Here is a 115,098-nt window from a genome sequence, read left to right on the forward strand (position 1 = left end):
TCATTTTTTTGGATACGATTTTACCGGAAGTAGATACCAAACATAAGCAACATTAGACTGGCGTAGGGGAAACAACTCGTACAGTGTTTAAACTATCTATTTCGACCATAATGAGAGGGTATATTTAGTTGAAGGAAATACGTGTTAATTTTGAAGCGACGGGCGTGAGCCATCATAATGCACCATAATAAAGGTTACTGACCCATATAAAGTGTTACATGGTCAACACGTGACGACTGAAACAAATTTGGGAACATTTCTGTCTGAGGTGCAATATGAAGCTCTAATTTCCATAGCACATCATTTTAATATTATTAAAAGTCGTTTGAACTGAGGAAATGGGGCTTGCTGAATGCAAAGTATTCTTGTTTTATTATTATTGTGTTATTACATGCAATGTTAACTTTGTACACGTAATTTGCTATCGATCCTTGTTTGTGGATATAAAAATGCAAATAAATGAAATGAAATGAATTGAAATATTTTGGAGTTTGGACAGTGGAGTCATAGATATTGAAAATTATGTTTCGAGAGTGAATGTCATACGACTTCCAAGTGCGCGATACCCGTGGCGTTCTGTCATCGTTCTTTGTGATGGACATAATGATTTAACACATAACAGTGAATTTAGATTATAAAAAAAGAAAACCAACTACGGTCTGGCAGTTGCAACATTTATTTACCTAGCAAATTGATATACCAAACATACATTTTTATATCTCTTCCACAATGCATTCACGAAGATAAATATTCATACATTGTAGTTTAGCCTCACAGTGACAACACACGCACAATTTTATCGTTATGGATTTACAAACATACTCGATCATTAAATCATACATTCAAATCTCAAACAAAGTGTACAGAAAATTTGCTATAAGTAAAGCTACGTTTGGTAAAAGACATCTTCAATAACCCACGGTAAATTTCTATCTGCATCTGTGATATATGATGAGCAGGACCTTTGGTTCATACAATTTTATAAAATAAAATAGGATCGCGACATCCTGTACATCAATCCCAACCTTCGAGGAGAAATCTGTGACAGCAATGACGGACCATCACCAATTTAATAATAACTAGTAATTGTACAAAATAGGGCAAAGCAATCTGCAGATAGCTTAAGGGTGTCATCGTAACATATTACACATCATCAAGTTATCAAACTTTCTTAGTACCTATGTAACGTTGCCGGATTCTTGTCTCTGGACAAGGTTTTATAGGAATACTATTTATAGGAATACTATTTAAGCACTCCAATAGCTTAAGTTCTTCGTGAGATGTAAAATAAATATTTGTATGTTACCTCACATTACCTGTCAGTTTTTATAAAGTCGGTATGGAGACGTTTAAATAACATGATAACCTAAGCTATCCCAAGTGATAGGAATATGTCCACCTTACAGATTGAAATTCAAACCTCGGTCATCGACGCAAAAGGCCACTGCTCTAACGAAACATCACATTCCCGTTATGTATCTCGGCTCGTCGTACTCAAGGTTGCTCGACATATATTTAGAGTCAGGTAAACGTGTTGGATTTTGAAGATATGGGTGTAAAATTAATCAAAATAGCAAACATGGAGATAAGAAAGTTAATCTAAACAAAGTAAATAAAATAATTTACTAAGATATATTGTAGATAATGCCAATATAATTATAAATATATGTACCTTGGTATACATGGTAATTTCAATTCAGAATATTTTATTGTCAGATGTGAAAGACAATGGACAACAGGTAATATACCTATACCCACCCTCTAATAAATCGTTCATCGTCTGTAATAGTGTTGTTCCTCTAATCATTCCTTATTCTCCAGGGGTTACTATCACTCCCGTTATTTACAGCAGGGTTACTATAGAAACCATTAATTTAAGTAAGACTATTTAAAGATGATCCACCGCCGACGAATAGTATTTTTTCTCTATCAAAAACAGGAACAGACGATTAAGTATTTTTCTTCAGTTACAAAAGTAACTTACTTTACACAATTACCACCATTGAAAAGTTTAAGCTTCTAATTTATTTCAAGTTAAAAATATGAAAATAATTAATTGCATCCCGAAAAAATTCCGTGGTACTATATCCTATATGGAATGAAGTACTGATTGCGCATGCACCAAAGGCGAAATAAATTATTTTATATTATTTTTTGTGTTAATTAGACATATATATACACGATTAAACAACAATTATTGTTCAAATGATGAATATCATTTATACTCTGTCGGCGATGGAGCATCTTTAACAATACATCTATCTATAAAATCAGAAAAAAATTTTACTAGCCGGAAACTAGTCCCAATGTTAATGTTTTGTATTCAAATGTTCCTAATGTAACTACCACTTTGATAGACTATGGTTTGTCTCGGCCAATATTTAACCACATTTTACGATCATGTAACAGAGACCGCCGGTACATTTGGAATGATCTACATGCAGGAGAAACAATAAAGATGTTTTACTAGCCTTCCGCTTGCCACTATCTTAATATTTTGTATTCAGGTGTTCCCAGTTCAGGTCGTATACATAAGGCAATAAGTCAAAACATGGAAATCAAATACATGGTTACAAAAAGTACATGACACTGATTACAAAATGAAATCTACAACAGTTACATATTTCAAAATAATCTGCTTAGATAGTACCTTCTGATTAAGGTTACGACACTTAAAGAATACACCTAATAGAAATCAAGCGACTACATATTACAGAGCTATATTGACTAACAAAAAAAGGAAAGGGAACTTTCTTGTGATTACAAATAACAAACATTGTTCTTTTTGAGAATTCAATTCTAAGAATTTGAAATATCTAAAAAAGCATTGAAACACAAACACAAAATAAGTAGCATATGCAATGCAATATAAACAATAAACTTTGTGATCTCGTTTTGAATGCCACAGAATTATGAAAAGTTCTGACTAATAGGACTCATTCACGTACTACGTGATACCCGATAAGGTTTGTGCGGGACTATTGTTTCTATTGGTAATGGAATGACGTCAAATGACGTTATCGAGGGATATTTTCAGCGGGAAGATTACAAAGAGCTACGTTCCATCATCACTGGAGATACAAGTCCCGCACAAACGTTATCTGGTATCACGTTGTACGTGAATTAGTCCGTATTTGCGTATTAAAATAGTCATCTACCCTTGTTGGTAGGTATTGATTGTGACGTCATGTGTTTGCGAGCATAACGTCATACGTTTCGGAGAAAACGACGTGAATTGCGCTCACAAAATAATGACGTAACAAACGATATTAATCCGTAAGGAAGCTAACTCTGTAATATGCAAAGACGGAATACCAGATGTTGAGATTTACCAAGTTAAACGGTATGTAACATCTGTGTTTGGGACAAATGGATTACTAAATCACCATCGATGTATCCCAATCCTTATAAGAACTCCGTACTTATCGAGCGACATCACTTTAAACGTATAACTCGGTATAAAATATGAGATCGGTATTGAATTGTTTCTCTAAAATTCGCATTTACATGGGGTTAAATAAAAGCACATTCGTGCAACATTCTGATGTTATTTCTTACTCTGCAAAACAAACATTATCATATGCGATATACTATGCATAGGCAAAATAATCAGTAACATTTTACAAAAATACATAATTTCCTGGTGTGCTTTAATACCACACATATCTACTACTAATTAACAACTCGGTTCTTGGCTTGATATCTAAATGACTCGGGCTTCCCTACTCGTGGGTTGCCGTCATTGCATTTAATAATCAAACTATACAAGTTATGATAAAACAACAACTAGTTTTCTACTTCTCCTTTCACACCGGATACTGCATACATATCACACACAAAAATCGCAGACAAAATTAAGATACCTAATAATCCATTTAGACCTCACTGACAATGGTCGTTATCAAATTATATTTACAGTTACCTCCCCTAGTCCGTCACACATTGCCTTGAAGCAGAGGCATAGGTCTTCACAAAATAAAACACTCTATCTATATAATCATAAAAATCACGCTCTCGTTCTTTTCCTCTCTGAATTATCGATGAGCATGCATACCATAATATATTGAAAACAACACAGAAAAAAACAGTACTACTTTACAATGGATTTGTTCAAATCGCTAAACACTTGGACAAGGGCAAATTTAAGCGTGCTATATTTTCACAGGATAAAGAAAAAAAAACAATGGTTGATTCCGGTAAATGAAAGTTATCGCACATCCACTTATAACAGTAGAATGTTTAATCTTGGAATGTTACATAAATACCTATACCTGGTCTTTCATTCTCGAGTCTCCATGGTTACTATCTCTGGCTGGTGGATATAGCGACAGTGATAGTAACCCCCGGAGTGTCGAGGACGCGGATATCGCTGTATGGACAGCGCTACTATGTGAAAATTGAGATTGTTTTATAAAATTTGATTAAACTCTGTCAAAATTTATAATTATTTTGCTCTTTATTTTGCGCTAGATTATTTTTAAACTGATTCATAAAGCATATGAAAGAATGAGCAAAACTTTTGATCCGGGGTTGAATTTTCCTACCTGCACAGAGAATAATCTCCATTCGATAAATGTTCTATTTACTGTATAGATTGATATTAAAACAAATTAAGTTTCATAGATAATGATATAGGATTTGGAAATACCGTATAAAACCATGCATTATCCACAGTCGTTACTAAAATCGTCATATTGACACAACGAGACTTTTTTAATTTCACAATACTACAGGCCCGGTGCCCTGTCACAATTTAAAGCACGTAGCCAAAGGCGCAGTCTTTAAAATCAACATTATCATAATAAAAAAACGCGTCTGTTCAACTCAAAAATAACTCTTCATTGGAAAGTTTGTCTTAACACATGAACTAACTCCTCATTGGAAAGCTTGCCTTAACACATAACTAACTCTTCAATGGAAAGCTTGTGTTAACACACAAAAATAGAAATACAGTAACATGCCCCGTAAACACACGTTATATAGCAGCTTTCTTTTGATCACACTCTAAAATCTCTCATCCTGTCAACAGATGCCTACATCCTCACCAACACATCAGCTTATAAGGCAATAGAATACTGGGATATGCGTTAGAACATTCAATCATAGGCTTTATTGATAAACGGATTTTACGGAATGAACTAGGTAGGGGTAGCTTTTCCCAAGTAGAAAGACCATACGTTTAGGATTAGCACCTGACGGAGAGAAAAAACTGGGGAAATATCGGGTTGCTATACAAGTGTTAGGTCAAAGGAGGAAAAATGGAATTTTGCAAGCAGCCACATGTACCTTCTAGTCAGGGGCATGCACGTACAGGTTACATATGTTAATCAAGGAGGGGTAATAAAACAAAAGGTCAAAATGGGGAACTGTTATCGTTGACAGATTAATATTATGCAATCGAATGTAAGTGGTCAGGTTGGTGGACATATAATGAGGACGTGGTCACTACCAAAGGAACAATGTCAAAATGGGGAGGATCCTGACAATTAGGGAGGTAGACGAAGGCAGAACGGTTAAAATCATTGGATAGGTATAGACAAGTACAATAACGGGAGTGTATTATACTAAGTGGATGTTCCAAGGGCGATAACTCATAGAAAAAGACGGAAATGATGTTATAAGGAAATGATGTTATAAGGAGTATGAATGCTTGGGGCCATGTAATAAAACTTTCACACCACCTTACTGTCTTCTATGCAAGCTTATAGCTAGATTTACCTCTAGGATCAATCTCTTTTCTCTGTTCATTGGCATGTCCTTATTTGTTATATACTTAGGTTAAGGCCTTGTTCACAATAATGGACATCGTCCTATCGTAGCCTATAGAAAACAATTATAATTCATTGGAATAATCGACATTAGTTATGATTCTTGTGTGGTTATGTTTACATTGGAAATCAAGTTGACCAAAATAATATTGCATCGGTTCAAACAGAACACTAAAATTCAATTAGGAAAGTCCCTCCAAAAATCCCTTATTTGACATTGATTTTAAAGAGTGTTTAGGTAAAGATAAACGGTTGAGACCTGCAATTCACATATGATGATTGGCGTTTGAAAGTCTTTGACACCATAAAGTGACAGACCTTGATTACAATTTAGACTACATGTGTAGTTTGGGAACAAACCTTGCTAGTATGGCCAAGTAGCGTTACTAAGCCCCACCTCCTCCATAACTATTACTAAGCCCCATCCCTCCATTACTAAGCCCCACCCCTCCATTACTAAGCCTCATCCCTCCATTACTAAGCACCACCCCTCCATTACTAAGCTCAACCCCCACTACACCCCCCCTCCATACTAAACACCCCATTACTAAACACCACCCCTCCATACTAACACCAAACAGCCACCCCTCCACTACTAAGCCCCACCCCTCCATTACTAACCCCCTCCACTAACCCCCCTCCTTACTAAGCCCCACCCCTCATTACATTATCACAGTGATCTCTCTAATGCCATTCTCTTAAATATTACCTCAAAGCGTCAATCTGCCAGACATGCAGTGTATATATATATGCATATATTTACATCCCTTATGTGACCAATTCACATTCGTCTATAGAAAAACGACTGGCCAGTTATGTCTGGCCCTTATATCAAACATTGACATTCTGGGAGATATCCATCCAGTAGTACGGGTTCATATCTACCTGTCCTAATGTCCAAGTCTGGTGGTAGGGTTACAGGAAAATCGGACTATACCAAACATGTATAGACGTGTCTGAATGACAAGGACAAAAGGAATCTACAAACGACTCTCTCAGACAGTTTTCTATACCTTTCTAAAGATCACTGTATTGAAGGAATAAATACCTAAAGTCTACCTATGTCAGTGGAAAATCGCTTCATCATGATTACAAATTTCAGGTAAAAATATTTTAGGTAAAATAAATACTTTTCCACTATCGCCGACCCTAGACTCGTAACTCGCACAGTCTATCATTCCTTTCCAGACCGGGAGATTGGGCAGAAGTTTCTTTTTCCACATTTCAGCCTTGTTACACATAAATTTAATCCTCTTCAGTCCATTGGCCAATTGATGAACCGCCAAAATTGAACCCGACGCATCAACAACTTTAGCTCCTACTTCACGTGCGTACCAGATCAACCAGTTGTCCACCAGGGGGCGTCCTATTACAAGATCCGGTACGAATTCCCATGGAAACAGCTCATTGGTTATATAATAATCTCCGGCGAAGCCCCATGAGAGTTTCCCGTGTGGGGCTAATTTCTCTACATCTTTCGTTCCGTTAATAACTGGCTCCTGTAGCTTAGATATATTAACATCCACTCGTTTTCCTACGATAAGTAACGGCCCTTTGGAGAATTCGGGATTGCTAGCTACTGCTTCTAATGTTTTCACTAAGCCATCATTGAATACCAAATCAGCGTTCGCGTAGCCATAAAATTTGCTTCTCGCTTTGCCGATAACTTCCTGGAACATGGTCCGTAAAACGGGAGTACCAAAACAGGCAGTGCGCTCTATTTTCTGTACCTGCCAATTATGTTTTTTAGCGATGCTTTCCACTTCCGAATCGTTGGAATAGACAAGAGTCGTGACGCTGCGACTTAGTGAGGCCCAGTTTCGCAGGGCATTGTGGTACACCACCGGTTTCTGCATGGAAGGATTCCACGTGGTAAACAACGTCAACAGACTATCGTTGTTCACACGTGCTTCCCACGTGGCGTTGATGTATTTCTGGTAATCGAAGTCCAGCTCCACGTACTGTCTGTGGAAGAGATGGACAGACCTACAGGCCGTACATTTGAGGTTAAGGTCGGTCCACAGATTGATCAGACTCAGGACGACGGTTAGACCAATCAGACACAGCAGAAGTCGGCGCCATCTTGTTCTGGTGTAGGTCAGTCGTATAGGTATCATTTGCCAGGGCATTGTATACACTGACGAGACTGTCTCGGCATCCCGACTTATCTGTCTGTCTCAAAAACACTCGGGACCTACTCTCTAGGGCATAGGAGACAATAGATTTGGTTTTCTCACAAATCAAGGCGCACTACGCACGAATCAGCTTCGGTCAAAACTCTCCCTTTTTACCAAGATCCACACAACAATCGCCTACCTGAAACAGTAAACGGAATTCAGTATATCATCCAGTATTACAACAAATCTAATCAATTATTTTCTGATTACCACTCAGATGTAATATACATATGAATAATGAGGTAAGGCTCTGTACACAGTTTAACCGAGTTAGTGCTATTATTCAGGTGTATTGGGGATGGTAGAATCTAAAATACTAAATATAAATCAATGTTTTGTGTTCAAAATTAAAATAGGTATACGGACATTCGGTTGACAATGTAACATTTTTGATATAATCAAGGCCTCCCTACCCCAATCCCTGCCAGTGTGTCAGGCCTCCCTTCCCCAATCCCTGCCAGTGTGTCAGACCTCTCAACCCCAATCCCTGCCAGTGTGTCAGACCTCCCAACCCCAATCCCTGCCAGTGTGTCAGGCCTCCTTACCCCTATCCCTGCTAGTGTTTCAGGCCTCCTACCCCTATCCCTGCCAGTGTGTCAGGCCTCCCTACCCCAATCCCTGCCAGTGTCAGGCCTCCCTACCCAATCCCTGCCAGTGTGTCAGGCCTCCCTACCCCAATCCCTGCCAGTGTGTCAGGCCTCCCTACCCCAATCCCTGCCAGTGTGTCAGGCCTCCCTACCCCAATCCCTGCCAGTGTGTCAGGCCTCCCTACCCCATCCCTCCTTTCAGGCCTCCCTACCCCAATCCCTGCCAGTGTGTCAGGCCTCCCTACCCTATCCCTGCCAGTGTGTCAGGCCTCCTACCCCTATCCCTGCCAGTGTGTCAGGCCTTCCGACCTCAATCCCTGCCAGTGTGTCTGGCCTCCCTACCCCAATCCCTGCCAGTGTGTCAGGCCTCCCTACCCCAATCCCTGCCAGTGTGTCAGGCCTCCCTACCCCAATCCCTGCCAGTGTGTCAGGCCTCTCTACCCCAATCCCTGTCAGTGTATATGTACATAAACCAATAACATATATCAGATGGACTACAGATTGTGAATTAAGGTCACAGCTCTGTAATTTGGTCTATAAATGATAACGTCTACTTTGCGTCCAGAATGACCCCATACATATATGGCTTATCACTACACTCTCATGAGGGAAATTGCTTCTAGATGAAATTAGAGTATGGTTGTGTCCTTACACCAGACTACCATTTCCGATCGATAATCATGCTCTTCCCAATATCCTGGCGAGTGCAGCAGTCTACCTTAATTGTACCGACATTTGCTTTCATAACTTAGCGGCTAAAAGACAAACTGTCATCAAATATGCCTATCCAACGAAGCAATATATCGGCAAGAAGACAAAACGCTTCAAAATGTCAAAATGGAGTCAAGAGAGACACAATATAAACTATCGGTTAAAGTAAGAACGTGTAAATCGGTGTACTACAGACAAACTAGGGCCAAGTATATGCCTTTTATACAGTCTATGTATAATTTCAAAAGGATATACGTTAGGCACTGACAAGAAATACATTGACGCAATTTGAATTCTCAATTTTGAAACTCAAGTACACATATCCCCCATGATATTAACGCCACGCAAGGGCACCACACACTGTAAGACTAACTAATGTATCAACATGTCTTAAACCACTTAAATAACATTCACACTGCACATTCGAGTTCCCTATTAATACACATGTGTCTCCCAAATTTTGTCTTTCACTTCTGTATCCTACTGTAACACTATAAAGTCCAGAAGTTCTTGTTCGTTGTGATATAGTCAAATAAATTGACCAATCTCTGGACGTGACTGTCATGTGAGCTTCAGTTCGGTAGGGAACCGTCGACCATCAACGTCATATCACTTTAAGGCCCACTACCTTTCCGGAGCAAAATTTAAAGGTTTCTTAAAAACATTAATAACAAAAGAAAATATATATCGATGGCTTAAGATAAGGTTACAACACCAAACATATGCAAGATTTCCTGTCTAATGTACGATAACAGTGGAGATTCATTTCCCTGTTTTGCCGTCTGGCGCAGTGATAGTCAACTACCGCGCGGCATTTAGGACGACGGCGGGAAACATAAAACGACCCGCGTTATGAAAATTAACATTTTATTTATTCTAATTAAACAGTTCTGAAGGTGATGATAAGTGTGCTAGTAAACGTATAGTTAATAACTTATGCGACTCTACAAAATTATTGATCTCGTTTTACATTCCTATTTTAAAAATTAAAAGCCGTTTCGGAAAGGTAGTGGCCCTTTAAAGAATGAAGTAATTATCATCACCATGGTATCAATGAAGGTCGACAATTTGTCACCAGTACCTGTCAGCCAATCGACTGTATCAGGGTAATAAAGCGCGGTCGTTCAAAACACGTACGCACTGAGGTTTCCAAGAAGTTCGTTTTTTTAATTTTGCACTACCAAGCCTAAGTTTATAAATTGTATCAAATTATCAACTAATTAGTTAGATTTATCTCCCATAAGGAGAGTTCCAGGAAAGGTGCAGCTATGGTATTTCTAACAAGTCTGATATTACAACTTAATCATCTACAAAGTAAATTACAAATTGACGGAGCCGAGGTTTCTTTCACTGGATATCCTTGTAATGATTAATTTTACGACGCGACAGAAACATTTTAACGTTAATTAGTTAGACTTATAAGATAAGGAATCAATGAATCATTATTTACTTAACACAACAAAACATAAACAGTAATAACATTGAGATGCCTGGCAACATCACTGCAGGAGATTATACAACAGAGGGTCCCTACACAATGGCTACTGAAGCCCTACAGAAATCCATTTACCTCATCACAACTTACAGCAACAAAAATAAATAAAATTGTTGTCCACGTGGGCGAGAGATGAAGTGACATTTTCTAAATGCATTGGGAAGGACTTAAATGTAAATAAAGGTTGACTGACAGCGTCTTGTTTAGATTTTTTAGATTTACATGTTTATTATGTATAAAGAAACCTTTAGGTTGATATATAACACATGGAATGTTAGGAGGTCCAAAATATACAAACATACTTCCGCTAATAAGAATTATTTTAAGTAATATATAGACTCCAATGGTCAGAGTAAACGTTTAGTCAGCTCACACCAAACACGTCGGACACTTGCTAATGTTTGACAACATTACACCAAGTCGAGTAAAGACTAGGACAAGGCAGTATACGTGAACACGAGTTACATGAGGACATGATTGGTATCCATAGAAATAGACACGACAAGACGGACAATGCTAAGGTATAGAAATATACAACGTTATATCATTCAGTTAAAACCAAGACAATTCTTAGAAGTGCTAACTATTTATACCTTGCATATTGCAATAGACGTTCTAGTTTAGTCAACAGTGTAAAAATAGGGTACAAGTTACAGAATTAGTACAACAGGTACCGGTTAAAACAGATAACAATTTACAGAATTAGTACAACAGGTACCGGTTATAACGGGGTGCAAGTTACAGAATTAGTACAACAGGTACCGGTTATAACGGGGTACAAGTTAAAGACTTAGCGCCAACAGGTACCGGTTATAACGGGGTACAAGTTACAGATTTAGCACCAACAGGTACCGGTTATAACGGGGTACAAGTTACAGACTTAGCACCAACAGGTACCGGTTATAACGGGGTACAAGTTACAGACTTAGCACCAACAGGTACCGGTTATAACGGGGTACAAGTTACAGACTTAGCACCAACAGGTACCGGTTATAACGGGGTACAAGTTACAGACTTAGCACCAACAGGTACCGGTTATAACGGGGTACAAATTACAGACTTAACACCAACAGGTACCGGTTATAACGGGGTATACGTTACAGACTTTGCACCAACAGGTACCGGTTATAACGGGGTATACGTTACAAACTTAGCACCAACAGGTACCGGTTATAACGGGGTATACGTTACAGACTTAGCACCAACAGGTACCGGTTATAACGGGGTACAAGTTACAGACTTAACACCAACAGGTACCGGTTATAACGGGGTACAAGTTACAGACTTAGCACCAACAGGTACCGGTTATAACGGGGTACAAGTTACAGACTTAGCACCAACAGGTACCGGTTATAACGGGGTACAAGTTACAGACTTAGCACCAACAGGTACCGGTTATAACGGGGTACAAATTACAGACTTATCACCAACAGGTACCGGTTACAACGCGGTACCAATTACAGACTTATCACCAACAGGTACCGGTTATAACGGGGTACAAATTACAGACTTAACACCAACAGGTACCGGTTATAACGGGGTATACGTTACAGACTTAGCACCAACAGGTACCGGTTATAACGGGGTACAAATTACAGACTAAGCACCAACAGGTACCGGTTATAACGGGGTACAAGTTACAGACTTAGCACCAACAGGTACCGGTTATAACGGGGTATACGTTACAGACTTAGCACCAACAGGTACCGGTTATAACGGGGTACAAATTACAGACTTAACACCAACAGGTACCGGTTATAACGGGGTACAAGTTACAGACTTAGCACCAACAGGTACCGGTTATAACGGGGTATACGTTACAGATTTAGCACCAACAGGTACCGGTTATAACGGGGTACAAGTTACAGACTTAGCACCAACAGGTACCGGTTATAACGGGGTACAAGTTACATACTTAGCACCAACAGGTACCGGTTATAACGGGGTACAAGTTAGATACTTAGCTCCAACAGGTACCGGTTATAACGGGGTACAAGTTAGATACTTAGCTCCAACAGGTACCGGTTATAACGGGGTACAAGTTAGATACTTAGCTCCAACAGGTACCGGTTATAACGGGGTACAAGTTAGATACTTAACTCCAACAGGTACCGGTTATAACGGGGTACAAGTTAGATACTTAGCTCCAACAGGTACCGGTTATAACGGGGTACAAGTTACAGATCAAAACATCGCTGATTACATATATTATCTTGACCTGAAGCTGTCTTAAATAGTATATCATCTTAATTTCTGACTATACGTATTTTATAGCAACAGCTACAGTGTACTTATATAGTTCCAAACTAAATATCAAATGATACTCTCAAACATAAATGTATTGTTTGGATAGGTGTCAAAATCAGACCAATTCTGTAACATATTAATAGTTTACTAACCCCTGGGCAGCAGTGTATGTCCTGTCAAACTCCGTGCGTGCACTCTATCTTATTTTCTATTTTTGCCAACAAACAAAACAATACAATAGCGGACCAGCGTGTACCTAAGACATAAAACAGCTATAAATCAAAATCGACCAAACCATGTGACTTGCAGTGTGTCCATATTTAGCCCTTAGCTACCACGTGATTGCCAACCTGCCATATTAACATCCGGGCATGTAACTGCTGGCTAAACAACCAACAGAATCCTAAACACCTGTCTCTACTGATTGATTAGTAATTACAGGTATGCTGCATTGTCTGTCTGCCAACAGGTGCTGATGACAGGCGCGGCTTTACTATTATATGGTACATGCACCTTCCTTATAATGCGTTTTACTATACCATGCTACCACATTAGCTTTATTAGGAGATACATGTATACGTACATGTACATAGTACATATGAACGTTTATTTACATGTGCTATATACATATATATATAATGAAAGTCAACGACCTTCCACAAGTACTTTTGCCATTCTTGAAGGCTCTTCAGGAATATAAATATATATGAATATTATGCATATATATTCATTTTTACTGCACGCCATCGTATAATTTAAGCCCGGGTGTATCGATGAGTGTAACTCCCACCCCTTCCCCCTCTAAAAGTTGGCAGTAAATCCCGAGAATAGGCTAGGGGTAGCATTGTTACGCGCGTTCTGTACATGTATATGGTGTTTGGGTCCATATATTTTTCAGACCTACTTATATATATGTAACAAGATATATTCCACAATTGTAAGGCTATAAGGCAAGAATACATGTACTTGTTCGCTAGACAACCAAATGGAATGAATAGCTACTGTCTCGGTTACTTATACATGTACACTGTATGTACATGGAAAATGCAGAACAGGGTATCGTTCGGAGAAACAGTGACATTCTAATAATGAAGATATAATTTCAGGAAACCATTTAAGATCTTTAGAGGTAGGGAGCTAGCTACATGTAGAGAGACACACATAATATAAACAGAGAAATGTATCAAACCTTCTCGTAATAATATAATATATAGTATATAATATCGTAATAATATAATATAGTATAGTATATAATATCGTAATAATATAATATCGTATAGTATATAATATCGTAATAATATAATATCGTTTAGTATAATATCGTTCAATATAGTATAGTATAATATAGTATATAGTATAATATCGTAATCTTACTTAATTCTTCTGTTTTGTCCAAATTCTTCAAATGTCTTATTAATAGCCGATGTCCTTCAATTTCACATGTACATGTATGTACAGTATAATCTCACTAGTTTATTAGAAATGCATTTACATATTTTTAACACTTGCCGTTGCCTAATTTTGTGGAAATTAATACAATAGGGATGATATGTAAATAGTAAGTTAAGTATCATTATAATGGCCGATTAGATATCCATTACATTAGTTATAATGGTTATCATATTATCTTCTTCCGTCTTATACACATGTACATTAATGTATATTGAATTTTTTATATCTAGATTATGATTACATTTTACAGTACAATACGAGATAACTAATCCGCGATAAGGAAGCGTAAAATAGTACAATTAACAGGAAAATTATTACTTTAGCTAATTATTCGAGTTAAATTCCTTACAATGCACGCCTTCAAATCCACAATATCAACTATACCTTTGCGCTGTAATGGCGGTGTTTCCGGTTCTGTCTCCGTGGAAACGTTGTCTGTATATCGTGACGTGCCTCTGCCACCTCGACTGTTTACTGACCGTGCAAGGTATGCATACCTGGTGTCACCTTCACCTGCAGGCAGGTAAAATATAGAACAGGTAAATATGGACATGTCTATTAAAGCACTGAATACCTGGCAGTAAAGGACAAACTTGTATATCGTACGTCTGTCTGAGTTTTATATTGAGAACACTTAATGTCTTTTCACTGAATCAATTTTTTAGATGTGTAAAATTCTCTAGCGGCTTAAAAGGAGATTATAGGTTGATTTTCAGCAATAACAAGCACTATTTAGGAGAACCACGTGACCAATAAATGGCTACGTACTTTGTTATAGGGCGATGCTAACCCACTGTTTTACATACGAGTGTCTTGTATCACCATCAGTGGTGCGATTTAAAGCTTAACGATATAAAATGTCGTTTTATTTCGTTAAGGTCGGACATACAGCGATTGTATACTGTGTGAACACTACATGTGTAACACTGGTTCTATTGTGTCACAATGCTGGCAGTCTTTCCTGTAAGGACACACAAAAAGTATATTGAGTCCAGACCGTAGTTTGAACCCAAGACCCTTCCGATACTACATGTAGAACGAGTTCTATATGAAGCTACACCCTACAAATCACCAGGATCAGTCCAAATCTGCCACTTACAGAATATTAAAGTGAATAGTCGGGCACAGAAAACCAGTCTAAATGCGTTCATTGGCCTTCCAAAAGTTCTCACATATTAAAACGACGGTCAAGTTCTGCTTAGTTTCCCAGTTCTGACCATTAAAGTAAAGAAAAGTTGAAAGCATTGAAAGCGAGGCTGTGTGGAAATGTAACCACGGACATAGTGAGCCGGGAGGACGTTTTAGAATTCCCATACTTTAAATTAATTTCTTCGTACGCAGACAGATTTTGACGAGAGATTTTATTTTTCCATTTCATAAGAAATTATACTGGATACATTCACACCATTTTTACCGACTTTAGCCATCCTTGCCCGACTGTTCACTTTAACGAACAGTTTAATAGGACCAAAGTCTTGACTGTATGACTGTGTGCAATTTTCTTTGCTTGGATTTTCCTAACGAAGCAAATTTAAAATTCAGTTCAATTAGATTTTTCAAATCTTATAATCACTACAATCATGGTTTCCATAGCAACTAATCAACCCTCCCGTTGACGCTCCGCACTTACTTTACACAGTGCATACCTACAAATACCTGTGACATCAACTGCACCATTTAAAAAGACCATTCTAGATCTCCGATGCATAAACCATAGCTTACAAACACAATACATTAAGCGATTCATCAACCTTAGATGAACGTGCATGCTCATGTTTTACCTACATTGACCACCACGTACAGTCGAACTCTCGCCCCAGTCATTGATTTGCCGTCAGTCTGACTTTCTTAGCCAGATAAGTGTCAGGCTGCATTAGCCATTGTGTCGTTATTTTGTAACGATTTACAAGCCGGTTAATCCTCCTTAAAAGAGTTCATAAGTGACCTAAGAATTCCGGGAAATGACAGTGTTGACTTTACGTTTAGCCATATATTGGCGATATCCGGCTGTAGAGGTAATTTGGACTGATGGAGCTACATGTGCCAGTATCTTAATTCTATCGAACATACGTGTAATGTTGTTCTTTTTAAACCCGCGTCATTAAAAGGTGATCGGGGTATACATTGTATGTTATTTAGACTGTTATATTTCCACTGATTGATTACTGTTTATGTACTTGTAATGATTAAAGAGGGGTGTATGGAAGACATATAAAACAAATCTGACTAATATAGTATATTTGTTTAATCATGTCTATATCGCATTCGGCTACAATACCGGATATTCTGTGGGAGGAATTTTCCGCTATATATGTACGTATTTGCTAATATAGGTTTGTGACGTCATAGTTGGTCTATCCTTATTAATGATTCGGTGAATAACCCATAATAATCAGCAGATAGAAAAAAGTCAAATATTGCATACAGTGGCGCTTGTTGAAACAAGAGGCCCATAGGCCTTAGCAGTCACCTGAGTTCGGATTCAGACATATAAACACTAATCGGACCATCAGACCACTGAAATCTTACATTGATTCTTCAAATTTGAGTTTTAAATCGATGAAGAGTATTTGGTTCCATCAAATCTGTGAATTCAAAAGAAGATTTTTTTTATTTTAGTCATTTTGACCGCGTTTGGCCCCGTCCCCTGGTCCCTGGGGGTCAGCTAAAACGTATATGGATTTGTTAAAATGCTATATCTCAGGGTAATAATTCTAACCAAGTTTGACATATTTCCTATGAAAATTGAGCAAATAATGCTCATTAAAGTGTTTTCTTATATACATGTAATTTGATCGCCTCCCCAGGGTAAAATCTGATATCCCATGCAGGGCTATGGAATTCACATTTTTTGCAAAGAGCTTAAGACCTTTTAACCTACGAAGAGTATCTGGTTCCGAACTTTTAAACTATGAAGAGTATCTGGTTCAATCAAATCTGTGAATTCAGAAAAAGATTTTTAAAATATCATTTTGACCCCTTTTAGCCCCGCCCCTCTGCCCCGGGGGTCGGGTAGGCCAATAATGATATGATTTTGAAATGCTAGAAGATTTTTGAAGTTTTCGCCAATTTGATCCATTTTGGCCCCACCCATCAGGCCCATGGGGGGAGGGCCGGGGCCATATAATTCCCAATTTTGTTTGATCTTTGGCCATGAAGGTTTCTGCAAAATTTCAACAAATTTGGCTCAGCGGGTTTGAAGAATAAGACAAAAACGTAAATTGTTTATCGCCAATCGACGGACGACGCACCACGTCCGACAAAGGGCGATTTGAATAGGTCACTTGAGACTTCGTCTCAGATGACCTAAAATGCCGAATCCAAAAGATCGGACCTCTGGGTCAACCAAAATCTTTAGTTCCAACATGGCCACAGATAATCCATATCTTTGGTTCTTGATGACAATTCAATGACATTTGGCAACAAAGACCATTTTCAGACACTTTTTTAAGCGGCATGGGTTAATATGTCGTTTATAATTTGTTTACCATACCCACTTTCTAATGACACTGAGAACTATTGTTTACTCGATATTGTTTGCCCTCGACAGAGGTGGGCGAAATATTTGTAGAAATACAAATATAAAGACAGGTCATAATTATTACATTGTGAAATAAAACAATACTAACGTTTACCATAAACAGGCCGACGAAAAGAAAACTTGTTGGTCTCAGAAAATACATTCACCATTCAATTCAATTCGTTTCTACAAATTAGTACCGTACGTGGTAATCAATATAAGAACCAATATGAACGAGTTCCAATGAATTATAAACAATATGTTTGTACAATGACCCTAATTCGCGAAGAAATACCTATAAAATGTAGATACACGGTACTACACGCTGAGACCCCCACCAACCCGCCATTACCACCCACCAAGTTCCGAGTACACACTGAGACCCCCACCAACCCGCCATTACCACCCACCAAGTTCCGAGTACACACTGAGACCCCCACCAACCCGCCATTACCACCCACCAAGTTCCGAGTACACGCTGAGACCCCCACCAACCCGCAATTACCATCCACCAAGTTCCGAGTACACGCTGAGACCCCCACCAACCCGTCATTACCACCCACCAAGTTCCGAGTACACAGAGACCCCCACCAACCCGCCATTACCACCCACCAAGTTCCGAGTACACGCTGAGACCCCCACCAACCCGCCATTACCACCCACCAAGTTCCGAGTACATACTGAGACCCCCACCAACCCGCCATTACCACCCACCAAGTTCCGAGTACACACTGAGACCCCCACCAACCCGCCATTACCACCCACCAAGTTCCGAGTACACACTGAGACCCCCACCAACCCGCCATTACCACCCACCAAGTTCCGAGTACACACTGAGACCCCCACCAACCCGCCATTACCACCCACCAAGTTCCGAGTACACGCTGAGACCCCCACCAACCCGCCATTACCATCCACCAAGTTCCGAGTACACGCTGAGACCCCCACCAACCCGTCATTACCACCCACCTAAGTTCCGAGTACACACTGAGACCCCCACCAACCCGCCATTACCATCCACCAAGTTCCGAGTACACGCTGAGACCCCCACTAACCCGTCATTACCACCCACCAAGTTCCGAGTATACACTGAGACCCCCACCAACCCGCCATTACCACCCACCAAGTTCCGAGTACACGCTGAGACCCCCACCAACCCGTTATTACCACCCACCAAGTTCCGAGTACACACTGAGACCCCCACCAACCCGCCATTACCACCCACCAAGTTCCGAGTACACACTGAGACCCCCACCAACCCGTCATTACCACCCACCAAGTTCCGAGTACACACTGAGACCCCCACCAACCCGTCATTACCACCCACTAAGTTTCGAGTACACACTGAGACCCCCACCAACCCACCAAGTTCCGAGTACACACTGAGACCCCCACTAACCCGCCATTACCATCCACCAAGTTCCGAGTACACACTGAGACCCCCACCAACCCGCCATTACCATCCACCAAGTTCCGAGTACACGCTGAGACCTCCACCAACCCGTCATTACCACCCACAAAGTTCCGAGTACACAGAGACCCCCACTAACCCGCCATTACCAACCACCAAGTTCCGAGTACACGCTGAGACCCCCACCAACCCGCCATTACCATCCACCAAGTTCCGAGTACACGCTGAGACCCCCACCAACCCGTCATTACCACCCACCAAGTTCCGAGTATACAGAGACCCCCACCAACCCGCCATTACCACCCACCAAGTTCCGAGTACACACTGAAACCCCCACCAACCCGCCATTACCACCCACCAAGTTCCGAGTACACGCTGAGACCCCCACCAACCCGCCATTACCACCCTACAAGTTCCGAGTACACACGCTTATACCCCCACCAACCCGCCATTACCACCCACCAAGTTCCGAGTACACGCTGAGATCCCCACCAACCCGTTTATTACCACCCACCAAGTTCCGAGTACACACTGAGACCCCCACCAACCCGCCATTACCACCCACCAAGTTCCGAGTACACACTGAGACCCCCACCAACTCGTCATTACCACCCACCAAGTTCCGAGTACACACTGAGACCCCACCAACACCCATCAATACCACCCACTAAGTTTCGAGTACACACTGAGACCCCCACCAACCCACCAAGTTCCGAGTACACACTGAGACCCCCACTAACCCGCCATTACCATCCACCAAGTTCCGAGTACACACTGAGACCCCCACCAACCCGCCATTACCATCCACCAAGTTCCGAGTACACGCTGAGACCTCCACCAACCCGTCATTACCACCCACAAAGTTCCGAGTACACAGAGACCCCCACCAACCCGCCATTACCAACCACCAAGTTCCGAGTACACGCTGAGACCCCCACCAACCCGCCATTACCATCCACCAAGTTCCGAGTACACGCTGAGACCCCCACCAACCCGTCATTACCACCCACCAAGTTCCGAGTATACAGAGACCCCCACCAACCCGCCATTACCACCCACCAAGTTCCGAGTACACACTGAAACCCCCACCAACCCGCCATTACCACCCACCAAGTTCCGAGTACACGCTGAGACCCCCACCAACCCGCCATTACCACCCTACAAGTTCCGAGTACACGCTTATACCCCCACCAACCCGCCATTACCACCCACCAAGTTCCGAGTACACGCTGAGACCTCCACCAACCCGTCATTACCACCCACAAAGTTCCGAGTACACAGAGACCCCACCAACACGCCATTACCAACCACCAAGTTCCGAGTACACAGAGACCCCCACCAACCCGTCATTACCACCCACCAAGTTCCGAGTATACCGAGACCCCCACCAACCCGCCATTACCACCCACCAAGTTCCGAGTACACGCTGAGATCCCCACCAACCCGTTATTACCACCCACCAAGTTCCGAGTACACACTGAGACCCCCCACCAACCCGCCATTACCACCCACCAAGTTCCGAGTACACACTGAGACCCCCACCAACTCGTCATTACCACCCACCAAGTTCCGAGTACACACTGAGACCCCACCAACCCATCAATACCACCCACTAAGTTTCGAGTACACACTGAGACCCCCACCAACCCACCAAGTTCCGAGTACACACTGAGACCCCCATCAACCCGTTATTACCACCCACCAAGTTCCGAGTACACACTGAGACCCCCACCAACCCGCCATTACCACCCACCAAGTTCCGAGTAGTACACGCTGAGACCTCCACCAACCCGTCATTACCACCCACAAAGTTCCGAGTACACAGAGACCCCCACTAACCCGCCATTACCAACCACCAAGTTCCGAGTACACGCTGAGACCCCCACCAACCCGCCATTACCATCCACCAAGTTCCGAGTACACGCTGAGACCCCCACCAACCCGTCATTACCACCCACCAAGTTCCGAGTATACAGAGACCCCCACCAACCCGCCATTACCACCCACCAAGTTCCGAGTACACACTGAAACCCCCACCAACCCGCCATTACCACCCACCAAGTTCCGAGTACACGCTGAGACCCCCACCAACCCGCCATTACCACCCTACAAGTTCCGAGTACACGCTTATACCCCCACCAACCCGCCATTACCACCCACCAAGTTCCGAGTACACGCTGAGATCCCCACCAACCCGTTATTACCACCCACCAAGTTCCGAGTACACACTGAGACCCCCACCAACCCGCCATTACCACCCACCAAGTTCCGAGTACACACTGAGACCCCCACCAACCCGCCATTACCATCCACCAAGTTTCGAGTACACGCTGAGACCCCCACCAACCCGCCATTACCACCCACCAAGTTCCGAGTACACGCTTATACCCCCACCAACCCGTTATTACCACCCACCAAGTTCGAGTACACGCTGAGATCCCCACCAACCCGTTATTACCACCCACCAAGTTCCGAGTACACACTGAGACCCCCACCAACCCGCCATTACCACCCACCAAGTTCCGAGTACACACTGAGACCCCCACCAACTCGTCATTACCACCCACCAAGTTCCGAGTACACACTGAGACCCCCACCAACCCGTCATTACCACCCACTAAGTTCCGAGTACACACTGAGACCCCACCACCACCAAGTTCGAGTACACACTGAGACCCCACCAACCGCCATTACCATCCACCAAGTTCCGAGTACACACTGAGACCCCCACCAACCCGCCATTACCATCCACCAAGTTCCGAGTACACACTGAGACCCCCACCAACCCGTCATTACCACCCACCAAGTTCCGAGTACACACTGAGACCCCCACCAACCCGCCATTACCATCCACCAAGTTCCGAGTACACACTGAGACCCCCACCAACCCGTCATTACCACCCACCAAGTTCCGAGTACACACTGAGACCCCCACCAACCCGCCATTACCACCCACCAAGTTCCGAGTACACACTGAGACCCCCACCAACCCGCCATTACCATCCACCGAGTTCCGACACACACTGAGACCCCCACCAACCGTCGCGCTGTACTAACCTTGATCATATAATCTAATAGACTCTCACCACTATTGTAATTATTGATTACTACAATTTATTTCCGTTACTTCATTTCGAAAACGTGTCACTCAGCCTTAATTACTATTCATGGGTTCTCCTAATTGTCAATAATTGGTTATAATTTGATATTTGCTTGTAGACGCATTGCACTTTTCCACGGACACATGCTGAATACACATTATTATGTGATCAAAATGCACAAGATGTTAATTGCAATTCGAGTTACGGAATCTGAAATGAATTATTTCTTCAGTTCCCGTATGCAAAGTGATTCATTTAAACGTATTTCATTATCTAAATGTCGAAGGAAGAATTCAAACTGTGATATTTGATAGTGATGTTAATTTCATTTTTTTCACGTCCGTTTGATGTGCCTTCCTTCGCCTCACTCGAATAGAAATGTGCTAATGTTCTGTAAGATGTACAAGATCACCGCTACACCTGTAAGTACGATACGTATTTATATATTTAAGTTGAAATTTAAAGGAAAATTGGCATTTTTTATGCCTCATTTATACGCATTCGCGTGGAAAAAACCCCACAATTTATGTGGTTTTAATTGTAAACGACATTGAGGTCATTAATAGCCCTATAAACTTACGTATAAACGATTTTAAAAAATGATGTTTGTAATATTTCAATCAATTACCAAGCTTTGAAAATAAGTGAGTAAAATTGTATTTGTAGAAAAACAGACTGTAAAATAGGGTTAATGAGAGTACAATATTTCCAAAATCGCACGGTCAAATTTCAAACAAGAGGCCCAAGGGCCTTAACGGTCATCTGACTCATGGCACAAAACAACAGTCACAGTATAATGGAGTGGTTAACAATTAATATAAGCAGTACAAGGAACTTTTTTTTGAATATGTAAGTTTCTGAAATAGGTAAAGGTCATTTGTTGAACAAACTTGGTAGCCCTTCATCCATATATGGTATTAACCCATTCAAGGGTGAAGGAGGAGTCGGATTTCAAAGCCAAATATCAGCAAAGCTCCCATTTTGGACCCCTGACGTTCTATCCCCATGGGTCTTACCTCGTCCTTTATAAAATATGTTCCCCCTTCTGAGCCCCGCCCCTCTGTCCCCTAGGGTCTTACCGAACTCGTTTATATTAAATATGATTGTCCTTCCCCAGTGATGCTTCACACAAAATATGGATGCATTAATCCACTCAAGGGTTAGGAAGGAGTAGGCTTTTAAAGCAAAATTTAATCAAAATTCCCCATTCTGAGCCCCGCCCCTCTGTCCCCAGGGTTCGGGCCTAACTTGTTTATATAAATATGACAGTCCTTCCTCTACGATCTTTTACGCAAAATATGGATAAAATCCACTAAAGGGTTAAGGAGGAGTAGGATTATAAAGCTAAAACAAGTACTCATTGTAATGGACACTAATACATAATCCCCCAAACGACCCCCTCCCCATCTCCACCTGCGACAAATTAAGAATGCAGTTGCACAGTATATGAACATTTTGAAAGAAATTTTGAGGTACTTTTACATTCAATGAATTGCAGACGAAAATTTGAAAACAGGAGGTTTGCCCAGCAAAAATCTTTCAAAATTTTTATCATACTGACAAGCATCCCTTTATAACCCCTTTATACTAAATTTCATTGAAATCAGAGACCAAAATATAAAAACAGGAAGTTGGCCCAGTGGCCATCTTGGAATACCAAAATCTTTACCAAAATGTTTGCATGTTGTTCGCCATCCCATAAAACCTCTACAGACTAATTTTTGTTGAGATCAGAGACTGAAACCTGAAAACAGGACGTAGGCTCGCAGCCATCTTGGAATACTAAAATCTTTATGAAAATATTTGCATGTTGTTTGCCATCCCTTTAAACCTCTACAGACTAATTTTTGTTGAGATCAGAGACTGAAACCTGAAAACAGGAAGTGGGCTAGCGGCCATCTTGGAATACCAAAATCTTTATAAAAATGTTTGTATGTTGTTCGCCATCCCTTAAAACCCCTATAGACCAATTTTCATTGAGATCAGATACTGAAGACTGAAAACAGGAAGTGGGCCAGTGGCCATCTTGGAATACTAAAATCTTTTTATAAAATATGATTGTCCTTCCCTAATGATGTTTTACACCAAATATGGATGAAATCCTCTCAAGAGTTGAGGAGGAGTAAGATTTTAAAGCTAAAATTAAGAAAATTTGCCCTTTTGGGGCCCCACCCCTCAGCCCCTAGGGGTCCGACCAGGCTCATTTATATAAAATATGATTGTCTTTCCCAAATGATATTTCATACCAAATATGGATGAAATCCATCTAAGGATGAAGGAGAAGTAGGATTTTAAAGCTTAAATTAAGAAAATTTGCCCTTTTGGGGCCCTGCCCCTCTGACCCTAGGGGTCCGACCAGGCTCATTTATATAGAATATGACTGTCCTTCCCTAATGATGTTTCACACTAAATATGGATGAAATCAACCCAAGGATGAAGGAGGAGTAGGATTTTATAGCTTAAAATAAGAAAATTTGCCCTTTTGGGGCCCCACCCCTCAGCTCCTAGAGGTTGGACCAAGCTCATTTATACAAAATATGATTGTCCTTCCCCAATAATGCTTCACACCAAATATGGATGAAATCCGCTTAGTGGTTAAGGAGGAGTAGCGTTTTAAAGGAAAAAGTTTACGCACGACGGACGGCGCACGGCGGACGACGACGGACGAATCACGATGACTATAGGTCATCCTGACCCTTCGGGTCAGATGACCTAATAAAAGCCTTAATAAACAGTTTATCAACAAATATTTCAGTCAGCAAATTGTAAAGAAAATAAAACGGAGGAAATTTTGCCCTAATTGTATCGAACCACCTTAAAATTTTATAATCCGTGATTAAAAAGTAAAAAAGTACCTGTTGTATATCATTCGTTGTAGTTTCGGGGGCTGACATCTTTACGTTATAGATTGCTATAAATATTTCACGGGAAACTAGCCGCACACCTTAATTAACCTAAATCACTATACGCCTCCTAGACCTTAGAACTAGGACATTTTATACAATATAAATTATAATTGCAGTATAAACTGTAATATATATTATATATAATTATACTTTGGTGGCTCGCTATAGTCGCACATTAGTCCGCTAAACCTGCCTTTATTATTAAGGGAAAAGCATAATACTATGCAAACTGTGAGAACCTGTACACCGGATATTGGTATCGACGAGGTGGTGGCCTGTCACAACAAGGGAAAGTTTTGCAATATTTTCACAGTTTAATGTAATAAATGTATCTGTAACTATTGTCCAGCTCAAGCTTATTATATATCGCGTCCGTATGCGATCTGTCCACCCTCAGCGTCATACATTTAATGAGAAATAGACAGGAATCTAGGGTCACATGCCCGGGGGTACCCCAGTGAAAAAGGCGGTTCAAAATAAATTACTATTATGGATATTTAATGCTTTCATTAAAACAGAATTCATTTGCTATGGCTTATTCACGACATATGAAAGCCGCTTACGCCAGATGACAAATTTTGAGGTCATAAATGGACAAGGAAACAAACAAAGTCAAGGTCATATGAGGACAAGGGGACAAATACAGTCAAGGTCATATGAGGACAAGGGGGAAATACAGCCAAGATCATATGTGGACAAGGAGACAAATACAGTGAAGGTCATATGAGGACAAGGGGACAAATACAGTCAAGGTCATATGAGGACAAGGGGAAAAATACAGCCAAGATCATATGTGGACAAGGAGACAAATACAGTGAAGGTGATATGAGGACAAACTAGGGAACAAATATAGTCAAGGTCATATGAGGACAAGGGGACAAATACAGCCAAGGTCATATGAGGACAAGGGGACAAATACAGCCAATGTCATATGAGGACTGGTGACAAAGGAGCACAACAGTCAGTGTTATATGAACGTGGTTGTCCGAAGGGACATCAACAGTTACGGTCGAATGATCATGTTTGATGAGTGAGACAGTCAGATTGCTATCAGTACTGGCGTTACATAGGAACAACACTGCTTTGATTCTGTGGAGATCTCCACAATCCGACGTCATTGACAAGAGAGGGTGATAATACGTAACTATAGCTACGTATATTGTGACACGTGTTCACAGCTTCTTGCGTTCCTCTCACACACAAGTACACAGACTATGTCCAGCGTGGTCGATACAGACACATAAAACTAGCAAACCAAACCGCGTAGCTATCAAAGTATAGAACCAGACAAGGGACAGCGTCATAATCATGGCTCCAAGTGAAAACGTTCCGGTTTGCAACTGGGAAATTTATTTCATTACTTCTGTTTGATCGTAGTGGTGCATATTGAACACTGGCGTTAACGATACAAATTGTTTTTATTATATACGCCAGTCTGAGTTTTGTGACGTTGGGGTCAAGTTGAACAATAAGTTAAAATCAGACATTGCAGACTAATTCGTTTGGTATAGTCTGTGATGAAGTAACATCCTTAACTCATATATATATATACATGTAGTATATAGTAAGTCCAACAAAATACCAAAATCCTGAAAAGAAGGTGCCAGTATGTTATATATCAGCAAAAGAGCTAAAAAGTTGTACATCAACAAAAGGTTCAAAATAGTCGTAGTCGTATATAAGCAAAGGGCGCCAAATATTCGTATATCAGTAAAAGCGCTATAAGCAAAGGGCGTCAAATAGTCGTATATCAGTAAAAGCGCTATAAGCAAAGGGCGCCAAATAGTCGTATATCAGTAAAAGCGCTATAAGCAAAGGGCGCCAAATAGTCGTATATCAGTAAAAGCGCTATAAGCGCCCAAAATCGCTATAAGCAAAGGGCGCCAAATAGCCGTATATCAGTAAAAGCGCTATAAGCAAAGGGCGTCAAATGGTCGTACAAATGTATATCAGTAAAAAGGGTTATAAGCAAAGGGCGCCAAATAGTCGCACAAATGTATATCAGTAAAAAGCGCTATAAGCAAAGGGCGCCAAAAAATCGTACAAATGTATATCAGTAAAAAGCGTTATAAGCAAAGGGCGCCATATAATCGTATATCTGCAAAAGGCGGCGCTTAATAGTCGTAGTGTACATCAGCAAAAAATTTAACAAGAAGGCGCCAAATAGTCATACATCAGCAAAAAGCGCTAAATAGTCGTATATCAGCAAAATGCGCCAAATAGTTGTGTATCAGCAAATGACGCCAAATAGTCGTTTATCAGAAAAAAGGCGCCAAAAAGTCGTAATTCAATCAACAATCAACTTTATCTATACTGATGGGCCAATGATTGGTCTATGTGTATCTTAATCGGACTGTCACATTCCGCGCGCTGCATTCCCTCGGTTAGAAATAGGATTAACTAGCGTGCAATAGTGACGGATCTACAAGCTCATTGCGTTAACTCCAGTTTGGTGGGGAGTCGCAGTATTTCAACTGACACTAAATCTTGTAGGGCTTTTGTTAATAGTATATAAATGTTTGAACATCTCAGTGGAATCTACTAAACAAATGCGGACATTAAAGCTAGTCATCCATCTTGTGATTGTTTTAACATCGATGTTTTGTTATAAACACAACATAGATTTTGGCCGTTAAATCGAGAAATGTCATGGTTGACTGATTTGTTGTCTTCCCTGTGATGTATCCTAATCAGCAATACGTCATCAGTAGTTCCGTGGGTCACACGGCGTCGCTCCGATCTAGGATTAATTCCCTGTATCATACCCATAATGCTTTGGTTGTTTGATTATTACTGTATCGTCGACGTCTCAAGCCAGATCGCTGGTTTGTTGTTGAGACAATGGTCGAGACAAACAACACATTCTCTTGATTGGGTCTATATTGTTTTTATTTACTGAACAGATATAATGTAGGGACTATGGCGGTTATAGCTCGAGACCTGAACGTGTACGACGAGTAAAACAATCGTTAGTTATATTGTACTTGATGGCTTAATAAGTATTTTTACTCAGTTTTGTTCTATCAGCTCTGGCGATAGTCATGTTATCCCTGGTTTGTGTCCAGGTAAGAGCTTAGGTCCCGAGATAGTACACAAACGCAAACATTGGTACGCAAATCAGGGAAATCACTTAATTGGCTTAATAATTCCATTAAAAGATATTTTGTTGAAATGACGTTTTGATTGACTTACAGAGTGTCCTCTGACTGGGACTCCATATCGTTCAATAATTTGTGATAATTATTATATTTCTGCTTTAATTATACGATTCTATTACCTTGAGACTATTGACGGTATAATCATATTTACATATAATACATGTAATTAAAATCTAACATCAATTTTCAGTTCATAAACTGAAACTATCATACAATCATTGACTCTATTTATTTTCAATAAATAGTTAATTTTATTGATATTACTAAACATCAAAGAGAAAAAAGAATACAAACAGGCAAAGTGTAAACAAAACAAAAGTGAAACATTACACCATCGCAAACAATGTAATATATTGATGTGCAGCGTTTGACTCGGAATGGCACGCCCTCCATGTACACAAACGAATCCACCAACGTATTAGATAAACATTCCCTTTAGATTGAAATTTGAAACGATAAGATGTCGTTATGCGTTTTACAAGCGATTCTCCACACCAAAGAATTAAAATTCATTTAAACGAAAATATCGATTTGTTCTATGTCGATAGAGAACGAATTGCGTAACGGTGGGGGATAACGATCGGAGAGATTCCATTGAAATCTCCCGAGGACGTGCTGAAAGTCTGCGGTTCCTCACTCTCCTGGCTATAGTCGGTGTGTCCTCGTCACATTTTGTAGATTTAAATGGATCCGAAAACAGGATTGTGACACAGACTATAACCCTATAAAACATTATTATGATACAGACTATAACCCTAATCTATAAAACATTATTGTGATATAGATTATAACCCTGTATAACATTGCGATACAGACTATAACCCTATAAAACATTATTACGATACGTACAGTAACCCTATAAAACAGGATTATGATACAGACTATAACCCTATAAAACAGGATTAGGATACAGACTATAACCCTATAAAACAGGATTAGGATACAGACTATAACCCTATAAAATAGGATTAGGATACAGACTATAACCCTATAAAACAGGATTAGGATACAGACTTTAATCCTATAAAACAGGATTAGGATACAGACTATAACCCTATAAAACAGGATTATTATACAGTCTATAACCCTATAAAACAGGATTAGGATACAGACTATAACCCTATAAAACAGGATTATTATACAGTCTATATAACCCCTTTAAAACAGGATTAGGATACCGACATTACCCTATAAAACATAATTATGATACAGACTATAACCCTATAAAACAGGATTATTATACAGTCTATTACCCTATAAACATAATAATTATATAGACTAAAACCCTGTAAAACAGGATTAGGATACAGACTATTACCCTATAAACATAATTATGATACAGACTATAACCCTATAAAATAGGATTAGGATACAGACTAAAACCCTATAAAACAGGATTAGGATACAGACTATTACCCTATAAACATAATTATGATACAGACTATAACCCTATAAGATAGGATTAGGATACAGACTAAAACCCTATAAAACAGGATTATGATACAGACTATAACCCTTTAAAACAGGATTAGGATACCGACATTACCCTATAAAACATAATTATGATACAGACTATAACCCTATAAAACAGGATTAGGATACAGACTAAAATCCTATAAAACAGGATTAGGATACAGACTATAACCCTATAAAACAGGGTTTATGATACAGACTATAACCCTTTAAAACAGGATTAGGATACAGACTATAACCCTATAAAACAGGATTAGGATACAGACTATAACCCTATAAAAACTTACAGGATTAGGATACAGACTAAAACCCTATAAAACAGGATTAGGATACAGACTATAACCCTTTAAAACAGGATTAGGATACCGACATTACCCTATAAAACATAATTATGATACAGACTATAACCCTATAAAACAGGATTATTATACAGTCTATAACCCTATAAACATAATAATTATATAGACTAAAACCCTGTAAAACAGGATTAGGATACAGACTATTACCCTATAAACATAATTATGATACAGACTATAACCCTATAAAATAGGATTAGGATACAGACTAAAACCCTATAAAACAGGATTAGGATACAGACTATTACCCTATAAACATAATTATGATACAGACTATAACCCTATAAGATAGGATTAGGATACAGACTAAAACCCTATAAAACAGGATTATGATACAGACTATAACCCTTTAAAACAGGATTAGGATACCGACATTACCCTATAAAACATAATTATGATACAGACTATAACCCTATAAAACAGGATTATTATACAGTCTATAACCCTATAAACATAATAATTATATAGACTAAAACCCTGTAAAACAGGATTAGGATACAGACTATTACCCTATAAACATAATTATGATACAGACTATAACCCTATAAAATAGGATTAGGATACAGACTAAAACCCTATAAAACAGGATTAGGATACAGACTATTACCCTATAAACATAATTATGATACAGACTATAACCCTATAAGATAGGATTAGGATACAGACTAAAACCCTATAAAACAGGATTATGATACAGACTATAACCCTTTAAAACAGGATTAGGATACAGACATTACCCTATAAAACATAATTATGATACAGACTATAACCCTATAAAACAGGATTATTATACAGTCTATAACCCTATAAACATAATAATTATATAGACTAAAACCCTGTAAAACAGGATTAGGATACAGACTATTACCCTATAAACATAATTATGAGACAGACTATAACCCTATAAAATAGGATTAGGATACAGACTAAAACCCTATAAAACAGGATTAGGATACAGACTATTACCCTATAAACATAATTATGATACAGACTATAACCCTATAAGATAGGATTAGGATACAGACTAAAACCCTATAAAACAGGATTATGATACAGACTATAACCCTTTAAAACAGGATTAGGATACAGACATTACCCTATAAAACAGGATTATGATACAGACTATAACCCTATAAAACAGGATTAGGATACAGACTAAAATCCTATAAAACAGGATTAGGATACAGACTATAACCCTATAAAACAGGATTAGGATACAGACTAAAACCCTATAAAACAGGATTAGGATACAGACTATAACCCTATAAAACAGGATTAGGATACAGACTATAACCCTATAAAACAGGATTAGGATACAGACTATAACCCTAAAAAACATTATTACGATACGTACAGTAACCCTATAAAATAGGATTAGGATACAGACTATAACCCTATAAAATAGGATTAGGATACAGACTATAACCCTATAAAATAGGATTAGGATACAGACTATAACTCTTTAAAACAGGATTAGGATACAGACTATAACCCTATAAACATATAATTGTAATACAGCCTATAACACCAATAGTGCAGCTGACGCGTGCTTTCCGTTCCTCTTCCAAAGAAAACAAAAGGCCAAACGGGGCTGAATGCCTTGGACTGCTTGATAAGGTCATAGTCTATCACGAGGTATAGTTTATTATTGGTGTGACTTCAGGTGAAGTATTAGCATTGGGTATAAAAAGGACTTTGTCACTCTTCAAAAAGGAAAAGTATATCGCTCCGTGCCATATAGTTTGGAAAAGGTCACTTTAGAGTATACACCAATATGCTTTGACGAAATGATACTCTCATACATAGACAGGTAAATAGTTGAATATAAGGGGTTTGAATCGTGGAAGGCAACTAAGTTTTAGATCTTATCTTTTCTATTCCATTTTTCCTAACGTCTACCTTGAAACCGTCTCAATTTCTACAAGTATAAATTTAGTTTAAATATACATTACTTGAAACATAAAACTCAGTAACGCTCTCGTTCATACACTATATTGTACTTTTTTACCCAGATCTCAGCGTTTGTCCATGCGCGGAAAGCTTTTGGCCATATACATACCATTTTACAATGTAACAAGCTGTATAGTTTCTGCTTAGAAAGTGGGACAGTTGGTTTGTCGATTACTTGGGTGTCCTGTTCGGTATCTTTGGAAGTGTGTTTCAGTGAAATAGCACTAGGAAATATGTTGAAAAGGTCAGTATTTTAGCATCACTCAACACGAACTTAGACCCGTCAGAATTTGACCTTGACGTGATACCTGTAAACTAAACAACGTAAGAATTGGAGTTTGTCATCAAGAAATGGAAAGTTATAATATTTTTTTAGTGATACGCACGTTAACCAATCGGCTATAGGCCATTCAGCTACTGGCTAAAATATTAGAAAAACGAAACTCCGTTTATGACTATTTCGTTTATATGCTTTGTCCACAAGACAACAAGAATAAAACAATTATACCACTTCTCTATAATTAGTGACAAAATTACATGTAAAGATACGGAACACATGGGCATTATATACATTGACACGGGTGTTAGTTATTACGACATTTTATACAATGACACGTGTGTTAGTTATTACGACATTATAAACATTGACACGTGTGTTAGTTATTACGACATTATAAACATTGACACGTGTGTTAGTTATTACGACATTATATACATTGACACGTGTGTTAGTTATTACGACATTATAAACATTGACACGTGTGTTAGTTATTACGACATTATAAACATTGACACGTGTGTTAGTTATTACGACATTATATACATTGACACGTGTGTTAGTTATTACGACATTATATACATTGACACGTGTGTTAGTTATTACGACATTATATACATTGACACGTGTGTTAGTTATTACGACATTATACACATTGACACGTGTGTTAGTTATTACGACATTATATACATTAACACGTGTTTTAGTTATTCATTGTGTAAAAGTTAACTTTACATGCTGGTCCATGCTAGGTCCCTCCACCGTATGACCCAAGAATCTCCTCATTAATCAATTACCCAGCCTCTTAAACATGCGATGATAACGTGGTGATTAAGTTAGATCGATGATTTCTATAGAAAATTTTATTGTAAATAGCCGTGTTACGTAATTCAGTCGGTCGTTATGGAACTGTGCGACGGGTTTATGGTTAATAAAACCAGACATGTTATCATAATATTCCAGGTTCCTTCACCTTTTGGCCTGAACACAGCTTTATCATAACATCGGTACTATAATGTACCAATAAATACCTGCTTCACTAAGAACAAATACATCATGTGATAAAATACGCTCCAATCGCCACATATAGTTTTATAGGGCGATAGTGCCCGACTTTCTTGGCATTATCAAATATGGCGTGAAATTGAACGCCATACAATCGTGACATCACTGTAGTATGACGTCACTTTTATGTTGTGCTGGGCGCATGGGCATTGCCGTCGAAATTTCCTCTACAATACCTCGACATTTCCAAACAAACTATATTCAAATTAGATTTTACCGGCTATTTCCGTGACCTATTGTATTTTAGTCTGAGGTAACGTATATTATTGGAAACTACTATATAAGTACCGCTGTCATAATCAGTACCACTGTATCACGTTACCCAATAGTCTCTGATCAATGTTATTGCTGTAGGTCACGAAACTCGACATTTTGGTTAACAAATGGGAACATGACATTCTCCGCCAAATCACGTACACGTTGTATTATTCATGACCTAGTATGGCTCGAAATATGGAAACAGAAATCCATGTTTCCTTCATACACGTAACAGACAAATATCAACTCAGCGCAACAAGAGAAACTCCCTGAAATGAATGATATCATCTTGAAGAACATTTAGAAACAGTGCAATGGTTTAGAGTTTCTTATTATTTTGAAATAGTACAATGATTTATTTCCGTACTATTTAGAAATAGTATAATGATTTATTTCCGTACTATTTAGAAATAGTACGATGATTTATTTCCGTACTATTTAAAAATAGTGCAATAATTTAGTTAGGGGACTTTGTGAGAATTTTACTGAACAAGAGCGTGAGACCTTGGCCTTATTTCTAGGGGGAGGAATAAAATATCGCGATATTAACGAAGTAAAGTGACATCTTTACGGTCTTACAATTACCGGTGTTGTATTCACAGCGAAGGCAATGCCTCCACAGGAATTTTAAACGGTTACAATTCATCTAAACAAGGCCGATAACTCTACCAGGCCGTGTACAAAAGAGGACAGGTTAGTAACTGTTGTGTAGATAGCTGTTCACAATATAGCACAAACATAAAAACAGTAGGGTTGTATACATATGTTGAAATGGTTAACGTAAAACTTAATACCACTTCACAGGCTCATGATTCCATGGTTTCCAAGATCTGGTACCCGATATGAGATTCAAAGGTATGGTACCCGACCCGATATTGGTTTCCAAGGTATGGTACCCGACCCGATATTGGTTTCCAAGGTATGGTACCCGACCCGATATTGGTTTCCAAGGTATGGTACACGATATTGGTTTCCAAGGTATGGTACCCGATATTGGTTTCCAAGAAAATGACCCCTATATTGGTTTCCAAGGTATGGTACCCGAAATTGGTTTCCAAGGTAAGGTTCCCAATATCGGTTTTCATGGAAAGGTCCCGAATATTGGTTTCCAATGTAAGGTATCCGGTATGCGTCCACCGACAGTCCCAATTGTTTGATTCGGGAGGAAAGGTTTCCTTGAATCTATATTATAAACCCTGACCTCACAGCACGGACAAGAAGGAACTCGGCTTATTAAACATTGTATTAGGTTAAAGTTCGTTTAGAATGTATCGACTAATGTTGATTACAGAAGTGTTTGGTAGTAATTTCCTAACATATATTGTACATGCATGCGCATGTTTGAACATGAACATGGATAAATATTATGTATTCATAGCAAATGACGCTCGCATACAAATGACTACTGAAAAGATCACTTTCATGTTAAACCCTGGTTAATTGTCTATTACCCGTCGGCACCCACCAGACAGTATGTACAGACGTCGCACGAGATATTAGTGCAGCACGTGCCTAGAATAACATTAAGTCACATTTACACATAATTTTCACATTCATAGAAAACGCGTTGCAATTTGCAAGAGTTTCTTTTTAGAGACAGTTTCATAGTATGCCATTGGTACACAACACAAAACAATTTACTCCATACTCATTCCGCCACTAAACTACTTTCCTGGTCAAAGTATGTGTGACCATTATGTACCTATATGCATAAAGCATCTATTGTAATGCATCCCTTACCCTATTCACGTAAATTGTAGTCAGTGTAGAAAGCCGTATTAATAGGCAAATCAGGGGATAAAGTTCAACTAAATACCATTTAGAAATCAATGTCCAAACTCGTCAAGTTGCATCATTATTAGTTACTATACCTTTCCGGAGCAAACATAAAGGTTTCTTTGAAACATTGATAACATCAGAAAATATTTACATTTTGCCACTGCGACTCCCATTACTCTAGTGATAATCGTGATCTGCATTATGAGCCAATAAATGCAGCCTAGACTTTGTGTAGTAATATCTACATAAATGGATGTGAGACTTGTTTACTGATACCATATTATTCCGCGCGGGAAAATTGACATTGTAGTTGAATGAACCAGTTTGGTTATGAAACTTATAAACAATCTTTTAAATGTCTGGATAATTGAAAGTAAACTGAAAAGCTTTTGAAAAGCATTGAAATTTTGTTATCTTTTCAATTTTATAGGGACTATTTTTACCTTATTGAACTTGAGATTAAATGGCTGAAGCGGGGAAATTCAAATGTTCACTCTCATCTAGATTATGTTTTACTTTGAACTAGAAAGTAAAATGTAAATATATCAATCAAAGGATTGTTAGATTGCATTTATTGGAGATATAAATGCAATCTGGTTGACAGATAAATAGAATAGCGCCCGTTAATTGTTACTGTATACCGATGGCCTAAGATGAGGTTACAACTCCAAACATATGCAAGATTTCCTGCGTAATGTATGATAACCGTGGAGAGTCATTTCGCTGTTTTGGCGTCTGGCGCAGTGATAGTCAACTACCGCGTGGTATTTAGGACGACGGCGGGAAACATAATACGACCCGAGTTATGAAAATTAACATTTCATGTATCTTAATCAAATTGTTCAGAAGGTGATGATAAGTGTAGTATTAACGGTAAGTTAATAACTTTAGCAAATCTACAAAATTATCGATCTCGTTTTGCATTCCCATTTTAAGAATTAAAAGCCGTTTAGGAAAGGAAGTGGACCGTTAATACTGACCCATGCGCCATTAGGGATAACGGAGTATCAACAAAAACAATTTGACACCCCCTTTCTGAGTCACGTTTGTACTTTTAAATCAACGATACATACCTGCATGTCAACCATATATTTCTTTTGGAGGGCGATTTTTCCCAAAATGAATACTGCGCATTCGTATACTGCACTTCGAGGAGTAATGTTAACGATCTCCAATTTTAACGAGTATGGCTGCCAGTGTGACACGCAGTGCGCAGTAGCTGTATTCATATCTGTCTTGAAATGGAATATATAAATGAAACGTGGCCTATCACTTTGTATTATTACTAAATGATACAAGTAAAGAATATTTTACATAGAGTTCTCAGAATCAGCTGGATATCAAACGGTATCTAAAAGGTATATAGATATGTTTTGTTTTCATTTTCTAGTGATCTCATTGGTTTTTACAAGGTCTTAATTAGGGAAGTTGACTCCATAGACTCGATGTTTCCATTTCTCAAAAACAGCGAGTCGATATTACTATTAGTCGATATTACTATTGTAACGTTACATTATTGAAACGTGGAGTTCGTCAGGGAGATGTCCTAAGGCATTCATTCTTCTTTTAACAAACAGTTGTTGATATATTTTTTTTTAAATCTACTATAAAACTTAAAGCCCTACCAGAACGGTATAACGCCATATTGGTCTCAATAAAGGTTCATAATTGATAATTATTTCTTGTTAATTTCGGAAATCAAGAGTGAAAATAAATTTTCTTAAATATCATTTCTATTCTTTGTCTTATTGAGTTTTAAAACACATGGTGGCCCAGATATATGTAAAATGTAGTTCATATATGTTCTACAGGCTAACTGAATCGGCACGGGATAATTAAAGACCATGTTACACTCCCACTGACATATAGACCTCCGACATTTGAAAGTATTTGACTACAACAAATACTTCCGGTTTACATCTGCCACATTCTAATCTACATGAGTCACATGACGTCGAATGTCAACAACCGAGTGAAGGGGAGACTGCTCAATCCAAACAAGATGGGAAAAAAATTCAATCCATTTTAATCGTCACATGTCGACTAATTTATAACCACATGCCAATATACACTATAACAGACAGTTTTTATTCAAAGTTGATTAAGCCAAACAATGCCTGACTGGTCCGTATACAGTCCTACTGTTCTATTGATTGACTCAAGCTTTTAGAATATTTCCCTTCTTTAGGCAGGATAATTGTACAAACAAGAAATCTATCGGAATGGTTCAAATTTCCTCACGTTGATAAGGTGCGTTACCGTCGACAACTCTATAGATCTATCGTATATTAGCCGAGTAAGAACTCCATCACAACTTTCTCTATAAACTTCCAAGGCCATCCCCTTTACCTAATGAATACAAACCACGCCGTCCTTGATCACCCTATAAAGTCCTGATTTCTACTGATATAACTGTATGTGACAAGTACAAGGATGGAAGGGACGTATTGTAACTTATCCTTTCACAAGACAGTAATAATTAGATGGACGTGAGAAGAAAATAAATAACTAATTTTAAGAAATGTGTGGACATTTATACTGCATGCATTCAAGTGACATATAAATGTATGTTAAAGTTGAAGAAGTCAAAATGTAGTTATGCCTATATATTTAGACCGAATATCAGATCAGTTACACTTGAGTCCTACATGTCCAACTCGGTCTGCCTAGCCAAGGCTGTTCATTAATTAGTGAAGATATAATTATGAGAGATTGATCTACAGTATCATCACCGGTTAGTTGGTTACATGGACGAAGTTTGTGAAGGCTGTGTTATAGGGATCTCCTTGTGATAACGCGCTTCTAGTGGTAAAGGTCAATGAAGTAGACGTCACTGATGACATAGGGTTCTCATGACTACCATGGCATAATTAAGGAGTCCAAAACTACGTATGTAGTACACGGCAAACGGCTCACGACGATGGACGAAGCATGATGACTTTAGGTCATCTTGACCCTTTGAGTTAGATGGTCTAAGTAAAGGTACCTATGTGTAATTTACAGCGTTACAGGTTACACACAGTGGCACCATGCATGTCAGCATGTTTTATCTGTATCATACACGGAATGTGCTCTGTCTGCAATGAAAACTTTAAAGCTTGATGATATCTTATCTTACACAGCTGAAACAATATGTATACGTATCCATGAAATTCACAGGTATGAATGGGAATGCAATGATGTATACATATCCATGAAATTCACATGTATGAATGGGAATGCAATGATGTATACGTATCCATGAAATTCACAGGTATGAATGGGAATGCAATGATGTATACGTATCCATGAAATTCACAGGTATGAATGATAATGAAATGTTGTATACGTATCCATGAAATTCACAGGTATGAATGATAATGAAATGTTGAATGAAATGTTGTCTAATCACGGGGTGAAACCTAGTACGTTTGTTTATAAGAGTCTCGGAAATGTTTCCGCTATCGTAGGAGTTTTACTCCTCACAAGGTGTGGCGTAACAATTAATACGTAATAACATAATGATAGTGCGGTAAACTCATTACAATTTAATGAATCATTGGTTACAATTGCCAGAAAATAACATCAGGCAATAATTGAGATATAATTCGTACCGTAAAGTATTCTTTAATATCCAACTTAGGGCAATTGAAAAAGAGAAATTTTAATGAGCAAGTTCAAATACTTCTGTGGTAAGTATAACTGATTTCACAAAACTGGTACACATGTCGTGTTAATTCCTAAAATGCTATACTCGCATTAAGCATTATAATTAAGTATTATAAGTGGGGTTTTTCTGCTATCGGATAACCTGTAAAAATAACATACATGTAAAACATAAAGCTTAACTGCTTCTTATAAACCATGAAATAAAATGTAATAAACAACGTCAATGAGGTGTGCAAATAGTCACAAAACTTCACAAGGAATGGCGACTAATGAGTTTTTATCATTTTATTGTGTAAGATGAGCGGCCATACCTTGTATTGCGGTCTGGGGGAAGGGCATTGGACCAGACACCAGAGGATATGTGGCTAGAGTCCCGATACTATAAAACCTGCCATCTTCGATTACTTCTATATAAAGACCGTCTGCTTAATACGACCACTTTTTGTGGTCAATTCAACCTGTGTATAAAGACCACCTAGCTATAAAGACCATTTTAACTCTGTCCCTTGGGTGATCATTATAGACAGGGTTGGCTGTATCCTTTGTTGCCTCCGATGACAATATCTGTCATGCTATATGTTTGAAAGATTCGTGGAGAACGTAGAGGATAGAGTAGAGTGTTTCTACAGAAGCTAGATTGTGTAAGCACAGAAAAATATACAGAGGCTAGATTATGTTAGCACATATATCTCTACAGAAGCTAGATTATCTTAACAGAGAAAAATTTCTACGTAATCTAAGTTATGTTAGCAGAGAATTTCTACAGAAGCTAAAGCATGTTAAAATCATGTTACCACAGACATTTCTACAGAAGCTAAATCATGTTAGCACAGAAATTTCTACAGAAGCTAAGTTACATTAGAACAGAAATTTCTACAGAGGCTAAATTATGTTAGCACAACAGAAATTTCATCAGAAACTTGATTATGTTATCATAGAAATTTCTAAAGAAGCTAGATTATCTCAGCACAGAAATTTCTACAGAAGCTATAAATTATGTTAGCAGAGAAATTGCTACAGGAGCTAGATTATGTAAGCAGAGAAATTTCTGCAGAAGCTTAATCATGTTAGCACAGAAATTTCTACAGAAGCTAGATTATGTTAACACAGAAATTTCTACAGAAGCTAGATTATGTAAACAGAGAAATTTCTTCAGAAGCTTAATCATGTTAGCATAGAAATTTCTACAGAAGCTAGATTGTTTGCACAGACATTTCTACAGAAGCTAGATTGTGATAGCACCGATATGCCAAGTTCTAACAGTTTGCTATCCTGGTAATTCAGTAACGGTGATCAGGCTGTCTATAAGCCAATAAGCATCGCACGTCATTTATTGTTGCTTATTGTTTGTTACATATACAATGATGTAGCTACTGCGGTCGTTAATTTGGTGTGATACAATTTCCGACTGCTTTGTTGATTACTTCTAATACACGTGCTCAAGTTGTCTTATTGCAATGTTACTGACGAAATTCTTAATTTCCAATAATCCTTTAACATTTGTGTATCTGTGTGTCCACAGGGACCTGGCACGAAAATTTTTAACCAATAGTATACATATATATATTATATTATCAAGGGTAGGAACTCGGCGGTCGAGAAAAACGGAACTATTTTTTTAAACCGTGATTATTTTAATAAATGGGTTCTATAAAACATTGACGGATATCTTACCTTAAAGAGAAATAATTTATCTTTCCATTGAGTGCTTGATGAACAAAATTGGCCAAGTATTGACGAAGTTATGGCTTGATGAATCGGGAAATTTACGAAAAATATGCTAGGTAGACATTTCCCTGTCCGATCGAAATGTCGTCTCGGCTCTAATGGGTACCTCAAAAACCAAGCTAAAATCACAAAATCTACGCTTGTGGTGGTAAACAGTACCCATAACTGTGTTCATCCACAATCTCCTTTGGAGGTGTCATGACCCGTACTTTGTAGAAACTCCATTTAAACATCGGTGTAGCTCACTTACTTTAACCGTCACCGCCATGTTCATTTTTCTCTCGGAACACTTCTCGACTTTACATATCGTGACTACATTATGCAAATTATGTTATGTTGTGCTTGTCCCTAAACTCGAGAAGCGTTCCGAGAGAAAAATGAAAAATGAACATGGCGGTGACGGTTAAAGTAAGTGAGCTACACGATGTTTAAATGGAGTTTCTACAAAGTACGGGTCATGACACCTCCAAAGGAGATTGTGGATGAACACAGTTATGGGTACTGTTTACCACCACAAGCGTAGATTTTGTGATTTTGGCTTGGTTTTTGAGGTACCCATTAGAGCCGAGACGACATTTCGACCGGACAGGGAAATGTCTACCTAGTATATTTTTCGTAAATTTCCCGATTCATCGAGCCATAACTTCGTCAATACTTGGCCAATTTTGTTCATCAAGCACTTAATGGAAAGATAAATTATTTCTCTTTAAGGTAAGATATCCGTCAATGTTGTATAGAACCCATTTATTAAAATAATCACGGTTTAAAAAAAATAGGTCCGTTTTTCTCGACCACCGAGTTCATACCCTTGATACTATAATATATATATGTATACTATTGGTTAAAAATGTTCGTGCCAGGTCCCTGTGTGTGTGTCACTACATTTTGGGAAATAGCACTGGTACATGTAGTACAGAACATACCTTGCGGATTTCTTCTTCTCCCGGAACGTGGACTGACTCTCACATTGGGGAATCTGTAACGGACAAACGCATACACATTACATAAAGACAATTTGGGAGGGATGTATATATACAACGTAATCAATTCATAACTTACAGTGTTTAGAGAGTGTTTATTTTGTACAGCTGTGTACAGTTCTCCATTCGCTATACCACCAAACTCGACTACTGCCATATATTAATTCAGAACAGATTTAAACCCATGTAAATAACTTATTATACCGCTAAACTCTACTACTGCCATATATTAATTCAAAACAGATTTAAACCCATGTAAATACACGTGTTTAAAATAACACTATTATGACCTTATTATTATCGCCAAATGAAGCCAATAGGGGTTGGATGACGCTGATAATGATAGCATTGATATAACCCCACCCCTACTTCTGGCCTTCAGTTGAACGCTCGCCCATGTGAGGAAGGTTCTGGGTTCTGTCCCCTAACCGAGACAAACCATAATCTTTAAAAGTGGAAGTTTCTGCTCCTGCTTAAAGCTGAGCATTAAGGAAAAGGGACGACTGATTTGTCCTTTATCGGTATAGTGCGATAGGGCGAGTGTGTTGTTTGGTGTCTTTGGCTGCATGTTTGACTGAAGTTCAGAGAGATAGCACTGTAAAAGGAGGCATAGCACGTATATACCACAGCCTCCAAAACCTACAGAAATTCAGGTATATACCACAGCCTCCCAAACCTACAGAAATTCACGTATATACCACAGCCTCCCAAACCTACAGAAATTCACGTATATACCACAGCCTCCCAAACCTACAGAAATTCGACGTATATACCACAGCCTCCCAAACCTACAGAAATTCACGTATATACCACAGCCTCCCAAACCTACAGAAATTCACGTATATACCACAGCCTCCCAAACCTACAGAAATTCACGTATATACCACAGCCTCCCAAACCTACAGAAATTCACGTATATACCACAGCCTCCCAAACCTACAGAAATTCACGTATATACCACAGCCTCCCAAACCTACAGAAATTCACGTATATACCACAGCCTCCCAAACCTACAGAAATTCACGTATATACCACAGCCTCCCAAACCTACAGAAATTCACGTATATACCACAGCCTCCCAAACCTACAGAAATTCACGTATATACCACAGCCTCCCAAACCTACGGAAATTCACGTATATACCACAGCCTCCCAAACCAACGGAAATTCACGTATATACAACAGCCTCCCAAACCTACAGAAATTCACGTATATACCACAGCCTCCCAAACCTACAGAAATTCACAAACCGCAACACATAGGGGAGGCCGTCCATAAATGACCATGGATATATAATAAGACGAGAACCCTAATAAGTAAAACCTCATCCTAACAAATAGCTGAAACAAAGCTGACGATCGTTTTTTGATCACGAGAATTCTACGATTTTTAAATTTCTAGATTCAACAACTTGAGCAGTCAGTTGATCATAACAAGATCAAACAAATGACCATCAATCTTTGTCAGCACTCCGTGCAGCATATACTCTATATATTTGGTCGACTAGGAATTGGTTTAACTCTATAATGTTTAACATGTGATTCTTAAAAACATATGATTGTAAATTTGGATGTACTTAAATATATATTAATACGACGTTTCAAACAGAAAGTATTTTAAAGTTAGTTTCTATGGTCAAAGTATATCTGCTATCCAAACATTGCCGAAATTCCAGACCAGTAGGTGGTAATTTTACAGAGTTGTTGTAGTGCATTATACATATATGTATCTATATGTTTACTAGCAGTGAATAAACTGTAAAACACAAGAAGTGCTACGTGTTGTTTGTGGGGACGTACGGATAAATTTTAATCTTCTGGCCTCCTCAATATTGTGCGTGGCATAAAGATTGGAACACCAAATGAGACTTTTAAGACATGTTGATGCTTAAAGGATTAAAGAGAGGCATGCAAATCTTAGACATCTGTGGTGTATTATATTTATAGGTTTGGTAGAATAACAAACCTAGGGCCAAAACCTGGCAACTATCAAACCTCGGCTTCAGACTTGTGATTTAAAGTCGAGGGTCGTTGGTACAACTCCAGACGCCCTAACAATTTGGCCTCATGGACGAACCTTTACCCAGAAAATAAGTGAAAGAGAAACCGTACTACAGTGTGTCTCTCGTTTGACTCCATAATCTTAGTCATCAACGAAAAGTTAAAAACTCTTTTTGTGGACCAGGGTCGTCAAGACAGTCCTTTGAAGACAATACACCGACCAATTCTTTTGTATTGGATAAGGAATCTCACGAATCAGATAATGAGCTAGCTACCATTCGAAAATTCACACCTAAAGAGAATGTTGACTTCACTATTCAGAGTTCTACCATACGAACACCCATATTCAGAGTTCTACCATCTAACACCCACGCGTAAAAAGAATGTCGCCTTCACTATTCAGAGTTCTACCATCCGATCACCCACGCGTAGAAAGAATGTCGCCTTCATATTCAGAGTTCTACCATCCAACACCCACGCGTAAAAAGAATGTCGCCTTCACTATTCAGAGTCCTACCATCCGAACACCCACGCGTAAAGAGAAAGTTCTACCATCCGAACACCCACACCAAAAGAGAATGTTGCCACCTACATTGTATGTTACTGATATCGATCACACCAACAGAAAGTTTCCTTGGGTGTAACTGTGCGGGTAAGTATACTTTTTAATGATAAATTGTTTGCACAATTTTAGGCAGGCAGCAAAAAGATAACAGTTTTACTGACTTTTCTGTAGTGTTTATACCAACGAGGCAGAACAAAGCTGGTGCGAACACAGCGAGACACAAAATAACTGATGAGGCAAGCACACACGACGGGTTTATGGAGAGAACAAATCGACAGAACAATAACTAGAGGAGTAATCAAAGCTCCCACAAACAAAATCCCGGAAATGATCAAGTCAGAGAAGATCAAATGTATCCGACCACTGCAACACAGCAACAGTCATCTTAAAACTAAACAGGGTGATCATCTCACTGACGTTATTCCTTAGACGTCATGTTACAAAGTAACAAGTTCTGGTGAATGAACATAACGACGAATTTGCTTGGTAAATGAACAAATTGCAGAGCCTTACAATCAACAAATCTTCAAATAATTGTATCATTTCATCCAATCATTCAGTCAATATTATTAATGTATTCATTTACTCGAATTTATATGTACACCAAGCATTGATTGCTTGCTTGCTAGGGTTATTGAAAGACGGGCTCCTATTTTGTGATATGTTGTGTGCGCGAAGTACTGTACCTGTGTTTTGGGAGACTGTGGTATGTTCGTAGTACTGTATCTGTGTTTTGGGAGACTGTGGTATGTTCGTAGAACTGTATCTGTATTTTGGGAGACTATGGTATGTTCGTAGAATTGTATCTGTGTTTTGGGAGACTATGGTATGTTCGTAGAACGGTATCTGTGTTTTGGGAGACTGTGGTATGTTCGTAGAACTGTATCTGTGTTTTGGGAGACTATGGTATGTTCGTAGAACTGTATCTGTGTTTTGGGAGACTGTGGTATGTTCGTAGTACTGTATCTGTGATTGGGAGACTGTGGTATATTCGTAGAACTGTAACTGTGTTTTGGGAGACTGTGGTATGTTCGTAGAACTGTATCTGTGTTTTGGGAGACTATGGTATGTTCGTAGTACTGTAGCTGTGTTTTGGGAGACTGTGGTATGTTCGTAGTACTGTAGCTGTGATTGGGAGACTGTGGTGTGTTCGTAGAACTGTATCTGTGTTTTGGGAGACTGTGGTATGTTCGTAAAACTGTAGCTGTGATTGGGAGACTGTGGTATGTTCGTAGAACTGTATCTGTGTTTTGGGAGACTGTGGTATGATCGTAGAACTGTATCTGTGTTTTGGGAGACTATGGTATGTTCGTAGTACTGTAGCTGTGATTGGGAGACTGTGGTGTGTTCGTAGAACTGTATCTGTGTTTTGGGAGACTGTGGTTTGTTCGTAGAACTGTAGCTGTAATTGGGAGACTGTGGCATGTTCGTGGTACTGTAGCGTAGCTGTAATTGGGAGACTGTGGTATGTTCGTAGAACGGTATCTGTGTTTTGGGAGACTGTGGTATGTTCGTAGTACTGTATCTGTGATTGGGAGACTGTGGTGTGTTCGTAGAACTGTATCTGTGTTTTGGGAGACTGGTTTGTTCGTAGAACTGTAGCTGTAATTGGGAGACTGTGGCATGTTCGTGGTACTGTAGCGTAGCTGTAATTGGGAGACTGTGGTATGTTCGTAGAACGGTATCTGTGTTTTGGGAGACTGTGGTATGTTCGTAGAACTGTATCTGTGTTTTGGGAGACTATGGTATGTTCTTAGAACTGTATCTGTGTTTTGGGAGACTGTGGTATGTTCGTAGAACTGTATCTGTGTTTTGGGAGACTATGGTATGTTCGTAGTACTGTAGCTGTGTTTTGGGAGACTGTGGTATGTTCGTAGTACTGTAGCTGTGATTGGGAGACTGTGGTGTGTTCGTAGAACTGTATCTGTGTTTTGGGAGACTGTGGTATGTTCGTAAAACTGTAGCTGTGATTGGGAGACTGTGGTATGTTCGTAGAACTGTATCTGTGTTTTGGGAGACTGTGGTATGATCGTAGAACTGTATCTGTGTTTTGGGAGACTATGGTATGTTCGTAGTACTGTAGCTGTGATTGGGAGACTGTGGTGTGTTCGTAGAACTGTATCTGTGTTTTGGGAGACTGTGGTTTGTTCGTAGAACTGTAGCTGTAATTGGGAGACTGTGGCATGTTCGTGGTACTGTAGCGTAGCTGTAATTGGGAGACTGTGGTATGTTCGTAGAACGGTATCTGTGTTTTGGGAGACTGTGGTATGTTCGTAGAACGGTATCTGTGTTTTGGGAGACTGTGGTATGTTCGTAGAACTGTAACTGTGTTTTGGGAGACTGTGGTATGTTCGTAGAACTGTAACTGTGTTTTGGGAGACTGTGGTATGTTCGTAGAACGGTATCTGTGTTTTGGGAGACTGTGGTATGTTCGTAGAGCGGTATCTGTGTTTTGGGAGACTATGGTATGTTCGTAGTACTGTAGCTGTAATTGGGAGACTGTGGTATGTTCGTAGAACCGTATCTGTGTTTTGGAAGACTGTGGTATGTTCGTAGAACTGTAGCTGTAATTGGGGGACTGTGGTATGTTCGTAGAACTGTAGCTGTAATTGGGACACTGTGGTATGTTCGTAGAACTGTAACTGTGTTTTGGGAGACTGTGGTATGTTCGTAGTACTGTGTCTGTGTTTTGGGAGACTGTGGTATGTTCGTAGAACTGTAGCTGTGATTGGGGAGACTGTGGTATGTTCGTAGTACTGTAACTGTGCTTTGAGAGACTGTGGTATGTTCGTAGTACTGTAACTGTGTTTTGAGAGACTGTGGTATGTTCGTAGTACTGTAACTGTGTTTTGAGAGACTGTGGTATGTTCGTAGTACTGTATCTGTGTTTTTAAAGACTGTGGTATGTATAATGTATGCCCATATGACTCGGCTTCAACCATCCGTCATCTGTAGACGAACGATGCCTACTGTATAGTGTGTTGTCAACAGAAAATCTCAAGTCCGTTTCATATATTTCTGAAAATGATTATCAGAATGAGATTTAAATGTAACGAAAGGGATTTTTGTTTAAAAATACGAGCGCTGCTATGACGTTTCCTTCCTTATTTCCGCCCATGCGATGTGTTGTCGTGTACAAACCAATTTTCTTCCTTGGATTGATCGCCATCAGATCGATAAAGCCGAAACCTGACATCCACAAAAATATTCCAAAATACTAGCTCTTCACAGCCGTATTTGCTGGCTTATTGGCATTTTTCAGTGAAGATCAAACATAAAATACCATCAACTAATTCAAAAATGGACAGATGTTTGTAATCCTCAATCTTCATATACAGATCCTTATTATCATCTCACGGGAGATAAACCAGTAAGTCACTACTACGGCAGATTGTCAACGGAACATGTCAGGTAATGAATCATTTATGTTATCCAAGAAGGCTAAATATGGAATTTATCCTTTTTTAATTTTCCATAAACTCGGTCTTATTTTGTCCCCTTTCGGTAGTACGATTCATTGAGGCGGCACTATAAGTTCGAGTCTCGCTATCATAAGAGTATAATAATCTGAATACATCGGAAATCACAATGAAAAATACCAGAAAAAACTATGCCATACTCCCTTAAGGGTCGCCATGGCGACAATTAGAACCACTTGATTGATTAAACGTTAGCTGCTCATCAGGAATAATAGTCACTGCAACGACTTACAATCATACCTTAACACCTAAGACAGAAACGGCAATCTCAAATTAAAGATTCAACCCATGACTAATGTTCCTAAGACGAAGCACTAGACGACTGCAAAGTTTTCGTAAAGCTTCTCAAAAAACTACATTTGAATTGAAACCTCTGAATAATTAAAGCGGATTCCATGGAAGGGCCTCGCGTGCAATATGAATGGCATTTTCTACTGTCAAGGCTGCGTGACGCCCGTCAGCTACGGTTAGATAAATGTTTGGTGTTATTGTTGACGTGACGCATGATATAAAGCGCCAATGTGATCAAATTGGGTCAAATGTACTACATGACATGATAAAACAATGCACAGTTGTAAAACAATGAGAGAAGTCGTCACTATTATGGTTTACTACTCTCAGTGTAGTTGCATCACTATTTCATACATTCTCGGTTCAGTTTCGTTGTAATTGATGAACTACATTTCCCGTCGTTCTACAGAAATCAGTCACCCTTGTCAACATCGCTTAATCTGCCAACAACTGTTGTTTATCCGAAAGTGGACATAACTCATGATGGACATCGCCGTCAGGTCACTGAGCAAAACGATTGAACGATTGCGTGTCTAAAACAATCGAAATATGCAGCTGTCATATAAGGGCATTTGCTACAGACACTCGCGGAAAGTGGCACAGTTTTCTCCGTATGATCATCACAATCTGACACATCCTTACATGACTATAAATGTAACCAGGTACAAACTAAAACTACATACAATGTTTGTTTGACGCAATGTCAAAGGTCAAGCCTTGCAACTACCTTGATGACACTTTGGTTGGATACTAAACGGAATTTGTTGGATTTTGCCGATATTACACGACTTGTTGACTGACTGGTGTTTACTGATGGTGTATGCTATCACAACGACAGAACTATGAGGACGATGTTTACACCCAATAAGTGGCTTTGGCATAGCAGTGTTTTAGTGGGTCCCCGTGTTCTTTATACTCTCTCTTGGAAATGGTGCTATGGGGGGGGGGGGGAGCTCTGTCGCTAGTTAGGTCTAGATTTATTGAATTATAAATTTTAATACAATTTTTTTTAATTATCTTTTACCAAAGTTGTCTAAGAAAGCAGCAAACGAACATTTATTATTCTGTTTTCATATTTCATATAGCAAAGGTACGTGTGTCATATAGGCAGCTGTAGGCGGGGTACGTAACTTGACTGCTGCTTAGGTAAACAGATAGTGGGGGGTTAACAGTCATGGAGGCAGGAGGTAACTATCGACCTATGTTCAATTTAGTTTGAGGTAAAATGCTTGCTTAAATTTCCTTATTAAAACCAATTAGCATTCCACATTTTTTTAAATCAAGTGCATGTTGCTGAAGAATATCGGAAGGTGATAGGTTAATGCAATCTCACTGGTCGGAGAAGTAAGTTTATATTTAAGTTACTAGCCCGAGATACTCTGCATCTCCAGTCTCTGTGATAAAGTCTGGTGTCGAGGCCAAAGTGTCTCGACCTAAGTTACTAATAATATTCAATAGATTTTAAAAATTATAATGAAAGGTTAATCGGAGGGAAATATCACTGTTGATGATTAGACGGCTGGAAATCATCCAGCGGTACTTAGTGCAAAGAAGTTCATTTGGAAGTGGATACCCTGTAAATTTACTGAGCTGGGTCAACACCATAGCAATTTACCGGATCCGGCAATCAATACCCGGAAGGACAGTCTGGTTAACAAATTGAAAGCCAACTATAGGACCGAATTAGGAAATTCTACATCATCGATTTCAAATTAAACGTACATGCGACTGTGGTATAATCAGAAGGCATGCCTGAAGCACAAAGTGGCAGCGTGCGAATTCATATCAATCTAATATAGTGTGACATTTCATATTGAGGATACATTTACAATGTAGTCCCACTATGTAACTTTACCAAGCGCAGTTGGCATTCATCAGTCTATGAACTGCCATCCGCATATCATGACGTTATTATCATTATGACGTCAGTGATCACAGAAAATGGCTGTTCTATCATTGACGATAATATTTATCCATTATAGAAGCAAAATCTCTCGAGATTTCATCATAAAATTGTTATAAATTCATTAAATTTCTCAATCTCCAGATGGCATTCATACCCCCATAATTTCCACTTGAATGCATTTCAATGCTTAAATAAGAACCTGTTACAAGTCAAGTCTATCATTTTCACCACATTTTGTTTTCAATCAAGATAATTGCGATATTTTTGTTTGTTTGCAGAATTTATCTTTGAAAAGGTCATTTATATAATTTGCATTTTGAATATTTTGCTGTTCATTTTGAGTATATTATTGAGTAAAATACGCAGAGGACAAACTGATGCGTTACAATATATTAATCCTCGATACACCACTACAGCACATATTATCAGTGCGGTGTAGTATCGGGCCAACAATAGCACAAAAGCCTACGTTTTACAATACATACACTCGAATAAAATAATAAACAAGAGGCCCAGAGGGCCTGTATCGCTCACCTGGTTTGTAATGTCAAGTCATGTTCTGAATACAGGTTCATTGTTTCTTTTCTAAAGAAATTTGAATATTAACCTCTTATTTCCCTATTTGGGCCCGCCCCTCCTGCCCCTGGGGGTCAGAACCGAAATTTATACAAGTTCTGTTCCCCTTCCACCAAGGATATTTGTGGCCAAATTTTGTTACAATCCATGCAGAACTCTACAACAAGTAGCGCTTTATAGGATTTACCTCTATTTCCCCTATCGAGCCCCGCCCCTCCTGCCCCCGGGGGGTCAGAGCCAAAATTTATACAAGTTCTGTTCCCCTTCCCCCCAGGATGTTTGTGGCCAAATTTGGTTACAATCCATGTAGAACTCTAGGACAAGTTGCGATTTATAGGATTTACCTCTATTTCCCCTATTGGGCCCCGCCCCTCCTGCCCCCCGGGGGTCAGAGCCAAAGTTTATCCAAGTTCTGTTCTCCTTCCTCCAAGGATGTTTGTGGCCAAATTTGGTTACAATCCATGCAGAACTCTAGGACAAGTAGCAATTTACAGGATTTACCTCTATTTACCATATATGCAAAATTCCCCTAAGGAAGTTTCTGACGAAATTTTGTTAAAATCCATGTAGTACTTTATGACAAGTAGCGATTTAAAGGAAATGTTGACGGACGGACGACGGACGGACGGACGGACGGACGGACGACGGACGCCGCACCATGATATAAGCTCACCGGCCCTTCGGGCCAGGTTAGCTAAAAATAGAAGACGGCGTCATTATATTCAGTATTTCAAATTAACTTTATCTTCACTCTGTTGTATCAAAACTGAATGACGTCATATACTGTCAAAATCGACACAGGATTAATGCGTGTTGTTTCATAAAAACTATGGTGTATGTGTATAATCAAACAATTGGTTGATTGGTAAATGACCTTAGTTGTCGATGGGCCGTAAAACTCAAACAAACAAAAATTATATTAACGCCACTTCTTACAAAACATACAAAATAGTCTGATTTCTTCTGGTTTATTTCAAACTGTTGACTCCGAAAGTTCAGGATCCCGGAACAATTACTGATATGTCAAAAACAATTTGCAATTTAATTCTAGAACTATTCGTCGAATTTCCCAATACGGACCGACGTTTTCTTTTAACAATTGAATTATCACATTGTACATCCTGTTATCTGTTCAACTGTCCCGGAACAGCGATCACGTGACAATTTAAGGTTAGAAGTCAATTGAAATAGAGGATGAATCGCCATATATCGTACTCCAGATTTCTACCGTCCTGAAATTCTGTTCCACAATCTCGTTCACTAAGATGATATACAAAACAATGCTGATGTGAAACAGGCGATAACATAAGGAGTGTCCGTCAGCAATATGGAGACGATTGAAGACAGATACGAATCTTTGTTTCACAATTATGTAACGATAAACTTCAGTAAAAAGGCACGGAAGGGAGATAATCCGGGTACAGTATAAGAGGCCGAAAGGGAGACAATCTAAATAAAGTTTAATTTACAAACATTAGGGAATTCGAGGTAGGCAATATTCTTAATGCATACATCTATTTACTTACATGTACATTGTATGTATAGGCACGGAGAAAACACTATTGAAATTGGCGATAATGATATAAAGAGAATAGTCTATAAGGACACAAAGGGTACATATCAAGGAGGTGAATATATAAAGAGACAAAGATAATATAATTCATTGTCACTCAGACGAATAACAATTGAGGTGCTCACCATCCGCGGTAGTAGACCTCCAATCCGCACACAGGTCCACAAAATCGATAGAAAAGGCAGACTTTTATCTTTGCTATTGGATTTCAAATAAAATCATCCCTAAGTGGATTTGAAGTGATTTATGAACTATAACGTTTATCGGTAATTACTCTTTTTTAAGGACAAGTTTCATTTCTACTTGAGATTTATGAATGCACACGTTTATAGTACATGTATAAGGAAATTTCTAGTTTTAACTTCCCTCTAACGAATACTATCTAGCAAAACCATTAAGTGTGTATGTGTGGTTACTGTGATATCAATGTAAAACGAGAACAGCACTTTAAACATGTCCTGTTATTTCCAGCACCACATTGAGAAACATGTTGCATTACAATGGCAGGAGGACTGGGGCCTTTAATGCCGACAATCTCAACATAAATATCGGTTTGTCCAGCTAAAGGAAAGATAACAGGCCGATCCGGGCTGCTGAGGTTCTGCAATTGGTCAAGCCATTTCATTTATTACTGTAAAAAGCGATCTTATATGGGCTGTACTTGTGTCATTACAGGAGAATGTCCGAGTGACCAGACAACCATTGAGTGTAATTAATGACCAGCACTCAGTAGATATATCATGACTCCTTAGCGGGAAGGGCCTGGTAAGATTATACCCATCGTCATAGTCTTCTGAAATAGGAGATTCGGCAATATTTGGTGTCTTCAATTGATTATAGATCGTGGTATGTCTTGGCGGAATAAAATGGAAACTAATACAATCAACGATCTAGTGGACATAAAGAGATTCGAGTGTAAATTGTACGTTATCAACTAGCCCCGAGTGTAAACATGTACTGTACGTCATCAACTAGAGCCTCGAGTGTAAACATGTACTGTACGTCATCAACTAGAGCCTCGAGTGTAAACATGTACTGTGCGTCATCAACTAGAGCCTCGAGTGTAAACATGTACTGTGCGTCATCAACTAGAGCCTCGAGTGTAAACATGTACTGTACGTCATCAACTAGAGCCTCGAGTGTAAACATGTACTGTACGTCATCAACTAGAGCCGAGTGTAAACATGTACTGTACGTCATCAACTAGAGCCGAGTGTAAACATGTACTGTACGTCATCAACTAGAGCCGAGTGTAAACATGTACTGTACGTCATCAACTAAAGCCTCGATTGTAAACATGTACTGTTCGTCATCAACTAGAGCCTCGAGTGTAAACATGTACTGTGCGTCATCAACTAGAGCCTCGAGTGTAAACATGTACTGTACGTCATCAACTAGAGCCTCGAGTGTAAACATGTACTGTACGTCATCAACTAAAGCCTCGAGTGTAAACATGTACTGTACGTCATCAACTAGAGCCGAGTGTAAACATGTACTGTACGTCATCAACTAGAGCCGAGTGTAAACATGTACTGTACGTCATCAACTAGAGCCGAGTGTAAACATGTACTGTACGTCATCAACTAAAGCCTCGAGTGTAAACATGTACTGTTCGTCATCAACTAGAGCCTCGAGTGTAAACATGTACTGTACGTCATCAACTAGCCCCAAGTGTAAACATATGTACTGTACGTCATCAACTAGAGCCGAGTGTAAATATGTACTGTACGTCATCAACTAGAGCCTCGAGTGTAAACATGTACTGTACGTCATCAACTGGAGCCTCGAGTGTAAACATATGTACTGTACGTCATCAACTAGAGCATCGAGTGTAAACATGTACTGTACGTCATCAACTAGAGCCGAGTGTAAACATGTACTGTACGTCATCAACTAGAGCCGAGTGTAAACATGTACTGTACGTCATCAACTAAAGCCTCGATTGTAAACATGTACTGTTCGTCATCAACTAGAGCCTCGAGTGTAAACATGTACTGTGCGTCATCAACTAGAGCCTCGAGTGTAAACATGTACTGTACGTCATCAACTAGAGCCTCGAGTGTAAACATGTACTGTACGTCATCAACTAGAGCCTCGAGTGTAAACATGTACTGTACGTCATCAACTAGAGCCGAGTGTAAACATGTACTGTACGTCATCAACTAGAGCCGAGTGTAAACATGTACTGTACGTCATCAACTAGAGCCGAGTGTAAACATGTACTGTACGTCATCAACTAAAGCCTCGAGTGTAAACATGTACTGTACGTCATCAACTAGAGCCTCGAGTGTAAACATGTACTGTACGTCATCAACTAGTCCCAAGTGTAAACATATGTACTGTACGTCATCAACTAGAGCCGAGTGTAAATATGTACTGTACGTCATCAACTAGAGCCTCGAGTGTAAACATGTACTGTACGTCATCAACTGGAGCCTCGAGTGTAAACATATGTACTGTACGTCATCAACTAGAGCATCGAGTGTAAACATGTACTGTACGTCATCAACTAGAGCCGAGTGTAAACATGTACTGTACGTCATCAACTAGAGCCCCGAGTGTAAACATATACTGTACGTCATCAACTAGAGCCTCGAGTGTAAACATGTACTGTACGTCATCAACTAGAGCCTCAAGTGTAAACATGTACTGTACGTCATCAACTAGAGCCGAGTGTAAACATATGTACTGTACGTCATCAACTTGAGCCTCAAGTGTAAACATGTACTGTACGTCATCAACTAGAGCCTCGAGTGTAAACATGTACTGTACGTCATCAACTAGAGCCCCGAGTGTAAACATGTACTGTGCGTCATCAACTAGAGCCTCGAGTGTAAACATGTACTGTACGTCATCAACTAGAGCCTCGAGTGTAAACATGTACTGTACGTCATCAACTAGAGCCTCGAGTGTAAACATGTACTGTTCGTCATCAACTAGAGCCGAGTGTAAACATGTACTGTACGTCATCAACTAGAGCCGAGTGTAAACATGTACTGTACGTCATCAACTAGAGCCGAGTGTAAACATGTACTGTACGTCAATAACTAGAGCCTCGAGTGTAAACATGTACTGTACGTCATCAACTAGAGCCTCGAGTGTAAACATATGTACTGTACGTCATCAACTAGAGCATCGAGTGTAAACATGTACTGTACGTCATCAACTAGAGCCGAGTGTAAACATATACTGTACGTCATCAACTAAAGCCCCGAGTGTAAACATATACTGTACGTCATCAACTAGAGCCTCGAGTGTAAACATGTACTGTACGTCTTCAACTAGAGCCTCGAGTGTAAACATGTACTGTACGTCATCAACTAGAGCTTCGAGTGTAAACATATGTACTGTACGTCATCAACTAGAGTCTCAAGTGTAAACATGTACTGTACGTCATCAACTAGAGCCGAGTGTAAACATGTACTGTTCGTCATCAACTAGAGCCCCGAGTGTAAACATGTACTGTGCGTCATCAACTAGAGCCTCGAGTGTAAACATGTACTGTACGTCATCAACTAGAGCCTCGAGTGTAAACATGTACTGTACGTCATCAACTAGAGCCGAGTGTAAACATGTACTGTACGTCATCAACTAGAGCCGAGTGTAAACATGTACTGTACGTCATCAACTAGAGCCGAGTGTAAACATGTACTGTACGTCATCGAATAGAGCCGAGTGTAAACATGTACTGTACGTCATCAACTAGAGCCGAGTGTAAACATGTACTGTACGACATCAACTAAAGCCTCGAGTGTAAACATGTACTGTACGTCATCAACTAGAGCCTCGAGTGTAAACATGTACTGTACGACATCAACTAAAGCCTCGAGTGTAAACATGTACTGTACGTCATCAACTAGATCCTCGAGTGTAAACATGTACTGTACGTCATCAACTAGCCCCGAGTGTAAACATATGTACTGTACGTCATCAACTAGAGCCGAGTGTAAACATGTACTGTACGTCATCAACTAGAGCCTCGATTGTAAACATGTACTGTACATCATCAAAAAGTGGGGATTTAATGTTCAGAATACCTTTTGGATTAATTGTCTTATTTACATGCATTTTAATTGCATGCAACAACGTCGTTTCCATTAATATATCACATTATAATCAGAGCAGTTATGCAAAATTATAACATGTATCAACGTTCCAACACACATGTAGGCCTATTATCGCTTCTGCCTCTCGGTTTCAATTTCGAAACCAAAGTTTGTAGGGCGGTGGTTTTTTCCCCAGGTTCTCCGGTATTCTTCTGACATTATCAAATTAAACACTACCAAGTATTTGGCTTGTGTGTTATTTCGTTTTGGAACATTTTCAATAATATTACACCACCTTGTCTGAAATGATTATACATGATGGTACCAAGTCGTAAGTTCGTAACAACGCTCGCAATAACAGTAAACCATGCTCACTGACACTAATGACTTTGGAGTCATTATGGATTTACTGTAATAAGTCTTAAATCAATCGAACGAAGTAAACACCACATTCCCAATGCTCCCGTAAAATGTATCTTAATAACGCATTCCTAATATAATATTATATGGAGTCGTGAGGCTATATCACATGACACAGTGGACGAATGGTTTACCACCACACCCTCCACATCTCAAATGTCGGAGCAATGGCCGGGTATTTAACATTTTTCCCGGGTATAACTTATACAGGTACATTTACCCATAATCGTTCTACAAATGTCAATTGCAAACCAAACCTTAAGCATCATACGACCCCCTCCTCCCTGCCATTTATTTAAGGATTAACTTGAATAGATTTTTTATGTTATGGAGATATAACACAAAAATCTGAGTGTACTCTAAAGCGGTTTATGATGATAGTACACTCAGATTTTTGTGTTATATCTCCATAACATAAAAAAAATTATTCAAATTAATCCTTATAATTCAATTTACTAAAGATAATCTCTTCAATATTCAAAATTCATTTTGGGACTCTATTGTCTATGAAATCATTACGCCGTCATCTCAGCCAATCAGAAGCATGGGCTGATAAAGTAAATTTATAAGCCAATGAAAATGCTTGTAACAAGCAAAATTGAATTATATAAACATAATAAACACCGTAATGTAGTCACGTGCGTAAACAATCATTACATCACTCACTTGAATTTCGCGAAACAATAGAAAATCAATCAAGCATTGGTTGTCATATTTTTGACATTGATTGGTGTGTAACATACATTGGTTGTTCTAGCATAGCCAATGGTGCGCGTTATAAGCATTCAAACATCTATAAATCTGTTTGACGATAGGAATTGTCTTCATTCTCCGCTGATGAATTAAGACCATAACGCATGTCTGAAATTTCTAAGATAAACCAATAACGCTTGTAACAATGTGTACTAGATGCTAAAATATTCTCACATTCAGGATCACAAGATTTCTCCACGATGGAATTTTAAATGCAAATTCTTAAAAATCTTCCGAATAGTTTTAGGCTTCATTCTAACTTAAATGAACCGCAGCACACGAGGCTGTGTACAGGAGATCGACCAGCACAATGTAGACAATCTGATGTGATGATAAAGGTTTTACAGACAAACCGATTCCTTAAGACGGCCAATACCATTTTCCCCAGGAGAGATACGGATGTCTTAAGTGGCAGAATCCCATAATAAGTGTACATATTGATAGACAGATAGCAAATCTACACTAAATATATACAACTGATACTGACAAACGTGATTTATAAATATGGCTAGTTATTGCCAACTTAAATAATCTGTAGAATAAATACATTCTAGTAGAGACTGTTCGGCCCGTCGTTTAAAATGAGAGCATCTTAATCAGTCAGACGTTTAATAAATAATTCAAAACAGGGATTTATCAGTGATAAAACCAGCTCTGTAACACAAAGATCAATTGAACTTATACGTACTGTTTGATGATCCACACTATCTACATGCATACTGTGAATCACGTGACTCGGTCTTTGCTGAAGACCACGTACCAGCCGTGCGTTCCATTTGCGGATTCGTACCAGTTGCACTAAAGTGATACGGCACCGTCTAATGGAACGCGTTGGATTTTTCCATGATGGCGGCACCCATATGAAAAATACGCTTCGAATATAAAAGCTATGTATTTTCGGTGTTAACAATGAAATAGATATAAAAATAATACCTAAATAATTTTAGCACACATTGAAATAAACGACCCATGTAATTTTATCGGATATAAATACGCTCTGCCTTTTTTTCGACAAAGAAAACATTCCGGTGACAAATGAAGAATCTCGGGTCCTTCATCTTGGATACAAGTGGTACGCTTCTGAAAACGAACCACTTGTACCGGTTCGGTTCGGCTGGTACAGCGCGTTCCATTACAGATACAGCGGGTTCGTACCAGTTGTATCTGCAAATGGAACGCATGGCAGGTCTATACTGTGGACCACATACATTGTATCCCGCAATCTCTCCCAGGGTTCATAGGGAAATGGTGGGGACCGCAATGCACCCTAGGAAAGATTGCGTATCCCGGTCAAAACTGTGCAACGTGACCCGATCTATACTGTGGACCACGTGATCCGTTTTATCCAGTGAATCACTTGCATGGCACCAGGTCTGTGCTACAGACCACGTGATCTGGTCTATAATTATCTAGTCCATGACTATATACTATGAAGGATTTGATGACAATATCATCATTCAATTAAGACATTAGTGATGAATTCCATTATATACTTACATGTCACTATCGAGATAAAGATAACTATTTCTGGATGAAGTACTTTTTTTAAAAAAAAAAGATGCACTTTTTCAAGAACAAAACATGGATGATAGAAATATAAATTCTTATGTTTAATACACTGGATATTAAAGGTTTTGATTGAATAGAGAGCTGAGTATTACTACTTCTAACCACGAGTCACCGATTTGTGTCGTATCTTGTACTAGTGTGTCACCGATGTGTGTGTCGTTTCTAGTACTAGTACTAGTGTCACCGATGTGTGTCGTTTCTAGTACTAGTGAGTCACCGATGTGTGTGTCGTTTCTAGTACTAGTACTAGTGTCACCGATGTGTGTCGTTTCTAGTACTAGTGTGTCACCGATGTGTGTGTCGTTTCTAGTACTAGTACTAGTGTCACCGATGTGTGTCGTTTCTAGTACTAGTGAGTCACCGATGTGTGTGCGTTTCTAGTACTAGTGTCACCGATGTGTGTCGTTTCTAGTACTAGTGAGTCACCGATGTGTGTGTCGTTTCTAGTACTAGTACAAGTGTCACCGATGTGTGTCGTTTCTAGTACTAATACTAGTGTCACCGATGTGTGTCGTTTCTAGTACTAGTACAAGTGTCACCGATGTGTGTCGTTTCTAGTACTAGTACTAGTGTCACTGATGTGTGTCGTTTCTAGTACTAGTACTAGTGTCACCGATGTGTGTCGTTTCTAGTACTAGTGTCACCGATGTGTGTCGTTTCTAGTACTAGTACTAGTGTCACCGATGTGTGTCGTTTCTAGTACTAGTACAAGTGTCACCGATGTGTGTCGTTTCTAGTACTAGTACAAGTGTCACCGATGTGTGTCGTTTCTAGTACTAGTACAAGTGTCACCGATGTGTGTCGATTCTAGTACTAGTACTAGTGTCACCGATGTGTGTCGTTTCTAGTACTAGTACAAGTGTCACCGATGTGTGTCGTTTCTAGTACTAGTACTAGTGTCACCGATGTGTGTCGTTTCTAGTACTAGTACTAGTGTCACCGATGTGTGTCGTTTCTAGTACTAGTACAAGTGTCACCGATGTGTGTCGTTTCTTAGTACTAGTGTCACCGATGTGTGTCGTTTCTAGTACTAGTACAAGTGTCACCGATGTGTGTCGTTTCTTGTACTAGTGTCACCGATGTGTGTCGTTTCTAGTACTAGTACTAGTGTCACTGATGTGTGTCGTTTCTAGTACTAGTACTAGTGTCACCGATGTGTGTCGTTTATTGTACTAGTGTCACCGATGTGTGTCGTTTCTAGTACTAGCACAAGTGTCACCGATGTGTGTCGTTTCTAGTACTAGTACTAGTGTCACCGATGTGTGTGTCGTTTATAGTATTTACTAGTACAATTGTCACCGATGTGTGTCGTTTCTAGTACTAGTACTAGTGTCACCGATGTGTGTCGTTTCTAGTACTAGTACAAGTGTCACAGATGTGTGTCGTTTCTAGTACTTGTACTAGTGTCACCGATGTGTGTCGTTTCTAGTACTAGTACAAGTGTCACAGATGTGTGTCGTTTCTAGTACTAGTACTAGTGTCACCGATGTGTGTCGTTTCTAGTACTAGTACTAGTGTCACCGATGTGTGTCGTTTTTTAGTACTAGTCTCACCGATGTGTGTCGTTTCTTGCTATATATAGTACTAGTGTCACCGATGTGCGTCGTTTCTAGTACTAGTACTAGTGTCACCGATGTGTGTCGTTTTTTAGTACTAGTACTAGTGTCACCGATGTGTGTCGTTTCTAGTACTAGTGTCACCGATGTGGGTCGTTTCTAGTACTAGTACTAGTGTTACAAACAATAATATATACCAGACTTCGGTATATTTCAAGCAAAGCTTCTTGACCACCTAAATCTAAATGCGGTGACTCGTAGGTTTCCGGCGATGCATATAGGCATGCAAAATTATGAAATAACAGAACACTTCCCTTCACAATAGGCCAAGTCGACTCCTAACGGATTGTCTAACTGTTTATTTTTTTCATTTTAAGAGGTGAATACACCGCGGTTTTGGTACAAATCTGTATGTTTCGTGGCCGATATACAAACTGGCTATATGTACGGGCGCTATATATGTGCTCTCACGTACGTGGTTCACAAGTGTGATCGCATTGTTTTATTACCTCATACATATTCATGTAAGTAAGCGGTGAGTCACCTGTCGCTAAACTTGTCTTCTTTTTATCTTTAGTGAGATGATTACTATTGCCGGAGTCTATCGCGAACATTTCAGAAAATAAAATATTTTTGTTCTTATCGCAAAAAAAAAGACTTTAACACATATTATCTACAAACTTAGTTAATCATGTCTGTAAACCAAACTTAGTTAATTACATCTGTGAACCAAGCTTAGTTAATTATGTCTGTAAACCAAACTTAGTTAATTATATCTGTGAACCAAGCTCAGTTAATTATGTCTGTAAACCAAACTTAGTTAATTATATCTGTAAACCAAACTTAGTTAATTATATCTGTAAACCAAACTTAGTTAATTATGTCTGTAAACTTAGTTAATCATGTCTGTAAACCAAAGTTAGTTAATTATGTCTGTAAACCAAACTTAGTTAATTATGTCTGTAAACCAAACTTAGTTAATTATGTCTGTGAACCAAAGTTAGTTAATTATATCTGTAAACCAAACTTAGTTAATTATGTCTGTGAACCAAAGTTAGTTAATTATATCTATAAACCAAGCTTAGTTAAATTATGTCTGTAAACCAAACTTAGTTAATTATATCTGTAAACCAAACTTAGTTATTTATGTCTGTAAACTTAGTTAATTATATCTGTAAACCAAGCTTAGTTAATTATGTCTGTAAACCAAACTTAGTTAATTATATCTGTAAACCAAGCTTAGTTAATTATGTCTGTAAACCAAACTTAGTTAATTATATCTGTAAACCAAACTTAGTTAATTATGTCTGTGAACCAAACTTAGTTAATTATATCTGTAAACCAAAGTTAGTTAATTATGTCTGTGAACCAAACTTAGTTAATTATGTCTGTGAACCAAAGTTAGTTAATTATATCTGTAAACCAAAGTTAGTTAATCATGTCTGTAAACCAAACTTAGTTAATCATGTCTGTAAACCAAACTTAGTTAATTATATCTGTGAACCAAAGTTAGTTAATTATATCTGTAAACCAAAGTTAGTTAATCATGTCTGTAAACCAAACTTAGTTAATCATGTCTGTAAACCAAACTTAGTTAATTATGTCTGTAAACCAAGCTTAGTTAATTATATCTGTAAACCAAACTTAGTTAATTATGTCTGTGAACCAAACTTAGTTAATTATGTCTGTAAACCAAACTTAGTTAATTATGTCTGTAAACCAAACTTAGTTTAATTATGTCTGTAACCAAATTAGTTAATTATATCTGTAAACCAAATTAGTTAATTATGTCTGTGAACCAACTTAGTTATTATGTCTTAACCAAATTAGTTAATTATATCTGTAAACCAAAGTTAGTTAATTATGTCTGTAAACCAAATTAGTTAATTATGTCTGTGAACCAAACTTAGTTAATTATATCTGTAAACCAAACTTAGTTAATATGTCTGTAAACCAAACTTAGTTAATCATGTCTGTAAACCAAACTTAGTTAATTATGTCTGTAAACCAAAGTTAGTTAATTATGTCTGTAAACCAAACTTAGTTAATTATGTCTGTAAACCAAACTTAGTTAATTATGTCTGTAAACCAAACTTAGTTAATTATGTCTGTAAACCAAACTTAGTTAATTATGTCTGTAAACCAAACTTAGTTAATTATGTCTGTAAACCAAACTTAGTTAATTATGTCTGTAAACCAATTGTTGTTAATTATATTTGTAAACCAAACTTAGTTAATTATGTCTGTAAACCAAACTTAGTTAATTATGTCTGTAAACCAAACTTAGTTAATTATGTCTGTAAACCAAACTTAGTTAATTATGTCTGTAAACCAAACTTAGTTAATTATGTCTGTAAACCAAACTTAGTTAATTATGTCTGTAAACCAAACTTAGTTAATCATATCTGTAAACCAAACTTAGTTAATAATGTCTGTAAACCAAACTTAGTTAATTATGTCTGTAAACCAAAGTTAGTTAATTATATCTGTAAACCAAACTTAGTTAATTATGTCTGTAAACCAAACTTAGTTAATTATGTCTGTAAACCAAACTTAGTTAATTATGTCTGTAAACCAAACTTAGTTAATTATGTCTGTAAACCAAACTTAGTTAATCATATCTGTAAACCAAACTTAGTTAATAATGTTTGTAAACCAAACTTAGTTAATTATGTCTGTAAACCAAAGTTAGTTAATTATATCTGTAAACCAAACTTAGTTAATTATGTTTGTAAACCAAACTTAGTTAATCATGTCTGTAAACCAAACTTAGTTAATTATATCTGTAAACCAAGCTTAGTAAATCATGTCTGTAAACCAAACTTAGTTAATTATGTCTGTGAACCAAACTTAGTTAATTATGTCTGTAAACTTAGTTAATTATGTCTGAAACCAAACTTAGTTAATTATGTCTGTAAACCAAACTTAGTTAATTATGTCTGTAAACCAAACTTAGTTAATTATGTCTGTAAACCAAACTTAGTTAATTATGTCTGTAAACCAAACTTAGTTAATTATGTCTGTAAACCAAACTTAGTTAATTATGTCTGTAAACTTAGTTAATTATGTCTGAAACCAAACTTAGTGAATTGTGTCTGTAAACCAAACTTAGTTAATTACGTCTGTAAACCAAACTTAGTTAATTATGTCTGTAAACCAAACTTAGTTAATTATGTCTGTAAACTTAGTTAATCATGTCTGAAACCAAACTTAGTGAATTTGTCTGTAAACCAAACTTAGTTAATTATGTCTGTAAACCAAACTTAGTTAATTATGTCTGTAAACCAAACTTAGTTAATTATGTCTGTAAACCAAAGTTAATCATGTCTGAAACCAAACTTAGTTAATTATGTCTGTAAACCAAACTTAGTTAATTATGTCTGTAAACCAAACTTAGTTAATTATGTCTGTAAACCAAACTTAGTTAATTATGTCTGTAAACCAAACTTAGTTAATCATGTCTGTAAACCAAACTTAGTTAATTATGTCTGTAAACCAAACTTAGTTAATTATGTCTGTAAACCAAACTTAGTTAATTATGTCTGTAAACCAAACTTAGTTAATTATGTCTGTAAACCAAACTTAGTTAATTATGTCTGTAAACCAAACTTAGTTAATTATGTCTGTAAACCAAACTTAGTTAATTATGTCTGTAAACCAAACTTAGTTAATTATGTCTGTAAACCAAACTTAGTTAATTATGTCTGTAAAACCAAACTTAGTTAATTATGTCTGTAAACCAAACTTAGTTAATCATGTCTGTAAACCAAACTTAGTTAATTATGTCTGTAAACCAAGCTTAGTTAATTATGTCTGTAAACCAACTTAGTTAATTATGTCTGAAACAAACTTAGTTAATATGTCTGTAACCAACTTAGTTAATTATGTCTGTAAACCAAACTTAGTTAATTATGTCTGTAAACCAAACTTAGTTAATTATGTCTGTAAACCAAACTTAGTTAATTATGTCTGTAAACCAAGCTTAGTTAATTATGTCTATCTGTGAAACCAAACTTAGTTAATTATATCTGTAAACCAAGCTTAGTTAATTATGTCTGAAACCAAACTTAGTTAATTATGTCTGTAAACCAAGCTTAGTTAATCATGTCTGTAAACCAAACTTAGTTAATTATGTCTGTAAACCAAAGCTTAGTTAATCATGTCTGTAAACAAACTTAGTTAACTGTAACAACTTAGTTAATTATGTCTGTAAACCAAACTTAGTTAATCATGTCTGTAAACCAAACTTAGTTAATTATGTCTGTAAACCAAACTTAGTTAATTATGTCTGTAAACCAAACTTAGTTAATTATGTCTGTAAACCAAACTTAGTTAATTATGTCTGTAAACCAAACTTAGTTAATTATGTCTGTAAACCAAACTTAGTTAATTATGTCTGTAAACCAAACTTAGTTAATTATGTCTGTAAACCAAACTTAGTTAATTATGTCTGAAACCAAACTTAGTTAATTATGTCTGTAAACCAAACTTAGTTAATTATGTCTGTAAACCAAACTTAGTTAATTATGTCTGTAAACCAAACTTAGTTAATTATGTCTGTAAACCAAACTTAGTTAATCATGTCTGTAAACTTAGTTAATTATGTCTGTAAACCAAACTTAGTTAATTATGTCTGTAAACCAAACTTAGTTAATTATGTCTGTAAACCAAACTTAGTTAATTATGTCTGTAAACCAAACTTAGTTAATTATGTCTGTAAACCAAACTTAGTTAATTATGTCTGTAAACCAAACTTAGTTAATCATGTCTGTAAACCAAACTTAGTTAATTATGTCTGTAAACCAAGCTTAGTTAATTATATCTGTAAACCAAGCTTAGTTAATCATGTCTGAAACCAAACATAGTTAATCATGTCTGTAAACCAAACTTAGTTAATTATGTCTGTAAACCAAACTTAGTTAATTATGTCTGTAAACCAACTTAGTTAATTATATCTGTAAACCAAACTTAGTTAATTATATCTGTAAACCAAACTTAGTTAATTATGTCTGTAAACCAAGCTTAGTTAATTATGTCTGTAAACCAAAGTTAGTTAATTATGTCTGTAAACCAAACTTAGTTAATTATGTCTGTAAACCAAACTTAGTTAATTATGTCTGTAAAGCAAGCTTAGTTAATTATATCTGTAAACCAAACTTAGTTAATTATGTCTGTAAACCAAACTTAGTTAATTATGTCTGTAAACCAAACTTAGTTAATCATGTCTGTAAACCAAACTTAGTTAATTATGTCTGTAAACCAAACTTAGTTAATTATGTCTGTAAACCAAACTTAGTTAATTATGTCTGTAAACCAAACTTAGTTAATTATGTCTCTAAACCAAAGTTAGTTAATTATGTCTGTAAACCAAACTTAGTTAATTATGTCTGTAAACCAAACTTAGTTAATTATGTCTGTAAACCAAACTTAGTTAATTATGTCTGTAAACCAAGCTTAGTTAATTATATCTGTAAACCAAACTTAGTTAATTATGTCTGTAAACCAAACTTAGTTAATTATGTCTGTAAACCAAACTTAGTTAATTATGTCTGTAAACCAAACTTAGTTAATTATATCTGTAAACCAAGCTTAGTTAATTATGTCTGTAAACCAAACTTAGTTAATTATGTCTGTAAACCAAACTTAGTTAATTATGTCTGTAAACCAAACTTAGTTAATTATGTCTGTAAACCAAACTTAGTTAATTATGTCTGTAAACCAAGCTTAGTTAATCATGTCTGTAAACCAAACTTAGTTAATTATGTCTGTAAACCAAAGTTAGTTGTGTCTGTGAACCAAACTTAGTTAATTATATCTGTAAACCAAACTTAGTTAATCATGTTTGTAAACCAAACTTAGTTAATTATGTCTGTAAACCAAACTTAGTTAATTATGTCTGTAAACCAAACTTAGTTAATTATGTCTGTAAACCAAACTTAGTTAATTATGTCTGTAAACCAAACTTAGTTAATTATGTCTGTAAACCAAGCTTAGTTAATTATGTCTGTAAACCAAACTTAGTTAATTATGTCTGTAAACCAAACTTAGTTAATTATGTCTGTAAACCAAACTTAGTTAATTATGTCTGTAAACCAAACTTAGTTAATTATGTCTGTAAACCAAGCTTAGTTAATTGTGTCTGTAAACTTAGTTAATCATGTCTGTAAACCAAACTTAGTGAATTGTGTCTGTAAACTTAGTTAATCATGTTTGTAAACCAAACTTAGTTAATCATGCCTGTGAACCAAACTTAGTTAATTATATCTGTAAACCAAGCTTAGTTAATCATGTCTGTAAACCAAACTTAGTTAATATGTCTGTAAACCAAACTTAGTTAATTGTGTCTGTAAACCAAAGTTAGTTAATTATGTCTGTAAACCAAAGTTAGTTAATCATGTTTATAAACCAAACTAAGTTAATAATGTCTGTAAACCAAACTTAGTTAATTATGTCGGTAAACCAAAGTTAGTTAATTATGTCTGTAAACCAAACTTAGTTAATTATGTCTGTAAACCAAAGTTAGTTAATTATGTCTGTGAACCAAACTTAGTTAATTATATCTGTAAACCAAACTTAGTTAATTATGTCTGTAAACCAAACTTAGTTAATTATGTCTGTAAACCAAACTTAGTTAATTATGTCTGTGAACCAAAGTTAGTTAATCATGTCTGTAAACTAAAGTTAGTTAATCATGTTTGTAAACCAAACTTAGTTAATTATGTCTGTAAACCAAACTTAGTTAATTATGTCTGTAAACCAAACTTAGTTAATTATGTCTGTAAACCAAGCTTAGTTAATTATGTCTGTAAACCAAACTTAGTTAATTATGTCTGTAAACCAAACTTAGTTAATTATGTCTGTAAACCAAACTTAGTTAATCATGTCTGTAAACCAAGCTTAGTTAATTATGTCTGTAAACCAAACTTAGTTAATAATGTTTGTAAACCAAACTTAGTTAATCATGTCTGTTCTACCTCATTACAGGCCTAAAGAACACACAAACGCTGACAATTTTTACCTATAAACGCTACACACTGCTTTATATTTTGAAATATTGACACTGCACGCGAAGCATGTAATTAAGTTATTTTCGTACGTAATGAACGTGAGTGATATTGCTGCAGTTCTCGACCGAGACTATATAATTTGGTGTTAATGGTTGCCAAATTACACGTATTATTACAGCACATTTTATGATGGGGACTTGTTGTAACGAGGAAGTGGTCTTTGATTTATATTACAAAGGTTAGACATTCTATGTAGTCAAGAGGCCGAGAGGGCAATTATCTGTAGACATGTACGAGGGAGGGGAAGGGGAAACATGAGGAATTGTTTGTTTGTTTGTTTGAGGAATTGTCCCAAACTCGTTATCTATAATGTTGATATCGATGTAAATAGCTATTCTAAGTGCATTCTTAACAGATAATAAACTTTGGTATGTCTATTAAAAACTACAGTTTAAATCGTCTGCACTTATCTCCTTAGAGATGTCTTTATCTGGCCCATACCATAGATTCAGAATGTCACTTAATTGTAAATAAATCCGGAAGAAGCGTAAAACGTTGTTGGTGACCGGTGACTGAAAACCCACACGCGATGTAATACTGGTGCGTGAAGAAGCGCTCTCTACTTCCCGGTTTAGTCTCCCACTCCAGACTCAAGTTTCCGGTTCATAAATTCCACACTTAGTAGATGGAGAACACTCCCCTCTTTGAGTGTGGAAACTTGACCTTTGACACGCAGTGACAACGACATGCTTTCTGTTAATTGTATAAGTTATGAATGGTCAGATGACCTACAGACCACGTGATCCGGTCGCTGACTTGTGTCATTATCATATGTCCTGAAATCTACATTTTGTACGCCCACAACCACTTTCGATTCATCTTTGTCAATATCATACAACTGTTCGTCATTTCTAACACGTTTTAGCCTTACTGACGATGCAAGTGATCTTGTACGAACATGTGACTAATTTCCACATGACAAAGTTTTAACAAATTTTCGGTTGGAGTTTGTTAAGCACCCTATTGCGAGTTGTTCGGTGAACCTTTTAGATGATATTGTCAGTGAGGATACTACAATTTATAACGCAGTTCAAATATAAAGTAAATCCATCCGCCTATCGTCTAGAACTTTAGTAGATTTGTTTAAAGGGACAATTCAGTCTAAGAGAACATTAAAATTTGTACATATTTCGGAAAAAACCAGTTCTAATGGAAATTAGATTATTCGGTTTTACTGTGATATGCCTGAAAAGCCCATGGTTGTGACATGTGTGTAGATGTTCAAACTCGCTCGCTGTCCGCCATTACACATTGTGGTCGAACTTCTTGTATGCCGAACCCTGTCCCTTGCTCGTAGAATAATGCAACTTTTGTCTAGAACTGCTCAAATCGCTCTGACAGTAGTGTGTTTACCTTATTAGGTGAATTGTCTTGTCTAAAAACCATTTCATCACCTTCTCGGTGGTTATGTAGTTGATTTGCTTAACGTGCGTGACTTTGGCTCATGCATGGGTACAGCGGCCATATTGTACTTACTTAATCGTATTGATCAACGATTTGATATTTCAACGATATTAATTGAAATACTAAACAATGACGTGGAATTTGTCAATATTTTATGTTCTATGTTTCATAAGAAATGTAGAACAATACATTTATGCCATATTTTGCTTCTTGGTAATGTAAAAGAATTAGCCTGAGCGAATTGTCCCTTTAACAGGGCTCAGACATTCAAATGTGACCGGTGAACTAAAATATGAAATTTGTCAGAATGGCGAGCTTTGGAGATTACATGTTGCTAATACATGTATACGAACACGATTATGTCTATAGAATGGTAATACGGTGATAAAGAACTATGAAGGCAACATGGTGTTTATAACCAGACATTACATGAAGCAATCTCGACCACTTTACAATCGACATGTAATGTTCCTTACGTTTAGAATACAGATTCGCTAGGAAAACAACTGATACAAAATTCATTACCCACAAGTGGGTGTATCTACACAAAACGATTGTGCACGTAAGAAATGCACGTGACGTTACGTAACGGGTTTTACTAACAGTTGTTATGGGTTCAAACAGAGCTGCTGAGTACAACATACCCATGTTACTCTATACGAGTCACGCATATACGTGTATCGCACCTGTACGTGCAATGGAATGTAGCGAAGCGGCCTTACAATCAACCCTCTAATTCTATCTTATCTATGTGAGGAAAACTTAGCTAGGTTCACATGTACAATGTCTGGGTTGTAAGGAAACTGTTCTCAATCAATTGCAATAAACACCTAGCTTTTAATGTAGTTCAGTGGTGGGCTTACAGCTTTCTATAAATAGTAACAACAACTTTGAATAAAAACAATATTTATGTTATACAGGTATATATAGGATTATCCTCTAGAACACGTTAATGGTTTGATACAGAATATTTCGTTTTACTTGAGACTTTAAGATTTACAAGCTTTAAATGTCGTTAGGGGGCTAGCAGTAAAAGTTATAAGATTTCCAGTTACCACAGACAATCTCTTCTGAGACAGCCGAGACACTGAGATATAAAATTCCATTTGAAACGTTTATGTTTGATTGTAATAAAGTTTTGTATCACACACAGGCAAGAATGTAGCAAATCAAGAGTTGTTTCTGGGACTCAGTGGTTCCTGTATTTAGCACGGCCTATCCTGAAAAATTATACGTTTGTATGTCACATAAAGTTTGCCGTAGTAAAAATTCTCCAGTTTTTTTTCAATTAAAAGATCATATTGCAAGTCTAAATGTAAGTCTATACAAAATCGGTTATTTTTTTCATTCTGTATAATTACACAACACGTCACCATACCGGCGTTTATACGCAGTCAAAACACACAATCACAATCCCTAAGGTTTCACGACATACAATCATAATCCCTAAGTTTTCACGACACACGATCACGACCCTTTAGGTTTCACGACACACAATTACAATTCCTAGGGTTAAACGACACACAATCACAATTCCTTGGGTTTCACGACACACAATCACAATCCCTTGGGTTTCACGACACACAATCACAATCCCTAGGGTTTCACGACACACAATCACAATCCCTAGGGTTTCACGACACACAATCACAATCCCTTGGGTTGCACGACACACAATCACAATTCCTTGGGCTTCACGACACACAATCACAATCTCTTTGGTTTCATGACACACAATCACAATCCCTTGGGTTTCACGACACACAATCACAATCCCTAGGGTTAAACGACACACAATCACAATTCCTTGGGTTTCACGACACACAATCACAATCCCTTGGGTTTCACGACACACAATCACAATCCCTAGGGTTTCACGACACACAATCACAATCCCTAGGGTTTCACGACACACAATCACAATCCCTAGGGTTTCACGACACACAATCACAATCCATTGGGTTACACGACACACAATCACAATCCCTTGGGTTGCACGACACACAATCACAATTCCTTGGGTTTCACGACACACAATCACAATCCCTTTGGTTTCACGACACACAATCACAATCCCTTGGGTTTCACGACACACAATCACAATCCCTAGGGTTTCACGACACAAAATCACAATCCCTAGGATTTAACGACACACAATCACAATCCCTAGGGTAACACGACACACAATCACAATCCCTAGGGTTTCACGAATCACGACACACAATCACAATCCCTTGGGTTGCACGACACACAATTAGAATTCCTTGGGTTAAACGACACACAATCACAATTCCTTGGGTTTCACGACACACAATCACAATCCTTTGGGTTTCACGACACACAATCACAATCCCTAGGGTTTCACGACACACAATCACAATCCCTTGGGTTGCACGACACACAATCACAATTCCTTCGGTTACACGACACACAATCACAATCCCTTGGGTTGCACGACACACAATCACAATTCCTTGGGCTTCACGACACACAATCACAATCCCTTTGGTTTCACGACACACAATCACAATCCCTTGGGTTTCACGACACACAATCACAATCCCTAGGGTTTCACGACACACAATCACAATCCCTTGGGTTGCACGACACACAATCATAATTCCTTCGGTTACACGACACACAATCACAATCCCTTGGGTTGCACGACACACAATCACAATTCCTTGGGCTTCACGACACACAATCACAATCCCTTTGGTTTCACGACACACAATCACAATCCCTTGGGTTTCACGACACACAATCACAATCCCTAGGGTTAAACGACACACAATCACGATTCCTTGGGTTTCACGACACACAATTACAATCCCTTGGGCTTCACGACAAACAATCACAATCCCTAGGGTTTCACGACACACAATCACAATCCCTTGGGTTGCACGACACACAATCACAATTCCTTGGGTTTCACGACACACAATCACAATCCCTTTGGTTTCACGACACACAATCACAATCCCTTGGGTTTCACGACACACAATCACAATCCCTAGGGTTTCACGACACAAAATCACAATCCCTAGGATTTCACGACACACAATCACAATCCCTAGGGTAACACGACACACAATCACAATCCCTAGGGTTTCACGAATCACGACACACAATCACAATCCCTTGGGTTGCACGACACACAATTAGAATTCCTTGGGTTACACGACACACAATCACAATCCCTAGGGTTTCACGACACACAATCACAATCCCTAGGGTTTCACGACACACAATCACAATCCCTTGGGTTTCACGACACACAATCACATATTTTAGGGTTTCACGACACACAATCACAATCCCTTTGGTTTCATGACACACCATCACAGTCCCTAGGGTTTACGACACACAATCACAATCCCTTGGGTTTCACGATACACAATCACAATCCCTTGGGTTTCACAACACACAATCACAATCCAATGGGCTTCACATAAAGGTGTCCATATATCTATATGGTCAAAAGCCCGTGGCCACAACAGCACTATAAGGCTGACATAAAAGTATTCGTATATCTATAGAATCAAAAGCCTGTGAAAACAACATCATTATACGGCTGGAATAGAGGTGTCCGTATATCTATAGAGTCAAAAGCCTGTGGACACAAAAGGACTATAAGTCTGACATAAAGGTGTCCGTATATCTATAGAGTCAAAAGCCTGTGGCCACAACGGGACTAATGTCTTTTGTCCGTATATCTATAGAGTCAAAAGCCTGTGGCCACAACAGGACTATAAGTCTGACATAGAGGTGTCCGTATATCTATAGAGTCAAAAGCCTGTGGCCACAACGGGACTAATGTCTTTTGTCCGTATATCTATAGAGTCAAAAGCCTGTGACTAAAACAAGGCTATAAGTCTATAGAGTCAAAAGCATGTGGCCACAACAGGACTATAAGTCTGACATAGAGGTGTCCGTATATCTGTAGAGTCAAAAGCCTTTGGCCACAACGGGACTTATGTCTTTTGTCCGTATATCTATAGAGTCAAAAGCCTGTGACTAAAACAAGGCTATAAGTCTGACATAGAGGTGTCCGTATATCTATAGAGTCAAAAGCCTGTGGCCACAACAGGACTATAAGTCTGACATAGAGGTGTCCGTATATCTATAGAGTCAAAAGCCTGTGGCCACAACGGGACTAATGTCTTTTGTCCGTATATCTATAGAGTCAAAAGCCTGTGACTAAAACAAGGCTATAAGTCTGACATAGAGGTGTCCGTATATCTATAGAGTCAAAAGCATGTGGCCACAACAGGACTATAAGTCTGACATAGAGGTGTCCGTATATCTATAGAGTCAAAAGCATGTGGCCACTACAGGACTAATGTCTTTTGTCCGTATATCTATAGAGTCAAAAGCCTGTGACTAAAACAGGGCTATAAGTCTGGCATAGAGGTGTCCGTTTATCTATAGAGTCAAAAGCATGTGGCCACAACAGGACTATAAGTCTGACATAGAGGTGTCCGTATATCTATAGAATCAAAAGCCTGTGACAACAACAGGACTACAAGGCAAACGCTTCCCTATCAAGTCCATTATATATACATATATGCACACCTTTATGTACTGAAGTATTAGGAAACTAGAAACAAATAGTTGTGTATTTATTATCAGTATTCTAATTAGTATAGTGATAATAGATCCGTTTGTTACACGTCCATTTGTTTACTTCTGATACAATTAGCAGACTTGCGCCTTATGTCCACATCTCACTGTCTATTACTCTTTGGCATATACATGTACATGTATATACATTTGTATATCAAATTTCCAAACTAATATCTGAACGATAAGATATAAAACCTAACTTGGTACACGTTTTCCTCGTATAATATGAGCATGTTATGATAACAATATCTATATTACTCGATATAATCTACACCGCGACCTTAATCCCAAGTGAGACCACGTGCCGCGCGTGCAGTAATATCGTAATTAGTCCTTTTATTGACCGTTATTGCGCAGTATCACTAACACGCCAAATTAATTACCTTATCGACCGATATCGTCCATCAATATAGTTGGACTTTATTAGGCACCAGCGATACATATCTCAGATATATATATGTGACATCTGGTGATGGTAATAATTTAGAATACCTACACGTGTTCTCATTGTCTCACACTTATTAACCTGTCTCTATGGCACGACGGGTCCTCGGATGTGATATTCCCAAGGCAGCTGTCACATGAGCCTTCAAGGACCCTAAATGGGATCCTTTGTAACGTAAGACTGGACTAGATTGCCCATCAACCCCTAAAACTGCACATGACCGCCAGACTTTAAGACCATAGACTCGACTGACCACAAAGACAGATCTTAAGATCAGGGACTTGACTGACCGCCAGACCTTAAGATCGGACTCGACTGACCAAAAAACCTGCTGGCCTTAATATCGGACTCGAGTGACCACAAAGGCTTGAAAGCCAGCTGGCCGTAAGTTCGGACTCGACTGACCACAAAGCCAGGCTCTAAGAACGGAATCGACTAACCACAAATCCAGGCCATAATATCGGACTCGACTGTCCAATCACCACAAAGGCCTAAGAAGAACAAACTAGACTGACCCCAATCCTAAGACCACGTGCGTTATGTAAGATATAAGTCAAATTGTTAAAGTCAGAACAGGACCACAATGGAACTGGCATGAAAGAATATTTATGGACTCAGGTCTTCCAGAGGTTCCGATCACTTAGAATCTCTTCACCCCTGGACCATCTCATAGAAAACTGAAGGCAGCTCAGACAAAAAAAATCTGAACCGATCACAGGCCAGCAAAAAATCCTTTGGAGACTAGAGAGAGAGCGACTATCAACTTCAAGGCCACACAGTCAACCACAGTGTACCGTTATACGGCTCTTTAGATGTACATCAAAGGACCAAATTACCTGTTCTGTTCTGTTGTCTCCAGTTTTATTATGAGATAGTCCAGTGGTGTCGAGATCGTAAGTGATCGGAACCCCTGGAGTATCGAGGATGATTTGACGGCACCCTAAATTTAGGTTCTATAGCGATTCTTCCCGGCAGCTTGTAGTCAGTCGATAAATCAGTAACCAATACGTGAGATACCAATAAGACTATTTTTATAATCAACTTACAATTGATAAAAATTACTGTGCGATTCCATTGATATCCTGTATTACTGGTTTGTTAGTGAACCTCTCATGTGTTACGCTCAAAGTAACCTAGTAATTTTGTAATATTAATGTTAAAAGACTGTAAACAGAGCGGAAACCCTTACATACCACCAACAAACCACACCAAAGTACCACTGCAATACTTGAGAATATCCGTCCTATTTCCGCTCTCAGCTTGTATTTCTATTCTTCATGATCTTACTATACACATAGGATTTCATATTATGGGGGTTTATAAAAGAAAACTGGGTTTCGAATGATTGTTATTGTAACGTTGTAACAATATGATCCAATAGATAGTATACGTGACGTTCAATATAGCATATTTTCCTTTGTGAACGTCATTGCACAAACGCGGCATTCTTCAGGGTACCGTTCTTTGACCAACCCTTTTCTAATAATTAATATGCACATTAGAGATTTTTTTTACATTTGTTGTAGAAACGATATACCTAATATAAAAATTAGGACCTTTTTGAGGTCCATATGGTGTTATATCACCATTGTAGAATTTAAAATAATGACCGATGGCGTTATTTATTCTACTCGGCTGATATAACACCCTATGGACCTCAACAAAGGTTCATAATTTACATTTATGATATTCCTCGAATTATATTTTTGATTATTCCATAATGCTATCCATCAAAATATCTTCATGTATCTCTTCCTTTATTCCATTGATGTTTATATTTAATGTTATTTATTAAAACATATCTTCGTTAATCCTACAAGTTCATCTTTAAAATTTCTCTTCCTTTATTCTATATTATCCGTTTTCTCTACGTTTCTTCATTAAATACAGCTTCACAGCTTCAGTGCTTCTTTACTCAATATCATGTCCCCTGTCCCATTTTATCTATAATCGCCTCCATCAAATGTCTGTCGTATATCCATTATCATAAGATGTATCCAATATAAACTCTTCCATTATTGACTATTAAAGTCTGTCCCAATTTACCAAATATGTATTCATTAAATATTTATATTTCTTATATTATAAACTTTTAATTCCCTACTAGATTCTTAAACATTGGAATCGGAGCCGTGTGGCCGAATGGCGAGGGTGTTCTCACATATCACTAGCCATCTACTCCTAGGTTTAGAGTTCGAATACCATGTGACGATGTGGGTTACTAACCAGCAACTAACCGATGGTCGGAGGATTTTTTTCTGATACTTTCCTTCACATTCTAAACCTGGCACGACTTAAATTACCGTGAAAGTGATGATTCTTAATAGGATGTCAACAAACATAAATCAAGAAAAGCTCCAGAGATATTACCCCTCCCCGTTAAATATAACTACCTGCTATCAATCCCCATCAACTCAGGTTGCCATACCAATATGAACCTCCACCACCGACATTATATTAATAAGTTCTCGATCATATCAAATCATGCGGTACAAACTGTCGCCAACACGAGAGGAAGGTGTTAATTTGGAATGACAGTTCTGTCTCACCTGCCCCGCGCCAGCACACAACACACTTTATATACACGTGTGTGTGTGTGTGAAGTATATATACCAGTCTACAATGTGGCAGTTACACATACAATACTCGCTTTTGTTTCAATTTAAGTAAATCACCTCGTAAAAAATCGTCGTATGTTACTCCCGAATTCGCCCCTAAGGAAAACTTCCTTTGATGCCGAGCTTTGAGATGTGTCACGTGTTATCGAGCAACAAAGACGAAATCCTACAGTGTATCTTTCTGTTGTGTAGCTGATAGTGTATACAGATATCACTCGATAAAATGTTTAATTACAGGAAACATCATATGGTCACACACAAAATTATCTAGTGGTGGCTGAAATCTGGCGTTGTACAGCAGATTGTAGCTTTAAAATGTACTGTATCAAGGAAACAATTTTCATTAAAACACAAACAAAATATATATATGTAAAGTATAGGGAAGGTCTTTAAATACTGAAGGTCGCATTGTACAGGTGGTCGCTTAAAGTAGACATTATAATGCAGCCTGCTGATGAGAAGTTTGTCTCAGGCATTAGTACACCTATATTATTTTTTATCATGTCGTTTACAACGGTTGGTACGGTGCTACACTTGTAGATGTTCACGTGAACCATTTTGTTTTAAAATATAGACCTTTGGTGATCAGTTAGGCCATGTTGCTATGGGTAAAACTTAGTATACGCTATCTAAAATTACATGTATCTGATATAAAACTAAACCTATACTTCTATACTAACCAAAACAATCAAAATCTGTTGTTCAAATGTCCACTATCACACAAGCTGTCACAAGCTACAAGTGGTGGCGTAAAACTGTCTCCTTGTTAGTAATTAAATTCCTTCACATGTTCAATGTTCTCACAGAAAGATTAGGTCACATGGACGTTACAACGACATTTTTACTGCATGACGTTACGCCATAACCGTTGTCATGTGACATGATGCTCCACAGGTGATGGACGAAGGTTGTCTGGCGTTTTATGTCACGTCCGGAACGTGTTTTGTGGACAATCACATAATGTGTTACAGGCCATCATTGAGTTAGAGAAGAGAACAGACAAAAGATGTGTTAGGTTGTCACAAACGTAGTGAATAGGTAGACGGCAAACATCATATATATATATATAGTCAAGTAAAAATGGAATTAATATACTTACCGCCAGGATGACAGCTTACAGAATTCTAAACAAACATCAATTCACATAAAATGAAGAACAAATCCTGAATAAGAAATCCACAAACCGAAAGATCACACAGAGAAATATTAGGTATTTAAGAGGCGGTATGAATCCATTACATATAACACACACATGTATACCGGAGACTGTCGCTTCACCGGCCGGCAGCCACCAGGCGCATGCGTGACTCGGATGGGTTTGACAGCGGCTCACGAGAGATAAACTGAACGCCTGGAATAAGATGTTACTTATGTACGCGGAAACTTGTGTACACAGGGACCACCGGGGATAACATCTGAGCCTGAGTACGCTCACATCTATATAGTTGATCAATTGAATCGTGCAACAGTCAAGAATCAAACACTCTGGAATGCTGACGATGGTTTTGTTATTGTTTATCCAAAAAGTATTTGGGTTTTACGGCCTACCGACAACTAAGGTCATTTAGGGCCAAAAGTTTAGTTTTACATTCACTTGCATGGCTAAAGGTACTGATCATGACACTGAATATTACATAAATTGTACACAACTATTTAGACGATGGATACTTAAAGTTGTATTTCTGGTAATTTTCACTCTAACGATATATTGCTTTTTAAAAACATTTGATATTTGAACATGCACATGTAACTTATTGATTAAGCTCCCCAAAAGAATATGTCTGACTATAAGAGCGCCGAAATCTAGGGATCATATATTCCTTGTTTTGAATACAGCGCTTTCAATAACCGCCATGGTCAGTACCTTCGGCTTTCGTCGGCATTCCGAATCGTACCACGTGTCTTATGTCCACACGTCCTGCACGTGGTGATCCAGGTAACTAGCGTAAGCGCACATGTGTTTGTTTACGTTTTCCTTCTGGCTAATATGAGCAAATCGTGCTGGTATATGTCCACAGAGCGAGTATTTGAAACATCTAATTCACACATTGCCGTAATTCAATACTGTGTGTATCAAATATTGTAATGTGCAAGCATTATTTTCTTTGTAGATCCAGTCTGCTGAGGTCGACCGCATGTTTTGTTTATGAAAAAAAAATTGTTGACATTTGGTTTCACAACTCTCGTGTTACTTCGAGATTGTCGCGACGATGTTCGAAAGAGTTCGGAATGATTCGGCATCTTTCGAGCTTATTTTTGACGTGTACACGTTAAAAAGATTTTTTACTTCTATAATTAAAATACTTCCAGTGCTGCAAATTTATAAAAAGTGGTAAAAGTAGATAGTTTAAACCATGGACAGACGGGGGAAAATGTGTATAACACTTAAACAGTTTTCACTATGACAAAAAGAGCGAAAGTGATAGACCATACAACTTTAACGGTATCGTGTGTTATCGGTCGCTGTACTTTTCTCATGAATATACATGTAGATACATTATGTAGTCTGCCTGTCCGTTACTTACATGTACATAACTGCATAATGTATGTTTCATGTCAGTTCACAAACAACAACACCTCATTTTCTATGGGTTTGCAATTCTAAAATATTGAAGACAAAATTTCCCTTTTGGCAGATTTATTGTCTTGAACTCTGTCAGAGTTTTCCTTACTTCACTTCCGATATTAGGTCTCTGGACATTTGCTTATTTTACATAAGTTGTGAGAGTCGTCTTGACCTTATATCATTATAGTCATTCAAGGAATTTTGCCCTTTTCACCCCTGTGTCATGATAGTCAATGTCATAAGTTTTAACATATAAAAACTTCTTAACCTGTGAAGCACCCAAAGAAGATACAGGTTATTCGTCCAGTGTCAACTACACTAGCTTTATGGGATTAGAAGTGATCAGAAATATCTACATAACTTTTAAGTTTTGAATATTCGAAAATAACCCCTCTCTCCCCTCCATTAACAAAACTGACGAGTCCATTAAAAGTTGATTCAACAAGATTAATCTCCCATTTACTGATGTGAAATATGTGTGAGCGATATATATATATTTACATATGCCCCTGTATAGACAACGGCAGCGTTCAAATTAGCATAATCGCAATGACGTATGAATGAAAACCCAGTGCCAGACCGTACTTCTTATACTTCACGCTTCGATAAAGTGTTGCGTCATATGATAATCTAAGTAAACTTACTAAGTTTTTGGTTAATCTTTACAAATTTTTGCTTTGATTTAATGTTAAACAAAACGACGTTTTCGGTCTAGTATGGGTCTAAAGACTGATCCTCGGACTGCATAGACAATGTCGTCAGTATAGAAAGGAATGAACAGAAAATTTTACAATGAAGCTGTTATTAGATCCAACTTAAATGTATATAAACCGAGTATATGTTCAAGCAATGTTACGGTAATAGAGAACAAAATGAAACGCTGGTAATGACTACATGTGTGGTCATGGCGACTTTCCCCAAGAATGAGAACGGTCATTCGACTCACCCCAAAATATGGGACATCTGAATCTACATCGCGTTTGTAGGAATCCTACAATACAATAAAAAAAAACATTGAAGTCGACTCGAACATAAGGGAAGAGTGGGAATTTAATTCATATACTGTATTGAGTTAATGAATTAAACAATAAAATTACGATTACGATGTGTACACTGTCGAAACTCCATCAGACAAATGACCATGCGATATAAGAACACAAAGGTATAAAAATGTACAAGTTGTATCGAAATGGCAGTCGACACTCGACGGTCTATGCTCATACATTGTATACCACAGGATTTTGCATTGAATTTGGCCGAAATCACTCAATATCGCTACGCTTTACCAAATACCTGATCATACAGAGAGTCTATGAGCCCCCTCGTCTCGATTTGATACTGATACAATGCGTCGTATCCAGATGACTTCTTTTATGTGCCGATCCGTGTGTATCATACATACAGGTGCCACATTAGCACCTGCCGAGGGAAAGACACTTCTTTTGTATGTATGTGCAATAAATTGTGACTCATTAGGAGAAATATTTCCAAATACAATCATACGATGTAGATACAATGTATGTGACAAAGGGTCGTCACATTAGCGCCTCTCTTGCACTTCAAAACTGCCTTAGGAGTACACAGAAATCTGAATTTTTTATTTATGTGAAGACTGTAGCACAACGAGAAATAGAAAAGTTCCAATTATATTTCCAAAGCAAATAGAACTATAAGTCGATTTTCGCTACAATGAGATTTTTTCTGAACTTGATGGGGCGCAAAATAGACGTTAGGGATGATTGAGTTGTCTCCCTTACACTGGTGTTGGTAACGAGCGATCCTCGTGCGAAATACAGGGGTAAGGCCGAAGCTAAATATAACATTACATGATTGAGTACATTCCTACCCATGTAATATGAAGTTGAGAGCGTACCGTAAATTGGGATATTTTGGCGTCAGGGATTTTTTAATTTTTTTTTTGCGTCAAAAGAGGATAGTTTAATTTAAGTGTGACGTTTTCCCCTGTTCTGTAATTTCTGCAGAACATTTATATAAATGAAAGATGAAAATTCTGAAGATTTACAAATTCTTATTTCATCGGTTCTTTTACAATGATAAACTGTCGTGATTTGATCTGAAGCCATACCCATACTTAGACAAACCCTTACTAATAATATTATCATATTCTGGTGTTCACAATGCCCTACCTGTAGACTGATACGGGCAGTGGATCTAATGACCTACCTGTAGGCTGATACGGGCAGTAGATCTAATGCCCTACCTGTAGGCTGATACGGGCAGTAGATCTAATGCCCTACCTGTAGGCTGATACGGGCAGTAGATCTAATGCCCTACCTGTAGGCTGATACGGGCAGTAGATCTAATGCCCTACCTGTAGGCTGATACGGGCAGTAGATCTAATGCCCTACCTGTAGGCTGATACGGGCAGTAGATCTAATGCCCTACCTGTAGGCTGATACGGGCAGTAGATCTAATGCCCTACCTGTAGGCTGATACGGGCAGTAGATCTAATGCCCTACCTGTAGGCTGATACGGGCAGTAGATCTAATGCCCTACCAGGCTGATACGGGCAGTAGATCTAATGCCCTACCTGTAGGCTGATACGGGCAGTATTTCTAATGCCCTACCTGTAGGGCTGATAGGGGCAGTAGATCTAATGCCATACCTGTAGGCTAATAGGGGCAGTAGATCACATTATAGATGATTTCATTAAATTTAGACTTCTGTGTGATGTTACATGTATCTACAGTGTAGATGCAATGCTTTTTAGTGTACATACATAATTGTGTAATGATGCGTACATGTATCTCCTCGATACGTTTTCCTCATGTAACAATTTATGATACGCATCAATTAAAGATGCTCCACCGCCGACAGAGCATAAATGATATTCATCATTCGAACAATAGTTTGTGTTTAATCGTGTATATTTATGCCTAATTAACACAAAAATAATATGAAATAATTTATTTCGCCTTTGGTGCATGCGCAATCAGTACTTCATTTCATATAGAATATAGTGCCACGGAATTTTTTCGGGATGCAATTAATTATTTTTCATATTTTTAACTTGAAGTAAAATTAGAAGCTCAAACTTTTCAATCGTGGTAATGGTGTAAAGTAAGTAACTTTTGTAACAGAAGAAAAATACTAAATCGTCTGCTTCTGTTTTTGATAGTGAAAAAATACCATTTGTCAGCGGTGGAGCATCTTTAAGGTATTGAGTTAGCTCTGCATACATCGTATGAAAGTACAAGAAAATATTATCATATGTCATAATTGTAACAAATCAAACTACCACGGACCTGTTTAATCCACTGTCGCCGCTATCGGTGGCGATAATTACCGGAGTCAGTAGTATTAATCACTAGTATCACAAGGGTATACAGGTATAATAGAAAGAAATCAGAGTTACCGGGATTGCCTTCACAGAGAAATAATATAAAACGAAAAAAATCCCAACTCTACTTTGTAAGTGACGATATGAATCCAAGTTAATTTATGAATGTTCTAAACTTAATTCAAGGTTTCCTGCTAGATAGTTAAACGATAATTTTGGACAGAGATGCAAAGATATATGCCTTAAATATATAAATAGTTAGAAAGATCGATTTTAGTTGCTATATATAACGAAGTTCAAATTCGATCGTAAGTTTGTTCTTCTTTTAAACACAGGTGCATAATGTACCAGAGTGTAATCAAAGATCAAAGCTCCCCTAAACCCTGATTGGCCTTCCTCTGTGTTTGCTCTGATGTCGAGTACATCTACTTTAGTCTGGTCATTCGCTGGTGGGTGTATTGGAGGTCCTTGGCTTCTCACCAACGATTGTTACCTTGGGAATCCCGTTTTTATTTTGGTATGAGTGACTAGTTGGCGGTAAGCTTGAAATATAAGTGATGGTGAATCGGTAAGTGAGAGGGGATGGTAAATGAGTAGAAAATGTAATCGCACGATGTGTAATATATAGACTATTTTGAAAATATAACCCCCCCCCCCCAAATTCGGTTCCTTTATCGAAAAATAATAAACTGGTCTTTTCAAATATTTGAACAAAAAGAAACTTCAATCTCTCTTTATATAGAACGCTCCATTATGGTAGTAATATCTGCCAAATGATTTTTCAATCCTGTCATGCTTATGAAGACTACATTCACCAGTTTGAAAACGGGTAACTTCTTCTCCAAAAATAGTGTTGACCACCGGTACATATTTCTATCTCTTGAACAAGATATCTACGGTCAATATACTAAGCTATTAGGTATCATTATATCCCCTTATGTTCACGTTCCGCTAGCATTTTTATTATGTACTCTCTGTTCTTTTGTTCCTTTGTAATGATGTATTGATGCACTTCTATATGGATGTAATAGTTGTGATGTTAATATAGATAAACAAATGCTTAATGATATTCATCTTTTCATTAGAAAGTCTACACGATTTAATAAAATATTTATAAGATATAAGTCTCTGTACTGACCGTAGGGTTCACTTACGAATATAGTATAATCCTTGATACAGATAAAACCCAGTTGGACAATAATGCTGTGTTTGTTTGTTGATAAACCAATTAATTAGTTTGTTATTCTTTAAACTTTACTGTTAATTACTTCTTGCTAATCAATATACAATTAAATATGTTATTAGTATATATATATAATTATACACATTTAAGTTATGACATTATCAAATAGGATGGTTATGGCCTATGCACCAATAAAGCACAAGGGCATTTGGTCAAACCACAGAACTGCATATCATTCTTATTAAAATGTTATATATCCTATGTATTTATCTTATATAACTTAGTTTGAAATCACTACATCTATATTAAGTAGTGTATATGTGTGTAATGGTGTGTGTGTGAATGTATTATTGTAATTTCAAAATGTTATATTTACATACATGTATGTCCCTATATAGTCAACGGGAGGGGAGTTGCGTTCAAGTTAGCGTAAACGCAATGACGTATAAATACAAACGCAGTGCAGGATCGGACTACTTCTAGTTCACGCTTCGATAAGATTTTGCGTCATAAGTTGACGGATTTTAAAATAGCAATAAAGAGTTTTTATTTGGTCCAATTAAATATGTATTTGACATAAAAAAAAAACCCCATGTATTCAAGCATTGTAACGGTAATAAACTACAAAATGAATCGCTGGTCAGGGCTACAACCGGGGGCTTTCCTCAGGAATGTTCTGGGAATCCCATAGTTACGTCAGTTGTACATGTGTGTACGGTCACTTAATTATCTCACCTAAATATACAGAATATCTGATTGTCGGTGAACAATTCTGGGAGCGTCTAAGCGAACAATAGGTTAACAGATCATATACAGGTTGTCAAGAAAAAAAACATTACAGGTAGCCTATCCGAAACAGTATCATTAGCTTAAATGGGTGCGTCTTGGCATTCAAAATAGGCCTACACACACGCAAACACTTGTCTATCCTCCGTACAATAAAATAAAAGTCATGACTATGAAGAATTTAGTCTAAATCTCGTTCTTAGACCGATACATACATGACAAACATTCAGCAGCTCAACGGTCATACCATCAATAAGCTATATCATAGTCACTTTCCTCGGTTGAAAATCAAATATGGCGGCTCGCTCCACTTCGGACCGCATCACTACACTGACAACGATACATACCGGTAGTCGTTCCGCCTTGGTTATCTCAATTTTTATTCCAAATGGACATTATTGATGTATTATCAAATTGAAAAAAAAATGTTGAAAATAATTGAAAAGTGTCTTTGTTGTATTTCAAACCAAACTGCAGCTATAACATTCGGAACAATTGGAACTATATCTTCGGTCATCCTGACTACCGTAGTTACCCAACTTAGCAACCATCACTGTTTTAAATTTTACGTAAAAGTAGATTTATTTATGTAAATATATAGATTAACGCGCTACATTGAATATGTCTGTATCCCATTGCGTTCATACCACCTTTAACGCAATCAAAACACTGTTCAATCTCTATGTAACCTAATATCCGCCCAAGGAAAGAAATCATATAGGCTTTGTCTATTATTCATTCCCTTTGACTGCAATATCTTGTCAAAAAGTTTTGTTTAATGAAATATATGTAGAGTCGGGGAATCTCTAGTCCGCTGTTTGTTCGATAACCAATGCCTGCACTCTAACATTAACCCTGGTCAGCTCGCAGCTGTGTGAATATGATCAGAATGGAATAATGGTGCTATCAGGTAATTTTGTCACATAATACCGTAGTCCTACAAACGGCGACAGAGTCGGAACATACAATGGTAACATCCAATTTAAACTAATTTATTTCACCTGCTATAAATACTAGTGTATCATTAATTTTAAACGCAATTTAAAAAGAAAAATGTTTTTCTGATAGACTCTATGTTAACTTTGGAAAGTGACAGCTATTTCACGTTGTCATTCGTTCAGGTGGAGATATTATCGGGTGTCCCTAAGTACAGAGAAAGGCCTGAAAAGATACGATACAAAATGTCGATGAGGTCAGCTGATATCTAAACACTGTAGGTATTAAAGGTTACCCACAGACATTAACAAGCCTTTACTCACCTTAATTTAACTCACCTGGCGGATATTTACCGGATTTGTCAGTGGATCGACTAATATCAGGTAAAATATAAAGTTATTTATTTTTAGTGTAAAATATTTCCGTCAAGCTCAAGTTATAACATTTGATCTATGTCATTTCTAGTCAAGATAAACAGTACATCGGTTTCATCAAGGTTAAAAGTGACGAACCAGGTTTTGGTACAAGTATTAAGAGCTTCAAGATCTCTATTTAGGGTAGCTTGAATTTGTACATAGGAAAAAGAGAAACATTGGAGAGAAGTATTATCAGCGAAAAGACGAGATACGGAATAAAACAATATCTGCTATATCGTTTATATATATCAAAAATAAAAGAGGTCGTAAGATAAAACCCTGCGGAACTCCGGCATCAATTGAGCTCAATTTTGAAACTTATTCATTTATACAAACCATTTGCTGCCTTTGATTTAAGTAGTCCTGAACCAAACGATCAGTTCACTTCGAATTCTAAAAGATTTTAATTTTATAATAGACCTTTATGCCAGAGTCGATCAAAGGCTTTAATTCGGGTTCATATAATCAAATTCGGAACATTTGAAACACGAGTTTAATAAATACTGTGTGTTTTGCTTTCAAACTCAACTCTTGCGTTTTGATGAGTTTTGTAACCTTCACTTTACCAGATTCTCCTCCTGGTAAGCATAGCTGCTGAGTTTGTTTTATATAATCACTCCTACAACCACTGGACAATGTGTTTAACATTACCTACTTGTTTTCAGAACATTGGAAGCATGCCGTTCTACCGGAAGTATACTCAGTATTATCTACTGATTATGTTGGCGGTCTGTGTTTTGGTTGTATTTCGGTTTTTACAAACTTCTTCAACAAAGAGGAATTTTATCAAATATCAGCTGCCTAGTACTAGTATTCGGAATGCAAGTATGCTAGACTATTTTCCGTACCAACGAATACCTGTAGACATCAACTGTAAAGGTCTGTTTGACGGGAAGGAATCGGAATTCCTTAAAGCCGATTCTTGGACGAACCTGAACACAAGTCAGTTTATCTCGGATCAGGCTTACATAACGGACACGGCGGACTGTACAACGTTTATAAAGTCACGTGGTTATATCACAAAACCGTTAACTATGGAAGAAGAACTATATTCTATAGCGTATTCATTTGTCGTCTACGAAGATGCAAACCAAGTTGAAAGATTGCTGCGCGCATTATATCAACCTCAGAATTATTACTGTATACATATGGACGACAAATCACAACCTGATTTCCGGCGTGCCGTTTCCGGTGTAGCAAAGTGTTTCGATAACGTGTTGATCTCTTCTGTGTCTGTTTCTGTCTTAAGAAAATCTTTTACCGTGTTACAACCTGATCTGATATGTATGGAGGATTTGTGGAAGTATAAAAATTGGAAATATTTCATGAACTTGGCTGGTAACGAGTTTCCACTTCGAACGAATTTGGAACTAGTTAGGATTTTGAAAACACTGAATGGATCTAATCATATTCAAGGGATATTAAAAAGGTAATAGAAATAGATAGATGTATGCTTTACAATGAAAATACAATCTATAAAGAAATTTTATTATTGTTTTAAAATGTCATACTATTGTCAGACCATCCATTATTTGTCATCGTATTTCTAAAGTAGAAATGAAAGCAGTGTTATCTGCAGTATACTATAGAAAGGATTGTGTGATGTAACCGTGCCTGTTCGTCACTTTCCAACAATGCAATATGGAAGTAGGGACATTATTTATGTATTTACAGAAAAAAAATTATTTGTTTAAGCATACAAAAAATACATGTTTGCTTAAATCGTTAAAAAAATAAAAATCAAGGTAGAAAATTAATAATGTTTCAGGGTTAACGTGAATAGATTTGTTATGGAGACATAACTCAAAACTCTGAGGCGAAGCCGAGAGTACAGTCAGATTTGTGTACTATATCTTCATAACATAAAAAATCGACTGAAGTAAACGCTTAAAATTCAACACAATTAAGAAAATCTCTTCAACATCTCAAGGCCATCTCGGGATCCTTTTTCTCATGAAATTATTCCGCCGTTATCTTAGCCAATCAAAAGCGACGTTACAGACGGCTACGCCATTTCCCTCTCTATGAACAGATAACAGAAATTTTCAAGCCAATGGGAATACTCATTACAAGCAAAATTGAATCACTCGTCAATACATTTCATAGAAAATTGTAAAAAATATGTACAAGATACTGTCATGCAATACTTACAGATACGAATTTCCATACTAAATCCGGTCACGAATTAATTATGTAGTAATTAATGCTATAAATCGTTTGTTTACATTATATAGAGCAAACACAGATCGCTGGGAAAAAGCTGGATTACCTCCACATGATATCCGACCTATTAAAGGTTCCATGCATATAGTGGCCATCCGGGCATTTGTCGAGTACGCCCTACATAATCCTATAGCCCTGGAATTCCTGGAGTGGACGAAACATACTTCCTTTCCTGAAGAAACCTTCTTTTCCTCGCTCCATTACAATGCCCACCTGAATGTGCCGGGAGCATTCAAAGGTTGGTACTGTGAACGATTTTGATATTTAGTTCTTGATTATATTTATTAACGTCATATTGATAAAGATATAGATAAATTCCAGTACAGGAGCTAATAGTTCCTCTTCACAATTAGTTTATAAATTTATAAATGTTGGTTGCTTTATAATTCCATACTCCTGATTTGTTCTAGTTTTATCGTGATATCAGTTATTGTTAGGCACTGATACTACATCTCCCACAGTTCTACTTGTGTCATATAAAGACGGCCTCCCGTGTAAGGAATGTGTATGGAGTGATTACATGTTTTGGGAGGCTGTGGTATGTTCATGTAGTGTGTCTATATTATACTGACAACGGCCAAACCAGTCGTACCACTCTATCCCTTTTTCTGATTTCTATCTTATTTACTCAAAGCACGTCATTAGGCATCGGACTTAAGCACATTTTGTTTAATAAATTAAATACAAACACGCATTAATGAAACTTCGAAAGTAGAAAGACGTTTTGACATGGATATAATCAACTTTATAGTATTCATTTACTGTTTAGAATCTGAACACCTTCCTGGAGTAAACCAGATATTTCTTTATTATATTACGCAGGTAGTTTAGAAGAGGTGGATGACGGAGCTTATTTCGGACGATTTGTAAACTGGCTGAATTGGATTGATGGCACAGATAAATTCAAATCTGAATTCGACTGCAAGGGAAAATTTATCCACGGAATTTGTGTATTTGGAGTAAGAGATCTTCCTTTAATTATCAGTCGTCCAGAATTATTTGTGAATAAATTGTATAGATATTACCAGCCATACGCATTTGACTGCATGGAAGAACTGCTATTTAACCGGACGAGGGAGGGTTACCTCTCCAAACAGTCAGCCAATACGAATGTAGACACTCGTCAGTACGCCGACAGTTCATGACATTTTTTATCCATGTAATGGGTTTAAATTTATTAAAATAGTATAACAATCTAAACAAAGTTTGTGTAATGACTTGATTATTATTGAGGTATATTTTGTAACGTATCAGAGTAACTTCTACACACACATAGATTTTAAATGCATTGAGATTTTTAAAATGTGCATGTTTTGGTGGTAACATAGTGACAAACAGTCAATCCATACCAATGTGTTATATTTACACTTGCTAGGCTTGTTCACTATACGCAAATACTAGCCGATTTTGTTTACCATAACTGCATGGTAACATTGAACTTTGAACTTGCGTATGAAAATGTTCAATGCAACATAAAGGGGCTACTTTAAAAAAACCACATGGCTTTGTTTACATTTTGACGCAACATTACGTGTATATTGTTGTTTTTCATTGAATTTTGGAGAAAAAAGTAAACAATACATATATGTTTTATATTTATATATGATACAAACATTTTTTTAAATTAACATTGTATAAAGAAACGAAGACAAATACCCCGACCGGGGCGACGTGCAGTGCTTTTTTGTTAAAAATGATGGATGTCAAATGTAAACATTACCTCTGTGTCTGTGTCCTACGATCGAGTCTTTGGGGTTGACGGGCGTGAGACCCTCTGACAGAGCTAGGTCAGTTATAAAACATATTCTCTGGTCTTTGTTCTTTGAAAATTTAATCATGTGTATTATAAAACATGCACCGCTAGTAATACACGTGTTGACAGTTACGCGTCACCACAAATACATTGTAGGCCTATCCATCGAACACAAGTGAAGTTGTTGCATCTTTCGATGGCGATGGATCTAAGTGTAGATTATAAAATCACATGGCTCCTAAGGATGTAATATCGTCAAGTCAGACGACAATCTCAAACACATTGAGCTACTTGAATACCGGTGTTTTGACAACTTCGACAAACTCCAGTGTGTAAGCGTGCGTCAGCTTCGCCTCGCTGCACAATAACGGTCACCGAGTTCACACATGTGACCGGGTTAAAATACTTTATGTTATTACGCTATATATTAACTTTTAGCAAAATTGAACATATGTTTAAAGTTTTGATCTGATGAGATATTATTATCTCTGAAATTTACTTTGTTTGTCATGTTTATTTTACACTAAAATATTGATTTTTTTTGTCGTCGCGGATGAATAATTCTACATTACGTGAAGAGTCATCATTCGCTGTTCAATTGAGTAAGCTCCTCCCACTTTTGACCGACTTTTATTGAATAATTACGTCACTTTCAAATGACGATTTTATTGCATAAAATATAAATAAAATGTCGTGTGAGTGTAAATATAGGGCGTTAGCGCCCCATAGAATATATTCTTAGAGGAATTGCTCCATACAAGCATGGTTAACATAAAAACGAAATCCAATCCCTATATGGTTCTTATCTTAATGATGGCTTTATTGGAATCTTCTATCTTTTCGTTGTTGTGTAATTAAATTTGTTCAATATAACCGGGTTCCACTGTACTTGCAAATTGCCCCCTGTGTGTATAGGGCTATTATATCACCGTGATTGTCTTCTTAGTAATAAGTATGTTATAGCTTGATGGTTGGTAGGCCTTCACAAAACACATTTATTGTTCATTATGATATAATTTTCAACGTATCAAACTTCCGCACACAAAATAACCTTTAGCGTTTCATGTTTTAGTAGCTGCTCTGTTAAGAAACTACACTTCGCATTTGGTTATTGCTGAGTATAATGCACATATGTTACTAGAGTTATCTTTCCTAGCTAGTTGATGTAACGTCTATCGGCACAAAACGCCTTTACGTGTACTCCAAAGGATGTGACCACATATCGGGAACAAGTCCATTCATGATAAGGCCTTCTAACAGGCAAGTCAACTGTATAATAGTAAATACCAAAGCATCAAAATTAACTGAAATGTCCGTTTATTAAACTAAAAGACTAAAGCTTTGATTTAGAACTCACATCATTATTGTTATTTAACATAAAACTATTGTAGTGACAAAAAGTATTCCCTCATAGCTAACATAAAACGTAAAGTGCAAGATGGAGAAGGATGCCAACGTAACAATGTCGCTTAAATGATTCTCTTAATTAGGCAAGGACCACATAGCGTCAGGGAGGCATTATTGTATATATGTTCATAAGATTTAACGTCCTATTAACAGCCAAGATCATTTAAGGGAGACCTTTCATGTGTGTTACAACCCGCTTTGAAAAAAAATAACTCACTTTCAATGCACTTTGAAAAAATATTTCAAACTGCGTTGACTTACACCATATTTAACACACTTTGAAATGATTTTCCAAAGTGTGTTATTTTTTCAAGGTGGGTTATAACACATGTGTACTACGTGTTGCGATGTGTAAATTTCTGTATGGTATGTTTTGGGAGGCTGCGGTATACTCGTGTTGTGTATCTTTATAATTATGGAAACCTCGCCCTTTGAATGGTGTTGTCTCTATTTCTCTATTTTGTTATGGAATCTATTTCTAACTGTTTTCTTAAGAAATAGTATAAAAGAGAGATTTTTTTTTTCAAATATTATTTTTTATGTCCTAACATACACACTGTAGAATATATCAAACGCTATACAAAAGTTACTTTCTTTATATCATTACCATCGTTGAAAAGTTTGCGCTTTTTATTTCACCCCAAGACAAAAAGATAATAATTGATTGCGTCCTGAAAACATTCCGTAGGACTATGGCCTATATAGAATGACGTACTGATAGAGCATGTATCAAAAGCAAAATAAATTATTCCAAATGCATTTTTGTATTAATTAGACATACATATACACGATTAACATCAGTCGTTGTTCAAATGATGGATATCGTTTATGATGTATATTTAATCTGGTTGTATAAGGGCTAATCGTGACTATTTTAGACATGTTTGTTTTAATTAAATTAACGTCCTCTTACCGGCCTCCCATGTATTCAGTGTGTTGTGTGTATGACTTGTGTGGTGCATGTTTTGGGAGACTGCGGTATATTCATGTTGTGCCTTCTTGTATAGTGGAACTTTTACCCTTTTTATAGTGCTATATCACTGAAGCATGCCATGGAAGACACCAAATAACTCACCCAACCTGGTCACATTATACGGTTCCCCTCCTTAGATGCTGAGAACTAAACAGGAGCATAAATTGCTTCTTTTATAGACTTAAGTGTGAATCGGCCAGGGGACAGAATCAAGAGTCTTCCTCACGGGGTCGAACGCTTAAAGATGCTCCACCGCTGACAAACGGTATTTTTCACTATAACAAACATGAGCAGACGATTTAGTATTTTTCTTCAGTTACAAAAGTCATTTACTTTACACCATTACCACCATTGAAAAGTTTGAGCTTCTACATTTACTTTAAGTTAAAAATATAAAAAAAGAATTAATTGCTTCCCGAAAAAAATCCATGTCACTATATCCTATATGGAATGAAATACTGATTGCGCATGCACCACAGGCAAAAAATTATTATTTTGTTACATTTTTGTGCTAATTAGACATATTATACGTATATATGTATATACACGATTAAACACCAATTACTGTTCAATGGCCCTGCAGGTAGGGCGTTAGAATTGTACCTGCTGCCCCTATTGCATGATCGTAAAAGGCGACTAAATTTAGGATCTTATCTTTTCTCTTCTTCCTAACTGACTTTGTCTTTCCTAATGCCTCCCTTGGCACCGCCTCACTTTTGGCCTTGAGTTGAGCGTTCGCCCCTGTGAGGAAGGCTCTGGGTTCTGTCCCCTGGCCGAGACACACCAAAGTCTATAAAAGTGGTAGTTTCTGCTCCTGCTTAGCGCTCAGCATACAGGGAGTGGGACGACTGGTTCGCCCGTTGTCAGTATAATGTGACCGGGTGGGGTGTGTTGCTTGGTGTCTTTCGGCGGCATGCTTCAGTGATATAGCACTATAAAAAGGGCAACAGTTCCACTATACAAGAAGACACTACATGAATATACCGCAGTCTCCCAAAACACGCACCTCGCACAACATACATGCAACGCACAGCATACATGGGAGGCCGTCCTTACATGACCATAGCTGTTAATAGGACGTTAATTAATCAAACAAACAAACAAAAAATCAAATGATGAATATCATTTATGCTCTGTCGGCGGTGGAGTATCTTTAACCGAAAGCTAAAAGTGAGGTGGTGTCAAGAAGGCATTAAAAAGAAAAAGTTAGGAAGAAAGACCAGCCTTCAAGAACTGTTTAAGGTTTTTGTTATCTACTGCCTTAGGGAAGTTCTATTGTAAAATTACGTGGAAAGCTACTTAAACTGGAATATGTGAGAATATATCAATCGCCTGCAATATTAGAAACTTTCTATGGATATACGGATTCCTCTTTGGATTTGTGAACATTCTGAATATTTGAAATCGGGAAGAATTTGGGAATATACCAGGACATTCGCTTACAGAAACAATTTAATTTATGTATTGTTCTTTGACAAGTAACAATCACTTAAGATATTATTTACTCCACTTGTGTATTTTTGTATATACATGTACTTTCAAATTGTGTTTTGAACGAATCTTCGTTTTAATGCAATTGATCCCACCATGTTAATTGATTCAAGAAGATTTAATTAAGAGACAACTGATAGATTACATTAAACTAGTTTTCAAAATCAGCCATCCATGACGACGTAGACATGACACGCCTCTTCTAGAATACCAATAATTTTCCATCAGCCTAATATACATGTTGGTAAGGCATAACAAGTGACAGCAGTTTAACACTTGATCTCTTAATAAGATTAAAACACAACAGGTGATGTCATTACCTGTTGAAATACACCAGCACTTTTGCAAGAACATGCGGGTTTGCTTCACACTGGTGGTAATGGTACTGGCCAGGTTTTATATCAATGCAACTGAAATAAGGTGTACAAGACCAGCCTTGGTCTTGTATACAATGGGATATATTCAGTGTCAACGGGCGTGCATCCGTCGGACTGACTGCTATGTCCTCAGATACAACAAAGAACAACTCGCATGTAGCATCTACCTAGATAAACATTGTACCTCGGGTGTTGGAGGGAAATACATCTATCAGCTAAGAAATGGTATTAGCCAGGTATGTATGTCTGTATTCCATTGACTTTTCAGTTCATAGGTGAAATAGCATTATTTGATTAAACATTAGTAATTTTCACTGATGTGTCCTATTATATTGACGCAGACATTAATAAAGCAATAATTATCACACCTCATTGAAATAATAAATATTTTTTATTCGAATTCAGAGAAATGAAGACCTATGTGATCTGGACACGTGTTCTCCGGGATACATTTGTACCATTCTTCGTAATGGAAGCCAGATTTGTGTCCAGGATAAAAGTGAGTTTTTTTCATAATGTCGGTCTGGCAAAGTTTCACGTAATATTAAAAGCTTGGTATTTCGACTGATTTCGATAAAGACAGCAAGATATAAATATAATAAAAACTATCTGTTACAAACTTGTCTAATAGACACATACTGTACCGCACAGATAAGCAAATGTCACTATCTGTGATATCTAAACTAGACAAAAGATGCAATACCATTAACAGCGACATTCCTCACAACGAACCAAACTTACAACTTACATATTTAAGGATTAACTTCATTATATTTTTTGTGTTATGGAGATGTAACACAAAACTCTTAGTGTATTCTAAATAAACCGAGCGGTTTATGCTAAGAGTACACTCAGATTTTTGTGTCATATCTCCATAATATAAAAAATATATTCAAATTATCCTTATAATTCAATTAACTAAAGATAATCTCTTCAATATTCAAAACTTAATTTGGGGCTCTTTCGTCTATAAAAACACTACGCCGTTATCTCAGCCAATCCGAAGCGACGTTACAAACTGACACTATTTTTTTCCTTTATGAGCTGATAAAGTAAATTTTTAGTCAATGAAAATGCTCGTTTCATGCAAAATCGAATTATTCAAAAATAAGCCTGGCTATCCAGGTAAATATAGATTAAAGGTTATTCTGTTGATTAGCACTGTTAACACTACTGATGTCATTTAAGTAATAAATATTTCCAGTAATAACGCTTATTAACACACGAAAATAGATCGGATCAGTGCGGTTTTGTGCCTGCTGATGATCGGCTATCCCGCAGCCTTGATTTGATATAGCAAACCCATGGAAAGCTACTGTACGGTTTATAGCCACTTAACTGTATGTTGATAGGGATTGTAGCTATAAACCATACAGTAGCCCGATATAATAAGCCTCAATTGCACATATACTGTAAGTGTATATAGAAATGAACGCGCAAAATAAATTTCTCTTTATTGACTTCATTGTAAAATTGATATGTATAATTCGATGCACTGTAAGCTTCAGTTTATGAGAATAAAAAATGTCGTTGTCATTGTCATTGTCATTATAAATGCATTAACTTCGCACCAATAACGCTTGGTTGTCTCTTTATATGTTCGATGTATATAAATACATGTAGTTCGGAGTACATTCATAATTCATCATATTTATTGGTAAGATATAAATTAAAACATCAATTTAGTAAACTCGAATGCAAGAGCTGTTGATAAGTGGCCGCCGATTACACGAGTTTAAGAACAAGATACAAATATTTATCATAGCATACCGGTTGCAAACATTAAAGACAAAACCATTGAATCTGTATTGACTCATTTTATGTATGTCTATAAAATGAGTAAAATAAATCTAAATTATCGGTGCCCTAAAACATCATTGTTTATCTCTCGCTTCGGCATTCGCTATTTCCGGAACTCATACCGCTACAGTTGGACCACTGTGCTAATGTGCCACTGTGTATAGCTGGGTGGCAGCAACTAGGTAGTCTCGCTCTACTCTCTAACACAATGATAATGGTATATCCGAAACTGTACGCCGCTTCCAAAGAAGGGTTTCCTTACATACCTTAGCTGTAACTACCAAGTGAGTTACTGTAGATAAACTTGTTTGGCTTCTCTTTACGTTTTGTTCCTAACGGATTCATGGCTATTCATTTGGCGAGTAAAACCCATTAGATGTTCTACTGTACTTGTAACATCGTGATTAATTTTCGAGATTTCTTATTATCCACGCAGTACGTGAAAGTTAACCGCACGTAAAGTTACGTTAGTTCATTTTCTTGTCGACTAAGTGATGCATACGATATTTCATATTTCAAAAATAACGTTTGTTTCAGTATTGACTTATGGACGCACTCTCCCGGCTTCATTTCTTCAATTAGACGGAAACTTCTTTATCTTTATTGAAGCTTGGGCCATTAGGTCTGCTGCAGCCTCGTTTTGTTCAAATAGTTTTTCTGGTCATTTAGCTGTTTCGAATACAATTAAAAAACTTCGAGCACTTGCAGGCGTAATGCTGGATATCCCAACAAGTAAGTACAGTAAAAGCTCAATACTAACATTTACCCTGCATTGTTTGAAGATCATTTGCCCATTATCTCGATAAACCCCAATCAAAGCTGAATCCATTCTTGTACTTAATCCATTGTTATCACTGCAGTATACGTTATATGGTAAAAACAATCTTATATGAGTAAATGGATATTAGTGAATGTGTCTGTCAACATCTATCAGTTGATAGATATCTTAATTGAAATACAAAGCGGTCCTATACGTGTCATCACGATATTGGATGTTAATAAATTCCATATTACATAGTCATTCAACATCTGGTATGTGATTTGAATGTGAACTACATTGTGCAAGTGATGAATTATTTTGTCTATTCATTGATTTGTTCGTTAGCCCAATACTGGTGGATCGGAGGCCATTATGAACAAAACGTCGTGACCTGGTATCCCGACACTTACGCCGATGTCAACTGTGTTGGACTTAACCTGTACGGGCAGTTTTTTCATATCGAATGCTCTTTGGCTTACTATTTTGTCTGTGAAATGTAATCATTGCTTCTAACAAAAATAACTTCATTGCTGATAAAAAAAGAGAAATATTTTGTTTGTATCATTTTTATAATCATGGTTTTGAATGAGAGCGTGGAGGTAGACTTTGTTCACTAGGCAAATGTTGATGTGATGATTATGTCTGCTATGTCTGTCTGGTTCGAGTCTGGCCTGGTACTAACAACTTTAGTAGGAATATTACATGTTTGGTGTCTGCCGAATATCAAATTTGCAGTAGTTGTCACTTTGATTGAGAAAAATCAAATTGAGAGAACGAATGTGATATTAGCATCTTACAAAATTCTTTGTGTGAATAGTAACAATATCCAGTGAAATAATATATTTTTCACATTGTTAACTTCTGTGTGTATATATACAATAAAGTGGAGAATACAGTAGAATTATACTTGAGTTCTTAGTGTTTAAAAGCGATGGTCCATTTGGTGAGCGGGATCAGGCTTATCGCGGTTCATGATACATTATATCCAAATCAGGATAATATATTTCCAGTAAATATCACTAAATAATTCGTTATGATTTTCTTATGTAATCTTTTTTGCGGGTAGATATTGATTGTGACGTCATGTGTTTACGAACGTAACGTCATATATTTAGGAGAAAACTACGTGAGTTGCGTCCACAAAATAATGATTTCACAATGGATACCTACCCGCAAGGACGGAATATTTAAAGAACACAGCATTTGTTTATTTTGGAATAAAATGGGAAAAGTGATAACTCCAATCATCCCTTGAACAATTAGACAATGGTATTGTTTGTTTCATGTGAATCACTATAATACCTTAAGACATTGTTTTCACAATATATCATACATTAACACGTTAACGAGACATAACTCGGATCGTAAAAGTAAAACATCAAACCTTTACAAATAGACCAAACCTACTATGTGTCTGTTTTCTGTACAGTACCAATGGTAACGTTGGTCCTTCCTTACATCAAGTCAAAATATTAACTGTAACAATGCGATTCAGAAATCATAATCTAATCAAGCCCTGTACTAGTACTAGTACACACATATCTATTCTCAGTGCAAAAAAATAAAGCTATTGAATGTATAAAATTAATTTTTTATTACATGTGAAATGTTTTTGACAGAGTTGATACAATAAAAATGAAGGTCAATATGTGTATGAACGAATAAATAAGTTTAAGAGAGACCTGCCCGGTAATAATTATAAATGTTATTCACATGATAACATGATCCAGAATAATTATTGAAGATATCGACCTTCATATAGCAAGGCTCTATTAGACCAGGAATCAAGTAATTATCATTTATCTTATAAGATCTATAAAAGGTCCTTTTCCTAAATGATACACTCTTTTGATATAGCGTTGTAATTTTGAATGTCTCTATATGGTGTTCATGGTCCCTTGCACGTGCCCGAACGAGCTACACATGCTCTGCTGTTGTAGTCAAATATCAAATTTGCCGGACAGGGCCGAACAAAGTCACCACTCGGTGCGCATGTCAGGTAATAGTGACATCCGGTACACGATTGATAGTCGCCAAGCTGTAGATTACGACAGTCAGACGCTTTATGACAGCCCCCTAAAAAGTAAAACATTGCCGAATTAAGCTAAAAATCATACACCAATATGTCAGAACGATCTATATGCATCACAGTTAATTTCCTGCCGGCACAGCAAATACAGATCATTTTCAGGACATGTTACACCAGTGATATATGCAAAGGTTACTACATGGGCAAAGTGACAGGATATAGGAAAGATTATGATATGCCAAAATATGTTTTAGTAATCAAAATGTGCAAAAGAGCAATAGAAACTCCCAAATGCTGACTTACTTGTGAATGTGCTCTGGCCAATGGTTTGGACATTTCCTCCAATCGGCACGGGGATGTTGGATTGTACTAAAAGGAGAAAATAAAATGGGGTTTATACAACCAAATTTTACATTCAGTATTTGCATTGATAAATTAATGTATCGAAATATGGAATATGATATAATAAATATGTTCAAATGTGTTTCAAAGATACGTATTTATTCATTATCAGCGTGGATTAGTTAAAATCTAAGAAAATCATGCTTTAAATAATCCAAATGAAAATAAATATTTGTTTTTGTACATCATATATTATATGCTTTATAGGTGTAAATATTAATATATATTCTTATCATCTTAATGTAACTGTGCATTATAAAATTTTGATTCATGCGATTCTCTTAGAATGGAAATGTAATCAGAAATCGAAAACATATAGAAAGAATTGTAGCATTATGTATTTGGAAAAAGAAGGTTATTTGTAAGTATTATATACAAAGATACAGAATATAGTAAAAACAAAATAACAAGTCACGTGTTGTTATTGTCTACAATAGCTATTAACTACCAGATATTTAGTTAATTAGTTGACTTCGTCAATATACTGGTTAATAATTCAATTCAATTTGACCTTTTTTTCTTTGGCAATAAATATAAATTAAATTTCCCTCTCATTAAAAAACATTGTTTAAACATTTTCAACAATACAATAATTTAAGTTTAGACGGATGAGATCGATAAGACCGTGCAATACCAGTAACTGTTAGTAATGACTTCTTCCGAGAGCTCTGACACCTCCCTCGGCATACAACGACTGTAGCATTAAACCTTGTACAAGTACGTCACCTCTTTAACATATAAGAAATATGAAATAAATAAGACAATAATAGTTTTACTAGACATCTGGTTATCTTACTTGTTGTTGGTGCTATGGTTGACGGCGTGGTAGGTATAGCGACAGCGGGAGTGAAACTGTTCACTGGTGCATTCCAGACTGAAATTTATAACACAAGTTATCGCTTCATGTATCAGTGGAAGACATAATAAGTAAGTTCGTTAGAATTGTTGTTTACCAGAAATTCTAATCACTAATTTTAACCTCCTGTAGACGTTATATTATCACCTACGCCCGTTTATTTTTTTCATAAATTACCTCCGGAACGAATATCACATTCACAACGTAAACAACATACTTAAATACGTATTTCTTTATAAATAGTTATTATGCTACGTTTTTTTCAAAACACACGTAATTGTATACGTTATTGATTTCAAATACTTGTTCATTTTAAATCAATATGGAAATGTAATGTAGCGCTAAAATTTGTGTGAAAGAAAACTAATTGAATGGTATTCTGGCAACACGACCGACTCAATTCATCCCTATTTTTATTGTTACTAGTTACACAATAAAACCAGCTTTTGTATCTCATTGACTTAAATCACAGTTCCATTATCTCATTGACCTTCACAATAAATCTAAATTATCATTTCTCACTGACTTACATTTCTTCTTCTCACAGATGTAGTTAATAGGGCTGTTACAGTTGACATCGTTGAGTCCACTGTTGACAAGCTCCCCGCAATGTTCGATGGTCATATAGTTATCCGGCATCTTTGGCAGCCAGGGACTGGTGTTTCACGACAAACAACCAAGAATATATGTAGTAAACACATGGATAGTTTCTCTTGTTTATTTTATTTATATTGTGCTATCGGAGAGCCTATAACTATGATGTCCGGTTAGGGCCACCTCGTAATCTCGCACCCTCGACCTGCAAGTCGAGGGTGTGAGGTTGTGAGGTTGCGAGGCGAGGCCGCGAGGTTACCAGCCTCGCAACTTCGCGATCGCCTCGCGATCTTGTAACCTCGTGCAAGGAAACAGTAATCTGTTCATGCGTATTGACAAATAATTGATTGGTTTGATAATTTGTTATTGGATGATTTCCTAACTTCGAATTACTTTCATTATATATCTTAAGTTACGTACTCTCATGTCGCAATAGCCGTGTTAACCTAGGCCTGTTCAAGACATAAATATAAAAGATGATATCTTGCAAAGGAAATTAAGCATTTAAAGAAATAGGATATCTTGTAAAGGATTTTGAAGATGTTGTGCTTCGTTATTGGATAATCTAACTTTAATGAGACTTAATGTAAATTTTGTAGATATATTATCATTTTAAGACATTTAAGTATTTGTTGAATGAATAAATAAATAACAAGTACAATTACTGTCTCATTGCACGAGGTTTTGAGGTTGCGAGATCGCGAGGCGAGGCCGCGAGGTTGCGAGGCTAGCGACCTGGCAACCTCGCCTCGCAACCTCGCGGCCTCGTCTTACGATCTCGCACCCTCAACTTGCATATATTATGGTGACCGGTTACCAACCTCTATAAAATGATTTATTTGCTTTAGGTGCATGCTCAATCAGTACTTCATTCAATATAGGATTTTTTTCGGGATGTAATTAATTATTTTTAATATTTTTATCTTGAAGTAAAATTAGAAGCTCAAATTTTTCAATGGTGGTAATGGTGTATAGTAAGTAACTTTTGTAGCTGAAAAAATACTAAAGTCTGTTCCTGTGTTTGATAGAGAAAAATACCATTTGTCAGCGGTAAAGCATCTAAAAGTAAATTCATTATAGGCGATTCATCAATATCATGCTATACAAATATCATCTTATACACATGTTCATTTTTAGCGTTTAAATATGTATCAGCAAAGAGCCAACAGTTTCCAATGTACCCTTTTTGTTATTCTACAATTTTTTTTTCAAAATGCACATACATTTAAGTAACAACATGTAGTTCCTTAACCTTGAATATTCAAACACGTGTTTGTCTTGATTTCGTCTTATATATATCCAATATAGCAAACCTTAAGTGACATCTTGCTTGAAAAAATCATTAGTGAAAGATAGCATGAAACAGGTCTTAATTTCATCCGCGGAAAATTAATCAAAATGCACCAGTTAAATAATCAAGTAATCATCTACATTAAAGCAAACCTCGAGGGAAATATATAAATATTAATTGGAAACATATCAAAACCCATGATGTTATGATGTTATGATAGAAAACAAATATCATGGCCCAATGCCTTTGGCACGTCTTTGTATATCTAATAACACATTTACATTAATTACCATAATGGGAGTCAATCGATAAGAAACAAATTTAAAATATGATCTCTCTCATAATAGCGAAATCCTGAAAACTTCTCTTATGCATTACTTACAAAACGGCGGGGTCATGGGAAATTAACTAATGCATTACGTACGAAATGGCGGGATCATGAGAACTTTACCAATGCATTACTTACAAAATGGCGGGGTCGTGTGGAGTGCCGTCCACCCACTTGTAGTCCTGGGAGTCTCTGCGTGGCCTGTTACTCAGTCCTACCCACACTTGGAATAGTTGGGTGTTGGGGAACTGGGTATTTTTAACGATGTTCAACTGCTGGATTAGCCAATTCTATAAGAGCAACACGTTGTCATTGATAAGCGGAAGGAAAGCATTTTGAGTAAAACTTGAAAAAGAGACCTATCGCTCGATAGAGAAAAAGATTCAATAAATGTCGTCATATATTCAAACTAAACTTTGAACAAAGTGTCGATAGAAGAACAATTTATATTACCATGTTTTATGTTTTATCATGAAAACAAGATGAAGTGGGGGCGATATGGTGATATCACAATATGAACAATATATAGGACGTTCCTTTTTTCTACTGGACAATCTGATTTCAGTAAGATATACTTTAGAGAAAATATTCTCTATGACCAACACAACGGCGCAGCAGTTTCCACAACCAAAGTAGTTATGGCCAAAGTAGACATGAGAACAGCAGCCTTTACAATATTAATGGCGGTGGCCACATACCCTCTCCGCGACCGAGTCGATCTGTACCAGGTCGCCCTGAGCCAACCTACAGGCCTGTCTAGCGTCATCAAATCCCTTAGACTGTTTTGTGGTGATCAGGTAACACTCGTTACTGTTGGGTCTCTCGGTCCAGCCGGCCGGACACTGACCGTACGGATCTTAAACAAAGTGCAAAGAAGCAATTAAATTTCTTAAATATCAATTAGGTATCAAATAAAGACACAAACGGAGGATAAAAAAGTTAAACAATGAAAGTTACAAATAAAAAATCACACTTTTTAGCAATCAAATGGGTAAACAGATTGAACAATTATGTCCTTTCTGTTCTACAGAACCCTGTATAGATGTTCTTGCCGGCATCAATAATTTTAATGAATAATTGTTGGATGCTATATCGAATTAGGCGTCTGAGGTATCCTAATCATACTCACTAGCATCTGTAGGACACCCAATAGCATCCCACCTCAGAGATATATGAGAGTCCCATTTTGTAGGATATAGACGGATGTATTTGGCGATTACTGGACAGGGCAGCATGTTTGTGACGGGAGTATCTTGGTCGGTATTTCCCGGGAAAATCTGTGTAAAATGAGAATCCGTGTTAGTTTAATTGAGTAGAAAGCGACATTTTCTCCTAGCGAAAAAAACCCCATTACCGTATGTCATGCAGTACATTTAGTTCAGTATTAGTTTAGTATATCGTTATTCTGTTATTATTATTGACCAATGACGACGTACCATATCATTAAATTCGTTTACATTTATTAATATCAACCAATGACGACGTACCATATAATTAAATTCGTTTACATTTATTAATATCAACCAATGACGACGTACCATATCATTAAGTTCGTTTACATTTATTAATATCAACTAATGACGACGTACCATATTATTAGGTCCGTTTACATTTATTAATATCGACCAATGACGACGTACCATATCATTAGGTCCGTTTACACTTATTAATATCAACCAATGACGACGTACCATATCATTAGGTCCGTTTACATTTATTAATATCAACCAATGACGACGTACCATATTATTAGGTCCGTTTACATTTATAAATATCGACCAATGATGACGTACCATATCATTAGGTCCGTTTACATTTATTAATATCGACCAATGACGACGTACCATATCATTAGGTCCGTTTTTCACCATCTGCCAGGTCGTGCCGTCAATACTGTAGCCGACTTTGTAACTGGTCACTTTCTGACTACAGCAGTTGTCCTTTGGGTTGACGTTGCGTCCCTGTGTAACCATTCCTCGAATAGTAGACACTTTCGTCAGCTCGGCCTGCGAATAACGCGACGTTACATTAAATACTGATGGACTCGATGAAAATGAAATATTATCTGTACCATTCCCCAACATTTAATAATTACCGTCCTTGATCGATCAATGCTAAAGTTTATGAAATGTGACACTAAATCACAACTAACATATTTATATTTTTTTACACTCTTTGAAATCGACTATTACATTTGTGCTTCTTAGATGTATGTGAAAAGTTTTCTGATAACACAGATATATACACTAACTTATTGATACAATGCTTTTCGTATTAGTGATGTGCCCCACCTGTACAGAGATATCTTGCCTTTATGACGTCAAATGTCTTACCTGTATTGTGTAAGATGTCACATGTGGACGACGTCAGATATCTTACCTGTATGTACTGATTTTTGTCATTAACTCCGGCACTCCACGCCCCTCTCAGGTAGGTTCCATTAGCGTAATCCACGGCTGTCGTAAACAGACGAGAGCGATGAGGTTTATGGTCATCGTTGGTTTTGTTTGCCCATGTGGACGATGCGGTCAGTTTGTTGTCCGGAATACCTCGTTTACCGGACACTAAGTACTCATGACACACCTGAGGGGCTGGAAACATAAATAGGCAATGAATATTAAATTGTCCCGTTGTCTCCTGAGGAGCCAATACGACAATCATTCATAAGAGTTTGCTTTATTAATTATCTTTTAATTGGACCTTTCTAAATAAACTTAAAAATGTTAATTTTGATCATTCAAATCATACACTTTACTTGGTCTTTACGTTTTTGAAACAAATTTGTTTTACAGAACATAATAACGGTTATTGATCCTTGTTCCGTTCATTGCTATAATGAAGCCAGTTTGGAGTAACTGGTTTTTCTTTTATTTGAAAAACAACAACTTTATCGTTTTTTATTCATTTAGCTATTTTTGTAAATATTTGGCTACCTAGCCAGCATTATTAACACAATCATCTAAGCAATAGCTATATATATAGTCGTTTTATATAACGTGAAGGTGACATGAGAAATACAGTCAAACTGATGCTTACCCCCTTGTTGTGTAGCGGTTTGCTGAGTGACCGGTGGGGCGGTGGTGGTAGTTGTGGTGGTGGTAGTGGTCGTGGTCGGGACCGGATCACAGTCATACTGAAGGTCTAGGTACTTTGATACCCCAGGGCACGGATTCTCACCAATCACATTGCTGTCTGCTGTCAGCTGACATGCATTCAGTCCATTACATTTATTGGCGAGGTAAGCGGTTGTCCGCCCGGACGAGTAACAGTTTGTGGTAGGATCGTTACTACACACGATCTTTGAGGTACGACCAAAGTTTACACTCCTTATCTTTAACGCAAATCCACTCTTACATGATATTGAGTCGGTTGACTGCTCGCAGATAAATTTATTCACTGAAAAATAATTATTAAACAAGCAAACCAATATTTGAATCGTTCGAGAATTTCCCTTTTCTTTTCTTTGTAAAGTAAAACTTCTACTTTTAGACTTCTCATTTTGATAGATAAACTCAATAAAGTATTAGAAAAGATAATGGTATGTATATCATATTGTCGAATGTGTACTGAAAACAGAGATCAAAGGAAATTGTTTACTTACACGAGAACACAACACCAGGTAAGAATACTGAAAATTAAATAAAGAAATGTTATATGTACTTATTTGTTATTTTACACATATTTACTTTTCAACTTAAAACAAAAATACTCATAACTTAACGTCTATGTGTGGAATGTGATTTTAACCTTTGTTGAGAAAATATTGAACTAAAGCTCCTTGTTAAAACTGGTCACTGGTTGCCTCAATTTAATGTTATCAATATGTAATGGGGAAGTAAGACCCAGTTAGATGACATAGGCTGTCAAGTTGAGTGTTTGTTTACAATATATAATTAAGATATATATATATTTGAGGTCAAAGGATTCGAGAATAAACATATTCGGGATCATGTCGATTTCTTCTATGCTGTTTGTTGTTAGATTCGAAACCATTCAGTAAGGTGGAGTGTCACGCCACCGTGTACAAGAGCAGCATTTAATGGATTTGTAAAGTCTAAAGATTTGATGGGCCTAATTGACCCTAAGTAGTAAATGATAAACAATTGAAGAGCTTAACATTAACCATAATACCCTACAATCTCGATAGTAAGTCTGAATTGAAAATCGACCGATTTATACCGACCCAACATACATAACAGATACCTCTTATTTATCAGTTATCAATATGATATTCAGACATTCAATGACCCTTAAGTCTTCCGTCATTTTTTTGATACTGCTAATGAAATTCTTTGAATAATGTCAAGAAAAACCTCAATGTTGTGTTTGTTCGAAGTCACAAGTTTGACTTGTTGTTTCTAAATATGAAACATTGCGAATTCGTAGATGTTTCAGGATATAAACGCTTTGTGACCTTGTAGTCATTGTTTGGCCATAGGAAATGGTTGGCAAGAAGACTTGTTTGTTGACTCCTACATATCGTCGGACGGTTTGTGTTTGAGTTGGAGAGTGTTTTCTGAACAGTTACACAATTTTAGTATAACTGTAACCGTATTTACTTAAGCGCAAATGCTATAAACATTGTGTAAATTGTGATTTATTGGCGTGAACATTACGTAGAAGGTGGTTCAATACCGGAAATACCCTTTTACAAAATTTAGAGATGTACTTGATTTGGTGCCTAAAAGACAACGCGAAAAGCGCTAAAATTCAACTACCACTAATATATGTCCGATTACAGTATTGACATTTCAAAACAGTAAGTCATTTTCATTTAGAACAAATTAATTTTAGTTCCAAAAGTTTTTTTTTTAAATATGTCGAGAGTTATGTCAGGAATTTATCTTCAAATATCACAGAAAAATAGTTTTCTCGTAAAGTAATCTACGCTTTGAAGTAAAGTAATGCATCAATATCAACGTTCATCATTTACGAAAATCGTTATCCAATTATGTTCAGTGTTTTATTTTGATACATAATGATCACACTATTCAATCAAGGTTAGTTTTGAAATAATGTGTGAATAAGTTATTAAACATTCATCCATTTACGTTTTATATGTTGTAAATGTATTACTAACAGATCAAGAGGATCTTCAAACATGCTATTTATCACCAAAAATGATCACCAAATGTTTACAATACATAATTTTTAATTTCTAAGACATAAACTTGGGCAGCATTGCTGAGAGTAATGATATGAACGTCTATTGTGATATAAACAATGTATAAATGGTCAGATGTCAAGCAGTGGCGTAAAACTGAAGAAAATATTTTCTGTGATTATAAAATTAATTCTTTCGCTTTTTCCTATTAACGTTCATAGAATATCAGGAAGGAAAGATTTTGTTGATCAACTTTTGTGATTTATAAAGAGAAACAATAGGTTGTAACGTTAATGCTCTCAGGAAAAGTAAAACAAAATAAGAACGAAATGATATGTTTGGATATCAGTATATGTCATTGTGATTGTACAGAACGCACAAACAACACGCTAACTATTCGGAGTATCCATTGGGCGGAAACTGTGAAACTGTATTAAATTTCAAAAAGTCAAACAATATATTTGTGAAAAAACTTGATTGGCAGATCGCGAACAGAAACGAAAAACTTGAAACTTGAAAAAAACAGAACATAATAATAGTTCCGAAAAATATTTTATAGGCATTGATTAAGGAATATTATTTTTGGAACGAAAATGATGTTCAGGTCTTGTAAAGCGGATACAACAGTGTAGAATAATGACGATTAACGATGCATATTGCTTTTTGCTTGTCCCCACAATTCCTGACATCATTTTATGTAAAATTAAGAAAACTTAAATTAACACAGATAGATATAAAAGATGTACATTAAAATCATTAAATGTAAAAAAAGGATATATAACAGTACTTACCAACAGCAAGAAGATACGTATGCATCTTCGTAAAATCACAGTGACAAGTCCAAGAAGTGATCGCTCTCAATGGAATGCAGATACTCCTATTGTTATTTCATGGAACCAGTTTCCGTTGATGGCGTGCGGTTATGTCCTGCGTAAACCGTCTTGTCTCTGACTGGATGGGAATCCTGGGGCCTATATATCGCTATCTCCCACACCCAAATGTGTGGACACCCTCTAATGACCAGGGCTCACATTCCATCACACCATGTAATATCACGATATTTACTAAAAGATTGTGTTGTTTCTTTGCTCGACCTTTTCGAATCGGCATCTGATAAGAGGAAATCTATAATAAATGAGGCTCATTTAGGGGGATATTCAAACGTAACACCAAATCATTTTATAATCTAAAATTTGTTTAGAAATAAGATAATGAATTAAAATTTTGAATTTATGCTTATTGTTTTTTGAACTCTTATAAAAAGCCTTATTTGTAGCAAGGAAGTGTTTTTATTCTTACTTTTTCTTGTCCGGTACGTGTGGTCGACGCGACATAACGCCATGGACCCGTTTGTTTAGCCCAAAGAAGGAGGGACATTGACTTGTTTACGAAACTTTCCATTTGTCGTGAACTGGGAGTCTATATTTGGGGATTAGCCGGAGTGGACATGGAGCGGGTGGTCAACCAGTTCAGATAACGCCACACTCAGATGGTGGGGCGGGGACGGCACATAGGACGTCACTCACACACACAACGTATTTATAAACAACTTGTATTTTCGGATTGTTTATGTCTTAACGACAGCAATTAATTCCCAAACAAACTCATTGTTATACCACATCACCTTTTTAATACGTTAGCGATGTCACGAACACTTTAACCTCTCCAACATTTTCATGTACTTCTAACAACTGTAACGACGGGTTCAAAATCATACAACATGCACCAGGTGCGTGAAAAATAAATCTGGCTGCTTTAAATTTCTCACGAAAACGCATTTTTTGTTCATTATTATGAATTGATCATATGATTTCTTAAGCTTTTGAGATGCCTTTATTTAGACGAACAACCTTTACGATGACTTTGGTTTGAAGATAAGGTGAGTTTGTTTGAGGGTAAACACTGATGCAAACTTTCTGTGTTTGATAATACGTACCGAATGCCCCTCTCAACGAACGTCATCAAAATATGTCTATAATATGGCCTATCAACGAGTTTTCAAGTCTCCGGCACCTCCGATAGTTAATAAGGAAGGTTTAAGTGCAGATGATTCCTTCTGTAAGATGATGACACTTTCCAAAACATAAAATGCCAAACAAATAGCTGATTTATTGAATTTGATTCATTTTCAATATCGAAAACATTACAAAACCTATAACTCCTTTTAAATATTTCTTTTTTAAGTATAGAGACAAAGAAGTAATTTCTTTCTAAGTGGACAAACGATTGTTAAAATTTCGAAGCATTCCTTCCTTTACCAGGTAAGAACATTTACGATTGTGATGAATAGTGGAGAATTCTGTAAAGCATTGTTTTAATCAAATGCGATCGTCGAAGATTTACATATTTTATCAATTAAAACAATATCTTAGGGCAGCATCCAGGTGTAAAGTACTATGTGTAGAGACTCGGTATTGCACATGCGTGTATGAAGTTCCCTTCATATTTACTTCTGAAAGAGTCTTCTACTACATACAAAAAAGATGAATATCACCATTAGAAAGGCGCACAACACTCAAATAAAAAAGTATATAAAGTTTTCTTATAATAAAACATATACCTAACGTTAATGAAGCTTAATAAATACTTCTTGAAAAAAAAACAATTTCAATTTCTGAACTATCACCATATTCACAGCTGCTAGAAGTTTTGGACGAAGGTATGAAAAAGGAACACTCAATAGATTATATTTGTCCAGAAAGCATTTGATACAATACCCCACAACAGCTTCAACAACAGATTATATTCTTATACTTTTTTTCAAATCAACTATGTCTTGGATATCATCACAAATGTCGCCGGCAGTAAAAAGCTCGTGTAACTGGTAGAGATTTCGGGTTGACAATATTGCATCAAAAGTTTCAGACTTTGACGTTTGTTATTAACGGGAATGACCTTGCCTAAGCAGTAAATATTATAAGCATATTTTGAATATTTTATGATTGAAGATGATCAAGGGTAATATGGAAGCGGGAAGAAACGAGAACCAACGTAAACGATAGAGAATAGCCAACCTATTCTCGTCTGGAAACTCCGGCAAATGGATTTATAGGAGAATTGTATAATGAAAGGCGAACGTAAAACGAAAAGAAATTGAAAGACGATGTCAACCGAAAAGAAGTCGCAGAAACACAGGAAAATATTATCGAAATCGCAAACCCTCCTGGGACAGGAGAATTGTGCGTCTTCAAAAAATAGATATTTATAGGAGAAAATCAGCCATTCTGTGACCATTCAATTCGGATATTGGAATTAAAAACTTGTTTTTAACCAATGATCAACTTTAATATGTAAATTTTAGATGTGGAAATTGGAGAAAAAAATATCGTCTGGTTCCATAATAATCATATCTTATTACTTTGGAAAGATATATCAGATCGCAACATCAGTACAAGACCTACGAAAAAATATTTCACAAACGACCAGTAACTTTAACATCTCAGATAGCACTATTTTTCTCTCAGAAATGTAACCATTTGGTATGACCTGCCAGAACATTAAGTATCAGCGATATTGTGTGAACTTATTTAAGAATAGATGGAATAATCATTTAAAAAATTATGAACATTTTTTCAATTGTAAAGCAACAAAAAACATCCTCCTAGTCATCACTGTAACACAAAAGACAGCAGTATTGGCCAGTTAAAGGCAGTGTGTTTATCACACTCCATGAATATGCCACTTGACTATATAAATATGTTTTATCATGTAGGAACGCACTTCTACGAAAGTTGAACCAATGGGTTGGATTAGGCGAACTAACCCTCGAGTCACCAAAAATTACGCCTATATCGTCTCAATTTTTAGGTAGGTCAAAATAGCATCGTTAAATAGAAATGTACTACTGACAATGCACTATATTACATGAAACGTTTCAACCGAGCAGTAATTGTTAGTCAACTCAAAGTTTCTCTGAAAATATTTCATCACACAGTCTAGGAAACCATTTTCCTATTTTTGAATGGTACAGAAGACATTGATTGTGAATAAGATGTCGGCGGCAGGTCTGATCACGGAATATATTTGTATGTGAAATGGAGAAGTAGTTATCCAGATTCATCATTTAAACTATGCTACACCGCTGACGAAAGTTTTTTTCCTCTAACAACAAAAAGAGCAGACGAATTTATCTTTTTTTTCAATTACAAAAGTTGCTTACTATACACCATTATCATCATTATTTTACTTCAAGATAAAAATATTAAAAATCATTAAATGCGTCCCTGAAAAATTCATGACACTATGGCCATTCATGAGAATGAAGTACTGATTGCGCACGTCTAAAATCAAAATGAATTATTTTATATGAATGTTTGTTTTAATTAGACGTATATACACGATTAAAGATGCTCCACCGCTGACATATGTTATTTTTTCACTATTAAAAACAGGAGCAGACGATTTAGTATTTTTCTTCAGTTACAAAAGTTACTTAATTAACACCATTACCGACATTGAAAAATTTGAGCTTCTAATTTTACTTCAAGTTGAAAATATGAAAAATGATTAATTGCATCCCGAAAAAATTCCGTGGCACTATATCCTATATGGAATGAATTACTGGTTGTTAATGCACCAAAGGCATAATAAATTATTTATATTATATTTTGTGTTAATTAGACATATATATATACAAGATTAAACAAGATTATTGTTCAAATGATGAATATCATTTATGCTCTGTCGGTGGTGGAGCATCTTTAAACATCAGCTATTGTTCAAATGATGAGTACTGCTTATGGTCTGTCGGCGATGGAGCATTTTTAAAGTAAACATTATATCTAAAATTCCTGATACTACTTGTGTACCATTTAATAACCATATCATCAAGTAATGCAATGCGCATGTCTGTAATCATTCATGGCTGAAACAAAAAAGTATCTGAAAGTTAAATGTTTCAGAATTAGTCATTTAAATAAATAATGCGAATACATTGAGGACTTTTCGATAAAATTTCGTGTGCAAGACATGTGGTTATGTGTGGGGATATACATGTATATTATACTTATATAGAGTTTTGTGATTATCTCTATCATATTTATTTGCAAATCGAAATCAACCGAATTCGAATTCAATTATTGTTTTAACGATGAAATATTGTCCATACGATTTGCTCACAACTTTTACAGAATGATTTAATATTTAAAATAAAAAACTTATGATATTGTATACACAATTAATCCAGGTTTATCTGGATACTTGTAACATGTTTTTTAATGTGAATGTGTTGATTTAAGCTGTGTTAGTATCCGGTCTTAACAATAATTAATACTGTGAATTGTTGTTCTTCAAGCGTTTATTTGAGGTTGTACTTGGTCCTAAATCATTGTTTTTTCGCCGACAATATTAGCAAGAATTAACACAAAAACATATATCTAATAAAACATTGTTGTACAATTATGAAAATAATTTGAAGACCGATAGATATCCATAGATACGCGATCTTTTCAACAATCACTACGCCAGGCTTTTAACACCTTTTATCACATTCTTATCATGACCTTTGTCTGCATGTTATATCCACGACAACTGAATAGGCTTTACTGTATTGTATAGGTTTGTTGTCAGTATAATAGCGTATGTCTGATCAGTATGGGGATGCTGTTCGACATTCTGCTTGACTGCAGGTAGGGTGTAAGAATTGTACCTGCTGCCCCTATTGCATAATCGTAAAAGACGACTAAATTTAGGATTTTATCTTTCCGTTTCTATCTTCTTCCTAACATCTCCCTTAAAATCGCCTCACTTTTGACCTTCGATTGAGCGCTCACACTTTTGAGGTAGGCTCTAGGTTCTGCCCCGCTAGCCCAGGCACATATCATACTCTTTACAAGTGGTAGTTCCTGTTTAGTACTGTCAGCAATGTGGGAGTGTGACGACTGGTTTATCCGTTGTCTGTATAATGTGATCGGATTGCGTGTGTTGTTTGGTGTCTTCGGCGGCTTGCTTCAGTGTTATATCACTATAATCAAAAATTGTTTTTTAACAAATGATAACCTTTAATATATAAATTTTAGATGTGGAAATATAGACTTTATCGTCTGGTTCCATAATAATAACATGTATATCTTATTACTTTTGAAATAATGTGTATCACGTACTTGGATTGGGTATGTTGTTTGGTGTCTTCGACGGCTTGCTTCAGTGTTATATCACTGTAATTAAATTTTTTTTTTTTTTTTTTTTTTTTTTTTACTAATGATCAACATTAATATTTAAATTTTAGATGTGGAAATAGAGACTTTATCTTCTGGTTCCATAATAATCATATCTTATTACTTTGGAAATATTGTGTATAATGTGATCGGATTGGGTGTGTTGTTAGGTGTCTTCGGCGGCTTGCTTCAGTGTTATATCACTATAAAAGGTCAGGAGTTCCACTATACAAGAAGACACAACACGAATTCACTGCAGTCTCCCAAAATACACACCTCGCACTTCGCACACGTAAGACATTACATACATGGGAGTCCGTCCTTACATGGATCTGGTTGTTAATAGGACGTAAATATGATAAATCAAACAAAACCGATCCATCCAAACCATGCTATATGTAAAAGGACAATCGTGCTCATTATCATTAGGACATACAGTACAGACACTTGTTAAAGTTTGGTTTGTTTATTTTTACGTCCTATTAACAGCCAGGGTCATGTAAGGACGTGCCAGGTTTGTTGGTGGAGGAAAGCCGGAGTACCCGGAGAAAAACCACCGACCAACGGTCAGTACCTGGCAACTGCCCCACATGGGATTCGAACCCGCTTCCCAGAGGTGGAGGGCTTGTGGTAATATGTCGGGACATCTTAACCACTGGGCCACCGTTAAAGGACACCAGCACCAAACCCTCACCACTATAACCAATTCTTTATGATGTGTGTGCTATACAGCAACTTCGCTAACCAAGAGTGTTATACGAAACTCATTTCTCAATACTTATTTTAGCCATTTTACATTCCTACTCTGCCAGTTATCAAGGGTGCAACCGATTAGGGCTAGTAATAGTTACTTCCCTTTGTGCACAATCTGTTTACAATTAAGTTTGCTCCATTGCTTTAGAAATTCGAAAGAAAAAAATGTAACGACATGATAAGTTATAAGTTACTTATGTACAAATAAAATATCACGAAAATTTAAGAAATTGGCTACTGTTTCATTGCATTATATCGTAAAAAGGCAGCTGGACTTGGGATATTATCTTTTGACTTTTTCCTAACTGACTTTCTTATGTCTCCCTTGCCATAGCTTTCACCTCTTTGACGAAGACTTTGATTTCCGTCCCCTGGCTGAGATATAACGTAGTCTATAGGAGTGGTAGTTTCTGTTTTAGCGCTCAGCAGAAAGGGAGTGGGACGACTGGTTTGCTCGTTTTCAGTACAATGTGACCCGGTGAGGTTCACTGTTTTTGTGTATCTGGTAATATGCTTCATCATCGAGATAGAACTAGAAAAGGACAAGAGTCCAGGATTACAAAGAGACACAGCAAAAACTTAATGCAATATCCCAAAACACACTCACATGCAACAGTCACATACACGAAATGTCGATCTCAAACGACCCAGGCTGTTAATAGGACGATAATCT

The 115,098-nt window shown here is 37.2% G+C and overlaps 7 protein-coding genes across 9 annotated transcripts; 3 read left to right on the forward strand and 4 right to left on the reverse strand.

Annotated features, from left to right (window-relative positions):
* Positions 1 to 6,429: 6,429 nt before the first annotated feature.
* Positions 6,430 to 78,248, reverse strand: LOC138317859 (uncharacterized). 3 transcript variants are annotated; one of them, XM_069259810.1, is made up of 4 exons: positions 78,041 to 78,248; positions 41,991 to 42,043; positions 14,822 to 14,950; positions 6,430 to 8,084 (listed from the first exon to the last, which is right to left on the reverse strand). In XM_069259810.1, the coding sequence occupies exon 4, from the start codon at positions 7,895 to 7,897 to the stop codon at positions 6,833 to 6,835; it is 1,065 nt and encodes a 354-aa protein (XP_069115911.1). In that variant the 5' UTR covers positions 7,898 to 8,084; positions 14,822 to 14,950; positions 41,991 to 42,043; positions 78,041 to 78,248; the 3' UTR covers positions 6,430 to 6,832. The 3 variants fall into 3 exon arrangements, with proteins under 3 accessions (XP_069115911.1, XP_069115912.1, XP_069115913.1); XM_069259811.1 differs by lacking the exon at positions 41,991 to 42,043; XM_069259812.1 differs by lacking the exons at positions 14,822 to 14,950; positions 41,991 to 42,043; positions 78,041 to 78,248 and adding an exon at positions 14,360 to 14,530.
* LOC138319558 (mucin-2-like) lies at positions 8,183 to 22,424 on the forward strand. The gene is made up of 8 exons (XM_069262710.1): positions 8,183 to 8,187; positions 8,440 to 8,954; positions 11,542 to 12,306; positions 12,427 to 12,666; positions 18,525 to 19,685; positions 20,232 to 21,029; positions 21,180 to 22,030; positions 22,074 to 22,424. The coding sequence occupies exons 1-8, from the start codon at positions 8,183 to 8,185 to the stop codon at positions 22,422 to 22,424; spliced, it is 4,686 nt and encodes a 1,561-aa protein (XP_069118811.1).
* On the reverse strand, positions 44,959 to 47,554 carry LOC138319559 (mucin-3A-like). The gene is made up of 3 exons (XM_069262711.1): positions 46,493 to 47,554; positions 45,299 to 46,337; positions 44,959 to 44,975 (listed from the first exon to the last, which is right to left on the reverse strand). The coding sequence occupies exons 1-3, from the start codon at positions 47,552 to 47,554 to the stop codon at positions 44,959 to 44,961; spliced, it is 2,118 nt and encodes a 705-aa protein (XP_069118812.1).
* LOC138319560 (uncharacterized) lies at positions 71,457 to 78,824 on the reverse strand. Its single transcript, XM_069262712.1, has 2 exons — positions 78,806 to 78,824; positions 71,457 to 72,325 (listed from the first exon to the last, which is right to left on the reverse strand). The coding sequence occupies exons 1-2, from the start codon at positions 78,822 to 78,824 to the stop codon at positions 71,457 to 71,459; spliced, it is 888 nt and encodes a 295-aa protein (XP_069118813.1).
* A 7,191-nt stretch (positions 78,825 to 86,015) lies between these two features.
* On the forward strand, positions 86,016 to 89,538 carry LOC138319971 (beta-1,3-galactosyl-O-glycosyl-glycoprotein beta-1,6-N-acetylglucosaminyltransferase-like). The gene is made up of 4 exons (XM_069263078.1): positions 86,016 to 86,096; positions 86,795 to 87,558; positions 88,364 to 88,590; positions 89,175 to 89,538. The coding sequence occupies exons 2-4, from the start codon at positions 86,807 to 86,809 to the stop codon at positions 89,495 to 89,497; spliced, it is 1,302 nt and encodes a 433-aa protein (XP_069119179.1). The 5' UTR covers positions 86,016 to 86,096; positions 86,795 to 86,806; the 3' UTR covers positions 89,498 to 89,538.
* A 4,790-nt stretch (positions 89,539 to 94,328) lies between these two features.
* Positions 94,329 to 97,413, forward strand: LOC138319561 (uncharacterized). Its single transcript, XM_069262713.1, has 4 exons — positions 94,329 to 94,589; positions 94,741 to 94,852; positions 96,691 to 96,885; positions 97,259 to 97,413. The coding sequence occupies exons 1-4, from the start codon at positions 94,329 to 94,331 to the stop codon at positions 97,411 to 97,413; spliced, it is 723 nt and encodes a 240-aa protein (XP_069118814.1).
* Positions 97,414 to 98,492: 1,079 nt separating this feature from the next.
* On the reverse strand, positions 98,493 to 108,478 carry LOC138317860 (uncharacterized). Its single transcript, XM_069259813.1, has 12 exons — positions 108,309 to 108,478; positions 106,015 to 106,041; positions 105,450 to 105,809; positions 104,793 to 105,004; positions 104,258 to 104,419; positions 103,543 to 103,690; positions 103,112 to 103,269; positions 102,552 to 102,703; positions 100,731 to 100,855; positions 100,141 to 100,218; positions 99,246 to 99,311; positions 98,493 to 98,989 (listed from the first exon to the last, which is right to left on the reverse strand). Exons 1-12 carry the CDS (start codon positions 108,331 to 108,333, stop codon positions 98,802 to 98,804), a joined length of 1,701 nt encoding a protein of 566 aa, XP_069115914.1. The 5' UTR covers positions 108,334 to 108,478; the 3' UTR covers positions 98,493 to 98,801.
* Between the last annotated feature and the right edge of the window lie 6,620 nt (positions 108,479 to 115,098).

The sequence above is a fragment of the Argopecten irradians genome, chromosome 3 (genome assembly GCF_041381155.1).
Source record: "Argopecten irradians isolate NY chromosome 3, Ai_NY, whole genome shotgun sequence".
NCBI lineage: Eukaryota > Metazoa > Mollusca > Bivalvia > Pectinida > Pectinidae > Argopecten > Argopecten irradians.

Coding starts and splice junctions, on each gene's coding strand:
- LOC138319971 (XM_069263078.1), top strand. CDS start 86,807: ATGCCGTTCTACCGGAAGTATACTCAGTATTATCTACTGATTATGTTG. Junction 87,559..88,363: donor ATTCAAGGGATATTAAAAAG/GTAATAGAAATA, acceptor TACATTATATAG/AGCAAACACAGATCGCTGGG. Junction 88,591..89,174: donor TGTGCCGGGAGCATTCAAAG/GTTGGTACTGTG, acceptor TATATTACGCAG/GTAGTTTAGAAGAGGTGGAT.
- LOC138319561 (XM_069262713.1), top strand. CDS start 94,329: ATGCGGGTTTGCTTCACACTGGTGGTAATGGTACTGGCCAGGTTTTAT. Junction 94,590..94,740: donor TAAGAAATGGTATTAGCCAG/GTATGTATGTCT, acceptor AAATAATAAATA/TTTTTTATTCGAATTCAGAG. Junction 96,886..97,258: donor AATGCTGGATATCCCAACAA/GTAAGTACAGTA, acceptor TTTGTTCGTTAG/CCCAATACTGGTGGATCGGA.
- LOC138319559 (XM_069262711.1), bottom strand. CDS start 47,554: ATGGTTGAAGCCGAGTCATATGGGCATACATTATACATACCACAGTCT. Junction 46,338..46,492: donor GTCTCCCAATCACAGCTACA/GTACTACGAACA, acceptor CCCAAAACACAG/ATACAGTTCTACGAACATAC.
- LOC138317860 (XM_069259813.1), bottom strand. CDS start 108,333: ATGCATACGTATCTTCTTGCTGTTG. Junction 100,856..102,551: donor CCACACGACCCCGCCATTTT/GTAAGTAATGCA, acceptor GTGAAACACCAG/TCCCTGGCTGCCAAAGATGC. Junction 99,312..100,140: donor AACCATAGCACCAACAACAA/GTAAGATAACCA, acceptor TTCTCCTTTTAG/TACAATCCAACATCCCCGTG.
- LOC138319558 (XM_069262710.1), top strand. Junction 12,307..12,426: donor TACAGACTTAGCACCAACAG/GTACCGGTTATA, acceptor TATACGTTACAG/ACTTAGCACCAACAGGTACC. Junction 21,030..21,179: donor ACCAACCCACCAAGTTCCGA/GTACACACTGAG, acceptor CCACCCACAAAG/TTCCGAGTACACAGAGACCC.
- LOC138317859 (XM_069259811.1), bottom strand. CDS start 7,897: ATGCCCTGGCAAATGATACCTATACGACTGACCTACACCAGAACAAGA.